Source organism: Gouania willdenowi, chromosome 18, assembly GCF_900634775.1.
Source record: "Gouania willdenowi chromosome 18, fGouWil2.1, whole genome shotgun sequence".
Taxonomy (NCBI): Eukaryota; Metazoa; Chordata; class Actinopteri; order Blenniiformes; family Gobiesocidae; genus Gouania; species Gouania willdenowi.
In genome coordinates this window covers 8131482-8275660 of record NC_041061.1, presented here as the reverse complement: position 1 = coordinate 8275660, position 144179 = coordinate 8131482, and the positions used below count along the sequence as shown (strand labels likewise).

The 144179-nt window shown below is 36.8% G+C and overlaps 4 protein-coding genes across 10 annotated transcripts in view; 1 reads left to right on the top strand and 3 right to left on the bottom strand.

The window, feature by feature from the left end:
* stim2b (stromal interaction molecule 2b) overlaps nucleotides 1-21169 on the bottom strand; it is a 58341-nt gene extending 37172 nt beyond the window's left edge. For 3 of the 4 annotated variants that reach the window (XM_028474471.1, XM_028474472.1, XM_028474473.1), the window contains exon 1: nucleotides 20178-21169. In XM_028474471.1, coding sequence (XP_028330272.1) covers nucleotides 20178-20310 — 133 coding nt within the window. In that variant the 5' untranslated portion in view covers nucleotides 20311-21169. The remainder of the gene's footprint in view (nucleotides 1-20177) is intronic. The other variant, XM_028474470.1, reaches the window with a different exon arrangement.
* A 6752-nt stretch (nucleotides 21170-27921) lies between these two features.
* Nucleotides 27922-51137, bottom strand: tbc1d19 (TBC1 domain family, member 19). Its single transcript, XM_028475109.1, has 21 exons — nucleotides 50996-51137; nucleotides 50821-50893; nucleotides 50686-50731; nucleotides 48884-48959; nucleotides 48683-48757; nucleotides 47124-47187; nucleotides 45518-45564; nucleotides 45318-45428; nucleotides 44318-44390; nucleotides 43488-43526; nucleotides 42403-42515; nucleotides 40691-40765; nucleotides 39650-39712; nucleotides 35857-35941; nucleotides 35687-35731; nucleotides 34860-34892; nucleotides 34665-34774; nucleotides 34475-34566; nucleotides 31864-31979; nucleotides 31706-31776; nucleotides 27922-28395 (listed from the first exon to the last, which is right to left on the bottom strand). Exons 1-21 carry the CDS (start codon nucleotides 51080-51082, stop codon nucleotides 28321-28323), a joined length of 1569 nt encoding a protein of 522 aa, XP_028330910.1. The 5' UTR covers nucleotides 51083-51137; the 3' UTR covers nucleotides 27922-28320.
* Nucleotides 51138-52489: 1352 nt separating this feature from the next.
* cckar (cholecystokinin A receptor) lies at nucleotides 52490-63639 on the top strand. Its single transcript, XM_028475110.1, has 5 exons — nucleotides 52490-52730; nucleotides 54519-54770; nucleotides 57668-57929; nucleotides 59635-59762; nucleotides 60804-63639. The coding sequence occupies exons 1-5, from the start codon at nucleotides 52604-52606 to the stop codon at nucleotides 61388-61390; spliced, it is 1356 nt and encodes a 451-aa protein (XP_028330911.1). The 5' UTR covers nucleotides 52490-52603; the 3' UTR covers nucleotides 61391-63639.
* Nucleotides 63640-67397: 3758 nt separating this feature from the next.
* On the bottom strand, nucleotides 67398-140146 carry rbpjb (recombination signal binding protein for immunoglobulin kappa J region b). Of its 4 annotated transcripts, none has more exons than XR_003676133.1 (11): nucleotides 139947-140146; nucleotides 95311-95343; nucleotides 84102-84197; nucleotides 81484-81649; nucleotides 81210-81384; nucleotides 79598-79735; nucleotides 78284-78396; nucleotides 76670-76810; nucleotides 75093-75448; nucleotides 69103-72759; nucleotides 67398-69022 (listed from the first exon to the last, which is right to left on the bottom strand). XR_003676133.1 is itself a non-coding variant. In XM_028474882.1 (11 exons), exons 1-11 carry the CDS (start codon nucleotides 139964-139966, stop codon nucleotides 72441-72443), a joined length of 1461 nt encoding a protein of 486 aa, XP_028330683.1. In that variant the 5' UTR covers nucleotides 139967-140146. The 4 variants fall into 4 exon arrangements, 3 of the variants coding, with proteins under 3 accessions (XP_028330681.1, XP_028330682.1, XP_028330683.1); XM_028474882.1 differs by lacking the exon at nucleotides 67398-69022 and having other exon boundaries at nucleotides 72441-72759; nucleotides 75093-75196; nucleotides 75293-75448; XM_028474880.1 differs by having other exon boundaries at nucleotides 67398-72759.
* Between the last annotated feature and the right edge of the window lie 4033 nt (nucleotides 140147-144179).

The following is a 144179-nucleotide window of genomic DNA, read 5'->3' as shown; positions in this document are numbered from 1 at the left end:
CGCTCGATAGGGCGTCGTCAACACGTGCATGATGCATTCAGGTGCGCCCTTGCTAGTCGGTTTTGCTTTCCTTTGGTTAAACATGTGTCACTATGCCAACCATGTTAGCTCTCCATGAGATCCGTGGCACGGCGACAAGCATATCATCTGTCATGAATTTACAAGACAAGTTTACCATTTGAGTGATTGACGACCCTTAGCTCCTATTAGCCACTGAGTTTGCAAAGTTCCAAACAGTTTTTGTTCAATTCATGAAATAAAAAAAAAAAAAAAATGCAAACTAAGAGTACAGCAGCTATAGCTGCTAGACTAGTTCTCTGTACTCGGAGCCCATATGGCAGCGTCATAAGTCAGCGTGACGGGTCAGTATTAAAAGGCAAGTAAATAAAGCTTCAGCAGAGTCTACCATTTCAGCTCATCAGCAGCCATTAACAAGACCCAAATATCATTACCCGCCCACGAATACTAGCAGCTAGTCAACAGAGAAAAGAGAGTGGATGGTTAGCTGAGGAAACAAAGCATAGGACCTGGCTGTGTGTTATTCTGACTGTACACAAGCTTTCAAACAAAGTTGTCACAAATACATTAAAAAAAAGACTTTCTGGTGCAAACTACTGTATGCTTGCAGCAGTGGAAGAATCGAACAAATTAAACTGGAAACCAAATAGATTATGTTCTTTGACCCAGTTTTAAGGTGTGTGATAAAGGTAAGACGCCTCGTTGACTGTACTGTAAAAAAACAACACCATTTTATAGGTCTAATAAATAGTAAAGGTCGAACGAGACAAGATCTAATGATTTAAGTGTTTTTGTATTGCATCGTGGGGGGGTCAAAAAAATCTAAACTTTAATTTGGTTTAATTTATTTCATTTTTAATGTTTAGTTTGAAACATGAAAAGCTCACTCAGTGTTAAAAAAAAATAAAACTATTGGTGTTTTTCCCCCAATTGTAATTTTGTTTCTTTTTTCAACACATTGTATATCGATCTTGCAAACCCAATATCATGTATCGTATCACCAACCCCTAGTACTTACATAGTACTTTGACTAATAGATAGTTTAGTAGGTAGTTTACTCGGTCGTTACTCAATTTATCTCAAGACAAAACAACAGCAAAAACAAAATCTTCATCATGGTAACAAATGTTTTCTTGACTTAATTCATCTTTAATTTCACGATTGATTTATGTTATTAAATATTTTGAACATATCTTTTGAATACTAAAACAAAAATCAAAATCAAAAATTTTTAACATGAAGATTATTTTACTCAGTGCGTTTTTGGGGATTTACTTTTGAGCCCAAACACTTGCATGAGTTTTTACCCTTGTCAAACCAGACCAAGTGGTCATCAGTTGGTTATCCTCTGCTAAGGCCACAGGATAAAAAGAGTGTAAAAATAAGAACATGGGGGTATGTCGGCAAGGGCAGAGCGTGTAAAGGCTCAGTAAATCTGATCTAAAGACTTCCAGAAAAGGAGATGCTCATTGCACTGCACAACCAAGGAATGTCTTAGAGTGTGTGGAGATATGACCAGAAGACTAGAAGGAGAAACTGAGCAGCACATGTTTAATTAGCCACAGCCCAGCCTCCGATATGCTCCTCTGGATACAAGGTTAATGGACTAAACGTTGGTGAGCAGCCGCGAACGTCCAGAGGGAGATGTGATCTCATGCTGGCTGTCAAACTGTTAACAATACACAATGAATGGCATCATGGAAATTCATCACACAAATGTTTTTTCTCTTGCACAATAAGTGACAATCCATAGTAGGATGGAATATGTCATTGGAAGTCATACACTGAATGGGGGGAAGGAGGATTCTTGTTCCCAATGACCCCCCCCCCCCCCCGAATGGGATTAACTGTTCCTTATCTGGGACACGGACTGAGGATGGAAATATGAGGGAAGAGACTCTCAGTGAACTCATCAGAGTATCACTTGATCTCCGTCTGTGTCACAAAACGGGATGAGAACTTTAAGTGGAGATATGAAAAAATAACAATTAGGTCGACAGATGGTAATTACCAGAGCTGTGAGATCCAACAGTCACTCATGCAACACTAAGATTGGAGGGTTAGTTATTCCAGTGTTTCACAAATGGGGGTACGTGTACCCCTAGGGCAGACATGGGCAACTGGCGGCCCCGGGGGCCATGTGCGGCCCTCTGTCTAATTTCCTTCAGCCCCTGAAGTAAATGCACAATATAACTCCCATCACGAAAAGTGACAGAAAACAATGGCAAATAACACACGATATCACTACAAAAATAGAGAAGAATAAAAATATATATATAATATACAAAATGACAACAAAAAACCACTATAACAGAATGAATCGAAAAACATATTTATCATGACTAAAATACTACAAAAATAACACAAACACACAAAACCATGACAAGTCAAGAGAAAAATTAAAAATTAAAGACCGCAAGCTGCGTCGTAGGGTCCGAAGAAGTGGCCGGGGTCGGTAACCCAAGGTCGCATATCCCAATGTTGGGGAATTGGGTTTGGCCTGAGCAAATTCAGTGCAAATTGGTGGAAAAACAGCTGAGATATTGCATTTGAAATGCTTTAGGATTAACATTTGCCTAGAATTAGAATGAACCTAGCATTAGCTAGGTTCATTCTAAAAACAAACATTTAAAACTAATAATAATAATTCAATTTCAAGTTGATATAAAATGTAAGAACTTAAATATTCCTCAGATCAGAAAATTACAATTTGTCAAATTTTTTTTAAATTTATTTATCCATAACACCACAAAGTTTTCTTTTTAATAAATGTTGTACAATGACAATAAAGCTTCTATACTATCTATCTAATGTACTTATTTAAAAAAAAATATTTTTTAACTGTTTTTAATCAAGCTACAATTTACTGTACATGTATATAGAAAACACTCGGATGAGAAAGAACAAAAACTGTACAGCTGAGGCTAAATGACATAACTACTCTATGTATTACCCACAAACAGTAGAAGAGGAAGCCATGCTTCCTTAATTGTTTGACAATTGTAAAAGAAATATAGTATACAAAGAAAAATGTCTCCCTTATCACACGCTTACATCCTGCTTCAATAACTTATAGAAGCGGAGATTTAATAACCTGCAGAATGCTCACTTTAAACTTTAGCTACAAACGTTGTCAAAACTAAGTATAGTGAGTTTGTCTGAAACAACTTCTGCTGACTCTGTTTGACACAATCTGAAAGTAGTCTAAGGTGTCCGAATAGGCAGAATTTGAAGAGTTTAACATGTTTAAATTGAATAATAACTATTCAATAAGTGATAAAAATCTGTTTATAATTTCATCAACTTAAAAGGTTTTACCTCCGGGTTCTTTGGATTGACTGATTTCAATGTGGTCCAGAAAACAAATGGCACTCCTAGGCTATTAATGCAGTACTAATGACACATATGTCATCTCATAGGGGCAATGTCAAGGACGTGCAGTCGACCTTTTTGGAACCAAAATGTCAAGGTCACGTCAAGTGTCAAAAACCAAATTTTTCCATATCTCTACGAATATTTATCGTACAAGTTTTATGCTTAATTGGACCAAAGCTGTACGACCAACGAGTAAAAAGACCAGTAGTGGTCAAAGTTCAAGATGTCACAAAAAAAACTAAAAAAATACTTTGTCCCATATAACTTGGCTACAAATTGAGATACAGTGATCACACTTTTACCATTGAACAACATTTCTTTTCAATGTGTGACCTTGACCTTCGCCCAAGGTCATATTTCAGGTCAAGGTCAGACTTCTGTTTTTCCTGCATTATTACTTTCAATTGAATTAGTAAAAAGAACAAAGTTGTCAACAAATCCAGATACAGGTTGTTGTTTTTGACAATTTTTGGAAATTGCCAAATACGTATTCACCTTGCCTAGTTTCTACTGTAATCACGTTGCTGCTAGCCTGCTACGCTAACTGTCCATCGGTTCTACTACTTAATGTTGTGGTTGGGATACATCACGCTAGTTACCATATTATTGGCAGAAATCTAGTGTAAACAGACTTTCACAGACCTCCCATCCAAGCAAGAAGTCCACAAGATTTAATTTTCACATGATTCGCAATTTATATTTTTACTCACGAGATAGAAATCTCATCTTGCTAAAAAAAAAATCAAAATCAACAGATAGGTCGCTCTGCAATATAGGTTGCTTCCTGAGTTTCAAATAACAAAAATAGCGACTTAGACCAAGGATAACGCGATACTTACAAAAGGAAAAATGCTACGTTTAGGCTTAAAAAAAAACCTTAAACATCATTACTCAACTTTGAAAATGTAGTTTTATCCACCAATTCAAACTCCTTTACACACAACTACACAAACTTAATTGATGGAACATAATAGCTGCCAGTGTAAAATTATTAAATAAAATAAATAAATAAATTAAAGGCCCTAAATTCAAGCATCAACAGATGATGAATGCATGTTAATTTTGAAGTTTCTTTTTCATTGAAAGGAAAATGCGAAACAAAACACAACATGCAAACTTCAAACAAGACGTACGTCCAGACTTTTGTACCATGAGGAAAATGCCCAGTCGATTTAAATACTGAAAAGCACGATGTGCAGTAAACACTATTAGTGCTGTAATCAAGACCACATCATCCGAGACCCGACAGCAAGAACACCAAGTCCATAATCATTTTAAAAACCATGAAATGGTTGAACAGTGGAAGAGAATCCTCTTTTTAATTTTAGTTTTCTTTTAAATACATTTGACAGACAAAAATACCATTTATTTGTCAGGTGAATGAGGCCTAAAGTAAGTGTTCCAAGGTATTTCTGACCAGAAATAAAATGGACTGACGTCAAAGTTTTTGAGGGTGTCTGACACGTCAAGTCTCGAGTACTACAACACTAACTATAATTTTTCATAATTATCGGACAAGAATCATAAAGCAAACCTGATCTACAAATTATCAGATGATATTGACCAACTTTGTGATACTTCTACTTCTTTCGGCAACTTTTAAAATCGATCTTACTCCAAATGTGGATTATTCAGACCTCAATAACTTCCTTTATCTGTTTGTTCAGAAATATGTTTCCTAGTTTTTTTAAAAGCAGCAAATCAGAGTTTTTCCTTAAAATCATAAATAAAATGATCTGAAACACCTAAAATTTCAATCCTGCATTTGTTGAATGAGCATATTGAGCTCGATATGTTCTAGTATATTATGCTCTAGTGCCTAAAAGTGGGGTACGGGTACTCCCAAGGGTACGCAAATTGTCATGGGGGTACGTGAATGAAAATTAAAAACGCTGTGACAACATTGGAAGCTAGAATATAAATAGAGCAGCTAATGCTAGGTTAATGTTATTGCAAAGCTAATGCTAGGTTAAAGCTAATGCTAAGTGAATGCTAATATTAGGCTAATGCTAGGTTAAAGTTTATGCTAGGTTAAAGTTTATGCTAGGCGAATACTAGGTTATTGCTAGGCTAATGCTAGGTTAATCTTAGGTTAAAGTTATTGGTAGGCTAATGCTAGGTTAAAGTTAATTCTAGGTCAATGTTAATGCTAGGCTAATACTATTGCTAGGCTAATGTTAATGCTAGAATTAATGCTAGCTAATGCTAAGCTAAGGCAGGATGACACAGGACAACATCTACATCCTCACTTACATGTTCTTCAGGAAATGCAAATACTGTAGTTATAATGTATTATTCCTCTACAGGATAAGTAAAATTCAGGGACAAATTTCCCTGTAGTTTTACATTGTATATGACATTATGTTTATTAAGTGTGCAGGAGCAGGGGGTACATGGCTTCAGGTTAAAGGTGTGAAGGGGTACGAGACTGTGAAGAGTTTGGAAACCACTGTTCTAGTGCATAAGTCCGAGTGAGAACATGAGAGGAGACTTCTGAAGAGGCAGCATACCTCAGAAATCCACACCAGTCTTTGCCCTCGGTGCTCAGGCTTCACGTCACGTGCTTTCTGCGGACGGGAAAGTCCCTGAAACGAGAGGCTGACGCTTCTCATATCAACATCTTCACTTTGAATCTTCCTCCGATATAGGAAAATGAAGCTCCGACATGGATCGAATGCATCGAAAAAAACTTGCTAAGGGGAATCAATGAAATCAGTACGACTTCGGTACATGCTTGTCATTGGGGGGAATAGACACGCAAAGCCACTGAGACAATTATAGACGGCATTGAAGGGCAAAGCAGTGGCTTCTTCCTGTGCTAAGGTGACGAGTATTATCACTGCAGGAGTCCACTCCCACAGCAAGACCAGGCTTTGATCCCAGCACAGAAAAATTACACTTATCACATCAGGGGCCACAAAATTCTGATTCTCTGATCCGAGGACCACATGTTTACCATTCATGTCAGCGTTTAGAATATTGACAAAAACCTATAAATACAGGAAAGAAAAGAGGGTTTTTGTTAATTTTTGTTGTTGCATACATGTTTCTGTCATATTTGTATATTCTTTATAGGTTTTTTTTGCATTTTTGGAGACATTTTGTCAACTTTTCTCCCATTTTATATTTTTGTTGCGGTGTTTTGTGTGTTTGAGCCACTTTGTGGATTTTTACCCATTTTATGCTTTTATTGAACTGTTTATCTTTGGAGTCATTTTGTGTGTTCTTGCTGTTTTTTGGGGAGATTTTTCTGTTATTTTGTGTGTTTTTCTCCCAATTGATTTGTTTTTGTTGTTTAGTGTAATTTTGGAGTCCTTTTGTGTATTTCTCTCCCATTTTATTTGTTTTGTGTGTTTTTGTAGTCATTTTGTGTATTTTTCCCCAAATGTATTTGTTTTTGTTGTTTTGTGTGTTTTTGGAGTCATTTTGTGAATTTTTCTCCCATTTTATTTGTTTTCGTTGTTGTTTTGTGTGTTTTTGGAGTCACTCTATGTATTCATTTTCTGTGTAAAAAAAATTAAAATAATTTTGCATATTTTTGCTTTTTGTGTATTTTTTAGTTGTTATGTGCAACCAGTTGCCCATGTCTGGTTTAGACTCTTTAGTGGAGGTCGATAATAAAGATTTTTACTGTACGCTTTGACTACAAAGGCAGGCATGAAAGAATTAGGTAATAATAATAAACTTTCCCTTCGAAGCTTTTAAACCATCTGATTATTCTTTAAATGACACGTGCACACCGACACATTATTATTCAAACTGTGAAATATATGTTGAGATTTATTGATACATCGCAGTGTCTTCAGCTGCACCAACAACTTTACTGAAAAAGTCATCTGTAAAAAAGTGCAGCAGAGTTGTATGCGCGCGCCGCACGATAACAACTAATGTGTTCAACCATCTGTTGCTTCACTAAATCCCTGTTCCTCTCCAGCAGACATTCAAGCTAGAAAATGTTGACAGGCTGGTGTTTCTTGCCCAGAACCTGTAGGCTTAGGTCTCCTTTTCTTTATACGCTGTAATTTCTTTCAAGGTGTTGGACTCTGTAATTGTGTGTTTATTCAGTTAGCCCATAGTAAATCTAAACATTTTTGGGTATAGAATATTTCATTGTTCTTATTTTACGCTTTTATTTTGCACGCTAAACTGTTCACATATGGTTTGTTAAAATGTACTTTGATAAAAAAAAATACAGAATAATCGTGATTATCATTTTAGCCATAGGTTTTACAAAACAATGAACAAAACTTGAAAAAAGTATTTCAGTTGGATTACTTTACACTTCCGATAGTTAAAATAGTGTTTTTTGCTGAATCCAAACCAACAAAGGGTAATAATAAAAAAAGGTTGAAGGATGAAAAACTATCACATTTGCACATTTTTCACCATCCCAACAATCTGTGTATTGTGTTTTTGAACAACAAATGCAAAATTCAAAATGGTTTCGACAAAGGCCATTAAACAACCTTTAATTATTATTTTGTATAGGCCTTGTTAGAGCTCGAAATGTAACAACGATCCGAAATGCAACAAGATCCAAATTGTTATATACCGTATATGAAATGTAATAGAACCCAAAATGTAATAACTGGACAAAAATGCTGTGCCCAAAACACAAAAAATATTTGCTTTTATTGTTATATAAAAAAAGTTATCAAAATTTTTCTCACTCTGATCTAACAGTCATCAATATCCCCCTGCCAGACTGGTTGTCATTATAATTCACAACCTTTTCCTAAATATCATAAATCTAAGAACTTAGATGTATACATAAGAAAATATTATCACATCAGAATATAAAAAATCTTAAACGGTTTCTAAGAAAAGCTTTGAAGATATCTCGAACGAGTAAAAAAAAACGTAACAAATAATTGCGCTCTTCTCATTTTCGAACTCCATCAAGGTATTGATACCCTGTAGCCACACACCAAATTTCTGAGAAAAGCTGTCCCCTTTAACTCGGACGGACAGACGCACGGACGGACGGAGCTCAAACCTATATAAAAATTAATTATTAATTAATTATTACACTATTAGAGGAACAATATTTTGTCTGCCCCACAATTTAGTAACAATACAAAAAGTAACTTTTTTTCTCACTTTCACATGTATATATAAATATATATATACATATATATATACTGTATATAAGGCAGCTGGGTTCCGCATCTTGTTACATTATCGACCAGTTGTAACATTTCGGGTTTTATTAAAAAAAATTTTTATAACAATTCGGGTCTTGTTACATATCGGACTCTAACAGGCCTGTTAACCACTAACCTGAATTGTTTGTTGCCCTAACCAACGTACACTGTATGATGTTTTAATCCTGATGTTTGCCCCCGCCCACGTGAGAAATCAGCGTTGGTGACGCAGCACCCAATCCGACGCAGGCGATGTGACAACAATGGCTCCCGCTGAGCTGGATGAGAGCAGACAGTTGAGCTACTGTAAGAAATGCTGTACAGTGACCTACATCTCCAGCTGACAGGGGGGGCGGGGTGGGGGTTCCTGCAGGAGTGCTGCCAACGCTGTCTGCTTATGAATGAAGGATGTGCATCACAGCAGTGTGTGCATTACAGATTCAAGGATTTACATCAAACCCTTAGTATGTTCGAGTCTTAAAGCTCAGGCTCCCGTCTCTGAGCGCAGGCGAAGCACAGTAAACTATTAAAGAGAGCTCCAGTATCTCCGAGGAGCCCAACCGTGATCCCCACAATGACGGATCTTTGTAATAATAAGAACCACGCGTCGCTCTGGTGACCGTACCGGGTCAGCCACGACCGACACAAAGCGCTTTGATGGAAAATGCACACGGAGAACTTTTCCACTGGATTAAAAACACACGCCAGGGGACGGTGTGTGTTTGGTGAGGGGCCTTGTAAGGTTTAATCAGAAAAGCCAAAGGCCCGTAAGATTGAAATGGACCCCAGCTGTTACGGTTCAGAACAATCCACAGGTGGCTTTTCATGTTGTGTTAAAGAAATCTGATTGATGTAACAATGGTTACGTAACAAAAAATATAATTGGATGCAAAATACTTCTAGAATGATATGTTAAGGTTTTATTTACAACTTCCAGTCTTCTTCAGAGGCGTCTGCTGATCGCTTTGATGTTTCCTTGACTACCGCGCAATAATTCCAGCAAGATATTTTTTGAATAATACAGTCCTCTCCAAAAGTATTGGAACGGCAAGCTCAATTGCTTTGTTTTTGTTGTACACTGAAGACATTTGGGTTTCAGATCAAAACATGAAACAAAAGTTCAGAATTCCAGATTTTATTTCACGGTTTATACATCTAGATGTGTCAAACAACTCAGGACAGAGCACCTTTTGTTTGAACCCACCCACTTTTCAAGTGCAACTAAACAAATCCGACGTTGCACACCATTGAACCAAGCAGCAGCCATGTTGAAAGTCTCAGCTCTGTCTGTAACTGAACCACAGGGATATTTGAGCCACACAGAGATTCCTTGCTTTATAGATGGAAGATGTTAAGGTTTCACAATTCAAAACAGCCTCCATCCAGGCATACGACTTATAGCCTGCGGCGACTTATCTGTAAATTTTTCCAAGAAAATAACTATTGCAATGAACGCAGTGAAACTCCCGTATTCAGAGGGAATTACGACCGGAACCAGATGAGTACCTTATAATAAAAGAGGCACACTATTTGCTAAGGACAAAAAATTATTAATAAACATTGCACTCAGTTCATTCAAAGCAGCCTTGCATTCAGACATGTGACCTGTTGACCAGAGCGACTCATCTGTGTAGTTTTCCCGGAAAAAAGTATATTTCTTAGATACCAGTGAGACATACAGTATCGTACAAAAAAATACTGCTAATGCTAATTGTTAAATACCTCTAATATAAGTAACGATTAGTAGAATTGGTGTCGAATTACTGTTAGCTATTAATTTCAGTCAAAGAGATAAATGGGCTTTCAACTTGAAACCACGAGAACACAAGTTTTTTTTTCCCTTTGCACACACAAGCACGCACGCACACACACACACACGCACACACACATACGCACGCACACACACATACGCACGCGCACAGTACTTAAAGCTGGTAAAGGACTATTACACAATGATTAATTCATTACTGTTTATCTCAGCAAACTGGGACCCAGTAGGATTGTTTACTTTAACCAAAGCTGGCTGCTTTTTTTCAAAACACAATTAAAGTCCTCGAAAAGTGATACTGAAAAGTTTTTTTTTTACTACAATCAGCAAAATAAAATGAGAGAAACATTAGTTTGAAGATCACCAAATTACCATTCCAAGGATAACCAAGAACCTTTACGGACAAACATCATCCATCACACGTATGAATATGTAATGAAGAAAATTCACAGGAAGTCAAACTAAAGTGTGGGTGGTTTCAATGTATTTTGTTCATAAAACTTTAAACAATATAGATAAATGTATTGAAAATTACAATATCTAGAGCAAAGGTCACCAACACAGGGCCCACGGGCCCAAGGTAGCCCGCATGGACCATGTGAGGTGCCCTCAAGCCTGTTTTAACAGCAGCAGCATTAGTCACCAGTTAACTCCGTCTAAAATCTGATATACTAGCCAGGTTTCAAACTCACAAATATAAATTCAGATGACTGATGTCGCTAGAGCCTTACAAGAGTTAAATGTCATGTGGAGGCAGGGCCATCTATAAGGGGGAATAATGGATAGAGCTTTTTGGGGCCCTTCCATAAATTCAGCAAAAATGATGGACCATTGTTCTATGAATCTGTGATAATCACATTTATTCATATTTATCTGAACAACATCTTCTGTCATCCAGGAAGCTTTTTTATTATTATTTGCGCCATAGTATAAACTAAAGTCATCTTCAAAATGTAAATCCTTGTTTTAATCAGAAATGAAATGGGTTAAAAGTGACCAAAAACAGAGAGAAAAAGTAGTAGTAAGGGTTAAAAGTAGCAATATTGGCTTAAAAGTGGCAGAAATTGGGGGAAGTTGGTTTGAGGTAATAAAAAAGTATAAACAATTTGTTTAAACCGGCAACCATTGGGCAGGACAAATCGTGAATGTGGTTAAATTGGCAAAAATAAGCATGAAATAAGGTTAAAAGTGACAATAATGGGTCAATACATACAAGATTAGGTGGTAAAAGAGGTGAAAAGGGTTCATAAGTGCCAAAAATGTCTTGAAATGGAAAACATTTGCAGAAAAGGTATTGAAATTTGAGGGAGAAGTGGCAGACATGGGAGTAATGTAGTAACAATATGGCAAGAAAAAGTGATGAAAATAGGTTAAAATATAGTAAGTTTGATGTAGTTGTAAAAAAAGGGTAAAAATAAGCAAAAATGGGCTCAAATTGTACAGAAAATATTCTTAGTTTCTTGAAGGTATCTGGCGACCCCCTCTCAGTGTCTCGCAACCTCAAATGAGGTCCTCCTGACCCCGAGGTTGAGAACCCCTGATCAAGAGGGTCAACATCCCACAGAAGAAGACCAGTTATGAGCCTGGTACTGTCTTCCAAAGGCCATCTTTAGATTAGAAACTGAACCAAAAACCAAGAAATCATTACGACTTAAGGCTGACGAGTCGACTTTAGTCAAGATTTAGGCCACAATAACACTGAATGTATTGATGAGAGAGAAGCATTAAGTAAAGTTACTTCACATCATCAAGGATCTCTTTCTTTGTAGGTGTTCTCTTATTTTTGGCTTGATGGGAACCATTAAGGACACGCTGTTCCCATCAAAGAGGAAATAAGTTTTTGCCTGGCGAGCTGTCCTCCATCAAACCACCGCATTATGACTTTCTTCACGTTCCCACTGATAATGTCGCAGAGCAAAAAAAAAAAAAAAAAAAACCAACATCCCTCCCTGAGGATGCAGCAAAGTACAAGCATCTGTCTTTCCTCAAAGCGTGTGACATAATAGCAGCCCAAAGTCAAACAAAGTGCCAGAAAATGCAAACGCCTGCACTCGGCGCTACTTAAACATTAAAAAAAAAAAGCTTCTTCTGTCCAAACAAGAGGAATTATTCATGTGGCCATTTTGCTCCACCTGTGATTAAAACGCTGAGCAAACATGTGGGTGAAATCCAAACACAAGTTAAAGAGGTCGTTGGTGTGAGAAAAGGAAGCACGGCTCGTGAATCCTTCTTCCCGTGTGTAACTAAAGCCGCAGCAGCCAACTTGTACATGTGGACGTTACGTAAAAAGCTTCTAAATGAGGGGTGGTGGCATCCGAGATGACCATCATTACATCAGAACTGGATTTCCTGAAGGGCTTAGATCGTCTGGTCAAATGCCAAAACGTTTATAAGAAGAGGAAAGTAGAAGATTTGGTTCATGTCGCACAGGTTGTGTAGAAAAAGTCATTTCTGTCGATACGAAACAGCCAAAAATGTCACTTTAAGTCAAAAAATGTGTTAAAACGCAACGTTTAGATGATACAAGGGCTCGTATTTAACCACCAATCAGCTCAGTGTGGGATACGTATCAACTCTAATGTGAGTTAACAGGCCGAGGAGTTCCTTCAGTGCTGGTGATAATAAAGACTGTGCACCAGCCACATTTACTCATTAGCACTAATTATCTCTGCAGCGTGACCTCCTTTAGATAAAGAAAAAAAATTAATCTTAGAGGAGTTAGACAAAGACCGTGAATATTTGCCAGTTTGAGACTCAAGAAGGTGTAGTGTGGTTTACACCTGAATGTACAATACAAATGTTCCTATTCTTCAGTCCTAAAATGTAACTTTATAGAATAAATCAGACATGGTGAACTGCCGGCCATCTGGAAAAACTGTTTTGGCCACAAAGCAACGGCACAAAATGGCTGGACGAAATAAAAACGCAAAAAGACATAACTGCAACAGAAACACCTTAAATTATTCTAAAAACACACAAAACAACAGAATAACTAAAAAACTTCAAAAAACACATGCAAGAACAACAAAAATACATATAGTGATGAAAACATATACTAAAATGATAGGAAAATGTATAACACAAAAATGACACACAAACTAAAAACTGCAGCAAAAATGCATTAAATGATGAGAAAAAACACAAAAGAACAACAAAAACATAAGCTAAAATGATGGGAAAATATACAAAACAAAAATGAGAGAAAAATACACAAACTGACTCCTAAAAAAAAACTGCAGAAAAAAAGCACAACCCTGCAACAAAAACTGAATAAATGATTCAACCTAACAAGAAAAATATAAACTCAAAACATATAGTGAATTGATGGGAAAATGTATAAAACAAAAATGAGAGAAAAATACAAAAACTGACAAAAAACCCTAAAAACTGACTAAACAAAAAGCTGCAGCAAAAACACATTAATGATTAGGGGGAAAAAACACAAAAGAACAACAAAAACATACAAAAATGATGGAAAAATATACAAAACAAAAATACAGAAACTGACTCCAAAAAAAAAACTGCAGCAAAAAAGCACAACCCTGCAACAAAAACAGAAAAAATGAAATGAAAAAACACAAAAACAACAAAAATACAAAACAAAAACAAACACTAAAATAATGAGAAAATATAAAAACAAAAGTGAGAGAAAAATACATGAAATGACTCCAAAAACACACAAGATGACCACAACAAATACACACAAAAAGAGAGAAAACCCTTTGTTCTTTCCTGTGATAATGCTCAGATTAGTTATTATCCTAAATGCTGGCATGAATTTAAAAAATGTGGCCTACGGATCAGACAAACACATTTCTTTCTCTGACCAATCTTGCTCGGTTTAACAAGTATAAAACACTACAATTCTGCACAAATGGCTTTAAAACAACCATTTATTCCTTTTCTATTACTCTCCAAAAAGACCAGCAAAAAGCTTTCTGATCTTTCACCAAATCAAACCTGTGCTTGTGTTGTGGTGGGCGAGACCAAAAGCTTGCATTGTTAATAAAGAAACTCTGTTTATATCCTGGAGTTGCTTTAACCTTCTGAACAAACAGTCATGATGAATACCAAACAGCTGTCGAGAACCAACTTTAATACTCTCTCAGGCAGCTTTAGCAAACATGAGTGGATGTGTAAGATGAACATATTTATCAATGACCTCGTGGGCAATGGACTACAAGTCTTTTAAGTGTGTCGTGTGTAGAAACTTCATTTTTTCCTATCAGTTTCTCCATTTCCATTTTGTTTTCATTTTTCTAAATAAAAGCCATTACTGGCTGTTAAACTTCATAAAATGGAGCCAAACATGCTTAATACTGTTAATGCAACTATTGTTGTAATTTCTTGTTTCTATGCAGCAGAAGGGCCTCTGAAGTCCACGCTGAAATCACGCGATATTACGTAGCGTGAGATTTTGAGCGAGATTTGATATGTTCGTTTCAGCCACCAATTCAATGGCAAAAAATAATAGTGGAAATGTGTGATATTGTCCTAAAACATTGTAGGCAAGTGTTTAGTCCATGTTATTTAGCTATTCTATTTGTAGGAGGTAAAGTCTGTCCTATCGCAAGAGTTTGCGCAAGACTGCTATGCTATGCATTTAAGCACCCGTTCACGGGGAACAAGGGCATGCATGTGTAGGTAAATATTATGTCATATTGCATTATTTGCTTGATTTTGTTGGGGGAAAAAATTATATTTTTGTCCAAAAAGAAAACAGTTCTTACAATATTGCCATTTTTGTTTCAGAAAATGAATTCCGTAATTTCTACTTGGTTTTGTTGGGGAAAAAAATAATACATTTAAAAAAAATTTGGCGAAAAATAAAACATTTGTTACAATATTGCCATTTCTGTTTCAGGAAATGAATTCCGTAATTTCTACTTCATTTTCTTGAGAAAAAAATAATAAATTTAAATTTTTTTGTTGAAAAAGAAAACATTTATTACAATATTGACATTTCTGTTTCAGGAAATGAATTCCATAATTTCTACTTGATTTTGTTGGGGTAAAAAATAATTTTTTTGTCAAAAAAGAAAAAAATTCTTACAATATTGCCATTTCTGTTTCAGAAAATGTATTCTATAATTTCTACTTGATTTTGTTGAGGGAAAAATAGTATATTTTTTGTCAAAAAAAGAAAACATTCATTACTATATTTCCATTTCCGTTTCAGGGAGTGAATTCCGTGACATTGTAAAATCAGAGGCCCTACTTGTTGAGGTGCAGTTAGGACGCAGATCTTTGTCAGTGTGGATAGTCGCTAAACTTAGCTTGTACTTAGACAAACAGCCCGGAGGGTAAAAAGAGTCCAAGCAAACACCAGAAAGGATCATTCCAGGTTTTCTCATCATAGAGTTACTTTTAAAACATTCACTTTTCCTTGAATCCTTCCTGACGATATACCTCAGAGTTAATACACATCAGGGGTTTGACTTCAGGTGAGTGTTGTTTACACTGCACTGAAGCAAACAGCCTAAAGGGAAGAGAAGTGTCCATGAAAACATGAGAAGAAAGAATAGTTCCAGGTTTTCCCTTTCATGGAATCACCTCAGAAACAGAGGAACGCAAACAAACTTTTCCATGAAACTTTCCTGACGATGTCAGACATGTTAGTGCGTAGGGGATTACATACGCATTACGCACTATATGAAGTTACACCAGGCTCATCTCAGGCCTCGACTTTAATCAAGTGGGGTCGTCTTTGCGAGTAACAGCCTATGTTGTGACCCTGGTATCCCACAAACGTACTACACAATAGAAACTCAATGCGTATGACAGGACGATGAGCGTTCCCACTGAAGTATACTTCCAAGTTTCCCAAGATGCATCTCGAACCTATGACGACTAAAACCTGAAGCACACTGAGGCTAAATATCTTTGTTGATTCTCCACCTTTGAAAGTTCTGAAAACATTTGAAGTGAAAAAAGGACCAAGTAGAATATCAACGTGTGGTCATTTGATTCATAAAACTCACAAAAACACATTTAATTCCGACATTTCAGAGATTTTCGTAGACCGGCCATTGTGCTACTGACAAAACTTCCAGTTAACTTCAAAACAAGAGCCTTATTTACAAAAGCGTAAAAAAAAAAACTGATGGAAGACAAGATGAGATGCTTTTGTTTTGAAGAGAAGATGTTTGGTTTTTAGCTTGAAGCTGGTCCTGGGTCAATTTTACGTTCTGCTTGCAATGCATCATTGAGCGGTTGAGTATGACTAGTGTGCCCACTGTGCATACTTAAAAAATGTCCTGGTATTGTATACATCCAGGTATTTCTAACTCCATACTCAATCTCTTTATACAATAAAATGTGAACGCACTACCTACTCCTTTTGACGTCAAACAGTATGTGTATGGCATTTCTAACATGGCCCTCCTCTTTTTCAATGACGAAGCACTTTGATCTACACAGACCACAGATTTAAGGTGGTAAAAAAAAAAGAACATTTTCAACAATATTACTGTATTGTTTCCTAGTTTTCACTTCCACATCCCATAAATGATATACACATTATCTAAAGCACAGACGGTACCAAGCAATAAATGACAGGTATCAGTCCTCACAGGATATTTTCAAAATTCCTGGATTTTGTGACCAATTTTTGTCATTTTGTGAGAAATTGCAGAAGTTCTTTCGACAATTTTTGATTTAAAAAATGACAAAGTTCCTTCTTTGCTTATTTGTGAAAATCACAATCAGAGAGAGTCTGACTATCCATTTTTTTTTTAATTCTGCAATTCCAAAGCTTGAATGAAAAAAACACTTTTCTATCTGTTGACTAACCTCACATATAATCAATAACATTTATTAGTGCACCTTGTCATTATCATTCATCAGCCTCTCTTCAGAAAGTCCTAAAAAAAAACAAAGTCAGGAGGTAAAAACATCAGTGCTCCATTGTTATGCTAGGCTACATCTTGGCTGTGTACACAAACTTCCTGAGATGTCCGGTCGTTGCTCAGCAATGGATCCCAGTGAAGAAGAAAAAAAAAAACCTCTACTGCCAATAGAAAACATGCAGCTTTCACTGAAAGTTGGGCTTTCCTCACGAGAACTTCAGAATTCAACAGCGCTGACCGTTAGCGCGTGAGCTTTGGTTAGCTTGGTGCTGATTATTAAGTCCAAACGTTTCCTTAAAATGAAAAGGTGACGTATGATAAAAACAAGTAAAAGATAGAACCGAAGCTGTAACGTTGCGTCTTTCAAAGGATGTGATCGAAATCCAAAGAGGTTGAAAAGTCTGCTTAAAGTAGGATTTGATTAACATGAGTGTGTTACCTTAAAAACAAATTAGAGTCACTAGTTTAAGTTTCTGTCATTTTGAGTTCTGCAAAATAAAAAAGACTGTGTATGACTATAAAAACTTTAATGATCTTTTATCAGTTTAGGGCTAAGTTCTTAAATATGCAAAATAACGAGGAATAATCTAAAATGGTGATGAGTCAATGGTGTGGAATTTTCTGATTTGAGGGTCACATTATCAACACTTAGAATATATACACATATGCATATGTATACACACTCACGCACACAAACACATTATGACTAATTTGAGTATTAATACAGGAAAGAAAGAAATAATTTGTGTTCTTGTTGTCATTTTGTAATTTTTGTGCCTTTTTGTGTACGGTTTGTATAATTTACTGTTATTTTTTTTGTGATTGGAAGCATTTTTCTGTCATTTTGTATGTTTTTCAGAGACATATACCCTACAGGTATTCCCTGCTTGTTTAATACAAGATAGGTTATTTAATCTGTCTGAATGAAATTGCTATTTTTTCCTCCCAAAAAAAAATCAATTATAAGCAGTCACAGTGAGAAACAATGAAAATGTAATCAAATCCCTAGAATTGGATTTAAATTGAATCGTGATTCCCACTCCCTAAAGATGTCTGGCACATTAAGTTGTTTGCACTTGAAAAAGGAAAAGTCGTAGTTTATCGTTCATTTAAAACAAATATATAAATATATATTCAGTTCTAGACTGAAAAAGCTCAGAGTTGAAATTCATTTTTTCTTACATTTAAAAAAACATGAAAATCACCTGTTTATCCATTTCCAAATACCTATTCTATCATAGATTGTGTCGCAGACAAAGAAATGATTGTCGACTATAGTACCACACCTCGACTTCTACACTCACAAACTTAACTTTGACATTTCTCACATTATCTTTGACAAACCAGACCAAAATATTAATAAGCACGTTCTCATATTTTCCACCCACGCACTTTCCCCTGCATTCTAACTGTGACAGGTTCAGCGTGAAAACAAATGTCAGCAAGAATCAAACACTTTGTTGACTTTCAAGCACAATAATAAAACTGTGGTAATACTCCAGGATTAGTGGTGGATACGGAAGCAGATTAGGGACAATTTTTGTCCCGAGTCCGCTTCTGTAGATTTGCCTTTAGTAGCAAACCTTCAACTTTTATCACGATATTGAATTTGGAGTTAACTTTCGACATTTTGAATTTATTCTCATATGTTCAATTTTAATCTCAACATTATATTTCAACTTTATTCGCGACATTTCTACTTTTTTCTCATCTTTTTGACTTTAATCTTATCTTTTCGACCTTAATCTCGTCTCGTCATATACACTTTATTCTCGTCTTTTTGACTTGAATCTTGACGGTATATTTCAACCTTATTCACAACATTGTGACATTATTTTCGACATTTCGACTTTAATCTTGTTCTTTTACTTTAATCTCATAGTTTCGACTTTAATCTCAACATTATGTTTCAACTTTTTTCACGTCTTTTAGATTTTAATCTACAAATTATATGAGTAATTTATTCTCAAAATATCAACTTTATTCTCAACATTTTGACATTTATCTCGTCTTTTCAACTTTAATCTCGACAGTATATTTCAACCTTATTCACAACATTGTGACATTATTCTCAACATTTTCAGTTTAATCTTGTTTTTTGACATTAATCTCAGTTTCGACTTTCATCTCAACATTATATTCCAACTTTATTCATAACGTTTCGACTTTTTTCTCGTCTTTTCGACTTTGATCTCCAGATTATATTTGTAATTTATTCTCAAAATATCAACTTTATTCTCGACATTTCGACTTTATTCTCCAATATTTCCAAAAGTGTCTATTTGTACGGTTGCCGTACGGACAACCCCTGGTGCTATTTGCACGGTTACCGTAGTACACGTACATAGCGTTTTAGGGTTAGGATTAGGGTTATAACAAACAATTTTTAGGGTCAGGGTTAGGTTTACGCCAGGGTAATGTTTCGTCCTAGTCACGTGACCTAAACTGGCCAAATAGGGGGCACTGCTATCTGTATATTGATACGGCAACCGAACGGATAGCCACTGCCAATATATTTTCCCGATCAAAACTGGCCCTAATCCTCTCCCGTAGGTAGGTAAATTGTGCTTCTTAATGCAATATATATATATATATATATATATATATATATATATATATATATATATGATTTTTATTCAGTGTTGTTAGCTGAGGTGATAGCCCTGGATCAATGCATACAAACAGATGGTAATCTTCATCTGACTGATACCTGTGGGACTCCAGACAACATTCCCATGTAAACACAGAAGAAGAAGAACTGCACACAGATAAATAATCCCACTACTACAGTGAGGATAAGGAGGACGCAGCCGCCTGTCATGTCATGCATTCCTCGAGTAATATACAGAAGAAGAATAGGGTGAGGAGGGGGAGAAGGGTGACACAAAAGATGCAGCACTTTCCAACAGGATCCTGCAGCAGTGGGGCATTCCTCCTAGGCTTCCCCAGGACTAAACCATTGGGAGTGATGGGGGGGGGGGGGGGGGGGGAGATTGGATCTACTGGTTGAAGAAGCAAGCTTACCGGTGACGGCCACCGAGGCAGCATCAGGCTTACTACTGGGCATATCATTGGTGTGGGACCATTCCAAGCCCAGTACCGCATAGATGACGAGTCCATGGAGCAACACATTCACCACCTTGTGGATGTAAGTCATGATGATGATGTTGATGAGAGCAGCAGATGATGATCCTTGGGACTGAAGGTGGAAGATAACAATCCACAATAATAATAATAATAATAATAATAAAATTAAAAATAAATTAAATTAGTCACAAAAAGAGGGGGAAAAAAGGGCAACAAAGGAGTCATTTAGGTGGAAACACCTGGAAGATCCTCCAGCTTAGACTGGCTGAAATCCTGCAGAGGACTTGTTGGCTGGTGGCAGGAGCTCAGAAAACACCTCCAGAATATGGTATACATGGCTGGCTGTTTTTGTTCTTCTGCGTTTTTAAATTATTCCTCTTTTTAGAAGAACCCCCCTCCGGAGGATTTGGCCGTGGTGACTGCTTGTGAAAACGAGCAGTCCATAGCTGTCTTCTTTCTTTTTTTTCTTTAAATAAATTAAAAACAGTCAATGAAGAAGAAGAAGAAGGAGAAGAAGAAGAAGCACAGGCAGCGACTATGATCCAGACACCGGGGGGAAAAAGGTGAAATTGGATAAATAGAAGATAGAAAATTGTGCTGGAGAGTCTGGTCCTTACGAGATGGTAGTGCTGGACTTCCTTCCACGTATAGATAGCAAACAAACTGTCCGGGTAGAGGAGTCAAGGTGTGGGACGGCTCTGAGTCTTCTAGTAGCGGCTTTTTACGTCTACAGATCGGCTCGGTGAAGTTTGAACGCGTCTCCTGCGGTGTTCCGTGTATGTGTGTGTGTGTGTGTGTCAGCTGCTGCTGCAGAGCCCAGCGGGCCGGAAGTGCCAATGCAAAACTGCTCTGACATCAGGAAGTAGGCGTGGTCTAGTTAGGCCGCGTTCACGGACGCTCGGTAAAGAAATACCGGCTTCGCCGGTGAGGACACGAGCGGCTGTGAGTGTGAGAGAGTGAATAATGAAGAGAATAGTGAAGCTTATTGTCCTTCAGCAGGACAAGTTTTTCCCTCCCGCCGCCCAAAGCGCTGATTGGCTGGAGTGTCCCAACATGGCAGAATGTGATTGGCTGCCCGTTTGTGTTTTTGTCTCCTTCGAAGATGTGCAGCGCGGCAATTCCATCACTTTAAAGAATGATTTTTATCTATTTATTTAATATATATATATGTATTATTATCATTATTATTATTTTGCTCATACATGATGAGTTGTGTATTTTATTTTATTCTAAATAATAATTATTTGAAATACAATAATCGTTTTCTGCACAAATGCAAATGTTTGTGATACAGCCTAATTTAAAATTAAAAATATATATTATATCACAAAGCAGTAAATCTCATGAATGTCAAAGAAGATAAAATGTTGATATTGCATTTTTATTATTATTATATTGTTTGCTTTTTTTTTTTTTTTGCTCGTACATGATAATATTAAAGTATATATGTTTAAAAAAAACATTTATTTTTATTTTAAATACAATCGTTTTCTGCACAAATACAAATGTTATGTTACAAATGATACTTCGTAATTTAAAATAAACAATATTATATAATAAAGCAGTAAAACTAGCATTAAATGTTGATTAATATTGTTTATTATTATTATTGATAACATATTTATGTGAATATCTCTACTAAATATACACTAATGTAAATCTGATAAATATGGTTTGATTGGGTGGTCTTGAAATGTATCATTTTATCTCTTTATTGCTGCTGTAACTGTTATTTATTCCCTTTTACTGTTGCATTTCCTCCAAAAAACAACATTTCTATTTTATTGTATAAGTAAAATATTTTATTCTAAAAACAACTAACTTTTTATATATGTCGACCTTAGACAGATGTTAAAAAAAGTAAATATATATATATATATATATATATATTTATATGTGTACACACACACACACACACACACACATATATATATATATATATATATATATATATGTGTGTGTGTGTGTGTGTGTGTGTGTGTGTGTGTGTTTTTGTACAAAAACTGTGCTAAATTATGAGAATTTAATATTGTTAAAGGCTGATTTAAAAAAGATTTACTAATGCACACTGGGTTTTACTAGTTACGTGAAGGCTATTTTTTACAAGTAACTTCGAGCTGTGCCGCCCACGGATTAATCTGCCTTTAAATCGATTCATTTTGTCATACATCCATTATTTTCTGAATTATTTGGTTGAACATATTCTGTAAAGACAAGGTACCACTTTGACAATGTTGGTCATTCATCTGTAAAATGCCAACGTGTGAAAGGGAAGCTTTCATTGTGGCCTTCTAGCGTTTCTCCGTCATTCCTGATGTAGGATAATAAAAAACATACAGAACGAAAATGTTCTAAAAATAAGAAAAACTAACAGTTGAACTCTTACACATCACACAAATAATGATTACATTGTCACACTTTGGACTAACACTATTCTTTCATAAATATTTTGTTCATTAATATGTTATGGTTTTATTTATTCAGACATTTTTTTTTTCAGGAAATTTACTTTGATCTCCTGACACGTTTTGACTGCCAACGGTCAGTCTTCCTCAGAGGCATCTGCCGATTGCTTTGATGCGTACTTATGAGTTCATTTTTTTGTTTATTTCTGTAGAATTTTGTGAATTTGCAGATATTTTTGTGCAATTATCCTAATTTGCTGTGTAGTAGCTTTCAAAATTTCTTATTTTGTGCAGCGCTTTATTCATTTTTGTATATAATGTTTATTTTATGTCCCTTGTTTACAGTTTTTTCATTTTGTTGAACATTTTTTTTTAAACTTCTTTACATGTTTAAATCATGTTTAGAGTTTATTTATCTTGAATGTATGTTAGTTTTAATTATATATATATGTATGTATGCAACCTGTAACCTTTATTACTCACTGAAGTGAAATTATTTCTCTGCATTTTACCCATTTTCCTTGAAAATGGGTAAAATTTAAATGTACATTTACATTCTGATATTTATATTTATCAATTTTTTTTTAGGTAACTATTTTGATTAAGTTTTTGTTAAAAAAAAAAAAAAAAAAAGGAAGGAAGAAGAAAGAAAGAAAGAAAGAAATAGTCCAAGATCCTCACATTCAGGTTATTGTATAACTATATCTAAACTGGCAGTAGAATTTTACCATCATGCAAAGGGGCGCCACCTAAAATATTGCTTAGGATGCCAAATTGCTTAGAGCCAGCATTGCCCGCACCAATTACTAATTTGCAGTAAAAGGGTGATCATATTGCGTGCTACTGTATATTATAATATTAAATAGTGATATTAAATTACAGTGTTTGATGCTGCACTCAGTGAGGAATCCTTTAGTGGTTTTAATGGTGTGACTGTAACACTGCAACACGATCCATCAGTCGCTGAAAGAGAGAAACTACACAGCAGGTAACACTGTATCTGCCTGTATACACACACAACACACACTTGTGGCTTCCCAAAAGCAGGAGAGCGAGCGATTAAAGAGTCGACCATTGGGAGTTTGAAGGCAAACTGGTGTCGGATGGAGCAGAAAAGCACGAGAGTCGATGAAAGGGAAGAGCAGCAGAATTGGATACGAGGGAGCGACAGGTGGGAGCGCCGCCAACAAACCAGGGGATGATGGGAATAGCAGATGCTACAAGTAGGAAGAGGGGGCGAGGGGTCAGCCAGGCAACTTCAGGGCCCGCTTACTGTCATTTAGACCCTCTGCCAGCTGTAGAAGTGCCCAGATTGACCCTGTGAGAATGATAATACAGTATAGGACTAACTTATCCACTAATACACAGACCAATGCTGACCCCTGGACACAGCAATGAGGCAAAACAACCAGAAGATGAGCTTTGAATTAATGGAAAATCTCACACACACTGCTTATTTATGCATTAATGAAACCCGTTGCAGAAAAGGTCAGCAACTACATTTGCCCGAGGTCCAAAACGTTTTCTGCCACAAACGTGGATCAGAATCAGAATGGATTTTATTCGCCAGGTACAGTTTAGAAACAGTACAAGGAATTTAACTTGGTAGTTGGAGCAGAAAGAACACACAACACACCGAGGCGGCCATTGCGGCGCCATCATATTTAGATGAAAAGTGAGACAAAAACAGGAGGAGAGGTGAGGGGGAAAAGGCAGATTTTAAACTGAATTCCCTGGGAGGAGAAATGAAATAAATAAAGGAGTAAATAAAGGAAAAAAAACATCTTTTTAAGTAACCAAAATAAAAACAGATACTACAACTGTATCTAAAAAGTAACTTTGGTCATTAAGTAAACTGTATTTGTATAGCGCTTTTCACAGACAGTAGTCTAAATAAGTAAATAAAATAAATAAGTAAAAGAGCATGTAATCAAGTAAATAGCATAAATTATAACAAAACACAACGCTTGGTCAGCTTGGACAAGAATGCATGACTTGTGTTTCCATTACCCGTAGGAATGCGCAAAATCTAAATAGCGCAAAAAAACTGCTAATGGAAACAATTACATGTCACAGGACATGACGTACCTGGTCACATGACCACTTCTCTCTGAGAAAATATGGCGCAGTATGTGTAAACAGAAGAGAAGAAGAAGAAGACAAATCTTAGCATAACACTAAAAATTATTACTCTCACACTAGACAGTAGGGCCGAGAACCAAAAGTGGCTTCTGCTGCGGCACTTTTATTTTTTTTTTTTTGCCATATGCCCGTTTTGTCCCACATTGTCTTAAATTGTCCCACATTGTCCCAGAATGTCTCAAATTGTCCAAAATTGTCTAAAATTGTCCCATTGTATCAAAAATAATCCTATATAGTCCCAGAGTGTCCCACATTGTCCTACAGTGTCCCAGAGTGTCCCACACTGTCCGACAGTGTCCTAAATTGTCCCACATTTTCCCAGTTTTTTTTGGTGCAGCATCACAAAAAAAAAGTGCACATCAGAAGCATCTTTTGGTTCTCGCTCTCTCTCACATTAAACGTGAAACAACAAAGGAATGCAGAATGTTATAAGTAGGTTTTCAGCATTCATCTTCCTGCAGTGAAGTCTGGCGGGATGAGATTTCACTGGAGTTACGACTACGAGGTTTCTGCCCTAAACAACCTTCAATGGAAACGCGTTCAAAGCGCGAGTATACTTTGTCGAATTTGTAGAAATAGTGCTTTTATTTAGCAAAAAAATGCAATTGAAACACAGCTATTGTTGTTTAATCAAGGAAGCTGAAAATATAAAAAAAAAAAAAATGACAAAAAACAGATACAAGCCAAGTTGCTTAATACAACTTTATTTAAAAAGTAACTTTAGATTGCAGGAAAACATTAAACACATGATGAACAATGAGAGTTAAGAACAAAAGTTTAAAAAAGCATGTTTAATGTTTTACATCAGGGTGTAAAACAATCACAATTTAAATTTAAAGGGGAAAAAAGCTAAATTATTGCGTGAAATAGGAACAATGTGTTTAAAGTGATGTACAATATTCAAACAATAAGACTATCGCTTATCTGTACCTCAGATTTTGACTTAATTTTGCGATAAAACTTTTCTATGTAATTTACAGGAATTTTGTTGGATTTCCTGCCCTAACCCAGATATCTGCATGGTGATTTATTAACAATTCCGAGACATTTTTTTAAATTTTTTACCTTGAACTAAATCCTCTCCCGGGACGAAGTGGATGTTATGGCGGGCTGGATTTGGGCCGCAGGCCTTGGCTTTGACATAAAGATTTGAAAGTAGAATTGTTTGAAAAAACATTTTGTTTATTAAACAGCTAAATTTATTTCAAAGAGCACAAACAAATGAGTAGAAAAAACTCTAATTTTTCATGGTTTTCAGTAAAATTAAGTCATTTTTTTTAATCCATCCATCCATCCATTTTCATACCCGCTTATTCCCGCTTAACAGGGTCGCGGGGGTCTGCCGGTGCCAATCTCCGGCTCTCATAGGGCGCTGGGCGGGGTTACACCCTGACGCCAGTCCATCACAGTCCATTCACTCTCTCATTCACTCCTATGGGCAATTTAGAGACTCTAATCAACCTTACAGTCATGTTTTTGGATTGTGGGAGGAAGCCGGAGGACCCGGAGGAAACCCACGCAGCACGGGGAGAACATGCAAACTCTACACAGAAAGGACCCAAGTCCACCCCAGGGCTTGAACCCAGGACCTTCTTGCTGTGGGGCGGACGTGCTAACCACTAAGCCACCGTGCGCCCCTTTTTTTAATCATATAGTTTCATTGTTACATCCACATACATATGCTTATATTCACTCATTTATGTCTTCATTTCTTCATCTAACATGCTTTAAAAAGTAAGGGAGCATATTGCATTCATTTGGGAAAAAAAAAAATCATTTTTTTCTGAATAATCAATTTTTTGGGTTTTCTTTTTTGGGCTTTTTTTTCCCGTTTTTTTGGACCAATTTGTTTTCTCCTGTTTTTCAGTGTAATTTTTTTTTCAGTTTTTTGGACAAATTTTTTTCCTGTTATTCTGAGTAATTTCTTCTGTTTTTCGTGCTAATTTATTTTATAAATTATCGAGATACTTGTGAAAAAAATTAGCATGGAAAACAGAAAAAATTACTCCAAAAAACAATTTAAATTTTTTTTTTTTTATTCCAAACATGAAAAAATACCTTGAAAAACAAACCAAAACAAAATACCGATATTATTAAAACAAAAACAACAAAATCTCTCAAATGAATGCAATACGCTTCTGTAAAAAAAAAAACAATGAAGCTTAAAAAAACTAAAACTTGTCATTGCTAAAGTTTTTCAAAAATAATAATATATTATATAATAAAAATAATATTTTTTCATAGTGCAGCTAATTACATTCAAAAAGTTACATAGAAATAAACTAATACAAGGGATGTGACGTGTTTATTGGCACTGCAGGTGCTTGTTGCGTCGTACGAGTACGACATTAAAATGCTGACCTCATCATTAACACAAGCTGTAGATTAACACTTGATCAGCTCAGGAGAGATTACCGCTGACCACAACTTCTTCTCCTTCTAGATCAGAGATAAGCAACTTCTATCACAGTGGGGGCCACAAAAATGTGATTATCTGATCCATTATCAACATTAATATCAGCATTTGGAATAATCAAAGCATTAATACAGCAAAGAACAAAGGGTTTTGTCTTTGTAGAGCTTTTGTGTGGGTTCTTTGGTGTGTTTTTTTGTTTTTGTTTTTTTTTGGAGTTTTTAGACATTTTGTGTGTTTTTGAATTCATGTTGTCTATTTTTGTGTCAATATAGCAAATTTTTGCGGCCATTTTTGCGTTTTTTGTTATTTTTTTGCGTTATTTTGTTATTTTTTTGCGTTATTTTGTGTGTTTTTCTGTCATTTTATTGGCATTTTGTGTGTCTTGGAAGTCCTTTTGTGTATGATGTTGTTTTTGTAGACATTTTGTGTGTTTATTTAATTAATTTTGTCTATTTTCTCATCAATATAAGACATTTTTGTGGCTTTTTTATGTTTTTTGAGACATTGTGTGTTTTTTTGTGTTTGTGTTATTTTGTGTGTTTTTCTGTCATTTGGTGTAATTTCGTTGGCATTTTGTGTGTCTTAGAAGTCCTTTTTGTATATGTTGTTGTTTTTGTTGTCCCTTTGTGTGTTTAAGTGGTTATTTAGTGTGTCTTTGTTGTCATTTTGTGTGTTTTATAGATCTTCTTTTTGTGTTTTTAAATCTTTTTGCATTTTTGTTGTTATTTTGTGTACTTTTGTTGTTATTTTGTGCATTTTGCTGTTGTTTGTGTATTATTTTGGGCTTCATAGAACATGAATTCCAATTTTGTTTTGGGGGCCGCACAAAATTAGACAAAGGGCCACAAGTTGCGTGGATCGTCTTCATTAGAGCTTCTCTGATAATTACCTTCGCTTGCCTTGTCTGTATACTGCACTTACACTCTGTAACATCATCTAATACGATGTGATGTCATTACTGGAGGCTCACACACATGCTGATGATGAGGAGTTTGGCTAATGCTATGCTATGTTCCTCCTGGCAGGTGACTTGGCATCTGGATGGATGAACTGGTTAGTGGTTACATATCTGTGGCTGTGCCTCCAAACGTGCACGTATACGGTACAGCAGCGACGTTCAGACGGCCGTGGCAAACAGAAAGATCTGGATCAATGGCATGACCTTCAGGGTGGAGAGGTCGGCGAGGACAGCCTGGAGGAAGCAAAGGAGAGAACGGAAGGTTTGGATAGCTAGTATATTTATATTTAATATATATATATTATAAGAGTTTTTAAATATTACTTAAATATTCATTTATTTACATGGTTACAGTGCAATATTTATGACGTATTAAGAAAAAAGGGCATTAAAAGGTGGTGTTTACCTACAGTATAAAACATTTTAAATGACATTTTTTGATATATGAATACAAATAAATACTTCATAAATTCAATTACATTTTTAAATATAAAATGTGTATATAATGTAATATATCATATAGCATAAAACCTAATCCATTCATCCATTTTCAGACCTGCTTTGTCCTATCATAAAACCTAATACTAATATAAATTATTATTTTATGATATACTAATATAACATAATAATAATGTATCAAATTTAAAGTTTTAAAGGTTCAAGTGTGGACTTCCCTGCAATACCTTTATAACACAATAGAGGGTGTTACTGTATCATGTTCATCAAATTATCTTGATTTTGGCAGAAGAAGCAGTTTGTTGTATGTATCTGCAACTCAGGAGAAATCCTCTTAACTGAAGAACACATGAATTTGAATCTGGCTTTTATTTTGAAAGTGTAAAAACAGGGTAAATTAATTTTTTCCAGCAAGATATTCTTTTTGTCTTCTTTTTGAATATGTTTTTGTTTTTAATATGTAATAAGGTTTCATTTATTCAGACAACTGTTCTACTTTGATCTCAGAATCAGAATCAGAATCAACCTTATTGACCAAGTAATGTATTGAATACACATGAGGAATTTGTCTTGGTGAACTGGCACATTTTGACTGTCAACTGCCAGTCTTCCTCTGAGGCGTCTGCTGATTGCTTTGATGTTTCCTTGACTTCCACTTAATAATGCCAACTAGTAGCAACTACTGTAGTTATTACAAAGAAGTCTAGGAAACATCAAAGGAAATATCAAAGCAATCAGCAGTTGACAGTCGAAACTTGTCAGGAGATCAAAGTGGATTTCCTTAGGAACGGTTGTCTGAATAAATGAAACCTTAACATATTATTCAAAATGAAGACAAAAAAAATCTCGCTGTAGTTATTGCAAAGAAGTCTAAAAAACATCAAAGGAAGAATCAAAGCAATCAGCAGTTGACAGTTGAAACATGTCAGGAGATCAAAGCACATTTCCTGAAAAACAATTGTCTGCATAATTTAAACCTTAACGTATTGTTCAAAATGAAGACAAAAAGAATATTGCTGTAGTTATTACAAAGAAGTCTAAGAAACATCAAAAGACATATCAAAGCGATCAGCAGTTGACGGTTGAAACATGTCAGGAGATCAAAGTGAGGAAAGAGAGGAACAGTTGTCTGAATAAATGAAACCATAACACACTGTATTAGGATAAATGAATGCTTGATCACCTACTTCCTTTTCATAAGCTGCTTCATATCTCAATGGATTCACACGCATGTGTCACCTTCACCCTGCTGCTGCTGCTGATGATGAAGCAGCATCCTACTCTCCCCTGCTCTGTCCTCTTGGGATTAAATTGAGGGCCTCAATCCTGTTTTAGAGCAGGCTTAATATTTCAGCGCTGGGCTCTGAGCTCTAAATATAGGACATGGACTAGTCTGTGTTATGACCCCTCTCTCTGCAGGGGGCAGCTGGTAAATGAGCAAACAGGAAGTGTTGGTCTGCATAGGATGTGTCTGCTGCTTCCTGCGTCATGTTGTAGTTTGAGTCCTGAGCGCCGTACAGGCCACTGCCTGCTTTAAATTTCAGCTCCTGCCGTGGCACCGGCTAACTTTTCCCCTCTCTCTCTCTTTTTTTTTTTTTTACAATTGTTTACTATTTATTTCTATTCAGGCCCAATTATTTTTACATTATTTAGAACTAGAAGAAATTAAATCATTTTAAAAAGGATTTTCTCAACTTTGCACCAGTTTGTTGGCAGGCTGTTTAAAAAGTGGAAGTGGGAATTTTTCAGAATAAAACACCCAAAAAAACCAAAAAAGGATTTTAAAGACTATTTTTCTTTAGCAGCCTGTTACTAATTTCTCACACCGTGGACCACAAATGTGAAAAATGTGGGCCACACCATCAACATTGAAGTCAGCTGGGGTTTGCTGTCATTTTGTGTGTTGTAGGGGTCAATTTGTGTATTTTATGAGTTTTTGTTGTTGTTTTTGTGTATTTTTGTTGTTTTTATGTATGTTTGGAGTAATTTTGTGTATTTTTGTTGTTTTTTGTGTATGTTTGGAGTAACTTTGAGTATTTTTAATGTCGTTTTATATATTTTTTCTCTATCATTATACTTTTCTCTAATTTTTTGTTTTCTTCTTTTCAATGTTGTTCTGTGTGTGTTTGAATCATTTTGTGCATTTTTGTTGTTGTTTTGTTTGTGTTTGCAGTAATTGTGTATTGTTTTCATTTTGTATATTTTTTTGTCCTTTTGTGTATATTTGTAGTAATCTTGTCTGTGTTGAGAGTCGTTTTGTATATTTTCTCTAAACTTCTGTGTTTGCGTCGTTAATGTTGTTTTATGTGTGTTTGAATCATTTTGTGTATTCTTGTTGTTTTTGTAGATTTTTCTGTCCTTTTGCGTATATTTTTGGTAATCTTGTGGTGTTTTTTTTAATCATTTTTATCTCATTTTTACGTGTTTTCGTTGTTGCTTTGTGTATTTTTGTCATTCTTTGGTATGTTTTTCTGTTCCTTTATGAATATTTGTTGTCACCTTGTGTGTGTTCGAAGTCATTTTGTGTATTTTTCTTGTCGTTTTGTGTATTTTTCGTTTTTCGTGTTTGGAATCAGTTTGTGTTGGAATTTTTCTGTCCTTTTGTGTATATCTGTAGTAATCTTGTGTATTATATGAGTCATTTTTGTGTTTTTCTATTTAATTTTTGTGTGTTTCTGTTTCGTGTGTTGTTCTGATACTTTTGTGTATATTTGTAGTCTTGTGTTTTTTTGGTGTAATTGTATATTTTTCTGTAATTTTGCGCAGGTCTGATCTAGAACAACTGATCAACTTGGTATTTCAGACAGGGTTTTTATTAAATGTCCTATTTACCACGACTGTACTGTATCTGAGCTTGTGTATACGTGTCCAATTGTTGATTGTGTGTATTGTGGTTGATTGTGTATCGGCAGTGTGAGGTGAAAGTTGGCGCGTTGCTGGTGCTGAGCGAGGCACGAAGGGCTCTTAAACGTCTCAGACGTACATTCAGGGGACTGGGCTACTGTTACTGGCAGGTCATTAGAGGCTATTTACGGCCTTTCAGGAGGGGGTGGGTGTGTGTGTGTGGGGGGGGGGGGGGGGGACATACCTCGGCTGAAGCCAGTGACGTCACCTCCATCAGGTTTTCGGCACGGAAGGCGAAGACAGCTGCGGCGAGGACTGTCGGAGGAAGAGGAGAGAAGACAGGGATGATTAAAGATGGACGAGAGGAAGAAAGGAGGAAGATGAAAGACGAGATCCGAGTACCTGCAACTACCTCCAGGGAATCATAGCCGAGGATACGATCCCAGAGGAGGAGCAGCTGGTCAGTGGACAGGTAGCCAGAAAAGGCACGCACCATCCACTTAAAGGCGATTCTCAACCTGAGGCGTGAAACACACACACACACAGTTTTAACTTAGGGAACGCTTATTACAGAATTGTTTTTTTTTTTTTGAACGTGTTTTTTTTATTAATTGAAGACGTGTAACATGCTTTATTTTGTTTGATAGGTATGTTTCTTATTTGCAAAACAGAATGCACAAGTTTGTGAATGATGGCTTTGTATTGCAAACCACACTGAGTGTTGTTGGGCACATGCGTAAAATGTGTTTTTTGTGTTTTGTTTTTTTTAACTCTACTTTTTCATCATTACTGAACCAATCACAGAAGGGTCGCCTCCAATTCTCCTGTATGATGCTCATACATCATTTGTTAGATCAGAGGTCATTGGGGTCACGAGACACTGCCAGATGCTTTTCAGAAACTAAGAATATTTTTTTTATATAATTTAAGCCCATTTTTGCTTACTTTTACCCTTTTTTGCAACTACACCAAACTTGTCACTTATTTTAACCTATTTTCATCACTTTTTTTGCCCCATTTTTGTTCCTTTTAATGTATTTTTGCTACATTACTCCCATTTCTGCCACCTCTTCATCAAATTTCAATGCCTTTTCTGCACATTTTTTCCACTTTCAAGACATTTCGGCACTTATAAACCCTTTCCACCACTTTTCCCACCTAATGTCACATATGTTGTCACTTTTAACCTCTTTTCACCATATTTCATGCTTATTTTTGCCAAATTAACCACATCCACAATTTGTCATGCCCATTATTTCCATCCATCCATTTTCTGACCTGCTTTGTCCTATTTCAGGGTTGCAGGCTCAAAAGGTTGAGAACCACTGCGTTCAATACGCATTATCTTCTGTACTGTTTTGTACATGAATGGACATAACAGTTGTCAAACTGAGGCAAACAACCCAAATTAAACTCAAAAGAATCAGTAGTCTAAGAAAAACCAAGAACAAAAACACTCGATTCTAGAACAGAGCATTTTGAAAATGTCGGATAAGGAAAATAACAGCAAACGTGATGATCTGAACACATGTGCTGCAGGATTTTATGGAGCAAACTGAAAGGAAAGAAAAAACTAGTTGTTGCCAGCATTTCGACACATGGTGGCAGTAGTGCATAAGCTTACAACTGCAAGATGGTGCACAAAGCTGAAGGATCTCTTCACATCATGAGCCTGATCTTGCAGAGATCAGGGAAGAATTAGACACTGAATGAAAATGTTTGTTTTTCACAAAGGAGATGAAATTCATTGGACTGGATCAGTAACACATGGTGCATTTGTGTGCTGAATGATTGTGCTCTGGGGTGGTTGGACAAAGGCAAAGAAAGGAGGCAGAGATGAGCCTTGAAAACACTCTGTGATACATTAACAGCTAAAGATAGAGAAATATGAAGCTCCAAGTACCGTACAATGCTGTGCTGTACAAAGAAAAGAAGGTAGAAAAAGTCTTTTATGGCCACTTGAAAAGCACTTGAGGGTAAAACACACGGCTGTAAGAAGAACATGTTCTGCTGGTGGACAAAGTAAACAGCTATTAATGCATTAAATAATGTGCTTTGTGCACGCACTCCAAAGCTACAAATGCAGCCAGTGGTCCTCAACCTTTTAGGCCCACAACCATAATATATAGTCATCTTAAAGATTTAAATCCTTGTTTTAATCAGAAATAAAACGGGTTAAAAGTGACAAAAATGGTGGTGAAATGGGGTTTTAAAAAACACAGAAATTGATTAAAAGTCGCTAATTAGAGTGGGCAAAAACAGACAGAAAAAGTGGTTCAAAAGTGTCAATATTGGCTAAAAAGTGGCAGAAAAAAGTAGGAACAATTAGTTTAAAATGTCAAATAATGGAAATGACAAATTGCAAATGTGGTTAAATTGGCAAAAATACGCATGAAATGTGGTGAAAAGAGGTTAAAAGTGACAATAATGGGTCTACATATGTGACATTAGGTGGAAAAAGCAGAGGAAAGGGTTTTATAAGTGCCGAAAATGTCCAGAAAAGGCCTTGAAATTTGACGGAGAAGTGGCAGAAATGGGAGTAATGCAGCAAAAATACATTAAAAGGAGAAAAAATATGGCAAGAAAAAGTGATGAAAATATGTTAAAATACGGCAAGTTTGGTGTAGTTGCAGAAAAAGGGTAAAAACAAGCAAAAATATTTTAAAAAATATTCTGTTTCTTTAAGGCATCTGATAACACCCTTCCAGTGTCTCATGACCCCAAATGTGGTCCTGACCCCAAGGTTGAGAACCCCTGATCTAACAGATTAAGTGGATAAGTAACATACAGGAGAATTGGAGGCGATCTTTCCGGAAATCTTACAAAAAGTATAAAGTGAAACTTAGCAAATACAAAACATCATTCACAAACATTTTGTTTTGCAAATAAGAAATGTACCTATCAAATAAAGTACAGCATGTTTAACACGTCTTCTACTACAAAAAAAATGGGGTCCTGAACCCAAGGTTGAGAACCCCTGTGCTCATGGATGATGGTAAGAAGCGTCACTCACGGCTGGGCTCCGATCTGTCGCAGGTGGTAGAAGAGCTGAGGCAGGTGAGTCTGGAGCAGCCACTCGAACTGCAGGCACAACGACACGATTCCCTGCAGAGGAATGGAGAGATCAAAAGTCAGAGGTCAAAGGTCAGAAATCAAAGGTCAGAGATCAAAGGACGTCCCTGAGCTTTAGGTGCTTGACTTACCGAGGGAGACGAGGAGATGGAGTGCAGGCGGAAGAAGTAGCGGACGTACATTTCCCTGAACACGCTGTAGAGTTTGGACGGCTCATTGTAAAGGTAACACAGCGGTGCCACTGACCCACAAACACACAATCGGGGTTTGTCACGTGCAGACGTCAGCACAAAGTCAGCTGATTATTGAAGGAAAAATGTACTCACCGTACATTGAAAAGCCATGGAAAGGGATGACACCTGGGTAAAAGAACACATCTCAATGAACTACACACACAAAAGTTTGACTTTTTCTTAAAGATCACCTATGGATCATTTCATTTACAAGCTCTATTAAAAGATTATATATGATACTAGAGGTCGACTCGGGTTATTTTCTTTAAAAATCCTACTTAGAGCAGCCAGGATCCGATTAAACCTGAGACACGGTCGCCTGTTTTGTGCTCGTCACAGACGTAGCAGGTGTTGTGACACAATAAGTGGCTCCAGCCCTCCAGCTCCAGTGGCTGATGGTGGTTCACACAAGGGCCACTGGAGCCACCATTTTGTTGGGCCACAGAATTTGTTACAACACCTGCTACAACTGGAGAAGTTTATTTTTTATTTTCTTGCAATTTTACATATTTTAATATACATGTACATAATATTCATTCAAATATCTGAGACAGTGTTGTCTCAATGGGACTTACATGTATAAATACAGATTATAAATAATAAAATAATATCTTAGAGTTAGATCCCCAAACTTTCCAACACAAGAAACCCATGCAGCACTGTCTCCATGCAACTGTTTTTTTGTTTTTTAAACTAAATACATATTTTACTTTGCCTTTGTAATGCTTATCAATAGGCATAAAATGGAAGCGTTTTGTTTCATTAAAAATAAGTTCCTATTTTTAATAGTTATTAGTCAGCATTATTATATCTCCTTCAAATTAAAAGCACAACATTTTCATTTTTTGGCCCTCGACCCTACGATTGGGCCCCGAGCCAAAAGCTCTGGTTTACGTGGGAGTGTGTTGATGCTCACTTACCATTGGGGGGGTAGAAAACAGCGCACTGTTCATCTCCCACCTTCCCTGTAATAAAAAAAAAAAAAGATACAATAAATGCGAGGTCGTCTGATTAACAATTATTTGAGGATATTGAAGTGTGTGTCAGCGTGTGTCCTTGGTGGTGGGGTGGGGGGTGGGGTTCACTCTACCTTCAATGTAAGACTTGGGAGGAGTGGCGCTGTTGTACTTGAAATGCTCCAGGACGGTGGTGTCTCGGGAAAAACACAGCAGCACCTGCAGAAAAATGGAAAGAGGTTAGCATTGCCTAGCATTAGCACAGCGGAAAAGAAGGCACACACATTTCCGGGGGGTGGCGGGGGTGTGTGTTTATATGATGATATCAGATGCACAGGAACCATCTGTGAGTGAGGCACGAGTTTAATGTATAACAGAGAACTAGAGATGCTTAATGGGACACTCCATACTATACACTACAAACACAATGAGTATATACTGTCTACTTCATAAGGATAATGAGCGTTCCCATTGAAGTATTCTTCAAAATTTCCAAAGATGCAATTGGAACCTACAACGAAGAAAACCTGAAGCACACTGAGGCTAAATATCTCTGTTGACTCTCCACCTTTGAAAGTTCTGAAACTATTTTTAAGTGAGAAAGTGACCAAGTAGAATATCAACATGTGCTCATTTGATCCGCAAAACTCAATTTCATTCAGACATTTCAAAGATTTTCGTAGACCAGCCATTGTGCTACAGAATAAACTTCCGGTTAACTTCAAAACAAGAGCCCTATTTACAAAAGTGTTACAAAAACTAATGGAAGACAAGATGAGATGCTTTTGTTTTGAAAAGAGGATGTTTGCGTTTTAGCTTGAAGTTGGTCCCAGGACCATTTTATGTTCCGCTCGCAATGCATCATGGGACGGTTGAGTATGACTAGTGTGCCCACCGAGCATACTTAAAAAAAAATGTCCCCATATATTATACATTTAGGCATTTCTCAACCTATCTAATGTGAATGCACTACATACTCATTTTGACATCAGCCATAGTATGAGTAGTACCTTAGTTAGGGATGTCCTGATACAACTTTTTCACTTCCGATATGATACCGATGTTGCAGCCTTGCCTATCGGCCGATACCAATATTGATCCGGTACGATATCAGTGCTATTCACACATACTTTTATTACTTATTTTGTAGCGTGGAGCGTTAGAAAAGGTTTGATAAAGTGATGTCACTCAAACTGAGAACAATAGTCAGCATCAGTAGGGATGAGAAAAACTGACCCATTTAATATTAACCAATAAATGACATGAACTTTAACCTTCAACATAATATCTACAATATTCTACAACTGAATAAAAACTTTGTTGGAGTGTGAACCACAGTCACCTATGGATAGAAGTGCTGGAAAAGTTTATCGGAGCGCTTATATCGGTGATTTTAGATGCAGTCGGATAAAATCCGCTATATATATATATATATATATATATATATATATATATATATTAACACATTAAACTTATGCTTTTAATGTAATGACCCACTACTGGATCTTATTCACATAAAACCTAATCTGTGCAAAACAGGAAAACTCATTCAAAACTTCTTTATTCGTCCCACAAGGGGAAATTTGCATTTCACTTACATCCCCATCCAAGAAGAACAGGAGCGAATAGAACTGTGGGGTGTCGCTAAGGCCGCGCCCCGTGTCATGTTTAGATGAGAAGTTACTTAAAAGAGAAGTCTAATAATTATGCAGCTTACTGATGTTAAATAGAAGATCAATAATCAGCAATAATTGAAAAGTGAATCGATAATTTGAGAATCAGTGTTTGGGACTTCAATAAAAGAAATTTAATGACATTGTTATTTTTGGGCTGATTAACCCAGCTCTAAATACATTGAATTTACTCATTTATTTGCAAAAAGAAATGTGTATATTTGTTAAGAAAAGATTACACTACATGTAGTTTCAACCTAAGACGAGAAAAGCAGACATTAGGTTCCAATCATCCATTTTCAGACTCAGAGGACACTTCAGAGAAAATAAAGGGAGATTGAGGAACGATAAAAGCTGCAGCAAATTATACGCCTTCAGTGGAAGGTTCAAGAACATATGAAGGTTGTTCCTTTTCTGTCCTTGTGACCAAATTGCTTTTGTTCAACGAAGAACGACCATAGATTGGACGGAACATTTTTTTTTTTTTACAAAACTAATGCTACACTGTATGTACGCTACTAGAGAAGCTGTTAGGAACAGGAAATGATGCGTCTCCATATGAAATGATTCATAATGTTTCTTAGCCCAGTGGTTCTCAAACTTTTCAGTATCTGAATAATATTCACTGTTATACAGGAAGTCTATTATGATTTATGCCATAGTATACAGTCATTTTAAAGATGTAAATACTTGGGTAAAATGGGTTAAAGGGACCAAAAATGGTGGAAAAGGTGGTGAAATGGGATTTTAAAAACCACAGAAATTTGTCAAAAGTGTCAAATTAGAGTGGCCAAAAACTGACAGAAAATGTGGTAAAAAGTGTTCACAGTGTCAATATTGGAACAATTTGAAGGAACAATTAGTTTTAACTGGCAAAAAATGGGCATGACAAATCATGAATGTGGATAAATTGGCAAAAATAAGTATGAAATATGGTGAAAAGAGGTTAAAAGTGACAATATTGGGTCAACATATGTGACATTAGGTAGAAAAAGTGGTGGAAAGGGTTTATAAATGCCCAAAATGTCTTAAAAGTGGAAAAAAAATGTGCCAAAAAGGCATTGGAATTCGATGGAGAAGGGTAATGTGGTAAAAATACATTTAAAAAAGCAAAAAAAGTGATGAGATTAGGTTAAAATATGGCAAGTTTGGTGTATTGGAAAGAAAAAGAGTAAAAAAGGAGGAAAAATAGCTCAAATTGTTCAGAAAATATTCTGTTTCTTGAAGGCATCTGGTGACCCCCTCCCAGTGTCTCGTGACCACAAATGGGGTCCTAACCCCAATGTTGAGAACCCTTGCCTTAACCAAAGGCTAACTAGAAGAGGACAGATCTGACAAGGTATTTTTAATGATGTTTGTGCAGAAAAACAAGTTCTACATTTATGTTTCCTCCATCAACATCTGGTTGGATGTGAAACCTAAAAAAATATATTTTAATTAATAAAAATCAATCATGAATCTGCATATTTTGGTACAAAAACACTGAAATAACAGAAAAAAGAAGAAAAAAAACTACTTGTGCGCCTGTGAGTGTCACAGCCATCTGTGAGTCCTGGATTCTTTCAGTTCTTCATGTGTAAATATTGACGAGGACGGCGGCGCTTTGCTCTCGCACCCTCACATCTGTGAGGTTTATTGGTTAGCAAACACACAGCATGGCAGACGCACAGCTGCTACTAACGCCATGTCGTCATGTTTCAGCACAGGCTACACACCCCACACACTAACACATTATTGACGCACAACTTAGACAGTTTGAGGACAACAGCAGCTAAAGTTCACAGCAGAGATGAGCCCACTCGTATTAAAGTGGGACCACAACAATGTCTCTGAGTACGTGTCTGTGGAGTCATTTTATGTATTTTTCTTCTCGTTCTGTACATTTTCAGTCTCTTTCTGTATTTTTGTTGTTTTGTGTATTATTTGAATCTTTTGTGTGTTTTCTTGTGTATTTCAGTGTTCCTTTTGTCGTTTTGTACATCTGAAGTCAATGTGTGTAATTTTACTGTTTTGTGTATTTTTGTGTATTCAAACAAAAATAAAACCCTTTCAAGTATCTAATAATTAAAAAAAACTACATTTTAAAATATTGCCAATTAATCCCAAAAAATATACAAAACAAATAACAAATTAAACAAATATGTGATTACTGTAAGATGTAATTGTTTTAAATTATATTTATTTTTATTTACTTTATTTAATAAGTTATAGACACAGTCTCACATGACACTGAATATATAAAGGCAGCGCTCACCTGATAGAGGAAATCTTCAAAGACAAAGTAATAATCATCGTTGCTAGCGGTGAGTTTTACATCCTGTGGGAGAGTCAGATTCAGGTTATTTTATTGAAGTCAGTTTCCAAGAAACATGAAAAAACAATGATAAATAACATGGGCGTACAGGAGCAGGAGAACTGTGGGTCACCACAAAGACAGCGCCTCGTATCTCAAATGAAAAGTGGAAAACAGGAGAAAAGGAGAGGGGAAAAAGGCAGGTCCTAAACTATGTTCCTATAGAGAGAGGACAGTGTAGGACTAGGAAAAAAACTCCTCAGCACATACAAGCAAGGGCTGGGCAAAATAATCAATTTACTCAATTTATCAAATTTGTAGAAAAAAACAATTTTTATTTTGCAAATTCGATTTTTTTCTTTCCCCCACCACAGTTTTTTAGACTTTTTCGCGTTCCGTCCTCATGGGTTACTGTAGCGCGATATGAGCCAGCCCCCTCTTTGTTTACATTTGTTTACCCTTTGAGTAGGCTATATGTGTGCCACAGGCATGTTTAATGTTTTATTCGCACTATGCTGAGATGCTAAGGGAAGAGTTTATTATTATTTGATTCATTGTAATGTTTTATGTTATAAAATATGTAGTTTTCTGATTTCTTAATCATAAAATTTAAGCTACGGTGAAGTTGTTGTTGCACTTTTGCTTAAACCTGGGTTAAAGCTTGAAATTGTTGAATGACAGAGAATCATTTACTTTTTATTTTGGGATTGTTTTATGCATTTTAACTCTTGAGGACAATCACAGCAATAAAGTTGCACTTTTGACAATATATCTGATGTCTGCAGTCATTTTTAAGTGCGTTTAAAAAAATAAATCGAAAATTGAATCAAAACTCAAATTTTTCTTTGAAAAATCTGAATTTTTTTTTAGGCAAAATCACCCAGCCCTAAAACAAGCACAAAAAAAACACAATCATGACAACATTTGAGCGCATAGCACAAAGAAAGCACTGGGTTTCTAAAACAGAGTAGAACTTATTGAGTGTGAGGGAGGTGACGGTACCTTATAAACCAGGTTATCCACCAGCAGGTCGTGCTGAATCACTCCTGCTTTCAGCTGCTCATAATACATCACATCCTGAAACACAAAATACACTTTAAGGTTGACAAAGGTCACATGATAAGTTCAATGTAAATGGGCTCTTACTTTTCTCAGCATTTAACATGAGCAGCTCTAAATATCTGACTTTACACAGAGTTACAATTCATGACTCTGAAAGAAATGCTGCAGATATCGATGGATTACGATTGGTTCCTAGCGGTACCGGCCCTAAGCAATTTGGCACCCTATAGGCAAGTTTTTTTGGTGTCGTAAATTCCACTGTTAGTTCATATTGAATTTGTATTGTATATGTTTGAAGACAGCCAAGAACAAATATCTATCTATCAATATCTATATCATCATACAGGAACCTGTATATCTTTGTGTTTCAACTTTTATTTTAAAGAACAACTCAGTCCAAACACTTATCTGAAATTAAATGAAACCTTATTTTAATAAATAAATAAAAATAAAACAAGTTTTAAATAAAATCAAAAGCAAGTTCTAATAAAAAATTTGAACAAGATCTAAATCAAATTAAATTAAAACATGTTCTAAATAAAATGAAAACAAGTTCTAAATAAAATCAAAACAAGTTCTAAACAAAATCAAAACAAGTTCTAAATAGAATAAAAAAACAAGTTCTAAATAGGATCAAAACAAGTTCTAAATAAAATCAAAACAAGTTCTAAATAAAATCAAAACAAGTTCTAAATAAAATTAAAAAAAACAAGTTCTAAATAAAATCAAAACAAGTTCTAAATAAAATTAAAAAAAACAAGTTCTAAATAAAATCAAAACAAGTTCTAAATAAAATCAAAACAAGTTCTAAATAAAATTATTAAAACAAGTTGTAAATAAAATCCAAAACAAGTTGTAAATAAAATCCAAAACAAGTTCTAAATAAAATTAAAACAAGTTCTAAATAAAATCAAAAACAAATTCTAAATAGAATCAAAAAGAAGTTCTAAACTAAATGTAAAAAGTATAGAAACTAGTATTACCACTACAAACTAGAATAATTGCACAAAAAAATGATATTACAGTTTAATACAGAGATCTCTAGTGGTGCATTCTGGGATCTCATAAAAAAAAAACAAATCCTGGCCCATCCCCCTCAGACCCTCAGAGAGCAGGTACCATCCAATAGGTGAGAGAAGGTTTATCTATTATCATAGTATTATTTTATAGCCTAGTTCAATTAATGATGCTTTTTAAGTATAAGAATACTATAAGTTTGGTAAGAAGAAAAATACTTTGCCGAGATGCGTTTCAGAGCCCAGGGTTGAACTCAAATGAGACGAGTCATCGAAAAAGAACCGAAGGAAGCTTGTAAAAAGTGGGTCAATAAAGAGAGAGAGAGAGAAAAAGCCTCAGGGAGAGAAAAGTGGAAGCTGAGTCACAATCAGACGGAACTGAGACGTCTACAAAACATAGAATTTCATAATAAGAGGAAATGGACACTAATAAAGGCCAAACAGAGCTTATTAGACGTCTGATATTTGTGTTCTCATCATTCTTCACTCCTGCTCTGATTGGTCCGTGTGTTTACACTGACACTCTGTAGCTCCTTCAATCACAGGCTGAGGAATCCTACAGTTTACACAAGCCAGGGCCACACACACTCAGCAGGTAGTAAATGTGGGTCAGATATAGTGTGTAAAGTGTGTAACCTGTGGCTGGTTGGTGGCGTTCAGAGTGAGAGCCCAAAGCTCCGCCCTCAGCTCTGTGGGGCAGCCCTGTCTGATGTACTGCTGAGAGGCTGCACTGTTCTGCTCCAGCACCACTACACAACAACGGACACACAATAATACACATTATAACACACTCTTTATTCTTGATAAAACCATGATTCATGAAATATGGGGCATTTTCAATCATTTTGTGAATTTTTAAGTCATATTCTGTATTTCTGATATTATATTATGTGTTTTTGGACTCATTTGGGGGTATTTCTCTGTCATTTTGTCATTTTTTTTTCTGTCATATGCTGTATTTTTTTGTGTTTTTATTTGTTTAGAGTCAGCTTGTGTATTTTCTGTCTTTCTGTGTATTTTTTGTTATTTTGTGCATTTTTCTATCAATTTGTCAGGGTTTCTACTGATATTTTGTGTATTTTTACATTATTTTCTGTATTTGTTATTTGTGTGTGTTTTTGGAGCCATTTTTATGCCATTTGGTGTATTTTTCTGTCATTTTATGTATTTTCCATGCTGTGTTGTGTGTTCATGGAATTATTTTGTGAGTTTTTTGGGTCATTTTGTCTGAGATTTGTGTATTTTTCTGTTGTTTAGTATAGTGTTGATGTAGTGCTGTGTTTTTGGAGTCATAATGTGTTTTTGTCCGTAATTTTTTGTGTATTTGTTGTCATTTTTGCACTTTTTCGGTCATTGCGTCTGTTCTTCAAAGTCATTTTGTGTATTTTTCTGACATTTTGTGTGGTTTTCATGTAATCTTGTGTGTTATTGGAATCATTTTGTCTATGCTTTGAGTATTTTTCTGTCATTTTGTGTGTTTTTGAAATTATTATGTGTGTTTTTGGTCATTGTGTCTATTTTAAAAGCTGTTTTTGTGTATTTTACTGTTATTTTGTGCAGTTTCATGTCAACTTGTGTGTTATTAAACTCATTTTGGCTGGTTTTGGTCATGTTGACTGTGTTTTGTGTATTTTTCTGTTAATTCTGTGTATTGTTGATGTGGTGGTGTGAGTTTTTTGGAATCATAACTGATGTTTGAGCAGAAAAAGGTGAAAACTGACCTTTGTTTCCCATCTGAACGTACTCGTTTTCAAACAAATCTGTAAAAAAAAAAAGAAAAAAAAAGGAAAATCATAATCATAACACAGTCCTCAGCACCGGTGCTGTGTCTTCTTCTTGTTATCAGTGTGAGTCTCACAGACACACACACACACACTGTAGATATGTTTCTATTTAAAGACAAACTGGAGCTGTGTCAATATCTGGACTGGACTCAGACACTGGCTGAGAAATCCCAGATCAGATGAGAAGGTAAACACACTGTATTGGTTAGTACAGTGAAAGGCTTTCACAATGTGTTTCATGTGCACTTAACTCATTCACTGACAGCCATTTTAGAGCATTGTCACAGATTTTTAAAGACCCACAGAATATGATGTACTATGACAATCTAAAATCTCAAAGATTAGACTCTCTACTTTCAACAATTTTGTTTCTAGCTTGTTTTGTTCTTCCGTAATCAGCAATTGAATATTGGTAGTTTCACACAAAATGCCAGTTTCTGAGCAAAAAGCTGAGAAAAAAGACTTTTTCTGAAAAACTTTTTTTTTTTGCTGTAGTGACACCTCAACATTGGTTTCCTTCTATAAAACTACAAAAACAACACTGAGACGGGGCTTTTGATGGCAATATTATTATTATTTTTGCTATCTGGGTCAGAGTTGTATGGTTCCCTTACCTTATGTTGGCCTTCCTCTAAGTCATTGGCAGCGAGCGTTTGGATTTGAAATGACGTATATTCACGTCAATGGCAGTGAATGAGTTAAAAAGGGTTGAAAATGTGTAAAAATTGCAAATAAAGTGACAAAATGAAGCGTGTGTGTGTGTGTACCTGGATGGATGTGTGCGTTGTCATCAATCCCCAACTGTCCACAGGTGAGGCTCAGCTCTGCGTACGTCTGTCTCTGAGGGTCACATCACACACGCCTTTAATAACCGTTACTACAGAACCTTCAATTCTAAAGCACTTTTAAAACAAGTCCATGTAGCACAAAGAGCTTCATGGTAAAAAAATAAAATACATAAAAAACAAAAAAAAGATCATATTATTATCATAACTATTATTATGTCTAAAATAAGTTAACATTTATCATTAAAACTTTATTGATGATAAATAAACAATCAAATTAATGATTAAATCAAACTGTAAACAAAGGAATAGATAAATGAATAAAAAAATACATAAATGAATAAATAAATAATCAAATCAATAATTTCATTACAGAAAATATAAATGAATAATCAAATAATCGAATAAATAATTCAATAAAACACATTATAAATAAATAATCTAAATATAAATTAAATAAAGCTCTAAATGAATAATCAAATTAATAATGAAAGAAATTGAAACTAAAATTCAGACTTATGATTAAATCAAATTAAATTAATGAATAAATAAACATTCAAATGAATGATTACATAAAACACATAATAAATGAATAAATAAATAGTCACAATATTAATTAGATAAAGCTATAAATAAATTACTAAATAAATATACCAATGAACAAATAAATAAAACTGTAAATAAAAGAATAAATGATCAAATTAATGATTAAATAAAACTTGAAATTAATTGTTAAAAAAATCTAATAAATAATTAATTAAAACTGTGAATAAAAAAATTAATTCATTAATTATTAAATACATTTACTAAAGATTAATAAAACAAATAATCACATTAATGATTAAATAAAACTCAAAAAATTTAATAGATAAATAAATATTCAGATTAATGATTAAGAAAAAAACTAAATCAATAACCAGATTAATGATAAATAATTGAATTATTAGATAAATAAGTAGATAAATGAATGACTGATCCACACCAGCTGTTTGATGTCCCTGACGTTCAGAGGGACTTGGATCAAACCCCAGTGGCTCTTGGCGCTGACGCCATCACTGCTGTTGTGGTTTGGGTTCCTCAGGCCGATCAACACCTGGAAACAATCGCACAACAACAAAGTCTGATTAAAAAATCTGATTATTGAACTTGAAAACAAACACATGAAAGAAAAAACCTGCTCACCTCCAGAAAGTCTTTAGGGGCGTAGACGGGACGAAAGCGACTCAAGTCTGCAAAACAATTCACTTGTTTTTATTTTATTTACCAAATATAAACGTCTGTGCACACATAGACAGTGATTACCAACAAAAATACAGTTCATTATTGTGTTTTAACTAGATTTATTGTTTTACATGGAGGTAATTGTTTCTACTTTTTATGTAATATTTAATATATAACAAAATGCAATATATATATATATATATATATATATACAGTATGTATAAAAATATATAAATGTTTATTATATTATTGTTATATACTTTCTGGAAATATAAAATATATAAAATAATAAATACATATAAATATACTGTGTATAAATTTAAAACATATAAATATTAAATGTAAAAATAATATAAAGTTGTTTAATGTATAAAGAATACACTAATATGCGCACATTTATGTACAAAAAACACACATTAGCCTTCTCTTATTATATATGAGCTTTCGATAGAGCTTTCAATCAAAATTTATGACTTTTCTGAGTATTGACCCGGTTTATGGATCTGTTTAAGTTCTGGGTATTTTATTTTGAAAAAGGGTCACTTCCACTCATCAGCTCCTTCCTAAATTACATCTATCTGTCAACCAGGAAAACCATCGCCATAACGATCTGAAAGATGAAGTTAATGTAATGTCGAGGAATCGAAAGTCGCAAGTTTATATCCAAACTTTTTGAGTTTTCTTACTCTGTGGTTATTTTTCTGTGGATTCTACATTCTCAGCTAAACTGGGACAGTTTGTTTTTGGGGATTTTCTCACAAAACACAAAAGAAGGTTTACTCAAACCCGCGTTTCGATGTCAAAATAAAAGAATCTGAATTAAAATCCAACCCTGAACCTTAAAATAAATCAACAATACAGTCTATACTGTTCTACGGATAAAGCTTCTAGATTTTATTTCGCTTAATAAACATCATCATCGCCAACGGTTGAGGTCAGAGCGTCCAGATGTGCTCAGAGCGTGCCAGTAAACGTCGTTATCATCGCCCTGGACCAGAAGTCTGGACTGTTTCCATATCCACCGTGTGTTTACAGCCGTACGACTGCGTGTTAGTACTGGGATAGCAGTGTTTGAGATCCACACATTCTATCGACTGGGAGGAAACTCGTGGTGGTTGGAAATCACAAGCCACCGTGAGACACTTTAGTCTGAGTAATACAATTAACAAAAGGTTAGAACAGTTCTATAGGAGCTGGAATCTGTGTTTCTAATTTGGTACTGGATAGAAAATTGTGATAAAGGATCCTAAATGTTCTGTACGTAGAATACAAACCATGTTGAAGCTGCTTCAGTGGCCAACAACAACAACTGGGAGGCAGATTTCCAACCTCAGACCTTGGAGCTATAAGCAAGCTTTTATCCATAAACAAAAAAAGCCAGATTGGTCAAACATTATCTACGTGTTGCCAAGTCTTCCTTTGACCAATGAGATTTCAAAAACAAAAAGTGAAAAATGGATTATGTGGTTGTGAGATTTAAACCGATGGTAAATGAAGCCAGAGCGCGGACGTATTAACACTGATGGGTCACATGGAGCACAGTGGGCCCTAAGTTGCGCCTGCAGACCTGATTCGTCCGTGCCCATCTCGTTCCATTTGTCGGTGAGATCCTTCTGCTCCGCCGCAGGCCTCTGAGTAGCCAGAGAGACACATTTCAAGAAATCACAAAACACATAACAATCTATTTCATGATGAACACATATTGGTTTTTCATTACGGGACAGGATTATGGCCAATTTTGATGAAGGAAATAATTTTAGACAAATCAAGATTAAAGTCAAAATGTCAAGATTAAAGTTGAATTTTCGAGAATAAAGTTGAAATATAATGTCAAAATTCAAGTAAAAATTTCTAGATCAACGTTGAAATGTTGAAAGTAAAGTCGAAATGTCGAGATTAAAGTCGAAATGTTGAGATTAAAGTCGAATTATAATGTTGAGTTTAAAATCAAAATGTTGAGATCAAAGTTGAAATGTCGAGATTAAAGTAGAAACTTCGAGAATAAAGTTTAAATATAATGTCAAGATTAAAGTCAAAATTTTGAGATCAAAGTCGAAATGTCAAGATCAAAGTACAAATGTCAAGATTTAAGTTAAAATTTCAAGAACAAAGTTGAAATATAATGTCAAAATTAAAGTCAAAATTTTGAAATCAAACTTGATATGTCAAGATCAAAGACAAAATTTTGAAATCAAACTTGATATGTCAAGATCAAAGTCAAAATGTTGAGATCAAAGTCAAAATGTTGAGATCAAAGTTGAAATTTCAAGAATAAAGTTGAAATATAATGTTGAGATAAAGTCGAAAAGACAAGAAATACAATATTATGATAAAAGTCAAAAGTTTGCTAATAAAGTCAAATCAACAGAAGCGGATTAGGGCAAATTTTGATGTATAAAAACATTTTGGGCAAATCAAGTATAAAGTTGAAATGTCAAGATTAAAGTCGAAACACAATAAAATGTGTTATTGGTTTGCTAACAAAGTCAAATCTAACTGATTTTTGCAAAACTTGAAATGTGAATTGGAGGAATTTTTTCTGATTATTTAGTAGCATTTAAAAAAAAAGGTACCTTTTTGCAACAACTTGCAATTACAAATTACTGCATCATGTGACGAGGAGCAGAAAAAAACTGAAAGCGCCTACATTATTAGGACAGCGGTTCTAAAACCTTTGTTTTTTTGAGCATCATTTGACAAATGAAAAATTTTCAGGCACCCAAACCAGTGCAGAACGACTGCAGAGACTGTATGTACGTAAAATAAAACTATTCATTTATTCATGTTTTGGCCGTATTTTTTTCAATTTTTACTTGGAGCCAGGGTTGGGGTGAATTATAATTTCATAATTAATTACATTAATGACATAATTATTAATTGTATTTAACAATTATGTAATAGTAATTTGAAATGCAATTGGAAATAAAATTCTGGTCAATGTAATCATACATAGAATCTTCCCGCGAGCACACATCGGATGCTCCGGCGTGCAGGATCCGGCTTATGCACCTTAAGTTTGACACCACTGACTTATATTAGGCTGAGCTAACGTGTGAACCTTGTGATTTCTAAATAATGGAGATCGGAATGTGATCCGTGTTTAATCAGCAAATGTTTCAGACGTACCATTCGAGCCAGAGGCACCTCCAGCTCTGAGCTCATACTGTTTAGGCTTTTAAAGACACGCCTCTCCCAGCAGGCCTGTGGAAAACACACACACACACACACACACACACACACAGTATCACATACCTCTGAGATCAGAACTGAGAGTCTGAAGAAGGTGAGCCAGTGAGGACTGATGAGGATGACAGGAGACAGACTGACCTGGGCCGTACGCATGTAGGCCAGAGGTTCTTTGAGATGCTCTGGAGGAGCAGAGAGATGGTGGGGAGGCTGCAGACTGGAACCAGGAAATAACGTCAACACAATGATGGTCCATTGTTCAATCAATCTGTGATAACCACATGTATTTATTTATTTATCTGAATAATATCCACTGTTATCCAGGAGGTTTATTACTATTATCATTTGCGCCACAGTATATAGTCATCTTAAAGATGTAAATCCTTGTTTTAATCAGAAATAAAATGGGTAAAAAGTGACCAAAAATGGTGGAAAAGGTGGTAAATTGGGGTTTTAAAAACAAGTTACAAATTAGAGTGGCCAAAAATCTACAAAAAAAAGTGATACGAGGGTTCAATGTGTCAATATTGGCATCAAAGTGGGAGAAAAAAGTAAAAACAATTAGTTTAAACTGGCAAATAATGGGCATGAAAAATCGTGGATGTGGTTAATTTGGCAAAAATACGCATGAAGTATGGTGAAAAGAGGTTGAAAGTGGCAAGATATGTGACATTAGGTGGGAGAAGTGGTGGAAAATGTCTTGAAAGTGGAAAAAATGTGCAGAAAAGGCAATGAAATTTGGTGGAGAACTGTCAGAAATGGGTGTAATGTGGCAAAAATGCATTAAAAGAAGCAAAAATATGGCAAGAAAAAGGGATACAATTAGGTTAAAATATGGCAAGTTTGGTGTTGTTGCAGAAAAAGGGTAAAAATAAGCAAAAATGGGCTCAAATTGCTCCAAAATTATTCTGTTTCTTGAACGCAGAACCATTCCCAGTGTCTCGTGACACGAAATGGGGTCCTGACCACAAGGTTGAGGACCCATTTTAGTTTGCTTTGTCTGAGCATATTGTAGAAATTCATTGGTATCCTACGGTGGCTGGGAAGTGTCAGGTGAATGCATTTACAGAAACGAACACAAATGCAAACAGGTCACAACACGAATGCAAACCGGCCACAACGGAAGTGTTTCCGACGGACCGGTATTACAGTCGGACAGGTATTATGATATGATAGCCTGATATGAAAAATATAAGAGTATCCTAATCAACTTTCACTTACTTTCATACGCGTTTCGATGTCTTCTTCTTGTTCTTAACTGTTCTGGTGGGTTAAAAACATCCGCCAGAAACGTGTCCGTCTGTAATACCGGTCCGTTGGAAACACTTCCGTTGTGGCCATTTTGCATTCGTGTTGTGACCTGTTTGCATTTGTGTTCATTTCTTTAAATGCATTCACCTGACACTTCCCAGCCACCGTAGTATCCACACCAAAGTCCATTCAAAAATCTTGTACTTTAAGCACAAACTGACTGTGAATGCTGGGAGATTGGGGAAGGATTTACAACAGTACTTTTCTGTCATTTTTGGTGATTTTGGGCTCATTTTGTGCGTTTACTTCACATATACCTGCACTACCAGTATATACGTTCATGTTTCATATTTATTATTATTATTATTATTATTATTTATTTAATTTAATTTTTTTTTTTTCTGGTTTGTTTTTTTTGCACCATCCACCAAGCCAACTCTACTTGGCAAATAAAAAATATTCTGATTCTGTTCTAGTATACATGATAAAACGAATTGTCTTGTTTATGTTAAAAAATTTTTTTTTTTTTTTTTTTTAAACCACTGTAGTGAGCAAATCTCTTCAAAGGGAAGAAAATATTTCACGGAACCCCAAACTACAGCTTGGGGACCTCCACGGGTCCTTGGACCACAGTGTGAGAACCTCCCATATTGTGTTTTATTATGCCCCAGCAGAGAGTAAAGGTAACTCACACATGCAGCTCTCTGTAGACAGCATTCTGTAGCTTTCTCTCCCAGCCTGGAACAAAAAATAAATAAATAAATTGTAATTACCAGTAACTCCAGTGAAACCAGTATGTGTGTAACACTGGTGTCACTGCTGCTCACCTGTAGTTTTGAGGAAAGTCCGAACATCTTCTTTGAGGGAGTCCAGCTTGATGTCAGGCTGGTGTAAACACTCCTATGAAGAGGGAAAAGGGGGGAAAGCTTTAGTGGAGGCACCTGCTAGCTGCCTGCTAATGCTAACGCTAAAGCTAATGCTAACACTCACTAAGTCACTCACTTTGGCGTGTCGCTCTATCTGTGAATGAAGGCTGCTTCCTCTGAGCCGCTGAACAATGTGAGCGATGCTCACCGACAGCTCGTCCATCCTTCACTGAGCTCCAGCGACAGGAAGCGCATCCACCTGCAGAGGTTACTTAGCAACGGACACAAGGGGGACCGGGGAAACGAGCACAGCGCACATTGGTTCCGACCACAGACTCTCCTTCTTCACACAATTTAAAAAAATAATAATAATTTTAAATATAGTTGAAACGTAAACGCACGACCGTGTTTGGTGCCACATTAAGAGATAAAAGAGCTGATTTCAAGAATAAAGTCTAAATAAAAATAAATAAATAAATAAAAAAAACTTAAGAGACTAAAGTCCTACTGTTAAAGGAAAAAACAAAAGAAAAAAAAAAAAAATATATATATATATATATATATATATATATATATGAGAAGAAAGTCATAATTTTTAATAATTTTAAGAAAATAATGTCATTATTTTTATGAGAATAAAGGCTTCGTTTTAATGTAATAATGTCATAATTTTATGAGATTATAGTCATAATTTTCGGAGAGAAAAAAAAGCTATAATTTTTGGAACGTAAAAGTAAAAATTTTGTGAGAATGAAGTCGCAAATTTAAGAGAATATAGTCCTAATTTTATTAGAACAAACCATCATTTATGAAAAGCAAACCATAATTTTATGAGAATAAACCATTATTATAAAAGAAAAAAAATGTCTTTTTCAAAAATAAAGTCCTAATTTTATGAGAGTTAGATAATAATTTCATGAAATTATAGTCATTATCTTTGGAGAATAAAGCCTTCATTTGAGGAGAGTAAAGTCAAAATTTTGTGAGAAAGAAGTTGTAGTTTTATGACATAGGAAGTACAGATGCATGAGGTGCGGCCACACCCCCACAGCCCATCATTAATTATGCTTATTAAAAAAAAGAATCTGAATTAAAACTAAATTGTCTGAATAATTAATATTGAAAAATTAAGGCATTTGTCTATGCATTTTTTATATGATTTGCTATCCTGTTTTTAATAAATGAAGCAGGTGCATTTTGGCGCCCCTCCAGCAGACGGCGCTCTTGGCGGCCGCCGGTGTTGCCTGTCGGGAGGGCCGGCCCTGGGTATGATTGATGTGAGTGACTGGTGTGAATGAATAATGGTTTCTGTAACACGCTTTGAGTCTCCTCGTTAAAAGCGCTATATAAATCCAAGCCATTTATTATTATCATTGTCATTATATATTTATTTACTTTTACTTATTTATTCATTTACTTATTTATTTACCTTGACTTATATATTTTCTTTTACCAATTTATTTATTTAATTACTTCATACTTTATTATCGATTTAATATTTCCTTTAAAAATAAAAATTTAAGTATTTATTTATGGGCGGTAGGGGGTGTGTATGGTGGTGGTGGTGGGAGGGGGGGGTGTAAAGGGCTGTGCTGTGCCTCGCGCTCTGGAATGACACTCCATCCAAAACATCGCGCGCGCACAGAGCGGTCTCTTCTATCACTCTCATTATTAACCAAAGCTATGGTGGCCCCCGGTCACGTGTCTGTCCCTAGCTGAGGTTTCTGTTCACATTAAAGCGACAATGGAGACGTTTACCGTCAACGAGCTGCTGATAAACTCCACCGATCTCAACAGGATTCTCTGCAATCTGGGGATTAAGAATATTTCCCTGTGTGAGAGCGAAGCGGATTCATCACCAGAGCCTAAAGGTATGAAAGCCTCACCCAAACACATTTAGAACGTGACAAACTGCATCATTTCTCCATATATTTGGGAAATATGATGTAAATTTGTCTCCAAGCGCAACAAAACGGCTCCATTTGCGCTTGATTGCGTCCGTGCGCCTTTACGCACATGGCTCAGACTCTCCACGGAGCCTTTAGGCGTCATTAATATCATTTTCCAACAGTGCAGACAGGAACATGTTATAATAAGCAGCCAAATGGTTATTATCATCTCCATTTCATTAACATTAGATAGACTCAGGGTTGTTAGTTTGGTTTTATTTAGAAACACAGGACGCGCCATTGAGGAACATTTTTTAACATTTCCTCTGATGATGAAGTGATATTCTCATTTTTATGATCAGTTTGGTGCAATCGGGACCATCATAATTACAGTTTATTATTTTGGAGATTTCATTACAGTCAGAAAACCAATTTTAAACTAAAGCTTTTAGCAATAAAACACTAAATTTGTCATTTCACGTAAACGGAACCACATGAGCAAATATTAGCCCTAAAAGATACCAATATATAAGACACAAATGCTGTTGAGGGGAAAAATATGCATAAATTACAGGTTCTCAACTCGTGGGTCGCAGACCTGTTTCTATTGGGTCATCATTTTTTTCTTTTTTTTTTTCTTTTTTGTGTCAAAGAAAAATTATAAATTTGCATGCTTTTATTTGAAGGGGTACCGTAATTCACACTTTTAAATAGAAATGGTAAAAATTCTGTTTTGTTCATTTAGATAGACAGACAGACAGACAGACAGACAGACAGACAGACAGACAGACAGACAGACAGACAGATAGATAGATAGATAGATAGATAGATAGATAGATAGATAGATAGATAGATAGATACATTGATTTATTAAAGCAACAGATTTTCTGGTGATGTCATTGGCAAAAAATAAATAAAAATAGTTTGCAGGTTATAAGTTTGTTGCTGGAAAATAATTTAGTTATTACAGGTTTGAACTTTACCATATATACTGTATTTTATTTTGAAAAAAATAATTTCAAGATTTTTCCTGCAAGGTTTTGATGGAACTTGTTTTTAACGTGCTGGTTCTCAACCCCGCCCAAAGTTGATAATGTGCATTGTAATTTGCTGCCCAGTGATTCTATACATTGGGTGTTCTCAACCTTGGGGTCGGGACCCATTTGGGGTCACAAGACACTGGGCCTCGAGCCGATTTTTGCTTTTTTTTAACCTTTTTTCTGCCACTACACCAAACTCACCATATTTTAACCTGTTTTCATCCCTTTTTCTTGCCATATTTTTGTTCCTTTTAACGTATTTTTTGCTACATTACTCTAATTCCTGCCACTTCTCCATCAAATTTCAATTCCAATCTGCACATTTTTTTCCACTTTCAAGACATTTTCAGCCCTTTTAAACCCTTTCCACCACTTTTCCCACCTAATGTCACATATGTTGACCCATTATTGACACTTTTAACCTCTTTTCACCATATTTCATGCTTATTTTGGACAATTTAACCACATTCACAATTTGTCACGCCCATTATTTGCCAGTTTAAACTAAATGTTCCTATGTTTTAGATTCTATTACTCCATATGGTGCATATAATAATAAACGTCTTTGGATATTATTCAGATAAATAAATAAATGCTATTATCACAGCTTCATAGAACAATGGACCAGTGAACCACATGTTTGAGACCACTCGTTGTTAGCTGAACTATCAGGGATGTAAAAGTATAAAGTAAAGGTGTTATTAAAGTGCTTTTCCTTCCTATTCGTCAGACATCAACCAAACGGTGCGGATCGTCCTCTACAGTCTGATCTTCTTACTCAGCGTAGTGGGGAACAGCCTCATCATTGCTGTGTTGCTGAGGAACCGCCGTATGAGAACCGTTACCAACCTGTTCCTGTTGTCTCTGGCTGTCAGTGACCTGATGGTGTCACTGGTCTGCATCCCCTTCACCCTCATCCCTAACCTCATGAGGGACTTTGTGTTCGGCATCGGCATCTGCAAGCTGGTCATGTACTTCATGGGTGAGTCAGTGACTCGTCAGAACTCACTTTGGTTCTTATTATTATCAGTGGAAGGAGAAGAAACACACACACACACACTTTCCTAAAATGGAAACAAAAAGGAATGTTGGTGTAACGCCTCAAATGTCTGCTCTGTGCTTTATACAGCACATGTTTATGCAGTAGTGTGTTGGGTGTTCTTTTTAACGTTCTTTTATTGCTGTATTGTATTTTGTGTAATTTCCTGTCATTTTGTGTGTTTTTGATGTTGTTTGTAGCCATTTCCTTTTTTGTTTTGTTACTGATTGTCCTTAAGTGTAGTTTTCTGTCACTTTTTGGTGGATTTTGTGTACTTTTGTGTGTTTTTACAATCAATTTTTGATCGTGTTTTTGCTGTCATTTTTGTTTTCCTGTCGTTTTGTGTGTTTATCTGTCAGTAAGTTTGTATTTGTAGCCATTTTGTGTTTGGTTTTTTTGTTGGACTTTGTGTAGTTTTAGTCATTTTGTGCTTTTTTCAGTGTAGTTTTGTATGTTTTTGGAGGTTTTTTTTTGTGTTTTTCTATTTAATTTTGTGTAATTTTGCTGTCATTGTGTATTTCATTTGTGTGTTTCTGTTGTTGCTTTGTGATTTGCTTGAGCTTTTTTGTTGTTCATTTGTGTATTTCTGTCATTTTGTATGTTCTTGGTGTCATTTTGTGTATTTATCTTAAATTCTGTGTAGTTTTCTGCTTCTTTTGTGTATCCTTGTTGCCAATGTGTGTATTTATTTAGAATTTTGTGGAGTTTTATATTATTTTCTGCATCATTTTGTGTAGTTTTCTTTCATTTTATGTAATTTTGGTGTCATTTTGTGTAGTTTTGTAGTGATTTTCTGTATTTTTCTTTCATTTTCTGTGTCATTCTCTGTCTTTGTGTTGTTGTTGTCCTTTTGTACTGTATTTATGTTGAGGGGTCCGTACTGAATTACAGTAGACAGAGTTGCGTGTGTGTGATGCACATCACCCACGTGCCTCTACTGCTTTGGGACTTTGAGGTGAGTCGATCCAATCAGATCGCAGCTTTCATTTGCCTGTAACTCTGACAAATCCCCATACAGCTTTCTTCCTGTAACACACACACACGCGCACGCACACAAAGCCAGTGGGAAAGCTGCTAATAAAGGTGAAGTCATTACAGATGCTGCAAATTTAATACTAATCTCTCCTTTTCATCCAATTACAGCTGGGCTGTGAAATGTGGTTTTCCTTTTCTCCTGCATCCTGTGTGTGGCTCAGGGATCTCACGCTGCCCTCAGGATTATTACATCATCATTTGTCCGCATTTTGATTTGTTTATGTGTCACTCTGTTCAGTTTGCAAACGACAGACAGTAGAGTGTATTTATAGAGCCTCCTGTTATTGTCACTGTGTTGTCGTTATTAGTCTGAGTCGTGCTGTTATTTTTATGCTAACGCTCAGCACTTAAAGTGAAGGTGATTAAACTCCCGAAAGACAGAAGTTAATTACAACACGGACCCGAGGTCTGATATTCTGGCATGTTTGTCACATACAGATTTATCACACCATCGTCAAACTGATTCATTACAAACGTTTCATTTCATTAGAAAAGGTAAGACATTTTAACAACGCACAACATCGTGTGCGATCTATTTGCCGATCTTTTCTGCTTGAGCCCACTTTTTGGAACAAATCATTTTTGTTTATTTTTTAACATTTTTTCCGCGCCATTGTTTTCTTGGTTATTTTTCTTCTATTCATCTTTTTTTTTTGGACTTTATCTGCTGTTCTTCTTGTTTTCAGAGCAGGATTTACTTCCTGCTTCGATTCAACATTCATATGTTTTTCACTTCGAAGGCTTATGTTAAAAAACGGCGAGCTTGTAGGCGGATGTGTGTAAATGATGTAAATGTAAATGATTAATAACATAATTGATAATGGTGACTACAATAATTTGTGTCGATGCGTCGTTTAATGTTATAAGTTTGTGATGAAATCAGGTCGGCGGCCGCTCTGCGTCACTTTTGCTGCAGTACCATACATGAACTGCTGGGTGCAGTGTCGCTTCACCATTTACATTGTGAAGAAGAAATGCACAACAGAAGAAGAACCAACCTAAAGTCTCGAAAGTTTGGGACCATTTTACTGAAAACGGATACTTAACACCGGAGGTAGAACTAACATCTGTGACATGAAACTACCAGTGATGTATACTGTTTTATGGCACTTAAAATAATTGTATATTTAATTTATATATTTTGATTTGCAACTAATTTTACGTAAATTTGCAACTAATTTTACGTAAATTTGCAACTAATTTTACGTAAATTTGCAACTAATTTTACATAAATTTGCAATTAATTTTCCAAAAATTTGCAACGCATTCATCTATCTTCTTCCTGACCCGCTAGTTCCTTTTTTTCATGGTCGCGGGGTTTTTTAACGCAATTTTTCAAAGATTTGCAACGCAATTTGCAGAAAATTTGCAATGCATCCATCCATCTATGTTCTGACCCGCTTGTTCCTTCTTTCAGAGTTACGAGGATTTGCAACACAATTTTCTGAAAATCTACAACGCAATTTTCCAAACATTTGCAGCGCAATTTGTGGAAAATCTGCAACACAATTTTCCGAAAATCTGCAAAGCAATTTGCTGGAATTCTGTGGGTTGATTTGGGAGAATTCTGCATTTTTTTTAGGAAATTATGGTTCAATATTAAACTGCAAATAATGTAGTAGCTATTGCAAACTCCAGTTTTATTGAAGGGAGTGAGATATCTACATCTTACTGTTTATAGTGATTTGCAAAGAGTGATGCTTCTGCGGATTTGACACAGGTGCTCTAAAGAACGAACCAGAGGTTTCATACCAGTATAATCCTGTGTTTTCCATCAGAAGTGTTTCAGTGTGTTATGCTTGCAGGTGTCTCCGTCAGCGTCTCCACCTTCAACCTGGTGGCCATCTCCCTGGAGCGTTACAGCGCCATCTGTAACCCTCTGACCTCCAGGACGTGGCAGACCAAGTCCCACGCGGCCCGGGTCATCACCGTCACCTGGGTGGCCTCCTTCATCCTGATGCTGCCCTACCCCATCTCCAGCACACTCAAGCAGTTCACGCGCCTCAACAACAGCACGGGACACATGTGTCGCCTGGTGTGGCCCAAAGACACCATCCAGCAGTCCTGGTGAGATGGAAACCAGCCTATATGGATCCACTCGTCACCGTTCCACTTTCTCCCTCTATTGATTTTCTCACCACACAGAGAAAAAACAGCCAGTTTCTACTTAGTTTCTCACTTCTTGATCAGGTTATATGTGGCAAAACAAATGTTCAGCGTTTCCCTGAGGCACTAACAAGCCTTTAAAAGTCGTGGAATTTAATTTGTGCAAATTAAGGTCTTAAATGAGCGTAAAAAACAAAGGAAATTAGATTCTCAAGAGAAAAAAAAAATGTTGTTAAGCAATTTCAGCTGCACCTGTCTCGATATAAATGATAGAGGCGAGAAGCGCTTTTATTCAGTGGGGGCCATAGAATGTGATTTTAGCTAAATTCATGTCAGCATTTAGAATAGTGACTAATCTGTTAAACGTTTCATACAGCAAAGGAAAAAGGCTTTGTGTGGGTTTTTGTTGTTATTTGAAGTGTTTTGGTTTTTATTTTGTGGTTGTTTTTTATATTTGTGTGTTTTTTGTGTTCGTTTTTTTGTGTCAGTTTTTTTTTATTGGGTTTTTGTTACTTTTTTTGTTAGGTTATTTTGTGTTTTTAAGTATTTAGTGTGTTTTTGTTGTTAGTTTGTGTGTTTAATATTGTTATTTTGTGCATTTTATGTTGCTTTTTGATGTGTTTTTGTTGTTAGTGTAATATTGTTATTTTATGTTTCTTGTTATTTATTGTATTTTTTTGGTATTTTGTGTGTTGTTTTTTTTTTTTTCTAAACCAATATTTAACGAACTACATGATATGTAGATGTTTGATGAACTGCTTCATGTCAAATTAATTAACTTCTTGAATCACAATTATTGTGGGATTTGTTTTGGAATTTTGTCACAATTCTAATTAAAGGTAGACCTCACGCCATGAAAGATTACATACAATTTTCAAGAGGATCTGGATAGTGAAAAATCACTATCTCAACATTGGTAACATTTTTTTTTTAATTCATATCTCGGTTCATAATTGACCGACCTTTATGAAATTTAACTCAGTTATGTCGGATTAGTGTTTTAATTGCCACACCAAATTTCATCCGAATCGGTCGCAAATTGCATATTTCATTGCGATATTTCAGAATAATAGGGGTGCCCGTACATTTGGACCTACTGTATCATTATTAAAGAAGATACAACAAAAAGCTAACTATTAGCAAAAAATGGAAATGAGGTCGTCTGGTAGAAAAGATGTAAATAATGCAGAACTGGAGAGAAAAAGTACAATATCGTCAACAAGAACTCGGGGTTAACATTGAATAAGATTGATTTACTTTGATTATGGTTACCAAGGTGATAAATCCAAGTGGTCTGGTTATTCGTACAGATGGGAATTGACACGCTGAAGCTCATGGATCGGTTGAAAGCCAGATGATCCATGGCAACAGTGAAGGAAATCCATCCACAGTTTAAAATAAAGTCCACTAGTATTAGTACAAGAATCTGAAGGAGAGCAGGAGACCCAAGGTTGAGACGGTTCCATCCAAGGTGTTAACAGTATAACAACTATTAATGAGCGCGTCAGGAAGACAGGCTGAAAGTGCTGAGTGAACACCTCGAACAGGTGAGAATCAGTCTGAGCTCAGCACACCTGAACGACAGATGGAAAGAGAGGCTGTTCCCGATTCAACACGAGTCAAAAACTCAGGTCTCTGATTGGCTGAATGATCTACTTTCCTGCAGGTACGTGTCGCTACTGTTGATGCTCTTCCTCATCCCCGGCATCATCATGATGACGGCGTATGGACTCATTTCCCTGGAGCTGTACAGAGGCATCAGGTTTGAACTCTCCAGCTGGAAATCTAGCAGAGGTAGGAAAGTTAAGCACGTAACACGAGACTCGCCTAAAGAAAATGTCTTAAACTTTAAATCAAAGGTATCGTAGTCAAAACTAACATGTTTAAGGTCTTTAATAACAATTGTGACTCAAATATTTTAAAGTAATCATATCCATTTGTGTATTGGATCTTTGTTTTTGTTGTCCTAGCTACATTTTGGACTTACGGCTACGTTAGCTTCATGCTAAGTGCTTCAGTTACATCCTCTTGATAGAGATTAAAGAGTTCCCCTCAGAAACTTTAAATGGCACCATCTTACCTCCTTCACGTGCTGGTGGTGATGCACAAATGTTGTTTCGAATCTGGCACAATTTTCCTTCTGGGAATCACTATAATATTGTCTTGGTCAACTTTGCAGGGGCGTCCAGCCACGTCAATAGTAGCTCCAACACATGATATATAGCTATTCAGCTAAATGCTCAATGTGTTTCTCTCTAGCTTTGTGGATTTAGCTCAAATCTGTCATAATGTTAATTTGCTATGAGTGTTAGCGTAGCACTTGAGCTACATACTCTACCTTGTGGTTTGAACAACATCCTAATGCTAAAGCCAGTTCTCCTTGAGACTCCATCTACATTGACCAGTGATGTGCAGTTGCTGCATGAACTCCACGGTGTAGCTAGGTGAAGCTAGGTGGAGCTTTAGCTGTGTCTCTACTGTTGTGGCAGTTTAGAAGAATTAAATGAAGCCAAGCTTTAGAGTTTCTGGTCAGATGCAGACACAGGGTTTATTATGTCACAGGGTTTTGTGAACCAGACCGGTCTGGGATGTCAGAGGTTAAAAAGCCCTAAGTGTGTGTGCCTCAGGGTTATTTATGTTGCTGATAGCGGTAGTCATGACATAGCAGAGCCTCCTCAGGTAGAAAGCTTGGTGATTACTATCAGTGTACAATGGTATATGGTCTGCTTAGGGCAGTCTGAGCAGAACTGACCAGTAGAGAGTTCTGTAATTACATATCTGCTACAACTCCTCCTTCACTCTTCTTCTTCTTCTTCTTCTTCTCTTACTCTGCAGAGAGACAACCCAGCACGGGCAGCATAAAACCAGGAGACAGCGATGGCTGCTACCTGCAGCCGTCTAAAAGGAAGAGCATCACTCTGACTACAGGGAGCAGTAAACCAATGGTGGGACGCGTGTCCAGCAACAGCTCCAGGTCCAACCTGATGGCCAAGAAGCGCGTGATCCGCATGCTCCTGGTCATCGTCTGCCTCTTCTTCCTCTGCTGGACGCCTGTGTTCGTGGTCAACGCGTGGCAAGCCTTCGACCGGCGCTCCGCCTACCGCCTGACCGGCGCCCCCATCTCCTTCATCCACCTGCTGTCCTACACCTCCGCCTGCGTCAACCCCATCATCTATTGCTTCATGAACAAGCGCTTTCGCCAGGGGATGCTGGCCACCTTCAGAGACTGTTGTGGGAGGGCGGCCGCCGGGGGCCCGTTGGAACGCTCGGCTGGGAGCAGGAGCACCAAGGGGGAAGCAGCTGGAAGATGTGGACCTGGACCCAAGAGTCCAGAGCTGAAGTGTCACACTCCGCCGACTGGAGACAGCACACGCTTCACCTACACAGGGATCCGCAGCTCAGCCTGGGGGGAGCCCATGTAAAACGGGACGAACGTTTCTCTCCATTCGGGAAGTTGGGTTTACATCACAGATGACATTAGCGGTAGTAAATAAAAGGGTGAAATTACTCCTCCGCATCCTGTATATCCGATGACAAACCAGCTTTATTGAAATACTGGAGTGTCTCTAGTCTTTTAAAATGGCACACAATTATGAAGACACACTACCAGAAGAGGCCAGGGGATGACATACGTAAGGCCAAGTTAACAGTTCTAGGGATATCTGAGTGTCCATACAAAGTCCCAGCCAACACTTGGATGAGCAATCAAAAACATTGGCCCAATTTCACCAAACCCAGATCTTTACAATTACCTCCTAAATGAACCCCGTGAGTATATAACAGTGTTCAAAACAGATATAATGCAACATTTGATTGCACTCAGAACCTGGATAAATCAGACAGAACGAATCGGAAAAGTGCAATTAAACGACACTTGAGCTCGGGACCCCGACTCTGGAATTTGGGCAGGATCCAAGCACCCCGAGTCGGGCGGAATGACGTGTTAGCAAAACGGCGGTTAGATGTACAGTCACTTTCTCCTCAACTTTTACTTTTATGTGTCATCTAATTTAGCATTTGTGTCACTAAAAGTGTAGAATAACCTTGTAGTGGGATTTCCATTCATATTTAAAGTCTAGGATGTTTCTCTCTCCCTCTTAGCCTCAATGAGCTCATATAGTTCCCCAGCAGGCATTTTTGAGACGTTGGAGGTTTTACCCTTTTCCACCCTAACAGACTGTTGCATTTTCCTCCATCCTATGAAGGAAAGCCAGCGTTTTCTGCGATTTTTCTCTTTTGGAAATTATAAAAATCTTTCCATCTGTATTCTTTTTGCCATTAGGACGAACAGCCACACACAGCAGCTCTTCGGCATGGTGAAATCTCTTCTGTTACAGAAAAGTCACTACGTATCGGATGCCTGACTTCCCAAATGGGTGTGTTGTTGTGTTTGTGATGGGTCTGTGAGCTTTGGCATTACTTTGGCGTTACGTGGATGATGTCTCCTTGTTTGCGTGTATTTCTGTCAGCACGGACGAATGTTCTCTTACAGTTCAGCTCCTTCTGATAACATACAGCTTCAGGGCCAGTGTGTCAGATATGGATTTAAAGACGATCAACGAAGCAGAAAAAAGCAACACATCGTCATCTCTGAAAGCCAAGAAGCAACAAAACCCCTGACTGCCACAACCAGAAGTTACAAATCTAAAATTTGAAGCTTCAGAGCTCTCTCTGCCTCTCTGTTTGTGTACTTGGGACTGTGTGTACCATAGAAACTGGAGAGGCCTTATCAATTCAGTGGGACTTGGACCACCTGCATCAAAAATTCCCAGTATCCCCTCCTGGTTTCCAGTGATTCTCACTGTTATAAACAGGACAGCATTGATGTAGCAAACCTACTTTCGTTGTATTTGTTTGTTTCTATGCCGATGACACAACCTCAGTGTCGTGTGTTTTGGTAAACGGTTACTTTTAGCTTTGACGGGAAAGTGTTTTGTCCAACGTGTACGATAACGTGCCTCTGCTCTGGCATGGAAGTGAATGTATAAATAATCTCAGTGGCTTTAGGCGTTTATTATCATGTACCTCTGTGTTTTACTAGTGACTATTGTGTTGTGTAAACTCTGATTACTGTTTCACTCTCAGCTGAATTTATTTAACCATCCTATTATCCTCAAATATTACTCTATTTACCCTTGGGGTCAATCAGACCCCAAGTTTTTGTTTATTTGTTGAACACATACTGTAAATAACCCCTTGAAACCTTGAGTGTTACACAGTTAAAACAGCATTAGGTCAATTTGACCCCAGAGGAACACCAATGCGTGCAATATGCGTTCAGCACATTGAAAAGATATCATGATAATTTTATGCTTAATCAATTTTACTCATCAAATTAGGAAAAGTCGAGAAATATGAAGCAAAATAAAAAAAAGAGTCAACTACTATTTTTTGAATGATAAACATTGAATGGGGTCAAATTGACCCCAAGGATAAAAGAAGGGTTAAATAATTTACAATTGTTTACTTATGTTGTTTTATCTCAAACGCAAGAGCCGTTTCTAGCTTTATGGGGACCATTGTTAATTCTGACAGCAAAGTTAGTCATTTTGACTAAAAAGCAACTTAGTTTTACTCAAAGTTAGTCATTGAGACTATTTCAGTTCAGGATTAGTTTTAGTCAACTAAATGACATCAAGATAGTCGACTAAAATATAATGCACAAGTTATTTTAACCTGATATTATCTTATGGAATTCCACAAGGCTCAGTTTTGGGGCCTAAGATGTTTATACAGTAATATATTTAACTGATGTTCTGAAGTTAATTATGTTTGCTGATGACACAAACGTATTTTGTTCTGGACAAGATACTAATGAATTCATTTCATTAGTAGAAAATGAATTGACAAAATTAGAAAAATGGCTTAAGAAAAACAAACTTTCCTTAAATGAAAAAACAAAATGGATGTGTTTTGAATGATGTTTTTTTTATAACGTTGTTTGGTGATGGGCTCCGATAAGCAGTTACTGCTTCAGCCCATTCCATTTTTGGTTGTTAAAATGAATGTTTATCATTTGTATTGTATGTATTTGAAGCAAGCCAAGAACAAATAAATATATATCTATCTATCATTGATCTATATATATGTACGGTGGCCAGTAGGTGTCAGACGATTCGCAAACAAAAAACATAACAAATGCAAAAAAGAAAAACACAAACGCAAATACCACAACACCACATTGACTTCAGTTCAGATTATACATTATAATAGCCAAGATTAGTCACATGGTATAACGCTCGAGGGTTTCTAAAAGCTAGATATAAGATTACACTATACCAGTTCATATTCTATCGCAAGGTGAGACCCATACAAAGCTATACTTATCTTAGCTGAAGTTTTAAAACACAGAAAACAATGTTTTACTTACCTTTCTGAACTTTTTACCGAGTTGTGTGCGTAGAGATAACGTCTGTCAGAACACGGCTAGCTAACCGTAACAGCTAACAGTTGAAGTCTTTCGACATACGTTGTACTGATGCTTCCATTCGTTCTGTAGCTTTTCCATTTGTGGTTTTCTTATTTAATAATGCGGTGTTCTTATTTGCGAATCGTTTGACACCTACTGGCCACCGTAGATATGGGATTGCATGAATCTTTGTAAATATACACAGACTGATTTGATTCTTAAGTAGGCAAACACAATCAGCTTAAGTTCTTATTGGATCACTTAACGACTTGTCCCGCCTTCTACGCAACAAAAGTACTGATTTGATTTCATCCCATATCAACATTATAGCTTAGTATTTATTAGTTAACAAAAATATCAATATATTTTGATATAGTTTTTGTTCTCGTCATAAACTATTAACGCTGGTATTAAAGCTGGTTTTTTCAAACCGTACCTGATTCACTAGTGATGCCATCGTGACCCCAAAAACATGGCATTTCTTGTTGTGGGTGTTGATATTGCGGCTCCCACGGAAACACCTCAAAGCGGCCAAAATCGCATTCGCCTCCGGGATTCCAAATCCCATAACGCAAAGAGCAAAATTTTTCCAAAGTTCAAGTCACATGACCATTTTATAAAAAGGCGATTGTAAAAAAACAAAGTTTCGACCTGTGATTTCTACCTTCGACAATAGTTTGTGGGTAAATCCCTGTCAGAAGATTTATGTGAACATCATTTGGATGACGTACAAGTACAATTTTGAAAAATGTGAGTCAAGTGGTTCACGAACTGCTCAATTCCCATAATACCAATCGGCGGATTTCGCAAACTGAATGACTTTGGAGTCTCAATAACTTTGGCTTATTGACGTCTCAAAATCACAAGCCACAGCTTATGATTTCAAATTGTCTTTTACTTTAATCCTACATTTATTTTCATGAAAATGTACCCGTATTTACTTTAAAAGAAAAGGTACATTTAATTCTCCTTAGGTGAGACTGATGACTCAGTTTTGGGGTCCCCTAGTGGCTCATTGGCTACGCTGCAAATGCAAAGTCTGTCTATAGCCAAAAACACCCACAGGTTCCATGATTATAGAATTAAATTGTTAAAAAAAAAAAAACACTTTGACAGTGACAATTGTAAAGTGGCGTAAAATGTAAAAAATCATTCACAAAGTGTGATATATTTTTTAATCACTTTTTATTTCTGGTTTTTATGCCAATATTGCAAGTTTTTTCTTGTTTTTTTCATCTTTTAAATCACATACAGTTTTGAGCATGATCTGGAGCTGCAATATGTACAAAAACAAACTAATGCATGTTTTTTTAAAAAAACAAAAAAAACAAACACAAAAACAAAAATACCAAAAAAAAAAAACAAAAACCGTCCTCTTTGTTTTTGACGTTATTGCTAAATGTTACAAACGGCACAGGTTTTTTTTCTACCATCAGCATCCTTTTGAGCACTGAGTATACTACCACAATGACACCTCTGCTTACCATTTACAAGAATAATACACAGATACAGTGAGAAGTGGATGGGGGGGGGGTGAAACAACAGAACAGAAGAGAAAAAGGTGTGATTGCAGCAAAGCTAGAGAAGACTCCAAATGTACGTATGAAGACGTTAGCGATGAAGAAGAGGGCGGAAAAACAAGAAAGTAGTGCAAACAGCCAAATAGTCTTAAGAAGTAAGGCTGAGTGCGACACAGGACTCCACACTACTTCTTCTTCTCTCTGTTTTTTTTGATTTTGTTTCTTTTTTCACAAGTTCGTTTAAAGCTGCCTCTCACTCTGCCCCGTTTCATTCAAACAGTGCATGAAAACTACATTATAAAAAAGACATTTGGCATATTAGAGGGTACATACATACATACATTGTTGTTCAGAGCTCGTTAAAAACACACAACAGCTGCTTTTTAGAGTGTAAAAAAAAAACCCAAAACAAATACCAACCATCCACACGTAAGTGTTAGAGAAGAGCATCTTAATGACAGACTGGTCATCTCTTGAAAGCTTGTAACATGTTCAGCTTTGACCCCTTTATGACAGTCCATCCACACACACACACACACAGAGAGAGAGAGACAGAAATATAGAGGAGTGCCCTGTATCCTCACTCATTAGAAAGCTAAAAAAAAACAAATAAAACAACTGTAAACCAGCTCGGATTGTCAAGGCGACACATTTTTTACATTTTTTTTTTTTTATTTGAAAAGCATGCATCACCCGGATGCAACGAAAGCAGCTGTGGTTGGAGATGAGCAAAACCTTAAAGGTACATTATGTAACATAACGCGTGGTTTACACTTACTAAGGCTTTATAGCAGACTGTCACATTTATGATAGAGTGACTCACTCTGATGTTGGAAGAAAAGAAAAACTAGACACAACAGTAACGCAAAGCTAGACATTAAAGAGTATCCACTACACCAGTGGTTCTCAACCTTTTCAGCCCACGACCCCCCAAAATAAAGGTGGCCAGAGACCAGGGACCCCCACTGTACCCTCCATTAAGTCAGCAAAAATGATGGTCCATTGTTCTATGAATCTGTGATAACCACATGTATTTATTCATCTGAATAATATCAACTGTGGATATGGAGCCAAGAACAGACAGAAAAAGTGGTTAAAAAATGGTTCACAGTGTCAATATTGAAACAATTAGTTAAAACTCAAAAACAAAGGGCATGACAAATAATGAATGTGGTTAAATTGGCAGAAAAAAGCATGAAATATGGTGAAAAGAGGCTAAAAGTGACAATAATGGGTCAACATGACATTGGGTGGGAAAAGTGGTGGAAAGGGTTTATAAATAAGTGCTGAAAATGTCTTGAAATTAGAAAAAAATGTGCAGAAAAAGCATTGAAATTTAATGAGTAATATAGCAAAAATGCATTAAAAGGAGTAAAAATATGGCAAGAAAAAGTTATGAAAATAGGTTAAAATATGGCAAGTTTGGTGTAGTGGCAAAAAAAGGATAAAATTAAGCAAAAATGGCCGCAAATTGTTCTGAAAATGTATTTTTCTTGAAGGCATCTGATGACCCCCACCCAGTGTCTCACAACCTCAAATGGGGTCCTGACCTTAAGGTTGAGAACCCCTGCACTACACCATGATCGCACATCATGTCATTTTTAATTGCAAATTGTTTGCCAGAACTCCAATTTTCAGCAATTTCTGCCAAATGATGTCACAAATTATGTGAGATAATATCTGTAAGATAATTTTCTACACCTCAAATATTTTTAAGTGAATTATGGACATTTTCTTTAAACGCAAAACTCCAAAACTTTTACACCCCCCAAAAATCTGTATTTTTCTTCTTTGGGCCACTTGAGCTCAAACTAGGTTTTGTTTGGCCCCTGAAGTTGAATACGTTCCGACAACCCTGGACTAGATGCTACAGTAATGGTCAACGTAGCGACAGAATAAGCATTAGCATGTGTTGGAACTTGGAACAAGCTAGATGGAAACCCGCTAACAGCTGTAGGTCTTAGGACAGGCTGGAAAGTGCTGCGTCATCCTAATACAATTAGAGAACAAGCTAAATGCTACATATACAGTATGTTAGCATTATGAAGCTACTTGCTAACCTGGCATCTAAAAACACAGCAAAGTTTTTGGAGGATTTAGATTGTGATGGGAAGACTGGATGCTATAGAAGTGATGTACAAACCTAGCTAGCGAGCTAACGCATGAAGCCGCCGTGTGGTTGAAACTGGTATTACAGTATATCATTATTTGTTTTTCTTTTTGCTTTGTTTTTGTTTACATGATTTGATTATTTAATAAGACAAAATATTACATAATGTACCTTTAAGATGTGATGCAACACTTGAAAGGCCTAAGTATTACGGGGCTGCGCTAGATGCTAATAAAGAAGCAACGCAAACAAAGTGAATCTGAAGCGAGATGTAAAAAACACTCATCTTATAAAATAGATCTACAGTTAAGATTTTGTATTCTCCAAGTGAAGGCATCCAGGTTGTGGCAAGAGTTAGCGCCGACATTTGATGCTACACCTTTGACCCTTCCCCAAAACAAACAGGAAGTGGCCTCCGTAGAAAAGAAAAGAAAAGAGAGAACCGAGGCAGCACAGGCAATAATGCACTTTTTTTTCCTTTTTTTTTTTGTTATAATACAAGGGGATAGTTTGTACCAATAATTTAAAAAAAATATCAATATTACAATATAACACATTAAACATGACAGAGGGGATAACTTAAACAATCCTTATCTTTTCCTTTCTTTTTTTTACATTAACACGGGATACGAGGAGATCCTTTTTTGTTCCTGTTTCAAGGGGTTTTTTTTATCGTGTAACAAATACTTCAACATCAAACATTCAGGGTACAGCATTGTTCTTCTTCCCCAGATGTTTTTACAGTTGTAGTGTAGATATTCCAAGTATTGCCTTTTTCAATGTCTCTACGACACGGAATCAAACATTTGGATGGAAGACAGAACAAACCCGACGAGAGTCGACCGGTTGAGAAACCTAAGCGTTAAGAAATTTAAACGTTAAGATACCTAAATGTAAAGGAACCTAAATGTTCAAGAACCTAAAAGTTGAGGAACCTAAACGTTAAGGAACCTAAACGTTAAGGAACCTAAACGTTAAGAAACCTAAACGTTAAGAAACCTAAACGTTAAGAAACCTAAACGTAAAAGAACCTAAACGTTAAGGAACCTAAACGTTAAGGAACCTAAACGTTAAGGAACCTAAACGTTAAGAAACCTAAACGTTAAGAAACCTAAACGTAAAAGAACCTAAACGTTAAGGAACCTAAACGTTAAGGAACCTAAACGTTAAGGAACCTAAACGTAAAAGAACCTAAACGTTAAGGAACCTAATCATTAAGGAACCTAATCGTTAAGGAACCTAATTGTTAAGGAACCTAAACGTTAAGGAACCTAAACGTTAAAGGACCTAAACTTTGAGGAACCTAATCGCTAAGGAACCTACAATAATCGTTAAGAAACCTAAACATTAAGAAATCTAAACACTAAGAAACCTAATCGTTAAGGAACCTAATTGTTAAGGAACCTAAACATTAAGGAACCTAAACGTTAAGGGGGATTGCTGGCTGGTGAAGTCGTGCTCAGGCGGACAGAACGCGGGGGAAATGACCTGTACAATATTGCTGTAATGCTTCAGAAAACACACAATTTAAAAAGGCCCTTTTGTGCTCCCTACAGGAGACGCATGTCGCCACCAACATGTACGAGTGCAACTACTCTCACAATGTACACACACACACATACACACAAATGCGCCCCCACACAGGAGGAAGAAGAAGAAGGCTGAGAGGAGCGTACAGCGCTCATGAGACATTATTGTACCAAAGTGTGTTAATACAAAATGGGAATTATTTGTACAACAACAGAAAACAAGTGTCGAATCCAGAACTAGCTCACATTTTGCACAGCTCCAGTGATAAAGAAGGCGTTAGCTTGCGTTTTGTGCTATGCACAGGTTCCTCTAAGGTGAGTAAACAGCAGGTTTGAAGCATATTTATTCATGTTTGTCATTGAAGTTGTCAGTAAGGCCACATTGAGTGAAAGAGTCCATCTTTTTTTTCTTTCTTTCTTTTTGGGAAAAACCAGAGAAATGCCACCACACTTTACAGCACGCCAGTTTAAAGATGTTTGATACAGAGTCCTGCACAGACAATTATCCGTCTATTCAAATTTCCGAACTCTTTCCACATTCCGTCTATTGGAGTACGGAAAATAAATGTGTATCATGTAAATAAATTATGGAAATAATCCTTTGTTTTCATTATTCTGAACTTGTACACGATACGTCACCAAATTATTTTAATTCTTTACTTTTCCAGAACTGGAAATTTCTAAAACTCAAATTCTATACTTGTGTAGGAACCCTACGACAACGCTCACAAACAGATTTAGCGTCAGGCTTTGCGCCAACGTATAAGAAAGCGACGTTACGCTACGCAATTCCAATGCTTTAATGAGGACTTCTTTCTAAAGAGTCAAAAGTTATTTGCGATGACTATGAAACATCCGCGAAATATGAAACTGTCAGAAAGAAAAGATGCTTTTATTTTTTATTTTTCTTAGATCTAAAATGAGTACATATATTTATATAAACTTAGTAACTCCTTCAGAAGAATTACTTTAAATCTTTAACGAGTAACTAAACCTCAAGGTTGAGGCTGGAAGTTTAAAAAAACACATCGATTATGGGCGGGGCTTCTGGAGCACTTTAAGACACGCCCAGTTTATACTGTAAAATCTCCAAAGAACAATCTATGAGTCAACAAGTGCTAGTTTTTATAGAAAGGGCGGAGCGTAAGAAACCACCAAAACGTCATCGGCCTCCTACTCAACCAATAGCAAAATTCAACTGTAATAGCCTGGTTTTGACCCATAGAGGGCAGTCACTCTTACATTTTTAGAACAAACTACACCAAATTTGAAATACTTTGACAAAATATGTCAAGAGTTGGTCAAGAATCAATCAACAACACGACATCATACCCAAATAAATTAGTTTTCAGCTGAAAAAACTTCGTTTTGGGGTTAAGTCACTCTTTAGGTTTCTGAGAATTTTTCAATCCACGAACCTTTAAAAATGAGTATTCTCTGTATTTTATTATGAAAAACCTCCATTCATTGACTCTTTCCTAAAGGAGATAGACGTATCTCTCGACCAGGAAAACAACCACCATAACAATCTAAACGGTGTCAAATTACACCTTGTTGTTTAAGGGTTCCTAACGCAAATGGCAGCAAACCAGTTCAGGCTACTTTGTTTCGACAAGTTAACGTCATCAAATTATGACAGTTCAATCAATATCGGCGGTTGATGATGACGGAGCTTTAGTCAGATGTGCCTCGTGATAATGAGGCTGGGGTCAAATTACAACCTGAACGGCCTGTTTGAAAGAAATTTGCAAAATAGAACAAATTGCGCAATTGTTAAATTTTGACCAGTCTTCAACTTTCACTGCTTGTTTTTATTTTCAGTATTTGTGTTTTTATTGTTGCTGTCTTCATGTCTTCATATTTACATTTAATCAGTATTTAATCGCTACATATTAAAGCCTCTATTTCCTCTGTGCAGGACTCTGAATTGACAGATGATATAAAGATATGTTTCCAGTTGAACTGTGATGCAGTACTAAGGCTACAACAACATGCTTGTAAGCGTGGAAGTGCAGCTTTTTCTGTGTGTGTATCCTGGTCGTGTGTACCTTTGCAGAGACGCCGTAGCGCACATCGGAGTATTGCAGGCAAGGCAAAGGCGTTGCTTAAAGCTTTTCTTTTTAAAGACTTCATAAAAACCAATGATAAAAAATAGGCCCTCTGAGGTTAGTCCCCATCTATTTATATATATTTATATTTATATATATAAAATAAAAGAAATCAACAAAAATTATTTTATGTAAATAAAACGACCCCAAACTTCAGAAGGAGAAGGAAGAGTAGTATCAAAACAGAGAAAGCAGATGTTAAGGTCACGATAAGATACAGATTGGGTTTTTCTTTTTTTTTTGGACCTCAAAGTGGGGAAAACAAAGCCCGAGCTCCGAGGAAAAATAAAAACTATTTGGTAACAAAAGTGGACTATAGGTTTTAATACAAAACAAAAAGGTATGGAGAAAAATGTACCTTTACTAAAGCTTATACGAGATCCTTGGTCCATAAAAACTATTTTTACCATCACGTTTTAGAGTGCATCTCTCTGCGTCCCCATCTTCAAACGTGTTCCGCTCCCCTTTGGGTTCGACTCGACAGATGAAATGGATGATTAAAGGGTGGAGGAGGGATGGATGGAGGCAAATATTGGGGTTTTCCTTCCACGCTGGATGTAGAAAGGTGCTGGTGCTCCGAGTCTGCGGGAACGTCACTTGTCGTAAACACAGGCAGGTCCCTGAAGTAACCGCAGGAGGCGGGGCCAGTCCCCCCATCACACTCCTGCGTTTGCTCCTCCTCCTCCTCCTCCTCCTCCTCCTCCTCCGTCCTGCGCTCCTTTTGTGTTTCGTATCAATCCGCAGCGCGTCAGAGTGAATCACGTCTGAGTTTTTGTTTCCTATCGTCCTGTGTGCGTTATGAGACCACGGTGGCGGCGGAGGATGAAGACGTGACCCCGGGGTTGGAGGTGCTGTTGGGGCCGTACATGGCGGAGTTGGACTCCTGGCTGCTGCTGATGAGGCTCGAGCTCCCGGAGCGGAGGATGGCGCCGGCCGCGCTGCAGTGAGGCCGGGGCCCGGGCTCCGGCGTGTAGGTGAAGGTCAATGTGGTGGAGTAGATGATGCCGTCGTTCCTCACCAGCGTCACGGGCACCTGGACAGGCTGCCGTACCCAGCGCCAGCCCTCACGGAACGCGGAGATGTCGGGGACCACACACAGCATGCTCTCTGCACACCTGCAGCAATATCACAAGGAAATAATATGTTACGGTTTCATTTATTCAGACAACTGTTCCTCAGAAAATTCACTTTGATCTTTGAAGTTTCCTTTGAAGTTTCCTTGAAGTTTCCTTGAAGTTTCCTAGACTTCCACGTAACAATTCTGACACCATTTGTTTTTAATATTACAAATTTCTCACTAAAATCAGTTTTTTGATCATATTTGTTTTACTGTTTTACAAATGCAAGGTCATAAGGATTAGTGCACAAACAGACAAGCTGCGGCAGTGCAGATATTTTTACACTGCATTTTATTTGAACTACTTAATAAGTATAAGTATAGAATACAAGTGTTTGAGATTGTGTGTGGTGTTTTAATTTTTATAAAAGAATAATTATTTAAGATTATTGAGCTTTCTGCCTCTTCTTGCACTGTATGTCCATTTCTGTCATATGTATTTTTTTTCAATTGCAAAAATAGATCAATAAAAATAAAAATACAATTTAAAAATTGTAAGTAACATATTTTTTTATTTTATTATTACTAGACATTTCAGGTGACCCGATTTTATTACTAAGCGTCCCCAAAGTTGAAAACCACTGTGCTAAAAGAGTTGTATTAATTGTGTTATCAGTTTCTTAGTATTTAGATTAATTTTATGTAAAAACTAAAACCAATGAAGCATTTGTAACTTCTTCCTACTCAAGTTTGGATTTTCGCTTTTATGCTACAATTCAATTGGAATATGTCAGATTTGAGTAACTCCATTTGTTAAAAAACATTTCCCCCAATTTTAATGTAATATGAAGAATGTTGAATTGTCTGAAAGAAAATTCAGGGTTTTAGAAGAAAAAAAATCTGAGTTCTGTAGTGTGTCGTGTAAAGTCCCCCCCCACATTCACAACCTCCTACCTTCATTACTGTAATGGGACGTTTGTGTCCAAAAGTGAAAAAAAAGGAAAAGAAAGAAAAAAAAAGTACTAAAGTGCATCAGTGAGAGTTTATGACAGTTTTTAGTCCACATGTTGTTTATTTTATTTTATTAGATATGTTGGGAATAAAACAGAAAGGTTTCTGACACCTAAAGGGTCTGAAACTGTTAAAAAAAAAAAAAAAAAAAATGTACAAAATTTGGTGTTAGGTTAAAAAAAAAACCCCCTTCATCACAAAGAGCTGAAACTCAACACTGAGCAGCAGCCTAAACTCTGTGATGGTTGAGGTGGGTGGTCGGTGTTTAATGTTCTGTGGGTGGCAATGATAAACACATTAAAACTAATCGCTGCAGGAACTCAATAAGGCCGAAGGAGAGGAAAAACTATCAGTTTGTTCTGCTGGACAGTAAATCCTAACCACTAGACTATTATCAATAGAAATGGGATCATTAATCATGAGCGGCGACTTTAACAACATCTCGTTCTTAAACTGGAGGTATGGATGCAACTTTAACAGCTTTGACTCATCGTTTCAGAAAGTTTAGGAGAGGGGCTTGCAACCTGCGGCTCTGAAGCCTCATGTGGCTCTTTGACTCTATTGCAATGGTTCTCTATAGCTTTAAAAAAATACATTGAAATAAAGAGTTGTTATTTTCTTACAGAAGCTATTAATGATTAATGACACTGACACCAAATACAATCATGATAAAACAATTTGTAAACCTAAAAATAAATCACGTTGTGCAATAACTCGGTAAACCTTCCAAGAACTTTCTTTTGCACCTGCAGCTAAAATCCCTGGTAAGATAACTAAACCAACAAAAATGCTATTCGGGAAGAAAATAGAGATTTTAATTGTGTGGGGACAGATTAATTTAACCACCAATGTGGTGGGTAAATATGCATGCTTTAAGTGTGGCAAGAAAATAGCAAATAGCATGTGTTGACTGACATGATCATGTGTTCTCAAATACATTAACTTAAAAAACTTGCCATAGTACTATGTATATTTATTCATTTTTTTAAAACTTGTTCTAATAAATAAATGAAATAAATATATATATATTTTTTTAAAATATGACAAATAAATAAATAATAAAATGTATAAAAGTAAAAAAGGATAAAACAAAACTTTAAAAAAGGTTATTTTAATTTTCTGTTTCTAAAAACCAAAAAATAAAAAAAAAATACATGATGCAGTACCCCCAAAACAGTGACACACCCTGCTCTGTTTGTCAAATTTTAATATGATTAGCATATTAAAATTGGGGCATGTACAGGGAAAGGTTCCAAACGCTAACAATTCAGTTGGAAATTTACGTGCATTTATCTCAATATTTTTGCCCATGTGACGGTTTTCTAAATTAATGCATAGCTCATTTCCAAACTCCTCCCATTAAGTCCTGGACACACCAACCTGTACATAGTCTCTGCTTCCACGTCTCCAAACCAGACCCGCAAATTTGGAGTAAAGTTCTGTCCGGTCAGCTCCAGCATGGCGACGTCTCCGCCGCCGTTTAGCTGCAGGTGAAGAAGAAGAAGAAGAAGAATAAGACGAGTCGTGTGGAGCAAAGGAAGCACAGAGCGACAGGTTAATAAAAAGGTCTGTGCAGGTACCTGTAAGCTCTCTACCACAGGCACGGGGGTGACAGGTGAGTGCACGGGGCCCATGCCCTCATAGAACGTGTATTCGGCTTTGTCCGTGCTGATGATTGTCCAGGAGGCGCCGTCGTTGATCATCTCCTTGTTTGGTTCTTTTGGGCATGGAGTGGCCTGGAAGGAAAGGAGCAACAGACGGCGTTCAGGTTAAAGTCTGAGCTCTCTCACACACACACTCTGTGGTCCTCATTTATCAACCTTGTGTGAAAACGGGTGTAAATTTCAGTGCACATTTGATCGTACGACAGGATCAATGTGTGATTTATGAAGCATTCGTATTTCACCAATCCCAGCATACAAATGGTCAATAACATGTTATGCCCTCCTGTTTCGGAGGCCCCGCCCACTGAGGTCAAAAAAGAAAATACATTTTTCCAAGAGGAAAATCAGCATCCTCACATCAGGGGTGGAGCTTTTTGAATGTGTGAAAACTGGATTTAAAGAAGCACATTTAAACTGTGGAAGAGGATCATCTATTGAGCAGGTGAAGTCTGCCCCCCTGTGTGCGCTGCGAGCAACTTCACAACCGAGATCCTGGAGAGACGCAGGGATATGACGTATATCGGCCTCAGTCCGCATGCTTTAGGCAATAAATATCACATTAAAAAAAATTAGCAATCGAAATGCCTTAAAAATGACTAAATGTCCCTTGATTTTAAAAGTTTTTTGCTGCCAATTTTAATGTTCTTATTGATTTTAAGCTGTTGAATGTGTTCCGTTGCACTTTTTGATCATGTAAAGCACATGCGCCATACAAATAAATTTGCCCTGCCTTGCCTTCAGCCAATTCAACCTATAATTTATCACATTACTGATTACTGCAGCGCATTTGTGAAAGTTTAGGGAACTATTTACATATAAAAGCATGAATAAGGTCCTATTTCTTGCGTACAGCCCCCAGTGATGAGCTGTAAGAAGGAAAAAGGACCTCATTCTCCAAGACGAAGCATAGCAGCACCTACTGTGTGCACACTGGGAGAACCTATGAGTTTATTAGCGGGGTTATACAGTATTCCATGGAAGGAAAACCAAAGCATGAATTTTATTTTGTTGAATTAGTTTTAATAATCCATTTAGAATAGGTTCTGAATGAGAATTGTATAAAACTTTATTCTCAGTTTCAGTCACATTTTGCTGTTGAATCACAAATCCACACATAGATTTGCGTACACGAGGTCAGACCTGATGTGAGATCTGATCGTAGCGTACGATCACGTGAAAATTGATAACACCCAAGCTTGCAAGCTTGGCATGAATTTGGTCGAACGCACATCGTACGCTCTGATCTGATTAACTGGTTGGTAAACGAGGGCCTGTGGGAGCAGAATGACTCACTTGGAACTGGATGATCCTTTCCTGGGAAAGGCACAGGTACATGCGCTCCGTGTCCTTCAGGTAGAAGGCACACTTGTGGAGCTGGGAGACGGGGTCGTCGGCGTCCAGCAGCGCCGTCTGCTTGTCCACCTTCCGGATTATCTGACCAAAGAGAAGAGAAAACAGCAGGTTGGTTTAATAATCCCTTAGACTGATGCATTAAATCACTAACGAACTCCACTAATTGCTGGGAGAACATTCCTCATTCCTCCTGAAGTCGAGCAGATTATCTTTCTGCTTTGCTCATGTCCTGATTTTTAGAGGCAGTGTCCTCGTGCCTGTTCTACCGTCTGCTGATGAAGCTAAAGATGAGTGTGTGGTCAGCGTATTCTAGCAGACGCCTGTCAACACGACGACACTCAGCTGTGAGCAGGACGAGCGACGAAGAGGAAGAGAACAGCCCTGACGTTGGAGCTTCAAACACGGAGTGAATTTAAAGGGAAAATATGATCATTAATAACAATATGAATTAAAAGTAATTATTAATATATAAATTAATTACTTAATTTCATTATTTAATTTTAGTTTTTCCTTTCTTCTCTCTTTTATACTGCATTTTATTTAAACTACATTTATATTTGAGAAAGTGAACAATACAGTGGTTTAAAATTGTGTGTTGTGTTTTAATTGGAAAAAGAAAAATCACAAAAATAATAATAATTATTTAGTAATTAATTTGATCAATTACTTGACATTTTAGGCGACCCCACATTGGGTCATAACCCCTAGGTTGAAAAACACTGTATTAGTCCATTTTACAGGTTTGTTAGCAAGACTTTTGGTTGTTTTGTGACAAGGAGGTAAAAAACCCAAAAAAAAACAAGTTACTTTCTTTTAACACGTATATAAAAACTTAATCAACATACTTTTGCATGTAGTTCTGCTCCAATCTGTGTTTATGTGGCAAAGTTCACTTAAATGAACATATCAGGAAGGTTTTGTCTGACTTTGACTCTTTTTTTTTTATGCCTTTCAGTCAAAAATTAACACGTGCATTTAAAGAAAATTATGTTTTCAAACAAAAAACTTCATAAAATAGATTAACTTTTTTCTAAAGACTTAGTAGATAAACATAAGAAAAAAATATCTTCTACTGAATGTTTGATGTCTGAATTAATGATACGCCCCTTCAAAATAAAAGCATAAGATCGTCTTTAAATCAGCATGAAAAATTGCGTGTGGTTATATTGGCAAAAATAAGTACAAAATACGACGAAAAGAGGTTAAAATGGCAATAATGGGTCAATATAATGTGACATTAGATGAAAAGTAGTGGAAAGGGTTTATAAAAGTGTCAAAAATGTGCAGAAAAGGCATTAAAATTTGATGAAGAAGTGGCAGAAATGGGAGAAAAGTAGCAAAAATTCATTAAAAGGAGCAAAAATATGGCAAGAAAAGTGATGAAAATAAATTAAAATGTGGCAAGTTTGGTGTAGTGGCAAAAAGAGGGTACAAATATGCAAATATGGGCTCGAATTGTTAAATAAATATTTTTAGTTTGATAACCCCTGCTTTGAATAACTGAAAAACCTATTTTCTGTGTGAGTCTTTTAGTTTTCTGTGCTGCTCAGTTACCAGTCGGGGCAGCGCCATGCCGGTGACGGAGCAGACCAGTTTGACCGTCTGACCGTAGTGGATGTATCCGTCTCTCACAGTGAACTCTTCTCCCTCCGACTCCTCATCGTCCACTGCACAACACACACACAGAGCACAGATTAAAAAAAGGGGCGTCAGCAGCATCATCATCTGTTGTTCTCCTGTCAGACACGACCCACGCCGCGTCAATCACTGCCTCAAATCACATGTGTAATTATTACGCACAAAAAGAGACGGAAGGAGCTGTCAAAGTGCATTGCTCAACTTTTCTGCTGTATATATATATATATATATATATATATATACTGTATATATTTGTTGTTCTTTTAAAAATACGAGTTATTTTTTGGAGCTCGAGTCATGTGACCATTATTTGGAAAAGATGCATTTTCACCCATATTCGGGACGGTGGACGTTAACTCACTCACTGCCATTGACGAATATATGTGTCATTTCAAATCCAAACGCTCAGTGATCACTGATCAGCAGATGCAAAGAGGAAAGGAGAAAGACGGACTGAAAATGGCACAACAAAGGGATATTGTCAACTATTCAGCTACTCACAGCATTTCTCACAGGACCAGAAGATGTCTGGACTGAACTGGACTTTTGTGTACTATTGAGAGTGTCGTGATCATGAAAAAACGGGATAAAAAAAACTAGCCAAATGGGTCAACTTAGCGCGTCCGGGTCAAGGAGCAAGTGGCGTCCCTGCGTACTGACGGAGGACGATTCTTGGATAAAAGCCAAAAATACAGTAAGAAATCCATTCAATTCTGACCTAGATAGCAAAATAATAATAATTTTGCCATCAAAAGCCCAGTCTCAGTGTTGTTTTTATAAATTTATAGAAGAAAACTAATGTTGAGGTGTCCCTAAAGCCAAAAAAAATAGCTTCAAATTCATTGACAGCATATTCCAGAAAAAGCCTGTTTTCTCGGCTTTTTGTCGCAAACTGGCAATTTGTGTGAAACGCCTCTATTCAACTGCTGATTACAGAAGAAAGAAACAAGCTAAAAACAAACTAATTCTAATAAAAGTAGAGACTTTAATCTTTCAGAATCAGGTGACAGATTTCAGATTGTCATTGTGCAAAATATTCTGTGGGTCTTTAAAAAGCAGTCAAAATGCTCTAAAATGGCTGACAGTGAGGGGTGTAGCTGTTCTGAAAATGACTGGTAGTGAATGAGTTAAGGACGCGTTAACGCACATTTTTGTAGTCAACATTATCAATTACGTTACTAATAATATTTGCATTACTGTATATGTCACATGGTGTTGATGGAGACTCACACAGGTGGATATAAAAGGCGCCCCACTGCTGGGAGCTGGCGTGGAAGTTGCCACCCTCCACATGGAGGTAACGTGTGCTGACGGTTTGGGAGCGGAGCCGGTTGAAGAGTGCCACCTTAGTCCCTGATGCAATGCACACTGTGGGAGGACACACACATGTTAACATGCTCGCACACACACACACAGGTTACATAACAGCCCTGAAGATGACACGCTGTGCTGAGGTCAGCTGAGTTTACCGTGTGATGGGAGGAGGGACAACCAGTGAAAGGAGGACACAGAAAAAGGCTCAACAACATATTCACTTTACCATAATTTAATATGAATAAATATAAACACACATAATTTATATAATAATATTAAAGGTTAAATTGCTGAGAAATAAATTAATAAAATAAAATATGAAATAAACACAACACAAATGACTAAACCTTATCCCTCTCTGATTGTTGTCGAACCACTTCTTCTTTTCTTTTTTTAAATTTCCTTCATTTAATGACAATTTCTAATTAATTAAAAAAATTGGCATAATTGAGGGAAATTTTCAGGAAAAAAATCATAGTTTTTGCCAAGTAATCTGATCAGTGCTTCTGATCATGGTACAACAATCATTCACACTTTAAAGGCTTGGAAGAAACGTCAATCCCCATTATTTACGATACCGTAGGTCTAAATGTATGGACACCCCCTTCTTTCTTTTTTTAGGAAAAACGCAATGGAATGGACAATCCAGATCTGATCAGGATGAAACTTGGTGCGGCAATTGAGGAACAAACCCAACATGAAAGAGTCAAATTTCATATAAGATCAGTCAATTATGAACCAAGATATTCATTTTTGACTTTTCAAACTAATACAGAATCAGTAAATTGATCTGGATCCTTTCCAAAATGTAATGGAGATGAAGCGTAGACATTGTGCTTAAGTAGATATTATCATACGCACACATGTTATGGTTTTTAAGGAAATTTTTATCTCCCGACATGTTTCGACTGTAAACTGCCACTACTATTCTTCTTTATGAACTATTCATAAACGAGACAAAATGAATCTCGCTGGAGACATTACTTGGAAGTCAAGTAGTGAAACTTCAAAGGAATCATCAAAGGCGATAAGCAGAACACCTCTGGCGAAGACTGGCAGTTGACAGTCGAAATATGTCAGGAGATAAAAATTTCCTGAAAAACCTTGTCTGAATAAACGAAACCTCAACTTAACATATTATTCAAAAAGAAGACAAAATGAATCTCGCTGGAACTTATCATACGCACGTTTCTAACACAATGTTAAAATGCCAGTGTTTTAATAAAGCTGTGATCTATCAATAATAGCAGCCCTTAAAGACCTCCTTTGTCACGTTTAACTCACTTTGGATCCCGTCTCCTTACAGTAATTGGTTCTGTTACCAAGCGCTGCTGTTTACTGTCAGAGGAAGTGCTTTACTTGTAATTTATGAAATATTTTCAGCTCTTTGGTGTCCAATCAAAGCAATACTTCCGTGTACAGCAGCAGCAGTACAGCATCAGTAACTATAGGTGCTAAAAGTAACATGTACAATATTTCCCTCTCCAACAGCAGCTGTTGTTGTGTGACACACTGAGGGAAAACTCACAGTCTGCGTTTTTCAGGGACTGCTTCTTTTTGGAGGGCTTGGAGATGACTTTGATCCTCTTGCTGAGGAAGACGCCGATGTCCGTGCTGTTCCCGTAGAACATCTTTACAGACAACATGAAGTGCTTTCTCTTGTCGGAGTCGGATATGTACAAGGTTTTGGCTGTGCAGTAATTCTGGAGATGAGGAGGAAGATGGAAACAAAGAAATGGTTTTATGAGGAAAGGATGGACTGCATGTGTCACAGGCCCTGCCCAAATTTCCACCATCCTAACCTTTCCCTCCAGGTTGAGCTGCTGCATCTCTTGGTCGCTGTTACCAATGCCAATGAAGGCGCACGGCTGCGACTCCTGCTCCGAGCAGCCGTCTCGCTCCATCTGTTCCTTCTTTTTCTTCCAGCCGCTGCCCATCAGGTACACACAGGGGGGCGGGCAGAAAAACCTGGGGGGAGACAGAACAAATAAAATCAGCAAAGGAAACACTGGAGCTTTAAAAACAATGATAGAAGCATTAATTTTTTTACAATAAGGAACGTCCTACTTCTTTTTTTTTGCTTTTTGACTTAAAACAAATGGTAAAAGTTAAGTAATATTAATAATTAAAAAAGACAAGAAAACCACAACCTCAAACTTATTACATATCTAGCAGGCAATAATCCTTTTACCAACACAAACAAATTATATTGGTCTACAAAAAGAAAAGAATTCAACAATATTTTAATAAAAGTTAAAAATACTAATCACTCTGCTGCTTATTTACACCCCCTTCAAAATATAAGCCCCCCTTTTTTTTGGGGGGGGTTCTTTTGTTTGCCGAGGTTCATGCTCACAACTTCACGACCCACATGCTGAGAATGAATGCTTTAATGCACACGTGGTCAACTCAAGGCCCAGGGGCCAAATCTGGCCCTTCAGTGCAGTGGTTTTCAACCTTCTGAATAATATCCACTGTTATCCAGGTAATGTTTATGTTTATTATTTGTACCATAGTATATAGTCATCTTACAGATGTAAATGCTTGTTTTATTCAGAAAAAAAATGCGCTAAAATTGAGCAAAAATGGTGGAAGGTGGTGAAATAGGATTTTAAAAGTTGCAAATAAGAGTGGCCAAAAACGGACAGGAAAAGTGGCAAAAACCGTTCAAAGTGTCAATATTGGAACAATTACTTTAAACTGGCAAATAATGGGCATGACAAATGGTGAATGTTATTAACTTGCAAGAATAAGCCTGAAATACAGTGAAAAGAGGATAAAAGTTACAATAATGGGTCAACATATGTGACATTAGGTAGAAAAGTGGTGGAAAGGATTTATATGTGCCCAAAAATGTCTTGAAAGTGGAAAAAGATTTGGAGAAAGGGCATTGAAATTTAATAAAGTGGCAGAAATGGGAGTAAGGTTTTGCATTAAAAGGAGCACAAATATGGCAAGAAAAATTGATGAAAATACGTTAAAATATGACAAGTTTGGTGTAGTTATTTTTTTTGTCAGAACACTGGTTTTCTGAATGATGTGAATTGTGATTGATCGCTATAATCCTTCATATTTAGTATTATTATTATCATTATTACAATTATGATACTGTTTCTGGTTTGTTTTTTCGCACCACCCATCAAGTAAAATTCCTTGTACGGTATTCTCCAAAAACTCTACTTGGCATTAAAACTGATTGTGATAGATTTGCAGTTGCATCTTCTAACTACCACCAGTAGAGGGCAGTGCTGCACTGAAACCAAACCCTGCTGTGTCTAACTGCATCAACCGCTGTCAGATGATTTTATTTCACAGAAAAACCTAAATCAGTCCAAACTAAGAAATGATCATCTCAGCCATATTAAGCATTGAGTTTTAACAAAAACGTCCACGCTTCCTGTTTTCAAAGCCTGTATTTCCTCCAGTGATCATGTGCTGGAGATATAACCAAAATAAAAGTGATTCCAGCTCCGTTCACGATAAACTTCACTCTCTGCTGAACGAGCCTAGACAGACTCATTCATGTGCGTCAGCGAGGAATGGAAAGTGACCTGCTTGGCAACGGCAGCCCCTCTCTCTGTGTGTGTGTGTGTGTCTGTTTTCACCAACAGAGACAACACACTGAGGTTGAGAGGAAGACCAGAGAATGTTAAACATTGATGAGCTGGCGTAAGGAAGTCGACACCTGAGTGCACGCGTATGGGATTGTTGTGATACATTTTATAAAGTGTTTGTCCCCCGAGCTGATGGCACGACGTGTGTGTGTGTGTGTGTGTGTGTGTGTGTGTGTGTGTGTGTGTGTGTGTGTGTGTGTGTGTGTGTGTGTGTGTGTGTGTGTGTGTGTGTGTGTGACGACATTTAAAGCTGCTCTTTTGTGCTGTTTCTTCACTTAAAGTCTGTGTTGATTATTTGCTTTTAAAGTTTGGAATTAAATGCATTTCACTGGTAGTAATTAAATGCATATATACATTACCATTCATTAATACAGTTTAGGATGAAGTGTTTTTGAAAGTTCTTCAACTATGGCTTGCTCTGAAGGGGGCGTGTCAGAAAAAGTTTGCAGGTTAATCCGTCCTCTGACAATTGTCTCCATGTTGAGGAAGATTTAAAAAGAGACGACGTGAGGAGCTCCAGTTTGGACAGAAACACACACAGGTGGAGGTTTGGTGGTGGTGGAGGAGGAGGAGGAGGAGGTGGTGGAGGAGGAGGAGGACAGTATGTAGGGAGTGGACTCCTTTAATCACTTCAATGTTCCCGCACATGAACCCTGGGATTCTTCAAATACGTGAACATTTTACGAGCACCACGCTCCTACTTCCTTTCTCAGCAGGAAGTACCTGAATGTGGCGTCGGTCCCTCCTCTGACCACAGTTGATGAGAGTTTGAAGATGTAAACATCTGTCCTTATTATTCCACTCACCTTTTCTCGTTGCCGTAGGATTTCTGTGCAACTTTGGCGTGTAGGATCATGACGGTTTGGTCGCCTCGCTCCTTCAGATAATTCCTCATGGCTTCTCTGTAACAGAGGAGAGAGAGTGGTGAGCAAAGTGTGTGTGTGTGTGTGTGTGTGTGTGTTAATGTGTGACACTCCGTAGGAGCGGAGCCACAATATCAATATTCATCATTTAGAATAATGATCAATCTGAGCATGAATTCAGGAAAGAACAAAGTTTGTCTAATTTTGTTCTCGTTTGTTGTCTTTTTCATTCATTTTGTGCATTTTTTTTTTTTTGCTGTAATTTTGTAAATTTTTCTCTCATTTCGCACATTTTTGTTGATGTCTTGCATGTTTTTGGAATCATTTTGTGTATATTTGCTGTTTTGTGCTCATATATTTTTTAATTTCATGTTATGTTTCACTTTCATTTTTGTGTATTATGTTATCATCTTGCATATTTTTCAGTTGTTTTCTGTTGTTTTGTATGTTTGTATTCAAAGAGCCATTTTGTGTGTTTTTTCTGTAATTTTGTCAAAATGTTTTTGTCGCTGTCTTGTGTGTTTTTGGAACCATTTTGTGTATTTTTGTGTTTTACTGAAATGTTTGTGTTTTTTTGTTGCTTTGTGTTTTTGTTGTCATTTTGAATACATTTTACTGTCATTTTGTCAATTTTGCTATCGTCTTGTATAATTTTCAGTTGTTTATTATAGTCGTCTTGTGTGTTTCTTTGTTGTTATTTTGTGTATTTTTTTTGTTTTCTTTTGTTTATTATTGTTGTCCTTTTCTATATCTTCTGTTGTTTTGTGTGTGTTTTTGCTGTAATTTTGTAAATTTTTCTCCCATTTCGCATGTTTTTCAATTCAATTCAATTCAACTTTATTTATATATCACAAATTATAACATCATCTCAATGCGCTTAACAAAATATTAAGTCCATAGTAAGAAAGAATGAACCCAACCCGTCCGAGCGCCACGAGGGCCGTTTATCGCCGCTTGCGGATATATTTTGATTATATTATTATTATGTTTGGCAGTCATTTTTGTTGTTTTGTGTCCTTTTGTTGTCATTTTGTATATATTTTGCTGTCATTTTGTTTGTTTTGTTATCTTATATATTTTTCAGTTGTCTTTTTATAGTCGTCTTGTGTGTTCATGAATTCAATTATTTTTTGTTTATTATTTTTGTCCTTTTCTGAATTTTCTGTTGTCTGTATGTTTTTTTCAAAGAGGCACGTTGTGTATGATTATGAATACATGAATGAACAAATTATATTGCGCAAGTCAAGGAAACACCAAAGCGATCTGCAGACGCCTCTGAAGAAGGCTGACAGTCGAAACATGTCAGGAGATCAAAGTGAATTTCCTGAAAAACAATTGTCTGAATAAATGAAACCTTAACATATCTAATGTACGTTGATATTTGTGACTACAAATATATTTTTAAATTAATAATAAAGATTGTGACAGATATTTCTACAAGCCTAGATTTGTTTTTGCTGTTGGTTCGCATATTTTATGTCTTTTTAGATATATTTTTTGTTATCCTTTGGGGCTGCACAAAATTACACAGAGGGCCGTATGGGGCCCCCGGGCCACCAGTTTCCCACTTCTACACTACTGGGTGTGAGGAGGGGTAAAGCGCGTGTGGGGTCACTGAGGATCTGCTGTGACCTCTGGAAAACCTCAGAGCAAGACTGAAACGCTGCGTTCCAGTGAGGATGGACCTCGAAAGTCCCCCCGCCCCCCCTTCCATCCTTCCCTCCCGCTCATGCACAGATGTCGGTGACACCTGACACGCTGGGTGGAACGGGTGGGTGCTCGGAAAGGCTCACTCACACACACACACGCACACAGCTTTTCACGCTGCATTGCAAGCACGGTGCCGCACGCTCAGCCTTTGTTATGAAAAGCAAGAGGCCCCATGAGTGAGGAGTGTGCACGGAGGAGGAGCGTGCACGTACGACTGAGAGAGGCTGTGGGTCACCACGGCTAGTCCTCTACCCCTCCTCACTGTGAGGTCACGCCCAAATCACAACAAATCTCAACAACGACGACACACCAAGAAACACTTTAAATCCAGATTGGACGTTTTAAATATGATTGTTTTTCTCCTCCTTTTATATAATAAGATTTAAAAAAAATTCTATTATTATTATTATTATTATTCTATTATTTCTATTTTTCCCCCTAAATGTCTTTTGACAATATGAACAATATCCACAGATCCAACCTGAACCAGTAAAACCATACACAGTGATAATGAAATGACAATATAAAGTAATTCAAAGTAATTAATAAGAATTGAATGAATAATTCCAGCATGTCTTCTTTTTTAAATAATATAGTTTCATTTATTCAGACTACTTTTCTCAAGAAATGTACTGCCAGTCTTCCTCAGAGGTGTCTGCTGATCACTTTGATGTGTCCTTATGGGTTATTTTGAGTCGGCCACACCCAGAAAAAACTCATGAAGACACATCAAAGCAGTTGGCAGTCGAAACATGATAGGAGATCAAAGTACATTTCTTGGAAAAAGTTGTCTGAATAAATGAAACACATACATAAAATGGTCAATGCTTTATATTTCAACATCAGCAGTTTTTAGGTGAATCAAAAAGAACTTGCTGGAATTATTACACGGAAGTCAAGGAAACATAAAAGCGATCTGCAGACGCCTCTGAAGAAGATTGGTAGTTGAAAGTCGAAACATGTAATTCTTCGTGTAACGTGTAAATTTCCTGAAAAAACAGTTGTCTGAATAAATGAAATGTTAGTTGATATTTGTGCCTACAAATATATATAAATAGATATGTTGATATAGATACTACAGATTTTACGATTTATCATGATTTTTTGGGTGCCGATTTTAATTATGGTTTCTGCTTCCCAGTATTGATTTTTTTTTTTAATTGCATTTTTCACATTCTTGTGGGCGACCACTGGGTGGCGGTAATGCACCAACAAGTGAGTACAAACATGAAGACTTGCAGCAGCTGGGGCTTCCCTTTAGCAAACAAACCAACAACCGTGATTAAACCTGCACCTGTACGATTTAAATCAAAAGTATGGATATACTTTTGATCCATTCCATGGCGAACGGATTTAGACAAGACTAAAGCTGTATTAAACTCTGCTGCGAAAACAACGAACATTACTGCTCATCATGTCTGTCACCATCCGGACATAAAGTTAGAGCAAGATAGAATAAGGCAGCAGACCAACAGACCCTGGATGGAATATTGAATAAACTTATCCAGGTAATGAAGCCAGTCAAGTGCGTGATGTCAGATGAGGCGTAATGATGGTGGTTCCTGCGTCACGGAGCAAATCAGCTGTGCGCCGCGGTGCGCACGTCAGCTGCAGCTTGTGAAATGAAACTCTGAAAGACCTCAGAATGATGTCCACGCTGGTCAACTAGTTTAACACTGTGTCCAACGTAAAGCCACAGCTTGATCACGCTACAGAGTAAATAACAAGTGTAACATTGATGACAGATGATGACGACGACTAATGTGCGCTGATCAAGAAATTAATCAAATCAGACTTTCCACACAAACAACCGTTATTCTGTCGTTAGTATGAGAAGAAAAAGAGATTTGAACTGTGGCTCAGATGGAAAAATGAGGCCGATCTTCACACTGCAATATATTGTGAGCAGCTCAACTACCAGCATGTTGACCAGCTCCTGTTCCTACACAAGAAGACATCATCAACATTCCCCACCAGATTGGTTCTCATTATAACTCACAAACTTTTACTAAATGTTCTAAATCTAAGAACTTAAAAGTATACATAATAAACTATTATCACATCAGAATATAAAATTATTATCTTAAACGGTTTCTAATAAAAGCTGTACCCTTTGAAGATACCTCGAACAGAGTAAAAAAAAAACGGAACAAGGGCAATAACTCCGGAAAAAATATTTGCGCACTTCTCATTTTGGAACTCCATCAAGATATTGATACCCTGAAACCACACACCAAATTACGTTATCCTATCTTAAACGATTTCTTACAAAGCTGTCTAAGAAAAGCTTGTTAACTCCGGAAAAAATAATGGCGCACTTCTCATTTTCAAACTCCATCAAAGTATTGATACCCTGAAGCCACACACCAAATTTGGTTATCCTATCTTAAACAGTTTCTGAGAAAAGCTGTCCCCTTTAACTCGGAAGGACAGACGCATGGACAGAGCTCAAACTCATATCCCCCTTTCACTTTTTAAATCGAATCGGCACCTAAGAATCGAGATTAAAATTGAATCGGGACAAAAGGGTATCATCCCAGCCCTAATAGATACATTTACAAGCCTATAGATTTGGAAAGAATACTTGAAACTCTCCATTATGTCATTAAAAAGTGAGGTTTTAAGCTTCACCTCTTATAGTTGCGCATGTTATTTTTATTCTTTGAAGCCAGTTGTTAATATAGTTAATTGCACAATAACAGCATTAATAAAACATTGTAAGAAGTTAAAATATCTATAAAAAAAAGAATATGGAGCAGGGAAACATTAATAAAATATTTTAAAGATTTAAATATTTGTCTGGCTTCATGTAGAAGTCTCACTAAGGCATGTATCAGATAAAGTACAAATGTGTATATATATATATATATATATATACACACACACACACACATACACATACCATATACATACTGTGATCTATTGCTTAATAACTGTTGGTTAACATGAAACCCAACTGTTGTAAAAATAATTGCTGTTAGATTTAATCTTTTAAGTGTTAGAGTGTGACTCTTGTCTGACAGGTGAACAACACACTCATACGTTTCATATCACACACACAAACACACACATACTGGGAGTGTGTGTGTGAGACCCTCACTGGTCATGTCCAGACCTGCTGATGTAGACCATTAGGACACCAGTGGAGCCTCTGATGGTTTCTGGAACTCGCGGCTCTCGACAGGAAGGATGATTTCTCACACACACACACACACACACACGCACACACGCACACACGCACACACACACACACGACTTCCACATTTGTATCACGGCACATTTGACCTGGTTTGTTGATCGTCAATGACGCTGTTCCCTCAAATCAGACCAAGCTGTGCATTTTATCTCTACTCAAAATTCTTACCTACCATTAAATAAATAACAATGAATAAATCAAATCTCACCTATCAATTAAATTCTAATCTACTCAAATTCTAACCTACATTAAATACATTTTAACCAACCATTAAAAAAACTTTGACCTACTTAAATAAACTCCAACCTACGATTAAATATATTTCGACCAGCAAAAATAAAAGCTGAGCTATCATTAAAGTAAATCTAATCTACCATTAATTAAATTCTAACCCATCATTTAATAAACTCTAACCTACTTAAATAAATTAAAATCTACCTAAATTAATTCAAACCTACAATCAAATAAATTCCAGTCTACATAAACAGAATCTGATCTACCATTAAACATCTTTTTTACCTAATATAAAACCTACCATAAAAAACCTACTTAAAAAAAATTTAACTACTAATAATTAAATTTTAGCCAACTTAAATTCCAACCTATCATTTAATTAACTCTAACCTATCATTTAATTAACTCTAACCTACTTAAATAAATTCTAATCTACTTAAATACATTCTAACCTACTTAAATACATTTTAACCTGCCTAAAAAGAAAATCTAACCTACTTAAATCAAATCTAACTTATTATTAAATCAATTCTAACCTACCATTTAATTAACTTAAATAAACTGGACCCATCAATCACAGAGCTGTAAATTAGCTCATCAAAAATAGCATTGTTCATCACAAAATAAAGTACTGTAATAACATCAAGTCTAGTAGTAGTAGTAGTAGTAGCTCCGCCCACATCCTCTACCACCGATAGTGGTCGACTGTCCACTACAATCATTTATCCACTGACTTTGTTCATTTGTCACTCATGGACTTATTGATTTTGGCTCTGATCCCTGTCCTCTTGTCCAGAATGGCCACTCTGTCTGCTGGGAGTAGTGTAGTGTCTGAAGGACCGCTGTCTGTGCTAGCTGCTACATAGTTTGCATTGAGGTGTCAAAGCTCCGCTGGAACTTAGGCAGGAGGAGGAAGACATTCACTGATCCACAAACTCTTTCTTGCGCACAACTGGGCTTTAGTTTTCCATTCGGTGTGTTTTTTTGTGTTTTTACTAAAATTTACGCCCACAAAGACTTCTCCTCAGGTGCATCAGTGTTATGGGTACACTGGAAACGAGTGCAATGACAAAGGTTCCGCGCTGTTTGGGGTGCCAAAAAACACGCGATTAATTTTTTATTTATTTGTTCCTGTAACTACTTAATTGCAATTAACACATTAAAATGACAGCCCTACTATAATTAAATAACTACATTCTAACCTACTGTTAAATAAATTCTAAGTCGTAGCAGCTGAAGCCCAAACTATGATAATGATCTTATTATTAAAACAGCTGTAATTTCCCCTATATCTCTGAGTCACACTGACTTGTAGAAATGTTGCCATGTTGTGAATACTTGTGTGTGTGTCAAACAACAATAATCCTTAATGTGTGCGGATCTTTAAGTTTTGGCATTAAGCAGAGAAATAAAAAGGTATATAATTAAACATATTTGAGTCTGAATGTAATGTCAAAGCAAACGGCAAATTTATCAAAGAGATTCTTCCACCAATTCTCTGAGGTTTCACCATAAAAACAACTTCCAAACACACTAATAGCAGCTCGAAAAAAACATCAATAACCATGAACACAGAGCTGAATAATACATGGAAGTCTTCTTACACTGTATCTCTTTCCTTGCATTGATAAGTGCAGAAAACCCAGAATAGCCTTTTTTTGACGACATATGATGTAAAATTGGTGACAACAGAAATAGACGACCACTGATATGACTTCCAATACTTCTTTACACTCGGGTCACTAAAGAACTACCCACAAATATCTGTAGGACTGATCTTAAACCTGATATTATTGTCTATTTTGTACAGTCATTTATTGTAATGTTGACTCTTTCATTTATTCACCTGTGTACCTGCTTATCTATACACATTTCCATGTGGAAAATGGATGGAAATTACGGAATTAACTTCCTGTTACGAAAATTTAAATTTAATTTTTTTTACAAAATCAAGTGGAAATTGCAAAATGACAGAATATACCCTCATATCCATGTTTCGGGACAATATCGCATTTACACTAGTGATGCACCAAAATTCAGGCCATCTAAACGCTTTTCTCACCGAAAGAGGATGTTGTGATGACGCGAGCAAACATCGTGCGTGCTTGTCTGGAATTGGGCCAACTTGTCTGCGGACTAACGGAGCGGCTGTATTTCAATACATCTGAACACCAAGTCGTTTTCTGAGCAGAGTTGACGGAGCACATAAGTGTGATTCATGTTTCTGTGTTACTTAGACACTGTAGTTACATGTAGGCCTCCGTTCACACGGACCTTTACACCGCAGCCTGACGCTGAGCATCCAAAGCATCTGGTTTCAGAGTCTGTCAGCGCACGTTTCTCAGAGATCATCTGGACTTTATCATGACTGTACCCATCCAAGATCATTACTTGGATGGGATTAAACCAGTGTGCACAAGAAATAACCCACACCGCAATCAAAGCACATGGAGCACACACAGCGTTCTGTGTGCATCTCCAAGAACATGCTTGGATAATAAATAAAGCTAAATAGCTGATTTATTATATAACTTCAATACACTTTGTGTTTTAATGAGATAAAATATTTAATTTGACTCTTTCAGAAGCTCAGTCACTTATAAGCTTGTACAATATTATTTAATGTATGAGTTTCTCTTGGAGAATTTTGAACACTGTAGGTATGAGTACAACTGAGTTATTGTAGTATGCATTTTATACAATTTACAATGTTCTACTTTTAGTATGATTAGTATACATTCAGAGCCATAAATACAATTGGACTAATAGGTTGCATAATAACTTCTTTCGGTGTTTTGGTTTTCATTTTGGTGCATCCCTACTAGGGCTGAACGATTTTGGAAAATAATCAACTTTTCCTCAATATTCTGATTGCGATTTAATATGCAATTATTTTTTCAAGAGCCTCTTGTCATGTGTTTTTCAAAGAACACAAGCAATAAATCAATCTGTTTCATAATAAACAATTTCAGATTTATTAAAACTTTAAATAAATATTAACTATACATTTTTAAATCACAGATTACAACAATAAAGCAACCAAATATGTGGCTTTATCTCTTCAAGTTTCATGAAACGTAAACATGTGGACTGCACTTCTTAAACACTCTCTGAACTTAACAGGACAGTAAAAGACAGGACAAAATAAATAAACACACTTTTAAAAATTCAAAAAATTGCAGCTTTTGCAGTTAGAAATATCGCCATAATATCGCAAATGCAATTAATCGTTGATCCCTAATCCCTACTATCCAGTCTTTCAGAGCTTTACATGAGGGGCAGCATCTCCCAGCAGAGACTTATCCACTGTTGTTTCCATAAGTGTGTGCGTGTGTGCAAGGCTTTCCATAAATCTGTGTGTGTTTCTCAAGCATTGTGTAACAGTGAAGTAGCCTTCCTGACAGTGCGACCCTGCAGGACCCAGCTGCCCTAATGAGCGCTACGACTGAGATTCATGAATCCTCTGAGCAAACCTGAGAAGGCGAAAACAAAAACGTAGAGCGACGCATCTCGCTGCACAACAAGGGATGCACAACCGCACACTAAAGCATGGGGCCTGCCGGGTAAGGAGCGCTCTGCGGCCGCCGTATTTCAGAGCCTCGGAAACCCCATCAGACAAAATGTAAAGGGCAGCTGAAAGCCAGTGGCCTGGCAGCACATGAATACAGAGAGGCGAACATCAAAAGGTGCTGGGGCCCCTTTTTTCCTAAACCGAGCTTGGGCTGTTCCACAAAAAGACTCCATATATGCGCACAAAGACAAACAGGCAAACAAGTGCACACAAGAAAGTGTCCACAAGTGACCCACGACATACATCAACATTCCTACTGCATCGAAAACATGAGAATCAAACACTTCCAGCAGAGTTTAAACACGGGGAACAAAAAGCGCACAATTATTAGCAGAGAGAATGTGAGGAAATAAAGAGGGATGCACAGTTACTGCCAGACTTACTCAAGGAAACCACACAGAAAAAGGCTCATTATTAATTTATCATTGCACGCCTGTTTAATCCACACACAGCATAGTTCAGCTACTTCCTGGATGTGTTTGTGGTTTGGATCAGTATGGTGTTAGGATCTAGAACGTGTGTGGCCTCTCTTCTTGTTGCCGTCCTTGAGCCAGGCAGTAACACTAGTAGCTGCACTGCATTTTGGAATCTAACCACAAATTACCGCTGAGTAACACACAGATGATGCCAAAGAGGGGAACTTTATATGCTTCACATGCACACAGCTATCATAGGATGACCATACTGTACGTCCAGATTTACCCAGACATCGCCTCTTTTCACGTCTTGTCCGGACGGTTGGATTCTACAAACTCATCAAAATGTCCGCATCAAGGGGAACACGTTAATTTAAAAGACAGTAACTCAGCTAATATCTGCTCTACTGAAGAAATTCCAGCAGTTTCTGGAAACTAATGAGTCGCTCTTTACAGTCGTTACAGTAGTTTTACAAAATAATTAAAGATGCTGCTTTGTTTTGACAAAATCGTCACACACAAGGAAAAGAGAAGAGAGACTAAGGTCCAAGATGGATTGAAATCAGTGTTGGGGTCAATTACATTTTTTAATTACAATTACTTCTTCACTTATCCATGTTCAATTACAACTTTATTATGATTACAGTGACCAACATCTTTTCCAATTACTATTATTTTGTATCCTCAGACAGCAAATTACAATTATGTTCTCAATTCCTAAAGTTCAATTACAATTAATCACAATTACTGAGGATGAAATAAATAACCTAATAAAAGTTCTCCTTCCTCTTGTGTTAGAATCTCTTATAACGGTTCCTAAATTAGATGTAAAATACACTAAAAACAAATATCTATCATCTAATTTATTTCCTATTTATTGATTACAGTAGTCCCTCGTTTATCGCGGGGGTTACGTTCTAAAAATAACACGCAATAGGCAAAATCCGCGAAGTAGTCAGCTTTATTTTTTACTATTATTATACATGTTTTAAGGCTGCAAAACCACTCACCACACACTTTATACACTTTTCTCAGACAGAAAATAACATTAATCTCTTGTTTAAACACTCTCTAAATTCAAACCTTCGTAGATTTTAAAACATAAAAACCTGTTTTCAAACATACAGCACTTCAGAGTCACACTGCTAGCGATCAGACATTGATGCCGAACGCATTCAGAGTCTTTGCTGACGATGACGTCAGGCCGTCAATACAGACACCGGTCTGTTCACCCATTTCACTGGTGGTTTATGTTTATGAGAGGAGAAAAAGGAGCACAGCTCCTCGCTTCAGCAGGCAGTGAAACTCACCGAGTTGGATGTGTCGCTGGTGGGTGAATGCAGCCTTAGCCAATCAGGATGCAGAACACAATGCGCATTTATATGCTGTCAAAAAATGCATGCAAAATTACACTGTAAAAAAAAAACACAGAGGCCGTGAAAGGCGAACCGCGATATAGTGAAGGACTACTGTACTTTTTTAGACTTCCTAATCAATGAAAATATAAGTTTTATTGAGATGAGATGAGATGATTTATCCCCGTAAGAAGTTAGTCAGCATTGTAGTAAAACACACAAGGAATAAATCCTGGAAGTTAGCGCAATAATAAAAAAATCCAGCTTCGTAGTACAGGTCCCATAGTGTGCAGTGGCAGCATAAGCTAAGAAATGTGCCCTGGTAGCTTGTTCTGTGGCGTATTAGAACACGCCTAAGGCAAGTTACACGTTATAATAACCATTTGGTCTTAAATATTATTAACTTAACATATGAAGGTTTTACAAAGCATTAGAAAAACAAAACAAAACCAAAAAAACCCTAGAAATCATTGTTCACAAACAACACAACCCATGTGACATTTTCCACTTGTCTCTCTCTATAACCACAGACGCACACAAATACTCGCTATGACAACAAAACAGCAACTTGAGAGTAGCACGTGTGTGTGTGTGTGTGTGTGTGTGTGTGTGTGTGTGTGTGTGTGTGTGTGTGTGTGTGTGTGTGTGTGTGTGTGTGTGTGTGTGTCACCTTGTCAGGCGCTGTGGGCGCTCCCCAAACTTCCTGTAAAGACACAAAGTGAGAAAAAAAAGCATGAGCAGGCTGGTTGTAGATTTTTTTTTTTTTTGGCGAGTGAAGCCGTAGCACTCTACTGAAGTAATTACTGACTAGTGCATGTCAATACAAGCAGTAAATCAACTGAAAAGCCTTCTAATGTCAGAGAAAGCCATCATTACTTCTATTATTTCTATAGGGAGGGATATTCACTCAAATGTAAGGCCTGAAAACTACTATTAAACAGTCAGATAAACATGAAATATAACGAGGAAGCTCATTACTCATTGATATCACAGCTAGATGTTTATTACAATTGTGCTTAAAACAGCAATTCATCATCCAACTTCTCTTTTTTTAATAATTACGGCAAAAAAAATAGGAAGAATAACTTGCGTGGTGTATGATTTAACATTAGTCATCCACACTCTGTTACAAACATGTTAAAAATGCACCGAGCTCAGCACAATCTGAGCACTTTATGGAATTGCAACACTGCTCTTAAAAAGTTGATTTAAACTCCTGTAAAATGTTTGTTTTAAATAATAAGGTTCAAGGTAAAGGTTGTTAAAGTGTTGTTCTGCCCTAAATATGACACATATGAGTCGAGTTCATCCTACCCATGAATCATCAACAGTAATACATCACAGTAGAGGAGCAGACATTTAAAAATAAAGCTCAGCACTAAGGTTCATACATATACATGAGAAATTACAGGAACTACAACATCTTTGGAACCATAAACGTATCTACAGCAAACTGGAAACTTCTACTTCAATATATGAAAAAGAAAAGACTTGTCAACCCAGTAACAAATTCAGCAAACACCACCAAACTTTGACCAAAACTAAAACAATTCTACGTACCTGGCTTTAAACCAAAGGTTACACATATTTCTAAAACTACGAGCTATTTGGGCTACAACTTTTTACTTCGGAAATACTAACATTTCTCCGGAGCCCCGACAACACATCGCAAAACTAAAGCATGCAAATAAAAAACAGTAAAAAAAAAAAAAAAAAAAAAAAAAAAAAAAACTCAAAAAAAAAGCATTGACGTAAAGTATCCCCAGAGCTTGGAGTCCTTGTTGAATTAATTATGTTTTGCGATACCCTGTAATAGGTTTTTTTTTTCTCTTAAGATATATATATTTTTGCATGTCCCTTTAGGGGCTCCGTAGTTTTGTGAGATCCTGCTATAGTTTTTTTTGCAAAATCCTGCAATAGTTTAGCGAGATTTCGCCAAAAAAGTCTTTTTATTTTTTCTTCCTTTAAAAACATTTTTTTCTACATTTTTTGTATGTCCCTTTAGAGGCTCCATACATTTCAAAGTTTAGAGGGAAAGGTAATAAAGAGTGACCGGAAGCAACTTAAAAACGTAGAAAAAAATGCAATTTATTTATTTATTTTTTTCAAATGACGACTGAGACATTTCATAGGAAATCATCATGTCCAGCTTTACTAGCCACTAACCAACAAAATTGTAATTGTAACACGTTTGTAAAATTTAACACTGATGTAATATTTTACAAAAAAAAAAAAACTATATTCGTTTTTTTAATAGATTTTATCACAAAATCCAAAATCCTTTCTGCAATGCTTTAACACATTAATAACAATGTTTCTGGGAAAATAAATATTTAACGATGGTTAATTTAATATCAGAACTTAACACGTGCAGCAGTATTTAATTCTACGAAGGCAGTGTCTAAATCTGTTATCTGCATTTATTTTTGTGAGTTTGAAGTCTGGCAAGTAAATCAGATTTTAGACGGAGCTCATAGTGTGGCTAGTGCGGAACATTGTGTTGGTGATCCATGCCCAAACCAGTGGTTTCTAAACTGGGGGGCGCGCCTCCTCAGAGGGGGCAGGGGTCATTGAGCATGAAAAATATCTTTTTTTTGCACTCAAATAACTTTGTTCTTACAGTTATAAAATATGTGATTGCACATATGTTATTTTTACAAGTTTGGAAGAAGAATCGCAATTTTGAACTTTTTCAATAAACGTAACAACAAGGTAACCTATTTTCTTGAAATATTATTGCAAATGGGGGGGGGCATGACATTTTTTATTCTTCAAAGGAGTGGCGCTACAGAAAAATTGGGAACCAATGCCCTAAACAATAAAAGTAATTCAAAATAGGGATTGACCGATATGGGGTTTTTTTTAGGGCCGATACCAATTTTTTTTCCATCAGCCTTAGCCGATGACCGTCACGGACTGCCGATTTTTGTGAGCCGATACTACTTTTACTCCCTCAATTTACATCATAAAAATTACGCAATGATGATAACAAATGGTACAAATCTCAATTTTAAAAAAAGGAACATTTAATAAAATTAACAAAGGTGATGTAGAATGACACCAACTAAAAAATACTTAACAAATAATAAAAACAGGGGATGTAGAACAAGTAAAAAAATAGAGTGAAACATCTCAAGAAATATTATGAAAGAGAACTGTTCATCCTTGACCTGAAAATAGCTTTGACAAAAGTTGGCCTGACTGAAGATATATTTTATTAACAGGATTAATTAGTATAAAGATATATAATTATAGTATTAAACACAAAAAGAAACCATCAATAATAGTCCATTCCAACACAACCACAGGACATAAATTAGCAGAGGAAAATAACGTGATGTCAGACGCGCATTAAGCAACAAACTGTTCAAGATTCAGTTCTAAATTGCAACAACATTAACAGGAATAATTATTCAGTAGCAAACTGCTTCTCAAAGTTTTAAAAAAGAGGGAGGGGCACGCACGCACGCACACGATGAATCGGTTGATCACTATTTTAAAATGCTACAAATTCAGAGTGAAAACGTTAACAGAGGTATGATCTCCGTGGCCACAAAAAATGACGAAAATTCTAGAAATGACTTACTGAAATCTAAATAGCTATACGGCATGTAATAAACTCTCATCTATCTACAGGTTTTTTGGCTGAATTGCACACTTTTTTACCATATTTTCTCCAATAAATGGGTCGGTAAATGTGTACCAAGTGTTTAAATTAGATAAATATATGTACAAGTCAAAACTCGTTAAAGCGCTTGGTCGCGATCAGTCTCACGAGAGTTCAGCGTATGGTTTTGTTTCGCACTTCTTGAGTTTAGGAAAATAACATTTCTACCAAGAGATATCTTGCTTTACCCATATGACATGTTTTTGGCATCATTAATCAGTAATCACATCCATTTTGAGAACAGAATTGAAACACAAGTTATTAATCATAGGTTTTCTGAATCATCTTAAAGGTTAAATCTTCTCCACTTCTCACACAAATAACACATAAGATAGAAAATATTCTCCTTGCTTTGTGAACTGTGTCTGTAGTGAGAGTAAAAGCAGTGGGTTTAAACGAGCACATGTGTTGCAGCTCAATCCCTGTGAACCAGATAATTACCGTCTTATTAAGTCTCAAACAGCCACATTACAGCAGAGCTCTTTCCCCTGGTGTGAATTCCACCTGCAAAACTTTGGCAGAGCCACTACTGGAACGCACCAAAGAGAAACCCGAGCACCGACCGACTCGCTCAAATATGGTTTGCGTTTATGCGTTTATACTTCGGGAGGATTAGAGCGTCTCAGTAAATTAAAGCAGTGAGAGCAAAAATGGAGGTTGTAGCCCTGGAACCACTTCTGTGTTGGTCTCAGACTAAAACCTGTTTATAGGCAGATGAAGTCACTGTGCATCACCTGTGCTTCCCTTATGGGCCACCATTCATGGTTAATAATTTTTATTAAACAGTATCTAAGGCCTCCAACTTTTATTGTTTATGGAAATCTCAGAGTTAATGCCTTAAAACACAGAATATACCCTCACATACATATTGTAGGATATATTCTATTAAATGTGTAGTTTATAATGTGTGGTTTCTCATGGACTTGTCAAAATCTTGTGAGATTTGAACGTCCTGTTTCAACATCTGAAGCATAAGAAAATCCATTTATCTACTAAATATAACTTAAACAATCACTATTAAGCATTTTTGTCATAATCTTGGGACATTTAGTACGTCAGGAATTACTAAACTGATAAGAAATGGGAAAAAAGCAAACAGAAATAGTAAGCGATTTATCTTTTAATGGAAATGAGGAACATTTCAAATGGCAAATTGAAAATGGGACTGTAGACAAATGATGATATAATATAAAATATTCCTTTAGATAATACTGTACTATTTTCCTTTTATTTTTCATTGTCAAAAGAATCCCTTGATAAACTATTCAAAACAATGCAATTTAACTAAAAATAAATCTTGAATGAAATAAAGGAATAATACAAATGAAGAAGAAGCCTATTAATCTAAATTCTGGTTCTATAGTAAACAATGCAAAACTGCACAATACTTCCTTTTCTTTTTAAAAGTGCAACTGAAAATGTTTTTTGTGCCTTAGCAATTGGACTTTAAAAAAAAAAACAGTCATTGCTCTGTATTTACATCAGATATTGTTTGGACCAGCAGAGGGCGCTGGTAACCCAGTGGTCGGTTGGCATACAGAAATTCTTGCAATGAAAAAGAGCTGCTATGCTAGCAGACAGAGCTAATAGAAAAGCTTGACTTTTACAGATATTCACGTAATATTACAGATATTCTTTCAGTGCTAAAAGAGTAAGGAATCATTTATGAATATGTTTAAGAGTAGAAGGCAGCCAGAAAGAGAGTAGTAGGAGATTCCGCCCGCCGCCTCCACTTCTGGACAAGAGAAGGATAAATAAATAGCGCCCTCTGCTGTTTAAAAATAGTACTGCGATTCAATTTTCAGAGTATCGATATGAACCGTGATACCTAGGAATCGATTTTTAACTGCCTTACGATTAATTGTTACATCCCTACTTTACATCGATCTGATTAGCTATATCGGATCAGCCAATATTTTGCATTTCATGCAATTTATGTGATCGGGTGTAATGTCTTAATTCGCCAATCCGATCAATGACGTCATTGTCGTGACGCTTTCTGTAGATGCTCCCGTTGCATTGTTTTATCATCTCGTTTTGGTAGTACCAGTGAAAGCAGAAAAAACATGAAGTGAGTGTGAATATATTTCCTGCTTTGATAAGTTGGCTACCACCGGAAAGGAAGTACAACATGTTTTAATGCTGCCCACTACTAATAATAATAACAATTAGGAAATCAATGTTATTTACTTCTCTGGTGTGTGGTGCTAATGTTCTGGCTGATTAGAGTGCATTAAAACACCTTTTAGTGTTAGCTTTGTATGCCAATACAATTCACACATCATCAATACCCAGTGAGGCGTCCAGGCATGCAGTTACACACATTAACAGAGAAAGAGTCAGAGGAAGGCTAAAGAGCAGGAGGAAGACATGATTGGTGTCAGAGGAGGAGGAGGCGGAGCCAACGGGGCTCTAAAGGAGGGCGATCGATAAGGTTCCCACAGTGAAACGCTGATGCCTCCACTGGCTAATAGATTCCATAAGCCTCACCCCATCGCTGTGACGGAGCGGAGGATACTGCAGGAAGAGATTAAAGGCAGGGCGAGGCCGCAGTCAGAGAATGGTGCAATGAGTGGAGGGTTCGCAGGTGAAGGAGACGCCGGCACACACAGGAAATATCAATTAGAAACACCTCAACTTTATGGGAATAGACGCTTTTATCCATTTATCAGTCATTTTTAAAGCTAGGAAGAATTACAAATAAAAAAAAATTAAAAAGGCCATTGTTAAAAAACAGGGTTGCAGAGTTTGGAAAAAAAAACAAAAAAAAAAAACACCATCACTGTGATGATTCAGTATAAACACTCGAGCAACAAGAAGCAACGACTCAGCACAGGAAACCCACAGGAGGTGAAGCTATGCTTTAATAAATGATGTGTCTGCATTCATTCACTGATGCACTGTTCAAAAACAAAGCTCTGAATGTGAGAAAACTGTTGGTTACAGATATGAACTAATTGTTACTCCCATTCTCACCGTGGTTGAAGAGTTGCACACACGCACTTCGGTCTAAAAAATTTCAGAAATTTTTACCAATTGTTTCACGATTATTTAATAGGCACACTGTACATTTTTTAGTTTTATTGGATAGATATTTTTTGAGATATGGCCAATTTAATGAGGCCATATCTCCATAGTGAAAAACTATAATATATAAAATGTCCATGTGTGGTAAAATACCCCAAAGTTGGGGTCCCAAAAAAAAAAAATGAAGAATTCGCATTAAAGAAAAACTGTTTTATATTCCAAGAAAGATAATTCTTTATATATAACATTTTTTTTTATTACATTCCCAACTTTATGGGCAATTTTTGGAATTTCAAGAGACTGTCACCCAAGAACCAACGTAAATATGTGACTAATCATTTGTAATGTGAACAGTCTATGTTCATAGCTCAAAACTGACTAAATTACAGGGAGCTGAGGCATATGCTCAGTTGTTTACTGAAGGCCCAAACATGTTCACGACCCAAACCCAACAAACTTTTTACCAATTTGGAGGAGCTGATATGTCCACCAGATTGGATGTGTAGCAGATATTTTTGTATATTCCGAGAGAGTAGGTGGAGCTGCATAATTACACCAAATTACAGTTTCCTATGTGAGATATTAGAAGCTGAAAATAGAAAAAAAATAACAACGCACGAAAATTGACAGATACCCGACTCACTAAATTGGCCATCTCTCAAAAAGTATTCAAACTAAGAATTTACATGTGCTAATTGAATTATTAACAAACATTTCCTCAAACACATAAAACTAATATTTAATGTCCCTTTAGGGGCTCCGTATAACTAAGCCTAAAGCTTAGTTCGAGGAATAAGGTAGATATATAATAAGTGTGTAAGAAAATAATGGATTCAGTGATATATTGCGCTATTTCACCGGTGTCAGTGAACCACATCAGACCTTGTTAACCTACATCTTTCCTCAATGCATTTTAGCTGGAGGTTGATTACGCTTTATTTTCATAAAACATAATGGGCACTTTTACAGATGTATGTGGTTACTTTTAAAAAAAATAAAATAAAAATAATTAAGAATTGAACAGAATCAGAATCTGTTTTAGTAACAAATTAAACTTTTTGGAAAAAAATAATTTGACAGTTTGCTAAAAAAAACCAAAAAAAAAACTACTCGTTTTTTATATTAATACTCGAAATACAGTTAGTTACCATTTATTTGTTCTCACAAGTTAATGAAATAAATTGTATTTCATACCATTTTGTCCTTGTGAAGGTGAAATTTGTAATTATTGATATTGTGATGTATATCGCATTGTTTAGTATCAGGATATATCATATCGTGACATGCAAATCATGAATGATAAACATATTAATAAATATACAAATTGAAGAATACAGAAAGCAAATGTTGAAACTGAATTTCGTATTCTAGTTGATTTATTTATCGACTTCATTTACAGCTTTATTTATTTAGCCTGTATATGTAAATCAGACAAACATTTTCTAGTTATTAGTGAAAATATTCCATATTTTGGACTAGTTACATCCTTTTTTTCTAACTTCCGTTTAATTAGCAACATGAAGTCTCTCACAGTGCTACAGTGACAGAATGAGGCTCACACAGCAGCGCTCACTGATGCTTCACCAGCTTTTAAAGATACAAAGGAAGCCAAAGTCCAGCTCTCACCTCTGTCACTTCACCCGTTTGTCTAACTGGAATGAACACATCACTATAACACAAGCATTGTTACTTGTTGGCAATACAGCAACCGTGCTAAGAAAAAGATTCAAAACACATTCAAAGAAAGACTGAAGAAAGAAAGACATTTCAACCTAGAGAAATAGTTAGACAAGGCAAGACAATTTTTTTGTAGAGCGCATTACAAACACAACAAAACCTAAAATACAAGAAATTGTACGGAATATCCATTGTTTTACCAGAAATGTACTATTTCTAGGGCTGGGCGGTATGATTAAAAATGTATATCACAAAATCTTTCAAAATTTTAAGTTTCATGGTATATGACGGTATTTTTTCTTTCATGCATAATCAGGTGTTCACAGCATTTTCTACTGGTTGAGAAAGGAATTACTGCAGTAGATTGACTAAGGATGGTCTATTTTACTGTCATGATGAGTGAAGAGTGTAGAATAATTCCACACTAGTAGTAATACAAGTTTGCAACAGCAGCCCAATGGCTCTTTGCCGCACTAGCTTAGCTTTAGCATTAGCTTGATTTCTAACTTTAAATGCTGCATACTCAGTGGTGTGGTGGTTTCTTTTGGTGAATATGGTAGCGTTTTGTTTGCAGCCCCACAAGGACTTATTTCTGCATTATAGGAATTACAAATTGCAATTCTTTGCTCTGTTTTTTTGTGTAATACTGCCGAATTGCCGACATGCTAAGCTAACCGTGCCTCCGTGTCCGTGAGTGTAGCAGAGTCATGCGCACACAGGCATGTGGTCACATGCAGCTTCAGAGTTTTCAATTGTGTGTTTCTTATCCATTTACACATATTATTTACACAGCAGCTAACACCAGAGCACCACTGTTTACCTTCCTATTTTAAGTGCAACGTTGAAAAGGGTTCGGTCTGAAACGCGGTGCAGCCTTCCAAAAGTTCTGAAAAGAAATACACCAGTACAGCGGTATATAAAAAATTAATCTCATAACAAAAATATATACCAGGGGCGGTGTGTAGCTCAGTGGGTTGAGCACCCGCCCCATGTACGGAGGCTGTAGTTCCTCACCTGCAGCGGGTCCAGGTTCGATTCCCGGCCTGGGACCCTTTCCTGCGTGTCATTCCCTGCTCTCTCTCACCCCCTTCCTGTCAAGCAACTGTCATATAAAGGCCACTAGAGCCAAAAAAAAAATAAAAAAAAAATAAATATATACCAGTATTCGGTAAGAACCGGTATACCGTCAAGCCCTAGCTATTTCCCAACAGATAAGTCGCTCTGGGCAATAAGTTGCATGGCCAGCTGTGAGACTGCTTGAAAATTGCTGATTGGCACCTTTTAACCAATAGAATGCATCTTTTTTGACAAGACATGCTATGGGTTGAAGAATGTCCAAATCATAACCTGCTCCCACTCACTGCTCCATGTCTACATATCGTCGATTTACAGCTTTTTATGGTCACCGTTTACGTAAGCTAACTTCCCCTCAGCTCTACTTTACCACGTTCGGGCCCAGATCGCAATCAGACATGAACAAAGGTAATGTTGCACATTGGCCTTTCGCGGTGACAGAATAACCATCTCATCAAAAAAGCGCAATTATGACGAGAGCAACATTGCTTTGCGTTAGACAAATGTGTTTGATGTCCAGGGATTTTAAGCTTTGGCAAACATGAAAACCAAAAAACAGAACCAGACTTTTCGTAGAGAATGATTCAAAACTCAAACTCTCTCTCAAATACAGCCAAACACTGCAGAGTGATGTGCTGATTGATCAAAAACCTAAATTAATAATCGACCTAATTTTATTTTTCTGTTTAGTTTTATTAATCTTATTACTTTATTACTATTTTCCCCACTCCCTCTTACATTGTATAAAAAAAAAAAACATCTACATGCCTCACATATACAACTCAGAATATGTACAGACCTCAAATCTATGTACAAAATTGATATTAGGGCTGGTATCGTCAGGCACCTTGCGATAAGATACTGCCATGATATTTTTGCCCACGATAACGATAAAATCACGATACAACGATTCTGCGATAATCAATATATTGCACGGCATTTCTAGAGTTGCCAACTTTGGTCATTTAGTCGACTAATTGGTCGATGCAGACGTGGTCGACCAAGATTTTCATTGGTCGACCAGCAATGGTATCAATTTCAATACTGTCAAAAAAAAATGCAATGCACGTATATAGGTGATAAGGATTAAATATCAATATAATGTATTTAATGCCTAAACATGATTCTATGTCCAGCAACAGCTGTGTGAACAAATTAAAACAGGCTTGAAGCACAAGCATCCACTGTTAAATCAAATCTTTAGCTGCACTATAATATGGATTATTCTTCTATTTGATATGTGGATTATGTAAATAGATCCTCTGCTGTCTCTGGCGCCGTGGGGCACCTGTGTTTGACGTGTGTTTGTTTCCCCATGCACTGATCTGATGTTGACATTAACAGTTGTTTATTAATAAAAGCAGGCTTACCACTAAAACAAACATACGTAAATATGTCATTTGTATGAGGAAAAAATATGTTTTAATTGTCGGTTTCAAGTCGGGCTCTGATAGAAATACCTGATGTCTGTCGGACCTGTAGGTTTCACTTTTGCTTTGTCGGGTTCTGGTCATAGCTTGAATAAGGTTCATATCATAAATAGTCTGTGTTTAAAAGCAAATCAGCGCCACAAAATGCTAAAACAAAAATATTTGTCTCTCTTTTTCTTTCTCCTCGTCCTCCTGTGCACCTGATCATTCATTCTCCGTTTCTTTTTCTTTTTTTTTTTTTTTTGGCAACTAATTGCTACGTGTGCCATAGCCTTGGTCGACTACAGCCTTAGAAATTTCATCCACAATACATAACGACATCTGTGCACGGAATCCATTTCACAGGTATTGCAAAACATTGTCAATCAATTTCTCACGCACGCACTTGTTATATCGATATTATGGCACACCCTTAATGGTTATAACTAGTTAGGCAATTTCACAATTATTCAAAGGTTATTATTGACTATCATTATCATCATGTTTGTGTTATTAATATTACCTGTATAATAAAAGCACAAATTATAATACCTGCTGTTTTTATTAACATTATGATTTTTACTAGACCACTAATTAGGAACAAGAACCCACCAGAAAGGGAAAGATATTGATTACTAACCCATGAAAGCGATCTCGAACACTTTAACACCAATTTCTAGATGACATCCTGGCACACAAACACGTTGATATTAATAATAATTAATATTATATATTTTTAAAACCCTTGTTCCCCTACACACCCTTCTTATTAAAGTTGTAGTGAGTTGTATTTCACAGTTTCAGGCTGATGAATATGTTGTATCACTGCTATAAGTTCAATTAACTAATGTTTGGTAGTTTTCTTTTTCTGAAATAAATGCCAGGAGGCTAATTATTGAAACAATGTGAAAAAGTGGAAAGTTTGGGAACCTCTGCTCTATTACAACATGAAACAATTAACAGAACCAAAGGTGAAAAAAAAAAAAAAAAAAAAAAAAAAAATATATATATATATATATATATATATATATATATATATATATATATATATATATATATATATATATATATAATAAAATATTTAAAAAACAATAATGTAACTATGATAACAAGTTTCAGGTAATCCAAGGTAGTGCAAAAAAAAATAGGGATGTCCCGATACAACTTTTCACTTCCGAGCCGATACGATTTCAGCATGAATCATACATACTTTTATGACTTATTTTGTAGTGTGGAATGTTAGAAAAGGCTTGATCCAGTGATGTTACTCAAACAGAGAACAATAGTCAGAACCACAGTCACCTATGGATAGAAGTGCTGGAGTGGAACATTTTATCGGAGAGCTTATATCGATAATTTTAGATGCAGTCCGATAAAATCCGATATTTGTTTTCTGGCTGATATCAGACCGATATCAATATCAGATCAGGACACCTTCAGTAAAAAATAAATGAAATAAAATAAATATATTATATAATATAATAAATATTTTGAGGTAGTGAGGTGCCAGACATCTAAATATTAGGTAGTAGTAGAGGTGTGTACGGTACACTGCTGCTGAGTGTCTTAAGAAAGAGAGAGGGAAGGATGGTGGGAGGGTGGTGGGGGGTTAGTATCAATACTTTGGCAAATAAGTATTGAATCCGGTTTAGTATCAATATTTATTTTATATATTTTTAATATCAATACTTCTTTGTTTTTAATATCAATACTTTTGACGACCCTACTACTACCCCAGACTTGCACGGACTTGTGCTAAGCCATGATGTTGTGATGGAACACATCTGTCCACTTGTTCAACATCTGTCCCTGCATGTGTTTGGCCTGCTATCAGAACCTACAGTATATCAGAAACAAGCCGGCACGCTGCTACGTGACTGCACCCACAGGTTAGCACAGACGCTAGGCTAGGCTAGCTGTCGTCCCTGACCTGATGTTCTTCAAAACAACAGCACATGCTTTGAAATTAAACTGGCTCGCAGCTGACAAACAAGACGTTCTCCAGCTTATGATGGAATGTTGCTTGTTTGGAGTATTGGCACGACTTAAAAAACTGTTGATAAATCACTTAGAGCTCCACATTTTTTTTAGTATTCTAATCATCGCCAGATGCTTTGGAGAACGACTTTGATGCGAGTTCAACCGTATGATTTTATATGTCGGCCAAAATGTAACAAAACAACCGCTTATATGGGTTTAAAATGTGTTTTTACTGCGTTTGGTAAACCATTACTAAGATATTTAAATGGTGGAGATGATGCTAGAATGAACCTTAGGATGGAGGGTGGTGGTGTGTCATCGCTCTCTGACAGGAAGCATGACACATGAGCCAATGGTGACAAGGAAGGATGGCAGATGCTATGAATAGAGGATCAAAACCCTCGCCCGCCCGCACAAACTACCAACACACGTTAACGCACACCAATACAAGCATGCGCACGGCGGTGGGGGAGTGTGAACACTAGTGAACACGGCGATGTGTTTGACAGCTGTGACTGACAGTCCAAACAGCGCTGAGAAATTTAAAAAACACGCCAACACCCGAAGGCAAGGCTTGGTACAGACCAAAATACACAGCCTGACATGCCCTCAACACACACACGCACACACACGCACACACGCACACACACACACACGCACACACACACACACACACACACCAATGCAGAGGTGCACCGACGCACACATGCTTTGTATCATCTTTAATAAATCAAACTGAGGAAAAAGTTACACTTTCTGTTTCCCTGGAACTTCTCACAGCGTGAAAACATCAACGCTGAGGCACAGCAAGGAAGCTTCACTCATACATGGTAGTCTGGTCTGTCAGAGGGGTTTTTAACAAGGGGTGGTGCAAGTGTGTCTACACGTGTGAAATTTGGCACATAGTTTTTGACCTGCTGAATTTAAATCTGCCAGCAGCCAGAGCTAATTTTTTGGTCATAAATGTTCAATGTTACATATTACAGTACCCTTGAATGACAATGCCAGTCAAGGTCAAATAGGCATCATATTTACAATCCCTGAGGTTCAAAACCCTAGAAAAGTGTTTTTAATAGTGATAGACCGATACATTGGCCAGCCGATATTGTCGGTCGATTTTTGCGTTTTTTAAGTGTATCGGCATCGGCCGATGCGGGCTGCTGCGTTCGCCGATCCGCATTATTTACAGAGGGCAGAAATATGTTTTCCTTTTTAATATTTGTAAAATTTTTACTTAGCAAAAGTAGTATCGGCTCAAGAAAATCGGCAGTCCGCATTTGTCATCGGCTAAGGTTGGTGAAAAAAAAAAAATATCGTATCGCCACCGCCCCTAAAAAATCCATATTGGTCTATCCCTAGTTTTTCATTTTTATAATGTGACTTTTGGTTGGCTAATAATGATTTTGGCGTGGCTGCCATTTAGACTTTTCCAATATGGCGACTTAATTGAGAAATGGCTCTGCCTTCTGGCAGATTTGAATTCAGTAAATCAAAAACTATAAGTGTGCCAAATGTCATGCTTGGAGACAAATTAGCACAATTCTGCCCCTAACAGACACAGACTGTGGTGAATATTTAATTAAGATCAAGATCTGTACGTTGTATACTAATATTAAAGGACAAAAGAACAAGTAACAAAATTAAGACAATGCCATATGTATACATAAGAAGTTCAGTCTGCCAACAAAGATGATGGTGAACTTCTACAGCTCCATCATCCAGTCCATCCTCTGCTCCTCCATCACCATTTGGTACGCTGCAGCTACGGCCAAGGACAAGGCCAGACTGCAGCGTATCATCCACTCTGCAGAGAAGGTCATCGGCTGCAATCTGCCCTCCCTCCAGGACCTGTACGCCTCCAGGATTTTGAGGCGTGCAGGAAAGATTGTGGCCGACCCCTCCCACCCCGGTCATAAACTGTTTCAATCTCTCCCTTCTGGTAGGAGGTTTCGGTCCATCAGGACCAGAACCTCCAGACACAAAAACAGCTTCTTTCCCACTGCCACCATCCACATGAACACACCCCAAGTCACCCACTGAACCCCCCCCCCCCCCCCCCCCCCCCCCCCCCCCACCCACCCGATCACCACCTCCACCAGCTTGATATCTGCTGCACTGTATATATATATTCATATTTATCCTATTTATCCTTTATTCTCTATCTATCCTTTATTTATCCCTCATCCTTTATATTTATCATTATTATTATTATTATTGTTGCTGGGTTGTTCTTTGTTGTTTTGTTTTTATTTCTTTTATTTCTTTTTGTTGCTTGTTTTGTGCACCAACCACCAAGTCAAATTCCTTGTACTGTCCTTAAAACTGTACATGGCAAATAAAACATTTCTGATTCTGATTCTGATTCTGATACATGTAAATATGCCGGAATTAGCAATAGCGATGGGAACCTTTCACATTTGAACCAATACTCGGTACCACTATCAGTATCAGTTCTCAACTGTACCAATTTTCTGTACTTTTGTGTGCGGTAATAAATGGTAAATAATAAAATCGTGACAATATCACGATACGGCGATATATCGCAACATTTTTCCGCACGACTGATTATCGATATGCTCCTGCTAAGTATCAATTTTTTTTTTTTTAAACCTTATGTTGACACTTATTTACAGAAATGTTGCACTAAAATAGTGTCACTGTTCATAGGACACTTTTTCAATTTATTGTCTTTCAGAGATATAAAGTAAAAATTGTATTTTTTCACTTGATCTTTTTTTTTCTTGTTATGTCATAGATTACTGTAGATTGATTTTTGACCAATATATCGATAATCGTAGTATCGTCATATCGTGAGATAATCGTTATCGTGAGCTTTGTATTGTATCGTATTGTGAGGTACCCAGGGGTTCCCACCCCTATTGCCTACTCTTCCACTCCCTCACAGTCAAAAGGATGCATTTAGGTACTGAATCATGGTACCGTTTGATTTGACGCGAATCGGCACCAGGTAGTACCGAAGGAATTTGGTCAGTACCTAAAAAAGTACCAAATTCGGTACCGTCACTAGTTAGCAATGATGCCAAGATATGGTGAACGTTTGAAAAATGAGTTTAAAGATTAAGATCAGGATCTTCAAGTTGTATCTCTTAATAATCGACGACAACAGAACAAGTAACAACATGAAGACAATGCCACACAGCACACGTGTACTAGCTTCATGCAAATGATTGTTAGAGAGGGAACAGTTCACCAAGTCAAATTCCTCGACCGTATAACATACATTACAAGGCCAATAAAGTTGATTGTGATTCTGAAAACAGCCCCCAATCAAACATTGCACCGCCATATGTCTCAGTATATAAAACATTTACATCTTACAAAAACCTGTTAATAATCATCAGGATGTCGGCCAAAGTATGTAAACAAAAGCTCTGATGGAGCACAGTCATCACCACTGCCCTTGAAATGTGAACAATCCCCCAATGCAAGCGTTTAAAAGCCCCCACAGTGTAAATACGACAACATTGCAAACACACAGCCCCAACCCCCACTTTCCCCCCACACAACCCCGTGTGAACAAACAGCCTCATGGTACACAACATCTGAAAGTGTAACCAAACAGCCCGACGGTGTGAAACAAGCCCCCACTGTGCAAGCAAGTAGGTCCACCATGATGCAAAGCAGGAGTTTTTCAAACAGATTCGTTGATATTTTAACGTTTGTTTTCTAGTAAGTAATTAATTTATTTATAAAGCACTTTACACAGATAAAATTACAAAGTGCTGTACAGACCAGTGGAGAATATATCTGTGTATCGTTGTATGAAATCATTGACTTGCGTAAAGTTTTACATTTGATAAGATCTTTATTTGTAGCAGAGCACAGAGTGGAAGGATCTGGAAGTTAAGCTTAGTCTATATTTATTATTAAATATATTATATAGACTTGGACTTGGGATGCTGCAAAAGCAATTATGCATGACTTACTTGACCGAGCACCGTTATGTTTTCGTCCACATATTAATCCATTTCTTGTGAGTCCGGGTGTTCCCAGGGGTCCAAAACACAACACACACACGTCAAGGCCCATCATTTATATGATCCAGGGTTAGAGTGCGGCCTGGGGGTCAACTAACTGCCAGTGTGTTTACAATTTATGAGGACATAGAGAATGACGAATAAGCCCTAAATCACATACAACCAATTTCTCAAACAAGCAGAGACTCAAAAAGAAATACAATGTATCATTCTCCTTTTTTTACTCAACTGTAGGAGTGTGCATTTCCATGAATCAGACGCACAACACGATATGTTACGATACTAAACAAAACGATATATATCGTAATATCAATAATGACAAATTTTACCTTTACAAGTACAAAATGGTATGAAATACAATGTATTTCATTTTTCTTTAAACTTGCAAGATCAAGTAAATGGTAACTAATTGTAATTCAAATTAAATTCTTTAAAAACAAATAGTCTGGTCTGTTATGGGAAGAATTGTGCAAATTGGTTTACAAGCATGAAATTTGGCAGACTTTAGTTTTTGAGCCACTAGGGCCAAATATCAATGGGGTCGCCATATTGGATAATTCAAAATGGCGATCACCTGTTACTAAGCAACCAAAAGTCACACAATTATAATTAAAAACACTTAGCTAAGGTTTTGGACCTCATGGATATTAAATATGATGCGTATTTGACAGTAACCTTAACTGGCATAGCCGTATTGGAAAATCCAATGTGGCCACCTGTGTATATTTAATATTGAACATTTATGACCAAAAATTTCTTCTTTTCTTTTTTTTTTTTTTACAACATAGAGAATTGGCTCTGGCTCCAAGCAGATTTGAATTCAGCAGGTCAAAAACTAAGTGTGCCAAATTTCATGCTTGTAGACAAATTTGCATGATCCCTCTTTAAAACCCCCCAAACATACCACTAAACATAAGTGGTATGTTTGTCAAACTGTAACAAATTACATTTTTCAAAAAAAAATTCACTTTTGTTTCTACAATAGATTCTGATTCTGTTAAGTTATAAAAAAGTAACCACATACACCTATAAAAGTGTCCAGTATGTTTTATGAAAATAAAGTGCCATCAACTTCCAAGCAAAAATGCACTGGTGTCTGATGTGTGTGATTAAGTGTTGTTTTTTAGTTTGTTTGTTAAAAAACATGATCTTAAAAATATATTTGGACATTTTTTTCGATCGATACAATAATCGTGTGGTGAAATATTACAATATTTCGCAGAATAGTTTTTTTTTCTTACACCCTTACTCAGCTGTCTGTGGCTGTGTTCGAAATTTCACACCAAGTTTCGGAGACCCGACATTGTGCTACTGACAAAACGTCCAGTTAACTTCTAAACAAGAGCCCCAATTACAAAAGAGTTAAAAAATAAAACAATTTCTGATGAACTACGGCTGGGCCTGAGGAACGTCTCCGCGCCAAATATCAAGTACCACGTTCACGAGAATTCATCCCTTGGCGCGCCCGTGGCACATACGGAGTAATGGGCCCCATTCATATAATAGTATGTGTCAATGATTCAGTACCAGTACCTGTCGCAACATTTGACTCACAAACAAATGAGAAAACAACTTTAATAGAAATTGCCTAAAACAATCGAATTGTGCGGGGCATAATCATCATCGAAGTTGAACTTTGAAACGATATATCACACGACTATGTTCCCATAAATTTGGAAATTGATCAGAAAAGGGGGGTGGGCCCCTGGGCCCCATTTTAAAAAAAAGCTCTGAGCGTCTCATCATATTCATTCATAGAGTATTCATACCAAACTGCATACTGATCAAACGAGAACTAACGAAAGAGTAGTCATTTGAAGAATGGGGCCCCCGGGGTCCCCCTGGCTCCCTCTTTATATATTGGTTTGTGCCAATGATATGGTATCACCAACCGTCGTAATATTTGACTATTTATCAACTTTATTTGTATGGCACAATTTACAACAAAGTCATCTCAATGCGCTTATCAAAATCTAAAATTTATAATGAGAGAGAAAACCCAACAAGATCCACATGAACAAGCATTTAGTGACAGTGGGAAGAAACAACTCCCTTTTAACAGGAAGAAATCTCCAGCAGAACCAAATAAATGAGAAATCAACTTAATTTCTATTTTTTTTGGGGCCCCAAATCAAAAACCGGGACCCGAGCGATAATGCGTACACATCCATAGATTATAGCTACCAAATTTAAGCCCGATCCGTTCACAAATATCAGAGAAGTAGTGTTTTAACTAGTGTATAAAAGAAGAAGAAGAAGAAGAATAAGAACAAGTGAGTGACGTTTTGAGTCCGGTAGTCCTGTGTCGCCGTCTGAATTTACCTCCGTGCTGAGATTTGAACCCTAACCCTAACATAATCCAATAAACAAATAAAACACGTGTCCGTTCACTTTGAAAACAAAAATAAACAAAAATTCATTTTTCAGTATATATATATATATATATATATATATATACAATCTCAGTACAATGTGAAGTACATGACACCTGCCTAAAAACGAACCGAAGACACGATTTATTTTGAAAAGGTGATGTTTAATTTTCAGTTTGTAGCCAGTCCCAGGAAAATTTTACATTTCGCTCGCAATGCATCATGGGGCAGTTGAGTATGCCTCGTGTGCCCACCGTGCATACTTAAAAAATGTACACACCAGGTTGAATCAATGCTACAAGCTGTATATAAATCTAATTTTCACACCAATTAGAAATAATTTACCGTATCATAACTGGCTATTAAACTTCCCAAAATGGTGACAAACATGCTACAACGATTGAAAGAGTTATCCAATTTTTCTGAGAACATGCGAGATTACGTAGTGCTAGATTTGAATTGTCAGCCTTTTTACATGACATTGTCCGAAAACAATATCACGGAAACAAAAAATCAGCAGCCACAAAATGTGATTGTCCGATCCGACAGCCACATTATCAACATCAAGTCAGCATTTAGAATATTAATAATAACCAATATGAGCATTAATACAGGAAAGAACTAATTATTTTTCAGTATTTCTTTTGTGTCATTTAAGTCATTTAGTAAAATTATTTTCTCATTTTAAGTGGGAAAATTGGGGGGGGGGGGTTATGTTTTCTGGAGTCATTTTTGCATTTTAGTATCGTTTTATGATTATTTTTTGTAGTTTCATGGATTTTTGTTATTCTTTTGAGTGTTTGTCATTTGTTAAATTTTTTTGTTGTTTTCATGTAATTTTGTTTCTATCTTTTTTGGTTATCATTTTGTATATTGTTCTGTTATTTGGTCGTTGTTATGCGTGTTTTGTGTGTCATTTAGTATAATTTTTTGGTTATATATTTTTCTGGACTTTTTGTTTCATTTTGTGTATTTTTTGATTTTTTAAGTATTATCAGCAATATTTAAATTTCTAGAGTCATTTTGTGTTGTTTTCATGTCATTTTGTATGTTTTCGGAGTCGTTTTTATCTATTTTGGTTATCATTTTAAATATTATTTTATTTATTTTTTTGGCCATTGTTATGTGTGTTTTGTGAGTAACTTTTGTGTTTTTGCTGTTGTTTTGTGTATTTTTGTCATTTTGTAAGTTTATGTTGGGGGCTTCACAAACTAAAACCAATTTTTTTTGGAGCCATTTTTGTATCTTTATACGATGTTTTTGTAGTTGATTGTATATTTTGTTATCTTTCTGTAATTCTTTGGAGTCATTTTGTGTTGTTTTTATGTAATTTTGTATGTTTTCTGAGACATTGTTATCTACCGGTATTTTGGAAAATCTTCCGTTAATTTTTTTGTTCTGCGATTTTTGAGTGACTTTTGTGTTTTTGCTGTTGTTTTATATATTTTTAAGCTTACTTTTTGTAGTTTTGTGTGTTTTTGTTAATCTTTTGAGTGTTTTCTGTAATTTGTTACATTTTTTGGAGTCATTTTTTGTTGTTTTCAAGTAATTTTGTGTGTTTTCGGAGTCGCTTTTATCTATTCAGGTATCATTTTGTATATTGTTCTGTTCTGTTTGGTTTTTGATCGTCATTATGCGTGTTTTGTGAGGACCTTTGGTGTTTTTGCTGTTGTTTTGTGTATTTCTGTACATTTATGTTGGGGGCTGCACAAAATTTGACCAATGAATACCAGTTGACCATGTCTGATCTACATGATCTACAAATTTTTATATTTTTCTGCTCTTCTTCCTAACCACAATCTGATTTATGGATCAGTATATGCACACATGCCCTCTGGCATTTCTGGGGAAGCTTCACAAATGTTTGTTTTAAAGACAAAGACAACCCGCGGTGGAGACACTGCGTGCCTTGTTACAGATACAGTATCTGCGTATTACGTGTATTCAAAACCTCAGGACCGGATGGAGGGAAAATTGGAAAATAACAAGTGGTTCCAAGCGCGTGAATACATGTGTGAGCTTCTTTCCTCTGAGCTGGGAAAAAAAATGGGAAATTCAAGCCCGCTGGCTGCGTGAGCTTTGGCAGGCCATTGAAAAATACCTGCACACTGATGTCACACACACACACACACACGCACACACACAGACAGAGCCATGCTGCTGAAATATCCATTAGGTATAAACATGAGTTTAGTCCTTTAATACACAATCACTTCCGCAGAAGCAGAGCTATGTTCTGCATGTGGCCCACAGCGTGGGAGTGAAGCACGCTTTTTTTTTTTAAGCACATTCAATCAATGAAGAGAAAAAAATGTTGAGAAGACAGTTCTGGGCAAGGAACATTAAAACGAGGCAACAAAATATTAACAGATTTATTTTTCTTATCCAAAAAGAAATAGAAAAAACGAGTCATAGTTAAAAAAAATAATAAATAAAAAAATGTACATCACAAGTTGTACACGGTATTTATTTCAACTTTACAAAAATGCACTACACAATTGCAGAAAATGGATGAAAAAAAGGGAATTAAATTCCTGGAAAGGAAATTACAATATGGTTATTATTTTAAAAAAAAGGGTTTTTTTTTACATTATTTCTTTAAATAAAATCGAGAGTAAATTGCAATGTGATGGAATATACCCTCACCTGCCTGTTTTTTCACCTTACACATGGAGCCACTAAGATGAAAATGTCAATTCTCATGCAAAATAATTCTTACGATCAATCTGATACAAGCAGAATGGTGCCACTGCGTCAAATCATCTACAATACTGCAGTTCTGTAGAGCTGTGATCAGTCCAATGAAGGAAAAGTGGAGCCCAGTGTTATTCTGTCAGCTAAATAGGCTTCTCTGACTCAAACGAGATGGGAAAGTTCATGTCGGTACTGATGAAAAGCTCTGAATTCACACATATAAAGTATTAAACACCTAGAAAGGAACGGTGTGAAAAAAATGTAAATTCAGATATATCGCGATATTTCACCGCACGATTAACATATCAATCCAAAAAAAATTCAATATCAATTTTTTTTTAATCGTGCTTTTTAATGAAAAAAAAAACAGAATTGTGCTAACATATGCATAGCACGTAAACACGCGGTCACTTGGTGTCAATGAACCACATCAGACCTTGTTAAACTACCTCACTCCTCAATGCATTTTATTTTGATAAAACTCTCACTTTTATAGCTGCATGGGCTACTTTTTGTTTTTTTTAAGAATTTCAGAACTTAAAGGAATCAGAATCTGTTGTAGAAGCAAATGTTGAACTTCTTTAGAAAAATGTAATTTGACAGTTTGATAAACATACCACTTGTTTTTGGCATTTGCACTTGAATTACAGTAAGTTAGCATTTATTTGTTCTAGCAAGTTAAAAATGAATAAAGGAAATAAATTGTATTTCATACCATTTTGTACTTGTAAAGGGGAAATTTCTCATTATGTACATCGCAATATATTGTATTGTTTAGCATCGGGATATCGTATCGTCAGATCCATGACATCACACACACCTAGTAGAAAGTAGGATTGAGTATTGGCAAGGATCTTGCAATACGATACGTATCACGATACGATATTATCACGATATTCTACCCAGTTAATATCAAAATTCAACGTAGAGATGAAAAATCAAGTTGCTGTATATGTTCATAAGAAGATATTGATCATTCAGAGGACAAATTGAGTCAAAACTATTTGTTTCAAAACATCCTATTTATTATTTATTATTAGTGTTTTTGCACATTTTCACTGAAAAAAAGAAAATGCAGTGTTACAAAGAAAAGTTTCTTTTCACTGAAACTAGTGCAGAAGTCTCAAAGTAACCATGACAACATAATGACGTCATTGTAACAACTGTAAGTGAGAACATTAAGGATAAATCACCTTGAGTTACTGACAATGCATAAAAATAAGAAAAAATAATTTCTCCTTCTGTGTCAGTTTAAACACTGATCTGAACAGATTATATGAAAATAATGTCTGTGCATACATAAATATTGCAGGCATTACACACTGCCATCATAAAATAATGTACATCAAGTAACCATTGAAACACATTGGAAGCATTGTAACCACTGAAATATTGCACAAATACACAAAAATAATGATTAAATATCAAAGAATTAAAAATTCTTTGATTTTAAATCGGCACCCAAGAAAACGTGATATATTGTGAAATTTTTTTTTTTCTCCCACCCCTAGTAGAAAGTGTCTTTAAATCTAGGTTTGTGTCCGTGTCTTGATAGTAGACTTTCCCTTCCCCCCTCACTGGGGTGTCATGTTTAAGTCTCCAGGGCCAGATGTTTCCCAATCATATCTGAGAATGAATCAAAGTGCCAGGATGAGAGAGTACTCACAAGATCCTTCAGAAAGTGTGAGGCTAATGGAGAGTAGTAGCAGTAGTATTGGTAGTGGGCTAGTGGGGAACCCGTTGGCCGCAGATGGCAGAGGTCTGGTAACTGCTCCGAGACGTCCCGCCGGGGGGCAACACCACACACACAGGCCCTGTGTGTGTGTGTGTGTGTGTGTGTGTGTGTGTGTGTGTGTGTGTGTGTGTGTGTGTGTGTGTGTGTGTGTGTGTGTGTGTGTGTGTGCCTGCGTGTGGACTCGGGTGGGTCACATTAGCCCCACGCCACCAAGTGCTCCATCTGTCTTTGACATGGGAGAGCTTAATGACAGAGGCAGGAATGCCATAGAAAGGACCTCCTCCTCTTGCCTAACATCAACGCTCCATATGGAGGTCTCTGAACCGCACTTTTAAAAACTCTTCTTGTCCTGGCACACAACCAATAAGACATCTACTCATATGTTTCAAGTAAAAAGCAAACGGTACACTTTTACAAGTGTAATCTGGCACAACGGGCTGGAACATATTGAGCGCACTCGTCTGCAAACAAAGTAATGAAGTTTCCACTAGTGCGTCCCGCACAGCCATCCTGGACTTACGAGCACAATCCTCAGTACCTAATGCATGTTCCATCTTTAACAAAGTCTCCTTCGTGACTGCTGCAGGTTTGGAGTCGGACTCTCTTTCTGGGTTGTCGGAACCCATCATTTCAATCAGTTCTCAGATAACACTGGTCCTACCTACGCAGAGGCTGGAACTCCAGACTGGCTATGGTGGATCTCCACAGAGATCCTCATTAATCTAATTTGTCTCCGTTTAAATAAATCAACAGGGACTGTGATGCTGAGGTTAAATCCCTCCATAATGGTTCACTTAGCTTCAGGGAAAGAACACAAAGATGATCCCAGATTTTTGGCAAAGTGGATAAAAACATCACAGATGTAATCCAGCTTTATTTGACAACTGCTGTTTTTAGCTGCCAACTGTTTCACTCTCCGACCTGTAGGTGGTGCTAATTTATGTGTTAAAGCAACTTATCCAAAAAAGCACTTACAAGGAATAATGCAAGAGGAAGGAAAAGGAGCTACAAGAAGAAGCTATTGTTATGTTTGGTACTAGAAAATATGAGACACTGAGGATAAACCTGGAGGATATTAGAGGTTAATTTATGATCGTCACTTGTTTCTAATGCATTTCTAATGTCATCAAGTTGGTAATTAACATTAGGGAGCATCACCAACACTGCTGTTCTTATATCGACAAAGCAGTTGTACACTAAGGCTGTGTTGTAAATGTCAAACTAACGTACTACTCATACGTTCACATCAGATAGTATGGAAATTTAGTATGTAAAAAAATACTCGGATCTATACTATATCGGGATATTTTTTAAGTATGCCCGCTGGGCACACTAGTCATACTCTACTACCCCATGATGCATTGCAAGCGGAATGTAAAATCGTCCTGGGACCGCCTTCAAGCTAAAAATCAAACATCTTCTCTTCAAAACAAAAGCATATCTTCTTATCTTCCATCAGTTTTCTAACACTTTTGGAAATAGGGCTCTTATTTTGAAGTTAACCGGAAGTAGCACAATGGCGGGTCTCAGAAAATCTCCAAAATGTCAGCATGAAATGTGTTTTCGCAAGCTTTATAGATCCAATGACCACATGTTGATATTCTACTTGGTCACTTTCTCCCTTAAAATATTTTCAGAACTTTCAAAGGTGGCGAATTACGGAGATATTTAGCCTCAATGTGCTTCAGGTTTTTGTCATTGTAGGTTTGAAATGCATCTTGGGAAACTTGGAAGTATATTTTAAGATGATGACCATTCCCACTAATCATACTTATATAGTAGATAGTATATACTAATTGAGTTTGTAGTGTATAGTACGGAGTATGCCACTTTGAACAGCCTAAATCTTGACTGTCACCTACCAAAGACTTACCAAATGTAACTGACGAACAACTGGCCAAAACCATTGTTTCCAAGTTTGGTACTATCCAGAGAAGAGTTTCTACCTTGAATACTAACTTGTTTTCAAATCCTGTTCTGATCCACCACTATGTAGAACCCGAACTGCCACGTCGTGCAAAGACAAAAGTGCTGAACAGATGTTGGCCTCACAAATGAGTCTGCTCTCTGCTTGCACAATCTCTTGTTCGTTTCACTATGAGTTTTATTGTCCAGTCTGGTGAGGGTGCTGCAAAAGTACGTCTGTAGGAAAACAGAAGTAAAAAAAAAAAAACTTTCGTGGATACAGCACCCCACCACAACAGCATATCTGAGAATTAGGCACAACAAAAGCACCTCAAGCCAAAGTCTCAGACAGCAAAGCTTAAATTCACCAATGTGAAAAAGACAAAGTTGAAAGGAAGGAGAGAGTCACGCAGGGCTAGGGTTTGCAGGCAATCTGTGCTTACCAAATTAGATATTCATGATCTGAAAACTGCATCAAAGTGACAAGCGTGATACAACCGAGGACCAATGGAGAATGTCTCGCAGTTTAAGGTTGGGATGGGGAATGTGCTTGGGGAAAACTGTCAAGGAAGGAGAAGCGAGTGGACAAGGGAAAAGAGACTTGAACCCTGGGTGACCCGCCTCTTCCCGCTCTCCTCTCCTCTCTTCTCACTCTCGACAGCGATGATGACTCACCGCTGGAAAGAGAGAGAGAGGGAACCCGAGGGGGAAGTATTGTGAGGAGTATTGGATCAACCGCAGCAGCACAGCTAAAGATCTGGCTCCAGGGTTTACACAAAGATCCATGATGACTGCAACGGCTGCTGGAGGATCGAACCTGGGGTTAAGTGACATAATCATCACTGTTGTCCCCAGCGTTAAAACATAAAGTAGAGCTTTGTGTTATGAGGACCAATAAACCTTAAAGAAGAACCAACTGATTAACTTTAAAGTTTCAGAGTTTAGGTAGCTAAATGTTACATCGGCTGCGCTGTGGAAGAACCTAAGTTAGTTTGGTTTATGGGAGAGTCATAGGTGGAGTTTCTTTGGGGGGTGAGCTGTGTCGTAAATGTTTTTATCTAGTGTGAATCACCTTGTGTTCCAGTTTTTTGTATGAAAATCATATTTTAGATCAAGTTTATTTGATTAATTGATCAAAGACCTAAAAGAGTGAAATATTTAAAGTGATCATCAAGATCATTGCAGTCATGCAAGGTTACTAAGTTATTACCTGATTATAATAATAGGGTAAATTACTTAACATTGTAACTTAACTAAACAAAGATGTTTAAACCATTTGATTAAAATGCACAGAGAAATTAAACTCCTCGAAATCCATCTATTGTTTTAATGCAAGGTATTCTGGTTGTGATCCCAGCTGACTCAGGACACAAGACAGGAAACACTGGACAGTTTAGCAACAGCAGTAAACAGAAACACACATTCACTAACAACAGTCAACCAACAAGTGACTAGACGGAAAACAGAAATGCAGACATGGAACTAATCCTGAAGCAAAGTATATAAACAAAAGGTGTTCAATGTAATCCAAAAAACTAAATGTTTGGCCGGATGCCACGTGTCGTCCTTGATTCCAATGCACTTGATTTCTGTGATTTTATTTTTTATTTTCGTTTTTGTAAAGCTTTAATCCACATTTTCTTTATCCATCCATCCATCTTCAAACCCGCTAATTCCCGTTTATCAGGGTCGCGAGGGTCTGTTGGTGCCAATTTCCGGCTCTCATTGGGCGCTGGGCGGGGGTACACCCTGGACAGGGCGCCAGTCCATCGCAGGGCACATTTTCTTTAATATTGTTTTATTTATTACCATGAAGCACACAAGGATGTGTTTTGGAGCTACTTTAGACATCTACGAAGCTGTTACTTTGAACTCTTGTTGTGCATCGGAGTAGCCATAGCCGGCAGTAATCTACACTGTTTACATACAAGATGTGACGGAGCTCGCTATACCAGACACGGGTGAGTCCACAAGAGAGTGGACTTACTGGAGGATATACAAGACGTTTAGAGAAGGAAAAACGGCTCAGGTAGTGAGCGTTGCACAGCCACAGGCTACTTGGTTTTTTCGAAGTAAGTTACCCAACTCAACCTCTAGTAATATATGATAATAAGGGCTGTTCAAATTATTACACTAACACATTCTTATGGTTTTAGACCAATGGCGTCCCAAGACATTAAAGCTGATATCCAGAGTTTCTGAGAAATATATGTTTATGTATGATTCTTTTCAAATGAAAAAAATACCTAACTAGTATTTTACTATGGTCTACTGCCGGTGGTCATTCAAATAAATGAATGTACTGTATACAAGTCCCTCCTTCATCCTATAGACCCCTATACAAATGAAAACGATCACCGAGCGCGCCCAGCCAATAGGCTTCGACTTCCTGGAGCGAAAACTGTCAATCAAAGTGAATGCACCTGCTGCGTAAACTGTGCACGGAAACGAGGCCGCGCTTCTCAAACAGGTATCACTCTGAGCAGCAGAGCATCATGGAGGAGCGCTCCGAAACTCAAAAGTTACCCATTCCAAGATTTCCAACATATAAAGTTTCTATGAAAAAAAAAAAGTAAAGTCCGGGTACAAAGCTTGTGGATAAACGTCTTTGTGACCGCAACAGGATTTATCTCGGAGCGGCTTTTAAAAGGTGGATGGACTTGGATTTGGCAACATTTCTCATGGACAGGTAATAAACATGTTTTAATCAAAAGTTATGGCACTCAAACAATAAATGAGTCATTTTTGTAGTTATGCGACTTTGTTATGTTTGCACAAATGTAAAGGCGTAGCTTCTGGTAGACTGGTACAGGCAGGGGAGGAAGTAGAGCTGTTGAGGGCGGGACATCAAGACGTTCTCTCAGAAACTCCAGATAGCAGCTTTAATGCACAAAAACAACCACTGGTCTCTCACAGTCCAGCAGACGACTGTCATCACTGGTCCATTTGTTGAAAGTTTGTCTCCTTCCTAACTGGGCTTGGTCCTGTTACCTCTTTACAGAATTTAATTTTCATTCATCTTTTACGGACGCAACCCGGAGCCGCCAGGTGTTCTTCTCACATCACAATATGAATACTTCAATGCCTGAAGTCACATATAATACATTCATCTGAATACTAGGATCCGTAGAAGGCTGTAGCGTAGGGATTTAAGGATATAGCCTAAATTGGCTAAAAATCAAGGCAAATAAGGGTAATTAAAATCTTTACAGCAGTCTGTGCTTCGATACGATGCTTAAACAATAGGAGGCGCTGTGACGTTACGGTCTTGGTTCAGCCACACACTTGACTGAACCAAGAGCAGCAGCGGGAGAAGAGCTTTAATCGGACGAAAATAAGAAGACCTGAGCCCAACAGAACATGGCCTGCACCCGTCCGACTTAAATAAGGGTGATGTTTCTTTAAGCCCAAACCCGTTTTTCAACCCGACACTATTCACGTGTGGGCGCATGTAGAGGCAAGTCAGCATGCATTTGTGTGTCTGTCTCACGGTAATAGAAACACATCATCTGATTTACCACGTAACATCCAAACGTGGCCTGGGCCCGTGGTATAACGATAAAAAATTAAACCGAATCTCACGCACGCAATATATAAGAAGAAAATATATTAGAAAAAAATAACAGTTTAAATAAAAGACAAAGAATCTGTATTTTGACTAATCTGGTTTTTTTTCTCTCCAAAATACTATTTATTCAAACTGAATGGTGTTAAGTGCATCATTACATCCCAATCTTTGATCTGAGTTTCCTTTAAAAAAAAAAAAAAAAAAGAAGAAAAAAAACAAAATCAGGATTCCAATCAAATCGTTGGTTGACTGCATCCCTACACCCCTACTGCAGAGGGAAGTTGATTAAAATGTTAATCTTCTTAACATCTTTGCAGCACAAGAGACTATTTATCACTTTTCAATCCAAAAGTGAGTGTAATTGTGCATTTACCAGCACAAGTGAACTAACCCAGTCCTGTCCTTGCAGAAAAACCACACTAAAGAGTACGGAAAAAATAAACTATTCCTGGCAGTCGCAGCAAGAGACAGAGAAGCCATCTATCTTACACGCTGCAAGATGATGCTCAGCGAACCAACCTAAACGGAGAGATGGTGGCACACCTGTGTGTGTGCGTGCGTGCGTGTGTGTGTGTGTGTTATTTAGCAAAGCTCAGGGCTGTCTGTCTAGTTTCAGTGGTAATATGGGGAAGGATGGACCCGGGCAGGGGGTGGAGGACTGTGGTTCCTACTGCAAGTGGTTCCTCTTCCAAAAGCTATTTCCAAAGCAGTAACCGCGCTCATGAACAAGGCGGGAAATGAGCGATGTTTCAAGGATGAATCCTGCGTGCCTGACCACACAAAATTTCTACAGTTGGGTTCTGATTTTAAGCCCAACAAAAGTGGAACATATCAGTTACTCCTGCAGAGCGGCACTTGTTGGGATTCTAGTAAAAGGAAAGCATTTATACAACAGACACTTCCTTGAGTCTGTGTTAGGAGTTGAAATATTTGTGGTGTAATTCTAATAACTTCTGCCGGGTGATAAACATCTCTTTTTTTTCCGGGCTACAATCAGAGAACAGTTTCCATCCATGAGCTCATGTTTAAACCCACATTACATTCTTCAAGCAGCGCATCCAAAACAAATGGCAGCTAGAAAGAACTGCAGCCACAAGTGCGAGTAGGGGATCAACCACAACGTGAACAAACGGCTCCTCACGGGAAAAAGAAAAGTGCATTGTTTGGGGAACCACATGGAGTAGTCCTGTTCCACGGAGCAACAACACGCCTGTTACTTCATTGTGCTTCTTCCCAGTAAAGGCCAAAACGCTCCTCCTGACGTCAATAGCCACAGGAATGCCACCAGGCGGATTCTTGGGTAAAACACTGTGGCAGCCTTAGTTAAACAAGCAACATTTGGAGATAACTGTGCAACTTTCTGGGAATCCGATAGTGTTCAAAAGGAAACACATTTCCCAATGCGTCTTATCTTGGTTTTATAACATAAATGTTGAAATATATCAACAAAGTGAAGTGTGTCGGACTCTCCTGGCTGCTGTTCCATGATGCCATCCACAGGCCTTAGGCTGTGACTCGTTTGTAAAAGGATTACAACAGGGTAGCGTACATTGTGCCACTCCGGCCTTATCTAATATGGCAATAGCGTCAGTTGATTACTCCTGTGAGACACATTGTTAGCTGGGGTTTTCCCCAACACGGGAGATCCTGTGTATCTGTAATCTTCCTCTGAGAGGATGAACAGAGTAGAAGGTAAGCATTGACTGAGTCCTTAGAGGCACCAAATCAATAAAAGTGGGGGTTTTCCAAGCTACACCTCACTTTCTGAAGAATAGTTCAGTAAGGCCTGCGGAAAGAACGGAATTTATGTTCCGAAACGAAAAAAGCAAGCTTACCCGTTTCTTTTTTTTTTCTCTCTTTCTTCATTTAAAAATTAGGCCATGACATGGAAAAGCCTGAAACACACATTTACATGCTATTCTTCAAAGGAAAATTGGCAAATGAATGTCTAGTCAGTCAAGTTTAACAAAAAGACCAATATGTCCAATTAAGACGGATAATCCCATTCAAAATCTCTCGCTACATGTTATGGTTCGACTAGTGATCATGTTATCCTGTGATTCATCTGAAGAAGCTCTCGTACAATGGCAGGTTTAGCTAATGGTGTGTTAGCTACTGTAAACTGGCAGAAGCTTGACCCTTCAATCACACGACTGCGTGGGATTTTGTGCAAAACAGGAGGGTGATTTGTCGGTTGGTGGTAATTAAAGGTTTCACAAATAATACATTTCCATTATATTCTCCTGTTAAACGGGTGGCTGAGGGTCTAGGAGTGAGGCTAACGCCTTGCGATGCAATCGTGCGTGATTTTAGCAAAATAGTCCCGCGAATGTAAAATTTAAAAAAAAGTTGTCAATCAACCCTATTTCGAACGTTTGCTACGATTTCATGAAGTTTAATAGCCAGTTAAGTCGGCTAAACAGGCAAAGAAGATGAAAAGGAAAAGTGACGCAGAAATCTAGGTAAACTCTGGAACAAATTGGGGACATTTGGAAACAGGAAATGGGAGGCCCTACTATTCATACAAAATACCTGTATTTTTTTAATTGTATGAATCTTTAATATACCCCAATACCGGTATGCACGTAGCGTACATCAGGGGTTCTTTACCTTGGGGTCAGGACCCCATTAGGGAACGCAAGATACTGGGAGGGGGTCGCCAGATGTCGTCAAGAAACTAAGAATTTTTATTTTACAATTTGAGCCCATTTTTGCTTATTTTTACCCTTTATCTGCAACTACACCAAACTTGCATTTTTTCACCTTTTAATACATTTTTGCTACATTACTCCCATTTCTGCCACTTCTCCATCAAATTTCAATAGCTTTTCTGCACATTTTTTCCACTTTAAAGATTTTTTCAGCACTTATTTACCTTTCCGCCACTTTTTTACCTAATATATTATGTTCACCCATATTTGTCACTTTTACCCTCTTTCCACCATATTCCATGCTTATTTTTGTCAATTTAACCACGATTTCTCATGGCCATTATTTGCTAGTTTAAACTAATTGTTCCAATATTGACACTTTGAACCCTTTTATTATCACTTTTTCTGTCTGTTTTTGGCCACTCTAATTTGCAACTTTTAACCAATTTCTGTGTTTTTAAAAATCCCTTTGGAATGGACATTATTGTGTTTCTACAATATTAACTCCTTGACAGTATAATGGGTCATTCTAAGCCAATTTACCGCAGCGATTATTCTCAGAACATCCAGTCAGGCTTGGAAAAATATGATATTGTTATATACCGCAAAACAGTTCAAATTTTGACAGATATTAACGGGATATAAATGTTTGTTTAAACTGCCCAGCATTACCCACACTTTTGGACTTAACATGCAAAGACAAAAGCAAAGCACTAATGGAAAAATATTTGCCTGATGGAAAACAAAGCGCATGTTTTCTGAATGAAACATCCTGAATGTGGTAGGAAAAATGTGCTGACACACACATAAAAGCTATTTTCTTGTTGAGGCTGTGAATAGGACAAACAGCAGAGGGGGAGCAGACAGAGAAGAGGAAGTTCTCTTGAAGGTGAAAAGTGAATGTGAGGCAGACAGATGCTCCTAAACAATGCAGCGAGTTTCCGCCGCATGTCACATTTACTTTTTTGTTAGATTGTCCCGTCTGATGCAGGCCCTCAACAGTATCGTAGATGACTTGAGCCTCTTTCAAACCTAACAGTAGAAATGTTGGCAAAATCACCCAGGCTTTAGATGGCAATCACAATGTTATTTCCCACCCTTACCACAACAACAACAAAATGAGAGATTGGATTTCTGGAATATCTGAAGGACACTCAACTCAACAAAATGTCAAAAAACAATACATAAACTATTTATATTAAAAAATCCAGGCTTTCAGCAAGTATAAGCTTTCTTTGACCTTGCACTAACATGAAGAAAACTATCAAACTATTTAGAAAAAAGGGCAGAACTATGTGAGACGAATATGGTTATACAGTATGTTTTTAGAGAAACATATTTCCCCATGAAGAGTAAAAATGTACCAATACATTGAGTATTATATTAATTGCAATTCGACACGTGACGATTCGATAACGACTCATAAACGTTAAAAAAAAATCCCTTGTTTTTCATAATAATTGAATGACAGGAACATGATAGCTGCTCGCGAAACCAAAGGTCAAGTTGCGCATGCCATCCGGACACCTGAAGGAACGGACCAGGTGAAGGAAGCGCTAGCAGCAGCTAACACTTACGCTACAGTGACTAAGCGGGAGATTCATTCATCCGGATTAAAAACTAGGATTAGAAAGATTCAAGCGCTGTATCCTATGATTTCAAAGTTGGCCAAGACGTAGCTGTGCAGTCCTGCCACCAGTGTCTCATTGCCGTGGCGGTGCACCACAACCGGCTCCGGATCATGCTTCCCTGGGCCGTGGACTAGGTTGCATCGCTACGCACTCTCCGCAGCAATGTGGGTCACCCACGAAACACAGACACAGCGTAGATCACTGAATTCGGAACATGTTGACCACCCCCTTTTTTACACAGTTTAAAATCCTCAGCATTGATGACGAGTCCCTGGCAGGATTTCAATATTTTATAACATGATAAATAATAGTGTTCTTTTATCAATCCAACTTTTATTTAAACACCCAAGAGAGCTGATATTGTAGGTTTTATATGTTTTTAAAGCTGCTTTGATTGTGCACAGCAAAATGCTTAGTTTCTTGAGGGATTCATGGAGCTCTTGGAACAAGTCTTTATTTTTACTGAATAAGCTAGTTTTTGTGTGGGTTCAGATTGAATTAGCTGTAAAAGATAATATTTTAGTTATTTTAATATTGTTATATTTATTTGTATTTTCTGATTTGACATAAATAAAGAACGGTGATACATCCGTTTGGTTACTTTAATTAATGGATACGGACACATATGATATGTTTTAAATTGAAGATTGTGCTTTGTGAACATTTTTACAAAATAAGTTCTTGCTAATTCCAAAAATAATAAGAGTTGTTTGGACAGCACTTTTCCATAATTAACCAGAAGGAAAACCCCAGCAATGATCCTGCTTAGTGTGTATTTTGTGTTGGCAGACCTCGTTATTAGTACACACTTGAGCAGGTGGCGATGGCCCAACAACGAGGAGTGCCACGCTGGCCATTACCCAGACAGAATTACTAAAAAAAAAAAAAAAGTGTATTTCTATCCCCTCGGGTGTCTCCTGTGGTTGATCCTCTGACACAGAACGACAGACAGAAAACAGCCTGAGCAGGAAAAGAAGAGAACAAAGACACTAAGGCGTGTGGTGGTGCTTTAGGAATCGTCACCAGAGCGAGTTACGTCCACACTACAGCCTGAACGAAACTATGGGTCAGGAGGAATATTTCAGTCATGTGAAGTAATGGATATGCTTCGACTCCTGAAACAATGGGCTACTGTACACGTGAGAATAAAAGGCCTGAAAGATGCCAGCGTTTGCTTTAGTGCTTTGGGAGTGTCGAGCACAGCTTATGCCACAATGTTTGCAGCTTTCACTGTGTCCCCCGGGGGACACAGTGAAAGTTTCCACCTCTCTGAGTGGAAATAGCGCGACTTTGAACACTGCATGATACTGAGGTGATGCAAGGATCAAGTAGAGTATCACTTCCGTCCTTAGCCTGAGGTAGTTCTGTAAGACAGAGGTTCTCAACCTTGGGGTCGTGAGACACTGGGACGGGGGTCACTAGATGCCGTCAAGAAACAAATAATATTTTTTGAATAATTAAAGCTCATTTTTGCTTATTTTTACCCTTTTTTCTGCAACTACACCAAACTTGCCATATTTTAACCTATTTTCATCACTTTTTCTTACCATATTTTTGCTCCTTTTAATGTATTTTTGCTACATTACTCCCATTTCTGCCACTTCTACATCAAAATGCAATGCCTTTTCTCCACTTTCAAGACATTTTCAGCACTTTTAAACCCTTTCCATCACTTTTTCCAAATAATGTCACACATGTTGACCCATTATTGTCACTTTTAAACTATTTTCACAGTATTTCATGCTTATTTTTACTAATTTAACAACATTCACAATTTGACAGGCCCATTATTTGCCAGTTTAAACTAATTGTTCCAATATTGACACTTTGAACCCTTTTTACCACTTTTTCTGTCTGTTTTTGCCCACTGTAATATGCAACTTTTAACCAATTTCTGTGATTTTTAAAACCATATTTCTTCACATTTTCCACCATTTTTGGTCACTTTTAAACCAATTTATTTCTGATTAAAACAAAGATTTACATCTTTAAGATGACTATATACCATGGCGCGCATAATAATATTCATCTTCCTGGATAACAGTAGATATTATTCAGATAAATAAATAAATGTGTTTATCACAGATTCACAGAACAATGGAGCATCACTTTGCTGACTTTATGGATGGACCCCAAAAAATCTCTCCCCTTTATTCCCCCTTATAGATGGTCCTGTCTCCACATGACTGCTCATTAATGTTCATGTCTGTGTTCAACCACCTTCAGCTACAGTGGGGGTCCACGGTCTCTGGGACCTTTATTTTGGGGGTCGAGGCCTGAAAAGGTTGAGAACCACTGCTGTAAAAGAAAGAGCGAGTGTGTGTGTGTGTGTGTGTGTGTGTGTGTGTGTGTGTGTGTGTGTGTGTGTGTGTGTGTGTGTGTGTGTGTGTGTGTGTGTGTGTGTGTGTGTGTGTGTGTGTGTGCGCGCGCAAATGGACATGAGAGGCGGCTTTGAGGGGGGGGGGGGGTGACCCGACTTGTCTTTTAACTCCAGCCTGAACCTTTGCCACCATAAAGGTCAGAGTTTCGACATCTGCTGCTCCCTCTGAATCTAGCTTTTTTACAGAAGGAAGCCGGAAGAGGAGAGCACTCGGGGGACTGGATGCGGCAGAGATCAACTTTTATGTGGAGTGTAGTTCACACACACACACACACAGTCAGATCAATGCGGCTCCAGAACAAAAAACCGCACCAACACAAGTGAGCGTCTGAGAGCGTATGGTTAGACAGTACACAGACGTTTGGCTTTTGGCCTGTGTGAGAGAGAATACATCGGCCCTTTAGAAAGGCTGGGTGGAGGTTGAGCTAAAAGGAATAAGGGGGTGGGGTGGGGGGTAACAAAGACAGAGCAGTGTTGAAATAAGTCATTCATGTTTTCATTTAGCCAGGTGAACAGTGCGACTCTTTCAGCTAACACCATTGGTTTCTCTCTAACCACGAGGACAAAAATAAACACAAATCTGTTCCTTTCACTTTTGTTTTGGTTTTGACTCCTTAATATCTTTAAAAACCTTGAACTAAAGGTCATTTCTACATGCGATGACTCAATGAGTTAAATTCTTCTTATACACATTATATTTAACGCCTTACAGATTAAAGTTTTATTAACTCCTATATTTGAAATGACAATATCCGGAATTAGGATTTCTAAAATGTATTTGGGTTTTGACCTTTTAGGAAAACAAAACCTGTATTTAAATTAGTGCTGGGACTTTATTGCTAGGGTTGTCCCGATCCGATATCGGAGAGTGGTCCGATATTAGCCTAAAAACGAATATTGGATTAAAATTTCCGGATTTTCTATTTTTTTTTTCAAATTCATTTTTTAATGTATTTTATTCAATTGTAGAGTACTGTAGATATTATGTTGAAGGTGAAAATGCATGTAGCCAATCTGTTATTAATAAATGGGTCAGTTTTTCTCATCCCTACTGTTGCTGACTATTGTTCTCTGTTTGAGTAACATCACTTTACCAAACCTTTTCTAACATTTCACACTACAAAATAAGTAATTATGATTTTTTTTTTTTTATTAAAGAAAAAATAAAATGCTTTTTTTTTTTAAAAAAAAAAAAAAAAAACATGCATGATTCATGCTGATATCTGATCAATATCGGTATCAGCCGATATGCAAGGCTGCAATATTGCTATCATATCGGAAATGAAAAAGTTGTATCGAGACATCCCTATTTTTTGCATTAATTAATTACAGAAAAATAACACTAAAAAAAACAATGCAGTTAATCACTTATTTTGGACTCTAAACGGTTTCTATTTGTGTATTTTTAAAATCTATTTGTGTATTTTTAAAATCTATTTGTGTATTTTTTCTAATTTTTTGAGTCGATTTCTGTATTTTTGGTGTCATTTTCTGTTTTTTGTTGCTATTTGTGTTTTTGTTTAGTTTTTTGCCCTTCTGGTATAAATTTTTTTTTTTTAATTTTAACTGTTCCTTTTACTGAATTAAAAATATTTTTTGCAATTTTCGTAAAACATCAAGTTGAACCCCTTTTTGAGGTTATATTTAGTACATTGTGCCTCAAGATTTATCTTATTCCACAGTTTAATAGGCATTAACAGTGTTACAAAAATTCTATTTAATTGGTCACATTTGAATAAATAGCTAAATTGGATGAAATGTAATAAACATTTTTAATAATAATCATTTGGGGGAAAACAACAAAAACGGTAAATACACCACACTTCTGCTTAATAAGGATCAGGTGCAAATTACGTCATGTTGCCATGGAAACTGTCACTAGTAAAGTTCACCAGACTGATCAGAATCCGAAGGCCTGGACAATAAACTTTCATTTTTGGTAGGTGTGCATATTTTCTCATTAAACGGCAGCAGGAATTACACGACATACACAAACGGACTTATGAAACGAGATTTGAGCGTACCGTTTCGACGACTGAAGCATCGAAAAATACAATTATTTACAAGATTCAACTTAATTTCAGGACGTTTAAAACGTCAGTACGTTAAATCAGAGAAAGCTGTTAAAATGGAAATGTGAATACCCTGAGAGAGAATTTGTGAAAAATGGAACCGGTCAATCCGAGGCCATGCATATTGCATATGATAAGAGTTCAGCCATAAAACGTGCACTTTCAATGGCCCCACTGTGCACCAGGGGTTAATGACCATGTCTATTCAAATGTGGCTTGTAGGTCATAAAATATTCAGCACTCTACACTGTAGTAGTGTTTCCTCTACTGTCATTATTATGATTTGATGACAGTTCTGTTTATTTTCCCTGTAGCAAAAGACAAAGATCGACTTGTTACTTTTCCTCTTTAGCAGATTGTGCAAAGATCTTTTTATATCATCTCCACAGGGTGTCAATATAAAACAAAAGGAGAGACCCTGCGTTCATGTCCTAATGCTTCACACGATCACCAAACAAACACAAATTCAATTTAAATGCTGTAAATCCACATGCACCGAACACCCAAAACTGAGTTCAATCATACTAACATAAGCAAAGGCAGCTGCACTTTTTAACTGTAAATGTGGATGGAAACCTTATATGGCAATAATGGAAATGACAATATTCCTTTCCTGAAATGGAAATAAAAATATTGTTTGGTATTATTACTTATTTTTTAAGAATTTTTTAAAACAAAAATAAGTAGAAATAGCAATATAACACAGAATATACCCTTGTGTGTGCGTGTTTTGGGGAAATATCAAGCATTTATACGCAATTTTTCCCATAAATGGCTAGGAAAACAGACAGAAATGTCAATATTGAGCAACATCTCGCGATGTGACAGACTTATCCTCCAGAAATGGAAACAGTTAAATGACATTGACAAAACCCTCATCTAAATCTCGCATTTACACAATATCTTTCAACATAAAAGAGGCTAAAAGTCTAGCAAGTGTTGCAAAAACATACGGACGTACATGTCAAATCTCGCACAAGGTCATGTACACGTGTGTGCATTCCGTGCACATCTGCAGCATAGAAATAATAAAATGAATATCAATATGTAACTCCATTAACCGTATTAAGCATCTTTGGTACGATTTGGAGAAGTTTCATAGCCAGTAATGACATTTAATCAGGGAAATGAAACAGAAAAGGGTAAACTGAAACCGATGCAGAAAAGACACAGAAACAAATTTACTGTGAAATAGAATTGGAGAAATTGTGAAAATCAGAGAATCTAATGGGGAAAACAATGTATGGAAATGACTAAAACAGAGGAATGATGAACTCCACTATAGCGAAACCAAGCAGGTAAAAGTGTCACGACTCACTAGAACATGCTTGAACTGCTACGACTAGGGCTTCAGATTTTCTGTGATCACGGAAATGCCGCACATGAATGTTTTGGGACAAAATCACGCATTTACACGGTATTTTACACTAGAAAACAGATTAATGAATGTTTACAAAGTGTGGCAAATGGAAAAATATGTACAATTCCAAATAAAACGCCATTCAAAAATAGGGGCGGGAACCTCTGGGTACACGCAATGCAAAGCTCACAATAACGATTATCTCACTAAATGACGATACTGCGATTATCAATATATTGGTCAGAAATCAATCTACGATAATCTATGACGTAAAAAAAAAAGATTAAGTGAAAAAATACAATTTTTATTTTATATCTCTGAAAGACAAAAAGTGTCCTATGAACAGTGACACTATTTTAGTACAACATTTCTGTAAATAAGTGTCAACATACCAATGTAAATGAATAAATATCTCCAATAGTGCTTTCTGTAAACAAAATTTCACCATTATGGTGAAATATTCCAGTCAACAAAATATTGGTTCCTTCAACAAACAGTGACAAAATTTATGTGAAGACGTACCTGCACATTTTAGTGAAAAAGCAGAAAAGGTTTTGGAAAAAAAAAATTTATAAATAAATAAATTAAAAAAAATTAAAAAATCGATACTTAGCGCGAGCATATCGATAATCGATCGTGTGGAAAAATATCGCGATATATCCGCATCGAGATATCGTCACACTCCTATTCAAAATGTTGCGTCATGTCACATGCTATGGTCTTTTATCATGTCATTGGAAATGAATGCAGAGCTTCATCTGAAGTGTGTTTTTAATGTGTGATGATCAGATTATTATGAAAAGGCTCTGGTACAAAGACATCACTGTCCATTTTTAAAACTGCTCTTAAAACCCATTTTTATACCTTGGCTTTTGTTTTAACCCAGTATTAGACTCTGCTCTTGTTTTAGTGTCCTGTGGTTTGTCATTACTCACTGCTGTGCTTAATAATTACATCAGGTTTTATTCTTGTTTTACTTAGTTTATTTTATTGTTTTGCTGTTGTTTGTATCTATTGTGTACAGCACTTAGTGCCAGCTGTAGCTGCCTTAAAGGATCTATAATTAAAGTTGAGTTGAGCTGACGGTGTATTAGCTGAACTGGTGATGAGTTTACCTGATGACACGTGAGGGTAGGGCCGGGTAAATAAAATAAATTTAATAGATTTATCAAATTTGTAGATAAAAAGTATTTTAATTTAGCAAATTTCGAGTTAAAAAAAATTGTCATTTTTTTCCCCACCACAGTTTGGGTTAGCATAGCGCGATGTGAGCCATTCCCCTTTCTTTAGCAACTAGCTGAGTTGCTAAAGAAAGAGTTTATTATTTTTTTTATTTGTAATGCTATATGTTATAGATCATGTAGTTATTTGATTTCTTAATCAGAAAATTTAAGGTACTGTGAAGTTGCTGTTGCACTTTTGCTTAAACCTGGGTTAAAGCATGCAAAGTAATTGTTGAATGACAGAGAATCATTTAATTTTTATTTTGGGATTGTTCTATGCATTCTAACTCTTGAGGACAATCCCAGCAATAAAGATGCACTTTGACAATATATCTGATGTTTGCAGTTATATTTAAGTGAAATTGAAAAAAAAAAAAAAAAAAAAAAAAAATTCGAAAATCTAATCGAAACTTAAATTTTTCTTTAAAGAAAAATCAGAGATTTATTTTTTTTTTAGGCAAAATCGTCCAGCCCTACGTGAGGGTGATTCACCGGTTGGTGAAATTTACATTTATTTATTAAAAGAAAGTCACTATTTTTCCACTGTTTTTGATGATTTGAAAACGTTTCTTTAAAAAAAAACTATAGATTTTTGTTCAACTTTGCATGGTGATAAATGAAGAAATGTGCAGTTTATTTTGGTTTATGAGTTCAAACTGTTTATAAGATGGTTATAAGAATAAAATATATTAGTTTTAGAAAATTTCTGATAATTTAAATAAAAGAAAAATAATCTGTATTTTGAATTATCTGGTTTTTCTCCAAAATATGATCTCTATTCAAATCAAAAGGAGTTAATGTCTAATGTTTGATTAGAGATTTGAATCTAATCGTTTGTTGAGTGTGTCCTTCCAGGGAAAGATGAAATGGAAACTAAACAAAAAAGTGTAGCGTGAAGTAGAAACTGCCAAACACTGAAACAGAATTTGGTCAATTTTGAAACAGAAAATCGCAGTGTCTCAACGACTTGTACCCACTCACAATCGCAACTAGGAAAATGATAAATAATTCAACTTCTTGGAGAAAAACAAATTGAAGAAAAAAAATATCTGTTAGAAATCAAAGCTAAAATATTCACCAATGCTGACTTTTAAGTATTTCTTGTGTACGACAGAACAGATGTGTCACACGTCTAATGATAATAGCACACATTGTGCCTAAATCACACACACAAAAAAACGACAAAAACTGAAAAAAGGCTGATTCATCAAACTGATGCCTCTTTCCAGATACCATTACCAGGCCAGTGGTGGTGCAGCCCCTCCCAGTTTAACTCAGATAGTCAGTTCCATTTCTTCGGCCGTTACTGTGAACAAGGTCTAAAAACGGCCCTTATGTCACTGGGTTTTCTGTTGAAACACACACACACACACACACACACACGCACCAATCTGCAGATATCATCTGGACAGGTGGCCGGTCACCCAAACCTGACCCGTCTGCCCTCTCCCTACCCCCCCTCCTCCTCTTCCCCCCCCCCCCCAACTGAAATCCGTTCAGGTCTGCTGGAAAGCCCCAAATGAGCATGCACGACAAACCTCGCCCCTCCTCCTCCTCCACGCACACACACACACACACACACACACACACACACACACACAGACCTCAGACACCCACTGAGCCGTCTGTGGGGATCATTGCCTCCAAAAGCAGAGAGGTTTGCATGTTGTCCTCCAGCAGGAAGAATCATTTCAATCAGGCAGAAAAGGACCCATTTCAGCTAAATGTGTTATAAAAGGAAGTCATACAATAGTTAGCTAATGAGCAAACAAATCAAAGCCATGCTGGAAAACGCTCTCTGTATTCTTGAAATCCTTCATCCGCTAAGTGGACAGTTAGAAAATGTTAAACCAGTCAAATTTCCCATTAAAAGCCTCGGCTCAACAGCGTTTGGGCCAATTACTGATGGTAGACACAGTATAATGGGGCTCTTTCACTGTGATTTCAGAGATAAATTAAAAACATTTCATATGACCCACACAGAAAGGGCTTCACGTTTCCATTTCAAGGGAATTGATTATCTACTATTTATAGATTATTGAGAACGAGGACCGTCGCTGTAAATGGAAAGCTACAGCGGGTTATTAGTAATGTTTTTATCTTATTATAGCGATGACAGGAATAAAAAAAAACGAGAATTTTGTTTCTGTGGAGTTTTGAATGCAGGTTTACTCACGATGACACAGAAGACATGTTTTAAATATTAATCATAAAATGTTTCTATGATGGCAGTATATGACAATGTGTGTGCAATGAAAAGTAGCAAAATAAATGTGTGTAGCTACGAGGGTTTGTGTGACCAATAAACACACGAGTCTGCAACTTTGTATGTGCAATAGAAACAAAGTGTGTTTTTCCCCATTTATGTGTCGATTTGTGCATTTTTGGTATCATTTTGTGTAATCATGGAGTCATTTTGTTGCTGTATTTTTTCAGTTATGTTGTGGACATCGTTCGTATTTTTCTGTCATTTTGAGTTTTTTGTGGTTTTGTGTGCTTTTACTGTCAACATTAGTATTTTTTCTAATTTTTGTGTCATTTTGTGTATTTATTGAGTCGTTCTGTGTTATTGTTGCTATTTTTTGTTGTTTTTGTCCTCATTTTGCATTTTTTTTTTTGCTATTTAATGGACACTTTTTGTATTTTTCTGTCATTTTAAATGTTTTTTAGTCAATTTCTGCATTTACTTTTGAGGGCCACACTAAATTAGAGCCACCAGTTGCCCATGATTGGTATAATTTTTTTTTTTTCAAGGACAGTTCATTGTATTGATTAAAAAAAAAAAAAAAAAAAAAATCACAAAACTTCGAGATTAACCCTTATCGAGGTTATATATTGTATATTATGCGTCTTTATTCATTATTATTTCCCCCCCGGTTTAACAGGTATTAACAGCTTAACAAAAACTCAATAAGAAGCAAAAAAAAAAAAAAAAAAAAGGATGAAATACAATAAACATATTATTAATAATAACAATAATTATATGAGGTATAAACAAAAAAAACAGTGAATTCACCTTACTCCAACTTCATTCATAACGATCAGATACAAATTACGTCACGTTGCCATGGAAACTGTCAATAGTAAACTGTAAATAGATGTAAACATTAATTTCTGGCAGGTGTGCATTACGTTTCCTGAATGAAACTAAGATTAGACTTGTTTGAAACACGTGTTTAGACACAAATGTTGAAGTTTATAAATGTGTATTTACAACAGTTTAGTGTCACTGATGGATTATCGATTGCTTTTCCTGCACCTTCTAATGCATGATGAACCAGTGCTTCTTAGTGGGACAGCCTGTTCACATACAGTGGTGACGTTAGCAGCATTAACGTGCACAACATGCGAAAACGACACCGCAAATGCATTCATTTCTACAGAGTTACAAAACCACACAAAGCTCTGTTCGTCCATTAGCACTCGCAGGGAGTCCATTATCGGACAGTGCGGTGACGCCAAACCGTAAACGTGCTGCTCGGTGTTACAAATCCGTTGGTGCTACGGTTAAACTGGTGGCACACTTCCCATGTTTTCACTGGTATTTTATCACTAAAAACGTCAAATATATTACCATGAAAAAATATGTGTGACGTTTTAAACAAACAGCAGGACTCTGATGTGGTAATATTTTACAAAATTGGGACTTTGGGAAAATAACAGATGTGTTTTAATGAAAATATGAGTAGGTTTTTCAAAATAAAAACACACCTTTTCGTTGCTTCTCAGCAGGGTTGGTAGGGGGTCATTTACGATTTTCAGTCACAATTACGTTTTCAATTACCCATGTTCAATTACAAACAAATATTACTTAGTGACCAGCATTTTTTTTTTTTTAATTATTACATTTCAATTTAAATTATTTTGTATCCTCAGTAAGTTAATGAAAATAATTTTGACAATCACAATTAATCACAATTACTGAGCCTGAAACACATAACCTAATAAAAGTTAGCATTATCTTAAATCAGCTGTAAAATACACTAAAAACAAATATTTACCATTTAATTTATTTCCCATCTGTTTGTTACCTTGTAATACACACACACACACACACACACACACACACACACACACACACACACACATATATATATATATATTTAACTCTAGTGTAACATGGTTCCTTAGTTTTGCGTTAAATCTTAACTGACAATTTATTATAGAATTGTCATGGCATTTTTCGCTTACAAAGTCAATTATCTAAAAGCAAATACAATTTAACTACGATTACGACAGCAACATATTGTTGACATTACAATTACGCCATTATTGTAATTAATTATCAATTACGCGATTACAAATATACTTGACCCCAGCCCTGCTTTTCGGTATTTGTGCAGCAGCAACGGGCAACAGATAGCCGGGTTACCAAAGGATTCGCTGCACCTGCTAACAGGGGAGCACGTTTCGAAAACAAACGCAGGACTAGAAATTCCATGCGCGGTCCTAGTAGTAGTAAACAAATACGTGATAAGTTAAAGAAAGCCACATATATACATTCAACTGAGCCTTACATGAGCATTATCTAAAGAGTTGTGGTGCAACCGGTTAGCCTTAAAGCTAACAGTCGCCGTTGTCTGGGAGGAAAAAAAAGACCACCGGGGGTGAAGTATGGCTTTAGCTAGGGCTAGCTTCACAAAAACACCGCAACAGGAACAGCCAAGTTGCCTCTAAAAAAGAGCAACCACACAGCAGACAAAGAAAGAGCTGAAGGTGAGAAAGCAGCGGTTTCTGGGGAAACGTCAGCCACGTACCGCACATGTGGCTGGAGAAAAAAAGAAAAAAAAAAAAAACGAGCACAAATCATGGTGATAATAACTTCTTAGTCTTCGACCCCCAGAAACAAACCCCAGCGTCAGCCCCGAAACCCTCAGACTCACCCTGTCACAACAGGCGCCATCTTCCACAAACTCTCACCAAAACTCCAGTACTCGCGATATCCTTTTTTCCTCTCTTTCCCCGACAAGCACCAACAATCCGCCGAGACAACAGAAGCAGACTGGAGGTGTGGGGACGGGGGACAGGCACAGAAAGGGTGGGTGTGGGTGAGGAGGAACACGGAGAGAGAGAGAGAGAGAGACACGCCACAACAACAGGCGTGGGAAACTTCAGAGATCCCGCGAGATTTGGAAAACTCTCACAATAGGCGAGCACTGAGAAAGCCTCGACTCTCGCGAGAGCACCACGACTGTTTATCTTACGGCGGTGAAATACTACTCCCACGTGTTTACTCGCTAATAAATTACATCGTGGATCTGGTTGTAGGAAGAAAAAAAGCCAGTGTTTTTTTTTCCCCAGGGTTTCTGTCTTTATGGTGTCTGTACATATTTTTATTCAAAATACTATTTGCTCTGCTTGACTAAATGTTAACATTATTGTTGCTATAATTCCTACTAGTACTAGAATTGCTACTTTTATTGTCACTTTCCTTTTGTTTTGGTTTTTCCCTGATCCTGTTGTTTCTATGTTTTTGCTTTTTGTTAGGTTTGTGTTTTTTTTTTTTTTTTTTTAAATTTATTTTAATGCATGTAATTACTCCACCAAATGTGGAAAACATTGTTAATTGAGTGCCAAAACGTCTAATAAAAAGCATACTTTATTTATTTAATTACAGTTTCCTTTGAATATTCTGTGTTATACCCGTCAAAACATGTAAATTTGATGGATAGTATTGTCAAGGTGAGATGATGTATGTAGTATAGAAGCCCAATTTCGCTACTAAAAAAAATATATATATTTATATATACATAATTCACCACAGCAAGTCATTAATATGAGATAGAAAATCTTTATAATGAGATACAAACTGAGCATTTGCAGCATTCTACCGACACCGGCTGTTACCATTCTCAATTACACTTTGAATAATAAATTCATTCAAAACACATATTTTGGCTGTTTATTCAGTTTTTAGAATTTAACACATGGTACATAGTGTAGAAAATAGTGGAAGTAAATAAATACGTCTTTATTCCAAAGTGATTCTGTCACATTCTGTCACATTTTTGTCAACTTTACATACAAAATATTTTTCATAATGATGACTTTCTATCTCATAATTATACATGTACTAACTCGTTATTATGACTTTCCATAGTGATTTATTTTTTATTTTTTTAGTGGTAAAAAACAAGCGGAAACATTTATCATATAATAATATAATATTTGTCTTTGTCTTTTAATACATCTTTAGAGAATCTGACTTCAATCAAAATGCCCTTAATTACCCTGAAAAAAGAGAGACTAGAAAGATGATCCCATCATCGTTATGTAACGTGATATTTTTGGTCAAACAAGTACTTTAGAGCTAGAAAACTGCATAAGCCTCTTTACCTTCCACAGTAACCAGTGAGCATTGTGCTTGTTGAGTGTTGAGGGATGCACTGATTTTTGAAAAACGTTTTAAACTTTTAGAGAGACTCTACACGCTGAATATACTCCACCATCAGGGAACATCACGGTCCCTGTTGAGAGTGTGGAAACAATGGTGTGAACACATGTGAATGGGCCATGCAGGGCAGATTAGTGGCTTGCCATCACATTGGGGAGTCCCATGACCACCCATTACACCCAAACCCCAGTCAAAAGTACAAGGGAGGCTATTATTTAGAGAGCTCATGCTCAGAAATGTGGCATTGGCTTTATTAGCCTCTCCGTTTGCCTTGATTTCCTCCCAAACCTCCCCATGTTTGTGCGTGTTACATTGACCTCAAAGTAAACAGCAGGTCAGGGCATTCTTGTTTATCTGGGAGAGGTCAGCAGGCCGTAAACCTTCATGTAGGTCCCTTGTGTGTGTTGTTGGCTTCATTTAAATCTGTTTGGTATCTTTGTTCAAAGGGAGAAATGAAGGGATTCAGGGACCACACTGACAGCAAGTCAGGGCTCCTGAGTGGGATTCACCTGGAATACGATGGAAAATGACCATGCTGTGGTGTTGTAGTACTCCACACCACATTCTGTAGGTCCTTGTCTGGTCTCAGACTCAAGAGCGTTTTTACTAGATCTTCCCTCGGACTGGCCAGACTCTGGATTTGAGCTTGTTGCATGCAGTGCTTTGAAAGAGTTGCAGACACCTTGTTTTTGTCCACCACATTTATTTTCAAGAAAACTGAAATTAAAGCGAGAATGCTCTTAACTGTTCAACCTTGTCACGGTTTTTAAAATTGGTTTCTTTGGTTTTAGTCTTGACTCGGGCTCTACTCCAAAAAGTCTTGGTCTTGTCTTGGGCTGTGTTCAAAATCGCATACTAGCGTACTATACACTACACACTCAATGAGTATATACTGTCTACTATAAGTATGATTAGGAAGATGAGCATGCCGACTGAAGTATACTTCCAAGTTTCCCAAGATGCATTTCAAACTGACAACGACAAAAACCAGAAACACACTGAGGCCACCATTGAAAGTTCTGAAAGCATTTTAAGTGAGAAAGTGACCAAGTAGAATATCAACATGTGCTCATTTGATCCATAAAACTGCCGTATACATCTTTTGTTAAAAAATTGCAAAAAAACACAATCTGTGAAGACATTTCTGAGATTTTCGGAAACCCGCCATTGTGCTACTAACTCTAATTCCGATTAACTTAAAAACAAGAGCCCTATTCACAAAAGCGTAAAAAACTAATGGAAGACTAGAAGAGATACTTTTGTTTTGAAATGGGGATGTTTGACTTTTAGCTTGAAGCCGGTCCCAGGACAATTTTACATTCCGCTCGCAATGCATCATGGGGCAGTTGAGTATGACTAGTGTGTCTGCCATTCATACTTGAAAATTACACCAATATAGTATACATCATGATATTTCTCGCACACTCAATCTTTCCATACTTTCTAATTTGAACGCACTACTTACTAATTTTGACATCAGGCTTAGTATATAGTAAGTTAGCATGCGATTTCGAACACAGCCCATGTCTTGTCTCAGACTTGTATCAAGAGCATTTTTACTCGGTCTTGTCTTGGTCTCGGAAAGGTTGGACTCTTGATTTAAGCTTTTTTTCCGTGCTATGCTTGTAAAAGAGTTACAGATAACTTGCTTTTGTTCGTCAAATGTATTTGAAAGAAAAGTACAATTAAAGCGGGAACGCTGTTTAACTGTTCAACCTTGTCATGGCTTTTAGGTCTTGGTCTTGACTCGGGCCAAACTCCAAAAAGTCTTGGTCTTGTCTTGGTCTTTGCGAATTCTGGTCGAGGGTGGTTCTTTAGTACAAAACAAACATGCTGCCTTGATAATTAGCAATGTATTTTCAGGGTTTCGTCATGAGGGACTAGAGCTAACTCAGGAATATAAAACTAGATCGGGCTCGTGCCATACTGAAAACAATTATCTTTGAGTCTGTATGTATTCATTCTTAAAACTCTTAAAGCAAGCATGGGATGCCAACACACTAAATTTGACTTACTTCTTTGAGAAAACCTATAGTTAGGGCCGGTTCAGGTAATCAGATTTTTTCGAGTTATGCTGTTCTAGGTTTAGCTCCTGGGGAAACCTTTTCTGGCACACGAAGCAGCGCTCTTGTTTAAATGTTGATGTTTCTCCTCTTTCTTCTACTTACTGTAGCTTTCTATCCTTTTCTACCTAGGAGTCCTGGTGTTGGAGCTGACGATTCCTAATCTGTGGTTCGCGGTTCAACCAGCATGTGACAGCGTAATTGACTTTCACTCTATCCTGTTCTGTTTTGCGCTTCCTGTCCACTAACCCTAATATGAGTGCCACCTCTGAGTCTCGTTCTGCTGGAAGTTTTCTTCTCCATCGACGCGTGCTCATGTGGAAATGTTGGGTTTATTTTTATTCTTAAGATGTTAAGTACCATGAAATGACTTTATAAATAAAGATAAATTGAAATGAATGGAATTTTCTACCAGAAAGCAGCAGCTCAATCACTGGCTGTTCTAAGTGTGGGGTGCCACACCCACAGTAAAACCCATGTTTTAAAGTTAGTGACTCAAACTAGACTCACAACGATGTTCAAAGGGATCCTCCACTGCTTTTACAAGTTTGCCATAAAAGCTACTAAATATACTGTGTCATTTTATTGTGCTTTCAAGATGAGCCTTACTTACAGTTTAGAAGTCTGTGGGCCACCATCTTGATTTGTAACAAAACAAT

Bases quoted from the DNA above. Each gene is read 5' to 3' on its own strand.
- tbc1d19 (XM_028475109.1), bottom strand. From the start codon at position 51,082: ATGGACGAGCTGTCGGTGAGCATCGCTCACATTGTTCAGCGGCTCAGA. The intron at 48,960-50,685 runs GTGAGTTACCTT...TCCTGGTTCCAG, and splicing joins GTCTACAGAGAGCTGCATGT to TCTGCAGCCTCCCCACCATC. The intron at 44,391-45,317 runs GTGTGGATCAGT...TGTGACCCTCAG, and splicing joins TCAGGGACATCAAACAGCTG to AGACAGACGTACGCAGAGCT.
- cckar (XM_028475110.1), top strand. From the start codon at position 52,604: ATGGAGACGTTTACCGTCAACGAGCTGCTGATAAACTCCACCGATCTC. The intron at 52,731-54,518 runs GTATGAAAGCCT...CCTATTCGTCAG, and splicing joins TTCATCACCAGAGCCTAAAG to ACATCAACCAAACGGTGCGG. The intron at 59,763-60,803 runs GTAGGAAAGTTA...CTTACTCTGCAG, and splicing joins CAGCTGGAAATCTAGCAGAG to AGAGACAACCCAGCACGGGC.
- rbpjb (XM_028474880.1), bottom strand. From the start codon at position 139,966: ATGGCGCCTGTTGTGACAGG. The intron at 81,650-84,101 runs GTGAGTGGAATA...GTCTCCCCCCAG, and splicing joins TCCTACGGCAACGAGAAAAG to GTTTTTCTGCCCGCCCCCCT. The intron at 75,449-76,669 runs GTGAGTCATTCT...CTTTCCTTCCAG, and splicing joins AAAGGATCATCCAGTTCCAA to GCCACTCCATGCCCAAAAGA.